The sequence below is a fragment of the Polyodon spathula genome, chromosome 2, assembly GCF_017654505.1.
Source record: "Polyodon spathula isolate WHYD16114869_AA chromosome 2, ASM1765450v1, whole genome shotgun sequence".
Lineage (NCBI taxonomy): Eukaryota > Metazoa > Chordata > Actinopteri > Acipenseriformes > Polyodontidae > Polyodon > Polyodon spathula.
The window spans coordinates 99,270,951-99,405,758 of NC_054535.1; the positions used below are offsets into that span (position 1 = coordinate 99,270,951).

Below are 134,808 nucleotides of genomic sequence, written 5' to 3' on the forward strand. Positions count from 1 at the left end.
ATTGCGCATTAAGGGAAATTTCAAAGTAGCCCCCATATTAGCACAATCCACACAGATGTAACGCTTATCAACTTGTCGTGTGCATTTACCACATGCTGCTCTTTCACACTGGGCACAGATATCAGACGTTTTATTTTTATTGCATTTAGTTACCTGGCATTGTTTTCTGTTGCGTGTGTCACTTGGTGCGCACTGTATTCAGGTTGGGCTGCATTTTTCTGCCACTTTGCAGCTTTCTGACCGAAATGTTTCTGCCAAAGCTCAGTGGCTAGCATTATAAGATTATATTTTCAATTTACATTGTACAAAATGAAGGAATTGATGGCTGCCATGTCCAGTACACTGTAAAATACAGCAACTGGACACCGGTGATTGCTTTCACGGAGTACAGAGTTTTGTGCAGATGGTGGAAATTCTCTTTTCACTTTGTTTACTGTTCCAACCAGGCTGTTTTTTTTTTCTTTCTTCAACTGTTTTGCTAATTACAGTTAAATAAAAAATTGTCACTGGTAACATTCAGCCCTTTTCCTAAGCACGGTTACATCAGCCTAAGTATCACATTGCCACCCAGTCTCTGACCAGCTGGGCGAGTTTCATCTTTGCACAGGTAGGGGTAGGGTTCGCTGCCAGCCAAAACTTGATCCCAAATTTGACAGGTTTGTTTGACATGCACTGTGTCCAGTGACAAAGTGCTTTTGTCGGAAACAGCTGCTTGTCCATGTAATGTTTTATGTTTAGCTTGAAACAGGCAATGCTATTTTCAATGAAGTCGTTCCAAATTTCTGATGCCAAGGCAAATCTGTAGTTGCTGTCAAATCAAAATGCAAAAATATCAAGATTTCTGGAAATATTCTTGAAATAGAAATATTATATGACAGCAGACTATATATGCTCACGTAGACAGCCAGACGGCAGTTCTTCAAGGAACTGATCGGACTACAATAGAGATTTGGATAACACATATGTGACTTCAAGAGCAATTTTTTTTATAGGTCTGAAGTTAAAAACGTGTTTACGTATAAACGATATTTGAGTCGCCTATATAACTATAAATATATAGATATATATATATATATATATATATATATATATATAATATATATATATTATATATATCACCATTTTTATTTTACAAAATAAATACATTTTACAAGATGTAAATAAATAAACTTTTCAACAGCAATCGATTTATTTGCTGGTGTGCAAATAAAAAAGCAACTGAACAGCATAGATAAATAAACTTAGAAAAAAAACATTTTACAGAAGCGCACAGCACAAGAAGTTATAAAAACTATTTTTATTTTTTTTTGACAAAGGGTATTGCTTTACCTTGAGTCTAAGGCTGTTAACAATCAACACAGATAATGCGCTTCTCTACGCTGCCTTTCTGCACAGGGCACAGCAGTCCAAAGTTTTATTTTCTGTAAAATATATTCTCTCCTTGGTAAATTCTTCTCCATGCATTCTTTGTAAAGTACCCAGGAGTTGATGGCTGCTACCAATACATTGTAAAACACCTGAACAGACCACTGTCGGGTTCCAGCTTTCACAGAATACTTCTGTGCCATCTGATCCAAAACATCAACGCGATATTTTGTTGCGTTGTAAAACTCCACAGTCTATGGTATTTATTTTCACTAGTCCCAATGCTAATTGACTGACCAAAGCAGCACAGCTGGCAAGCAGACGCCAGCCTTTCAGAAGGATGACTGAAAAAAGTCAGTCAATGACTGTCAGTCATTCACTCAGGCTAAACACATTGCGGACTGGTAAATAAAAATAATAGTAGAATACCGTTCTGTATAATCACAATACAATTGCTTTCTGTGTGGCTGTAAATGTGACTGCTCCTGGGGTTTTCAGGTATAATGTAATATATCTCCTTTATTTCTGCATTCCCGCATTTCATGCTTTGTGAGAATATTTAATACATACGGACAGAAAGGTACATGAACGCACAGCCCCTTATGTGTTACATGACTGAAGAAAATTACATTTAAAAAAGCAAAATCCGCCAAAATGACCACCACAGGGCTTCTAGTGATAACTCATGCAGAGTAATTAAAATTTTAAAATTGAAAACCGTCAAAATGACTACCACGGCGGTTCTAATGTTAACATCATAAACTCATTTCGGAAATCAAAGCAAAGTGACAATGGGATTTATTCTTCTTCATGGCCAGTATGGGGAGGATTATCTAGCTACTGGATGGTGGTGAACCATGGTAGCTCACCATGGATGTTGTTTGAGGAGACTCTTTGTGCAACCGTCTATATTACATTGCATATCAGTGTGCTAGCACAGACAGCATTAGAGGCATTGCCAATTGAGTAAAAAACAAATACCAGATCAATTTTACAACTATATAGCTCGTTGAAGGAATTCCATTTCTAAAGTGTTCAGAGCTGTGGTTGATTGAAGTGAATTTAGATAGCGTGTAAACTGGTCAATGATTTTCAAGTCAGCTGTTTGGGCGCATCTCTTAGCTGGCTGTAGTGTTAAAATTAACGTTGTTTTTTCCTTGGCTAATCAGTTGTTCTAGCAACCGACCTGCTTGGATTGTGTTTTGCTGTTTGCACTGGGAAGAAAGAAACTAGCGATCTTGGTAAAAACAATTAAATGCTTGTTGCTGATGTAAATAAATTAGATGGTTGAAGGAATACAAATGTTCTAAAGTGTTCAGAGCTGTAGTTGATTTAAGTGAATTTAGATAGTCTGTAAACTGAACCAGCTCTAGACCTGCACAATAGTATAAATTGGCAAACAGTGTCTTACAACGGCAGCCGTTCCAAACGCCAGCCTTCAAAGGGCCAAGGGCAGTCTGAGCTGTGGCAGTCCAAGCGAGGACAGATAGAGCGAGGACCTTTTCCAAATCTCTCCCAGTGGCTACTAGAGGCTCCAACTCTTAACAGTAGCTTTATTTAGGTAACATTATAAAGGTGTTTTTTTAATTAGGTGATCTACTATTTTTGATTAGTGAGTGTGGTTAAATTAAATTAAATTAGAGGTTGATATGCAATTTGACTGGTTTCCACACAGTGTTTTGTAGTTGTGTGATTCCACTGAAGTGCATTTAAACTACTGTATTGCTTAAGTATTGTCTTTAGCACAGTTTAGCAAAATAGACAGCTAGCCTATTTGTGTGCCAGCCTCTCTACCAGAGCCGGGAGTCCAGCTGTGGGAGTCCATCGAGGACAGACTTGCGAAGGGAGGCTGTTGGAGAAAATCCGAACCTAGCAGCGCTCTGGAAAAAGCGACTCTAGCATGCACCGTCCGTTTCTTCCTGAGCAACATATGAAGAATCCGACCCTTCTTCATCAATTACTCCACACAACTCCTTGTGGAGGCCCTGGTATTCCCCTGCCTAGACTACTACAACTCCCTCCTGGCCGGCCTCCCTTCCAGTCTGCCACCCGTCCACTCCAGGTCACCCAGAACTCTACTGCTCGCCTAGTGTTCTCTCTGCTTCGCTTCTCCCACGCTACTCCACTGGCTCCCGATCACCACTTGCATCCAGTTCAAGACTGCACTCAGCTACCTCCAGACCCTCTTTTCTCCCTACGCCTCCACCCAACCTCTCTGCTCCGCCTGCACTAGAAGACTGGCTGTACCACTGCTATACTCCCCTGCCTCCAGAGCCCGCTCCTTCTCCACCCTCGCCCTGCAGTTGTGGAATTACCTTCCTATGGATGTCAGGACTGCCCAGTCCCTGACCACTTTCCGACGCCTCCTCAATACACACCTCTTCAGACAACACCTGGAAAACGCAACTTTTCCCTTCTGGACTATATAGCACTTTGCCTTTAATGCACTTTTTAAACTTGCACTTATCTGCTCCCTATTTTACTGTATGAAATCCTGCACTTACCCTAATCTGTAGTATCTTATATTTCACTTGCACTCATATCTATCCCTGATGTAACTATCAACACTGTTATCTGCTCTTGAACTGCCCCAGTATCAAATCGTACTGTATTTTGTATTTGCTCTTATTAGGACTGAAATCATTGTATTTTGCATCTTGCTCTTAATTGTACTGTGATTTTTTATATGTATTTTTTTATACAACTGTAAGTCGCCCTGGGTAAGGGTGTCTGCTAAGAAATAAATAATAATAATTTCCACTTGCAGGCTTCTAAAGAATGCTAACATTGTGACCATCTGTAATTCTATTATCTGCCACAGCCATGGACCCAAGTAGACCATTTAGGTGCCAATAACTGAAGCACTACATTGCCTATAAATCCTGTGCAGTTAGCCTCAGATTATTCTAAAGCTGTATTTTATTTTAGTGGAAGTTTCAACCAGTGTTAGCTATTCTTAGACAGTTAGCTCAGTCATATTAAATGAAAGCATAGCTAAAAAGTAATAGCCTTGTGTAAAAGGATCTGCTAACAGAGACATGAGTTGCAGTTCAGCCCAGTGGGCTCATCTACTTGCTGAACAAATAGCAACAATGATATAGTAATACTGATATACCAGCAAGAGTATGCTTCATTATCGTAATAGGTTTCAAAAAGGTTTCCTCACAATCTAGTGTTTCATAACCAACAATGCCTTTACACAGGATCTTGAAAAAGAATTGCACTAAACAAAATACATCATACGAACCCCATAGTGCACTAAACAAGGCATTGCACGAACCCCAGAGTGCACTAAACAAAAGACATTGCACGAACCCCAGCGTGCACTAAACAAAAGACATTGCACAAACCCCAGAGTGCACTAAACAAAAGACATTGCACGAACCCCAGAGTGCACTAAACAAGACATCGCACAAACCCCAGAGTGCACTAAACAAGACATCGCACAAATTGTGTGAATTCTGAAGGCAATGTGTTGCACCTGATCTTATTTAGGAGTGTCATAGCAAAGGGGTGAATACTTATCTAATGAAGACTTTTCAGGTTTTTATTTTGAATTGATTTGGCCCCCCTCCCATTTTTTCACACACTGAAAGTGTTGAGTAGGTTGTGTAAATCAAAGGAAAAAAATCCCATTTAAATGCATCAAGATTTCAGCTTGAAACACAACACTGTGTAAACATCCAAGGGGTTGTGAATACTTCTTTCCACTCCCTCTGTTATGTGTGCAATTGTATTATTTGAACAGCTTGGGAATTAGTTTACTATGTTTCTAAACATTGCTTGCTTGCGCTCGTGTTTTTAAACTCGTTTAGATTACAACGATTCTGTTTTATTGTTGTTGCTTTTATATTAGTTTTAACGAGACGTCCAACTCCCTGTCCTTGCTGAAATTGAAAGCAGCCTAACCGTAGATTGCCAGAGTGAAGACAATCACTGTCCAGCAGAGAGACTTGGCCAGGACCCACATTATATAATTTTAATAGGTTTTAGTTAGAAATGTTATTTTTTGTGCTAGGGCTTAGCATTAATTATTTAATTGTGTTTATTTTATTGAAGCGGCTGTCTCTTTTGAACTGTTTTACTGGCATCTGAACAAAATAAAATTTTAATTACTATTACTGTCTCCATGGTGTGTGAACTGGTGCTGCTCCCCCAAATATAAAAGAATCTGCGTACTTTAAAACTATATCTGGAGGCGAAATTCCTCCAGTGGTGTAGCGGCTACAAACTACTTATAATTGCCACAGTCTCCTCTTACTCATGCTTGGCAATGGATTCACAGGGGTGCTGGGTTGCAGCATTCGTTGATCCCACAGGCAGATTGAGATTCATCTGGAGAGAAAGTCTTCAGGAACATCAACAACACACATCTGCAGCACTTATTCTGTGCATAAGTTGATCACTCTTTACCCAGAATGCTTAAGACCAATAAAATGAATTAAAAAGCAAACTAAATACACATTTCTAACTCAGACATGAACCCTCATCTACTCAGAGGCTACAACTATAACAAAATGTAACCTAAAGCTTAAAGGTAAGAGTCTGAGCCCTTTGCTTTATGTGTGTACGTCCACAGAGCTGTTGTGTAGTGGAACTGATAACCTTCATCTCACTCACAAGCTTTTACCATGTCCAGACCTCTAGGGACAGAGAGATAGCAAAGGCATTCCAGTACATCTTACCTAATATTGAAGGTCTCCTGTTTTCATGTATGTTGTTTTTTTTTTCTTAGCAATTTGTGAAGAAAAAATGGCAAAACATTCTTGGATATATTTTAGTCCTGCATTTCAATACATCTGGAAGGAAAAAAAAAAAAGATCTCTGATCTTCAGAGAAAATGTTAAAAAAAAAATATACAGCAGATTAATATTTAAACAATCATTTAATCAATAATCATACAACCCCAATATGATCTTGTGACACAGTTCAAAGTGAAGGGGGCGTTAGAGTTTGAGTTTTCACAACACTGATCACATGAAGATGCCAGTGTGAATGGCTTATGAGATGTTAGTCAAATGTCATTGCAAATCCTCATTGCTTTGGTTCTTCTTATGCAGATACACATTGAGGTTTTTAGTTCTGGTTCTTTCAGTACGTGTGCGTGGGGGGGCTGGGGTTGGATTAAGTGATGAGTGCTAAGGTGATTATAATTAGGAGGGTTTTGGTCATACTTTACATTAAGTGTCTCTAATTGCTGTGTATTTACCTTTGGTATGCTTAACACTAGAACAACCACGTTTATAGGCATACCTAGAAAAACCATAAATATTATTATGAAAGGACAAACAATGAATAGAAGTCATAGTTTCATTTAGGAACATCCTATAGAGCATCTACACAACCAAAGCATTGTAAATAAACAGACGTTTGAACAGAAATGTGTTTATATACAGACATATTACTTAAAGCACAACCTCATAATACATTTGTGTTTATACAGGTATATCATACACATACAAAACTGTACAACTGAAATGCTTAAATGTATATATATATATATATAATATATATAATATATATTATATATATATAATATATATATATATATATATATATATATATAACAGGTATAATATATTGCCAACATAACCAAGCTCAAATATGCAGCCAAAGCTATGTATTTGTACATAGGCATACTATAGTCATAATTACATGAATAAATAAACATTTGAACAGAATGGACTTAATTTATAATCGTTTACAAAGTCTGGCACAAATCACACATCCTATGATTTCCAAATATGCAGTGCACTTACCACAGACTGTCTTTGTGCATTTGGCACAGCTATCAACAGCACCCTTTCTGGTCGGGAGGGAGAATTGCAGTGCAGAGTCTATCTCTCTCTATCACATGCTCCCATGTAAAAAATTAAAAAAAAACAATCACTCAAGTTTTCATGAGAGGGCCTGTGAGAAATACATTGTATAGAACAAGTACTAATCAATGCCAGCTAAATTGAATACAGTGGTTGGTAAGGGAGAGACTGGTTTGACATGTGAGTGTCTGCCTAACATACATAGGGAAGCAGTTCAGTAAACTGAAATGGAATATTTGAGCTCAACTGTCTTGCAGTTTAAAAATAACACATTTAAACGATATCAGGATAAAAGTTTTTATCATTTAAAAACAAAATGTGTTCATCAAAAGACTACAGGTTCACTGCAGCTTACTATTCTGGTCTGCAGTATCTGGTCTGCAGTATATGTAGCTTTCCTAACATCAGTTTCGGCACATAGCAGGACTTTAAACAAAACTAGGGCAAATCCTTAGTAATCCTAACAAGATACCGTTCTTAGAACTCATATTGCTTTTTTGTTCTCATTTCAGAAAAGTAATGGATACAGCTGAGGTGCTGGAACTGCAGTGATCTGCAGTGATTTTTTTTTTTTTCTTTGCAAGATTGCTGTCCATGCCAAAGCCTCATTAGGAAATAAGAAATGGCAAGGAAATGGAATAAAATATGGGATTACAATAGTGGAATAAAAACATAGCAGCTACATGAAAAGAAACTCTATGAATAGTGCTGACTGCATTGAGCAAGTCATTTATTTTTATGACACCACAAGCTTGTTAAGGCTTTCACACTAAAGTGGTATTTTGTTTTGTTAGGGAAGATACACTTTTAATTACAAGTATACGAAACTAGTAAAAGATTATATACAGTGCCATAGAAAGTCTACACCCCTTTCTACTTTTTTCACGTTTTGTTGTGTCAGTGCCTCAGAGTTTCATGCATTAAATGAGGATTTTTGCTTTCACTTATCTACACACCATACTCCACACTGTTAAGGGGAAACAAGTTTTTATTGAGAAAAAAATTATATATTAAAAATACAAAACAGAAATATCATAACTGGATAAGTCTCCACCCCCTGAGTTAGTACATGGTGGAAGCACCTTTGGCAGCAATTACAGCTGTGAGTCTGTTGGGATAGGCCTCTACCAAACTTTGCACACCTAGATTTGGCAATATTTGACCATTCTTCTTTACAAAACTGTTCAAGCTCTGTCAAGTTCCTTGAGGGGCGTTGATGGACAGCAATCTTCAAGTCAAGCCACAAATTTTCGATTGGATTTAGGTCGGGAATCTGACTGGGCCACTCAAGGACATTTACCTTTTTGTTCCTTAGCCACTCCAGTATTGCTTTGGCTGTGTGCTTTGGGTCGTTGTCATGCTGAAAGGTGAACTTCCTTCCCAGTTTCAGCTTTCTTTCAGAGGGCAGCAGGCTTTCCTCAAGGACTTCTCTGTAATTTGCTCCATTCATTTTCCCTTCTATCCTGACGTGCCTCAGTCCCTGCCAATGAGAAACATCCCCATAACATGATGCTGCCACCACCATGCTTCACAGTAGGGATGGTGTTTTTGGGTGATGCACTGTGTTGGGTTTGAGCCAAACACAATGCTTTGCATTTAGGCTAAAAAGTTCAATTTTACTTTCATCAGGCCACAAAACTTTTTGCCACATGGCTACAGAATCTCCTGAGTGTTTTTTTTGCATACTTCAAACGGGATTCAAGTTGGGCTTTCTTGAGTAATGGCTTCCTTCTTGCCACCCTACCATACAGGCCAGATCTGTGGAATGCTTGGGATATTGCTGTCACATGCACACTTTCACCAGTCTTGGCCATAAAAGCCTGTACCTCTTGCAAAGTTGCCTTAGTAGCCTCTCTGATCAGTCTACTTTTTGCTCGGTCATCCAGTTTGGAGGGATGGCCTGATCTAGGCAGGGTCTTGGTGGTGCCATACACCTTCAACTTCTTAATAATCATTTTGACCATGCTCCAAGGGATACTCAAGGCCTTTTACATTTTTTATACCCATCCCTTAATCTGTGCTTTTCAATAACTATGCCCCAGAGTTCTTTTGAAAGCGCCTTGGTGCTCATGGTTGAGTCTTGCTTTGAAATGCACTACCCAGCAGAGGGAACCTACAGGAACTGCTTCATTTATCCTGAAATCATGTGAATCACTACAGTTTAACACAGGTGGAGGCCACTTAACTTGGTGTGTCATTTTGAAGGTGATTGGTTACACCTGAGCTAATTTAGGATTGCTAATACAAGGGGGATGGACACTTATCCAACCAAGCTATTTCAGTTTTAATTTTTAATAAATTTTCTACAAATTTCTAGAATATTTTTTTCACTTGGAAGTTGGGGGTAGGATGTGTAGATAAATGAAAAAAAACAAATTTAATGCATTTTAATTCCAGGCTATAAGGCAACAAAAGGTAAAAAATTTTGAAAGGGGTGTGACTTTCTATATATATTATATATATATAATATATATATATACTTATCTATAGGCATATATATATATATATATATATATATATATATATATATATATATATATATATATATATATATATATACAAACAGTGGAGGTATGCACAGGCTTCTGCTGCCATGGTAACCACATTCACATATTTAAATTTAAGTCCACTAACATACATTTTCCAAGGGCAATCAAGTTCTTACTGTGTTTGAAAACAAACAGTGGAGGTATGCACAGGCTTCTGCTGCCATGGTAACCACATTCACATATTTAAATTTAAGTCCACTAAAATTTACATTTTCCTTACTGTGTTATGTTGTTTGCAATCACTCTCAGTTCTTACTGTGTTATGTTGTTCACAATCACTCTGTGGTTCTCAGTTCTTACTGTGTTGTGTTGTTCACAATCACTCTCAGTGGTTCTCAGTTCTTACTGTGTTATGTTGTTTGTAATCACTCAGTGATTTTCAGTTCTTACTGTTATGTTGTTTGCAATCACTCAGTTTTTACTGTGTTATGTTGTTCACAATCACTCTGTGGTTCTCAGTCCTTACTGTGTTGTGTTGTTCACAATCACTTTCAGTGGTTCTCAGTTCTTACTGTGTTATGTTGTTTGCAATCACGCAGTGATTCTCAGTTCTTAATGTTATGTTGTTTGCAATCACTCTCAGTTCTTACTGTGTTATGTTGTTCACAATCACTCTGTGGTTCTCAGTCCTTACTGTGTTGTGTTGTTCACAATCACTCTCAGTGGTTCTCAGTTCTTACTGTGTTATGTTGTTTGCAATCACTCAGTGATTCTCAGTTCTTACTGTTATGTTGTTTGCAGTCACTCTCTCAGTTCTTACTGTGTTATGTTGTTCACAATCACTCTGTGGTTCTCAGTTCTTACTGTGTTGTGTTGTTCACAATCACTCTCAGTGGTTCTCAGTTCTTACTATGTTATGTTGTTTGCAATCACTCAGTGATTCTCAGTTCTTACTGTTATGTTGTTTGCAATCACTCTCAGTTCTTACTGTGTGGTGGTGTATACAATCATTCTCAGTGGTTCTCAGTTCTTACTGTGTTATGTTGTTTGCAATCACTCAGTGATTCTCAGTTCTTACTGTTATGTTGTTTGCAATCACTCTCAGTTCTTACTGTGTGGTGGTGTATACAATCACTCTCAGTGGTTCTCAGTTCTTACTGTTATGTTGTTTGCAATCACTCAGTGATTCTCAGTTCTTACTGTGTTATGTTGTTTGCAATCACTCTGTGGTTCTCAGTTCTTACTGTGTTGTGTTGTTCACAATCACTCTCAGTGGTTCTCAGTTCTTACTGTGTTATGTTGTTTGCAATCACTCAGTGATTCTCAGTTCTTACTGTTATGTTGTTTGCAATCACTCTCAGTTCTTACTGTGTGGTGGTGTATACAATCATTCTCAGTGGTTCTCAGTTCTTACTGTTATGTTGTTTGCAGTCACTCTCTGTTCTTACTGTGTTATGTTGTTCACAATCACTCTGTGGTTCTCAGTTCTTACTGTGTTGTGTTGTTCACAATCACTCTCAGTGGTTCTCAGTTCTTACTGTTATGTTGTTTGCAATCACTCAGTGATTCTCAGTTCTTACTGTTATGTTGTTTGCAATCACTCTCAGTTCTTACTGTGTGGTGGTGTATACAATCATTCTCAGTGGTTCTCAGTTCTTATTGTGTTATGTTGTTTGCAATTCTTATCTAGGAATTACACAAGAGATTGGCTAGATAATGCTCTCATTAAGTTCACAACGTCGATACAAATCCTTATGTGAAGAATAAAGAATTATCTTCCATTTGTTGCACAAATTTTTCAACACACAGTTATGAGATTAAAATCATTATTAAAAAACATTGGCACATTCTATCAACTGATACTATTGGCAGTAAAATATTTCATGATATGCCCCTTGTTACACATTATAGAGGTAGAAATATGCAGGTTATTTTAGTTCATGCTGATTCATTTAAAGATACAGCTAAAAATTTTAACGGGGGTACAGTAATTAATGGCTTCTTTCCATGTCGGAAATGTGCAGCTTGTGAGAACGCTATTAAAACCAAAACCCTTACAAGTCATGTTACTAACAAAGAATATATGATTTCCCAAGTCATTACTCGTACATCTGATTTTGTTGTCTATTTAATCTCTTGCCCTTGCAATTTACTATATGTCGGCAAAACCAAAAGACAACGACGAGTTAACATTAATGAACATAAAAACGCCATCTGTAGAAAAGACATACATTCTTCTTCTTCGGCTAGACATTTTGCAGAGAAAAATCACTCCACTTCGGATTTAAAATTCCGTGGTATACAAAGATCAAGTCAACCTCATAGAGGGGGTGATCCAAACCAAAAATTACTTCAATGTGAAGCAAAATGGATTTTCTATCTTAAAACAGTACAACCTGAAGGAATTAATGAAGAATTAGGTTTATCTTGTTATCTTTAGAATAAACACATCATCTTTATTCATTTAGCTCTAATACGAACATCAATGCTATGTAATTGTGTCAATTTTGTATGAATTGCTATAATCTGGATAACTGTTTGTTTAAACTCATTAGTTTATCAATATGCTATTTTTATGATCCCTATCATTATTATTATTACATATGATATTTTCCTGTTTTATTTATGTCAACAAACACTTTTTATGTGAAAAAAAATGCATGTATGACATTTTCATTGAACACAACACACTGTATATATATATATATATATATATATATATATATATATATATATATATATATATATATATATGTGTGTGTGTGTGTGTCAGGATTTGAACCCTAACTAGCCATACTTTCACTGCAACTATATAATCGCTACGCTACACAGATTCACATCTTAACCCTTTCAACAGACTAGGCTACTATTTACATTTACCCTATCCAAACAGCAATACATTGCCTCAATACAGGTAGAACCACTTTGCTATTCCTGTAACGTGTGTGTGTGTGTGTGTGTTATTATCCATTAAAACAAAAATGGCTGGGCACTTTTTATAACTCTGCAGTTTTTCACATTTCCAGTGTGTTTTTGTTTCAGATTTAGGAATACAAGACATAGTCTCAGGAGTAGGTAGTATATACTCCATATACTGTGAGCAGATTGTTTTGCACCACTTGGTTAATTGCAGGAAAGCTTCAATGTACCACTTTTAAACAGTGTAGATTTAAAACCACTCAAAAATGCCATATGAACATTAAAGTGTATCTTGCAGATTTATTTATTTTTTTTGCACTAAAATGGGTGCAGCAGTGTTTATTAAGTACTTTAAAATCACTCTCAGTAGTTCTCAGTTCTTACTGTGTTATGTTTGCAATCACTCGGTGGTTCTCAGTTCTTACTGTGTTATGTTTGCAATCACTCAGTAGTTCTCAGTTCTTACTGTGTGGTCTTGTTTGCATACACTCTCACTGGTTACAACCATTCAGAAATGCCATTCACAAATGCCATATGAACATTAGAGAGTATCTTGCAGATTTTTTTTTTGACTTATATGGGTGCAGCAGTGTTTATTAAGTATATTTAAAAATAAATAAATAAAAATAAATAAATAGATAAATAAACACATTCTATAGACTAGTAAAATGTGATTAATGTGGATCATGGACAACGTCTACCAAAAACACTACCTTTTCATAACACGTCACGCGTGATGTTTCAAAAGGGAAACAGTTCTCAGCCTGTATGTCTGGCTTAAAGATTTGTAAGGTTTGTACAAGTCAAACGAGGGGACTTCACTGCAAAATATGTTCACCAAAAGAATTGTGTTGTTTGTGGCACGCACTTTCTCAACAGTGATTATCTGGAGGGAGACTTACTTGAATATAGTATAGGATTTAGAAGCAAGCGACAAGTCAGGTTGAAGTCAGATGCGATACATTCAGTGCACGTCAAATCCTTTTTTTTTCTTTTTTTTTTAATATAAAAAACTGTATCATTGAGGTTTTATGGGAACTACCATGAACACACAGACAGGTGTTGTAATACAAACCTGTATTGCTGGATTACAAACAACTACCCAAACTTTACTGCATCAGAAAATGTGTACAACTCATGTAATAGCGACTAAAGAAACATTTATTTTTTTTCCATTTTCATTGCTGAAGTTGACTTACCTGCTTTATATAATGCCATCTTATCAATCCTTATGTCTATTGTACATTATTGTAATGTCTGTAATTGATCATCTTTGAAAAGATTTCAGTGTCATTGTCAGTGCTCTGTTGTTCTGTAACAGTCTGTGGCCTGTGATCACAGACAAAATATGACAAAAATGGGTATTATAGGCCATAATAGACAATTGCTAAACTAATATAAACTAATCACAGAGTATAGATACTGAAGCGTATATTATTGGTAATCAAACACACCACCATTTTGGAAACTACACCATACAGTGCTGCCGATCTGCCACAGATTTTGGAGGGTCCACAAAACTATTTCTTGTCGATCCCCATTTAGTCGCTGCCTGTGTTGATCGGTGGGACCCCACTGCCTCGCCGGCAGTTAAGAAATGTAGGGCTGTGGCCCCTGTTCCCTAAAATGACTTGTGTCTTCGACTTCCTCTTCTATGTTTTCAGCGACAGTCGCCACGTGTGTTTACCTTCCGGTTGTATTCCAGCCAGCATGATTTCTGAGTGACAAACCAGGGTTAGTTTGTCACTTGCAAGACCTTTTCCACTTGTAAGAACATAAAAACTTAAGAAAGTTTACAAACCAGAGGAGGCCATTCGGCCCATCTTGCTCGTTTGGTTGTTAGTAGCTTATTGATTCCAGAATCTCATCAAGCAGGAAGGATCAGGGTGTGAGATTTAACAACATTACTGGGGAGTTGGTTCCAGACTCCCACAATTCTCTGTGTAAAAAGGTGCCTCATATTTTTTGTTCTGTTCTGTTTCTTTTTTCAGATCGAAAAAGTCGCCAAAGCTCAGCTGAGCGTCACTTCGAGCAGCTCGCTCAGACAGTGAGAGCCCAGCAAGCCATGCTGGGTAGACTGCCCCCTGCTACCGGGCAGCCCCAGCTTCCCCACTCCCGCTCTCCATCCCCGGCCCCGACTTCCTGGTGCCCAAGAGGGACAACAGTTTCCGACCTATTCTGGACCTCAGGGTCCTCAACATGTTCCTCAAACAAAGGAAGTTCAACATGTTGACCTCACAGCGTATCCTCCAGTCCGTCTGACTGGTTCACATCGATCCACCTGCAAGACGCCAACTTCCATGTCCCGATCCGTCCTGCGCACAGAAAATATCTACGCTTCGCCTTTCAAGCAGTAGCCCTGGCATTATCTCATTTTCTCCAGCATAGCGCACAAACACGTGTTGGTCTGGACAGGCAACACGACAGTGGTAGCCTACATAAACCAGCAAGGCGGCCTGCACTCACCGGGCCTTCACTACACAGCTCACAGTCTCCTGTCTTGGACACACAGAAACTTGCATTCAATCAGGGCAGTTCACCTGCCCGGTGTGGACAACAGAGCAGCAGACCTCCTGTCCAAAGGAGCTCCAGACAGCTCAGTTTGAGGACTGCACCCTCCGGTTGTGAAACGGATTTGGGAGAGGTTTCGTACGGCACAAGTCGACCTCTTCTCCACAGCCGAGTCCACTCATTGCCCCCTGTAGTTCCCTAAGGAGAGAGAAGGGGGTCCCCCTGGGAGTAGACATGCTAGCTCACCCCTGGCCAAAGGGGCTATTGTATGCGTTCCCTCACTGCTGCTATTACCCCTGACACTAGAGAGGATCAGGGTGGAGAGAGCACAGGTTTTGCTGGTTGCACCCAGCTGGCCGAGGTGCCCCTCTCCAACATGTTGTTGGGCCAAACGTGACAGCTCCCGCTCCGCAAGGAACTCCTGAGCCAAGCTGAGGGGAGGTTGTTATGGCACCCGAACCCAGCCCAGCTCCAACTCTGGGTCTGGCCGTTAAACAGAGCCATCTGTCCAGACGAGGTTTGCCAGATACATTGTTAGAGGCACTACAGTCTGCTAGTATTCATATAAATGGAAAACATCCTGGAGACAGTCCATTCAGCTGTTTGTCTGCTATGGGTCCCGCTCTAGAGGTCAAGCCCTGTCGAAGCAACGTCTAGAGCACTGGGTGGCAGATGCCATACACTTGGCGTATGAACAGATGGACTCCCCCATGCCGGGGGACATTATGGCCCATTCTACCAGGGGCCAAGTGACTGTGTGGACTCTCTTTCATGGCGCCTCCTTGGATGAGCTTTGCAATGCTGGCACATGGACAGGTAGCAAGACATTTTCACGTTTTTACCGCCTTGATGTTGCAAACTAAGCGAGGTCCTCACTGGGCTCTAGGGTGTTGCAGGCATCATGAGGGCTCTGAGGCTATCGCCGTGGGGCTGTACTGTCAGTAATCTGAAGCCATGGCAGCTTTGGGGTACAGCTTTCCATTCGGTAATGGTTGTCATTCCACTTGAAAGGGAATGTTAGGTTATTACCATAACCCTTGTTCCTTGAAAAGAATGAAAACCATTACCCTTTGAGGTTGTGTCCCCAGCTGACCTTCGATTTCAAAAATGGCGATATGCTACTGTGAGGATGACCCTCTTCAGCAGGAGGTGGGAGGGACTTCCTCCTCACAGCAGGGCCCTGATAGGGCAGCGTTTTTTATATATGCTCAGTGTTTGAATGGTCAGAGAGGCTCTTCCCATTCGGTAATGGTTGCCATTCTTTTCAGGGAACCAAGGTTATGGTAATAACCTAACGTTAGTGTTACATTAACTCCAAGCACCTAGCAGCAACTTTCAAGTAAATAAATGTATTTGATTTGTCACGTGTCAGGGTAACTTGTCAAGATACATTCAGGTCAGTTTTCCTATGAAATACATACTTAAGCATACAATATATGCAATACACAGCAACCTACTATATAAGGTACAGCCCTTTCACTCTAATTGTGTGACTTACAATCAGGATATACAAAAAGACATGGACGTCTTCATGCTCAGCATGAATATTGACAAATAAAGTATTGTTTATGCCACCAGCAAGCATCAAGACCTTCCTCCGTAGTGTCCTTTAGATCACTGTACATCACAGCAGTCTTACACTTCTGGAGGGAAACTGTGAGTGTTAGTGCACTGTCATGCCATGTGACAGCATATTGTACAGTGATATCTACTGGCTGCAAAGCTAATTACAGAGTATTAATAGTCTGACTGAGAGCTTCCCTAACATTAAAAATGCTCACTCTGCAAAACACCTAACCCATAATATCTTGCTCCTGAAATTATCCACTTGTGTGTTTTTCTAAGATCAAACTACTATAAAGTAATAAACAATCACCCTTTTCGCTAGCAAACCTTGGTTTTTTACTATTATTTTCGGAATTGTCACTAGTTATGGTGTTGTCTGTGGGGGTTTAACTTTTAAATAATGTTGTGAATGGGTCCAGCCTAATGCCACCAGATGGCAGTATAAACCAACAAATCAAAACAGGGCCGGTGTGATGAGGTTCCTGTTTAAAGTGCCATTCTTAAGTTTCTGATTACATCGAGTATTGTGAGCATTTCTAAAGTTAACATTATAATAATAATTGTAATAAATACATTTAAAAAATCAAATATATATATTAATAGTATAAAGAGTCGTTTAAGAGGGTGAACTGTCGCAAATACATGCAAACATTGTCTTTCTCTGTTTTTAAATGATCTGTTCGACAAAATTCTGCCGTCGTCTCAACAAACCAAAAATATATATGATGGGTCCTAAAGGAAATACATATATGACAAACAACTATGTATTGTTTTTAAAAACATTTAGAAAAAGAAAAGAGTTTTGCATTACACCTCAACAGAAACGTGTCTCGACTGACCTGGAAGCAGTTAGGCGGCTTTAAATCCTATAGCAGGAAGTAGTGTCAGTGATATTTTAAACACAGTTTGAGATGATGGCGGGGCCGGTGCATTCTCGAGCAAAACGATATGAAAAGCTTGATTTTCTTGGAGAGGGTCAGGTGAGGGAAGGTTGATTTGGAATGGGCGTTGAGTAAGTTAGTAAACACAATGCTGCATATATTTAGTGAACAATTAACATGTTTTCCACAGAAAGGGACTGTACGCTCTGAACACTAGTAGACTGCCTGTTGCAAAGCAACAAAAGACATAATATTGTGATTCATACAGACAGAAAGAAAGAAAGAAAGTACTGCCTACAGTATTCATGAACCACAATATTATAGTATGTATACGGGTTTTTGTCGCTTTGTGGTTGTTTAGAAGTAGTAGAATAACATCAGAACACGGGGATGGTTTGAAAACTACTGTTTAGTTTAGTGTGTAAAATACAGGCTTGGAAATGCACAGTAATAGACACAATGTTATTTTATTGCGCAACACAATTATAAAAAAATTATTTTTCAGTTTGCCACTGTGTACAAAGCAAGGGAAAGAAATACAGACAAAATTGTTGCCATTAAGAAGGTGAGTTTTTGAGGGTTTTTTGTTTATCTACTGTGATTGGCATATATTTACATATATGCTGTTTCTGCATCTAAAACTGCCTTTGTAGAATGTAAGTGAACTGGACAGATGACTGCTTGAAGACTCAATTTAAAAAATGGTTGCAAGCAGACACCAATCATGCAAGCAATAGCACACACACCAAGGTGTACAAGTGTGGAGACAGCTCGCCCCTACTGCTGTCATGGGATCTGGGTTCAGCCAAACAGTTCCCAGTTTGTCCAGGGCTTTTCTCTAAATGTTTCTATTATAAACCAGCATGTTTATGTTATCTTTATAGACATGACAGGTGTACACATGCAGTGTGATGCTACAGTGACCCCTCAATGTCTGTGGTTTACACAGTTTATTTTTCTGCACTGGTTTGTTTGCAAATGGGATTCTGCAGTACTTTTGAACTGCTGACGTTCAAAGCTGCAGTTTTACAGCAATTCCCTAAATGCAAGTCATTAATGTGATGAGTTAAGCTATACCATTATATTTAAATGCGTTACACAAACAGAGTGGGGTTAACAGTGAAATATTTCTGCTTTTCAGATTAAGCTTGGACATAGGTTGGAAGCTAAAGATGGTAAGTGCATATATTTTCAGTATCGTAAGTTTTAACTGGCTGGGAAGAATCCTAGTTCCTTTCAACAAGGAAATGTAAACAGTGCCTGAGGGAAAAGAACAACTTTAACATGAGCATGATATCTAGCACGCAACATAATTTAAACTAAGAAATGCACGGGATCTAGTTTATTCAAACTGTACTACCATGCAAGAAGGGTTTACCTGTATTCAGTATTTAGAAATAACTTTTATATTGTTAAATAGAGCACTGGGTTAATACAGTATAGTACTTTTTTGTGTTGTTCAAGTACTGTCCACTAGGTGGGAGTCTCACCTTATAAGAAATAGTGAAATTTGTGTTTTTGTTACAGATGTTTTTAAAGTTGTAAAGGAGCTTCAGTTATTTAATTAATTGTTCTGTGGTGTTATTAAAATTGCCCTAATTTTAAATTGACTTATTGAGAATTTCTTTAAAACTGTGATTTCAGTTTGAAAATGTTAAAGGCTATATCTTGATACGGCTAGTCTAATTTAAATGAGCCTTGCCCATACTTTGAAGTTTTGGCATGAATTGTGTTCTGATGTGTTGAATACCGCATGAACCTGTCTGGTGCAGTTAACTGACTGACGTTCTTACACTTGATGAGTATACTGCACTACTGTAATCTCAGACAGATTTGGAATTTAACCACACATTTCTCTTTGGACAGGAATTAACAGAACAGCTCTTAGAGAAATCAAGCTACTGCAAGAGTTAAGCCATCAGAACATAATTGGAGTAAGTGTTTTCTGTTTATTTGCTCAAGAACAGAGGCAGCCTCGTTTTCAGCAATTACTTTGAAATAGAGGTTGTTGACTGGGCTAGTGGATCTGTTAAGTCAATATAAATGGATTTAGAATGACCCTTTACCTGCAGCTCCTTCTTTTGAAAAATTGAATTATTACTGTATATATTCGTACATAATTGACAGTCTTCTAGTGTAATGAATCTAAACCATGTTGATACAAATACTTCCACTATTTAGTTGATTGAAATGTGATTGTTTGTGTTCCCAGGAAAATGAAAACCTAATTAAAGCATTTAAATACAAATATTGTGTTTTTACTCTTACAGCTTCTGGATGCATTTGGACACAAATCTAATATTAGCCTTGTGTTTGACTTTATGGAAACTGATCTTGAGGTAAGAGAGGTTTAAAGCCTGATTTGAAAAAAAAGGCAAAGGATTCTGATGAATAGCAATCCCAGCTGTGAAGAAATGCCCCTGTAGTATTTCTGTGTTGCTGTTAAGAGAGAAATGGAATGCCATGTGTAGGTAGGCGGGTAGGTTGAGTTCAGTTCCCTATACAGTTGGTCTGTTCTGTGTGTATTGTAGGTTGAGTTCAGTTCTCTATACAGTTGGTCTGTTCTGTGTGTATTGTAGGTTGAGTTCAGTTCTCTATACAGTTGGTCTGTTCTGTGTGTATTGTAGGTTGAGTTCAGTTCTCTATACAGTTGGTCTGTTCTGTGTGTATTGTAGGTTGAGTTCAGTTCCCTATACAGTTGGTCTGTTCTGTGTGTATTGTAGGTTGAGTTCAGTTCCCTATACAGTTGGTCTGTTCTGTGTGTATTGTAGGTTGAGTTCAGTTCTCTATACAGTTGGTCTGTTCTGTGTGTATTGTAGGTTGAGTTCAGTTCCCTATACAGTTGGTCTGTTCTGTGTGTATTGTAGGTTGAGTTCAGTTCTCTATACAGTTGGTCTGTTCTGTGTGTATTGTAGGTTGAGTTCAGTTCTCTATACAGTTGGTCTGTTCTGTGTGTATTGTAGGTTGAGTTCAGTTCTCTATACAGTTGGTCTGTTCTGTGTGTATTGTAGGTTGAGTTCAGTTCCCTATACAGTTGGTCTGTTCTGTGTGTATTGTAGGTTGAGTTCAGTTCTCTATACAGTTGGTCTGTTCTGTGTGTATTGTAGGTTGAGTTCAGTTCTCTATACAGTTGGTCTGTTCTGTGTGTATTGTAAGTTGAGTTCAGTTCCCTATACAGTTGGTCTGTTCTGTGTGTATTGTAGGTTGAGTTCAGTTCTCTATACAGTTGGTCTGTTCTGTGTGTATTGTAAGTTGAGTTCAGTTCCCTATACAGTTGGTCTGTTCTGTGTGTATTGTAGGTTGAGTTCAGTTCTCTATACAGTTGGTCTGTTCTGTGTGTATTGTAGGTTGAGTTCAGTTCTCTATACAGTTGGTCTGTTCTGTGTGTATTGTAGGTTGAGTTCAGTTCTCTATACAGTTGGTCTGTTCTGTGTGTATTGTAGGTTGAGTTCAGTTCTCTATACAGTTGGTCTGTTCTGTGTGTATTGTAGGTTGAGTTCAGTTCTCTATACAGTTGGTCTGTTCTGTGTGTATTGTAGGTTGAGTTCAGTTCCCTATACAGTTGGTCTGTTCTGTGTGTATTGTAGGTTGAGTTCAGTTCCCTATACAGTTGGTCTGTTCTGTGTGTATTGTAAGTTGAGTTCAGTTCCCTATACAGTTGGTCTGTTCTGTGTGTATTGTAGGTTGAGTTCAGTTCCCTATACAGTTGGTCTGTTCTGTGTGTATTGTAAGTTGAGTTCAGTTCCCTATACAGTTGGTCTGTTCTGTGTGTATTGTAGGTTGAGTTCAGTTCCCTATACAGTTGGTCTGTTCTGTGTGTATTGTAAGTTGAGTTCAGTTCCCTATACAGTTGGTCTGTTCTGTGTGTATTGTAAGTTGAGTTCAGTTCTCTATACAGTTGGTCTGTTCTGTGTGTATTGTAGGTTGAGTTCAGTTCTCTATACAGTTGGTCTGTTCTGTGTGTATTGTAGGTTGAGTTCAGTTCTCTATACAGTTGGTCTGTTCTGTGTGTATTGTAGGTTGAGTTCAGTTCTCTATACAGTTGGTCTGTTCTGTGTGTATTGTAGGTTGAGTTCAGTTCCCTATACAGTTGGTCTGTTCTGTGTGTATTGTAGGTTGAGTTCAGTTCCCTATACAGTTGGTCTGTTCTGTGTGTATTGTAGGTTGAGTTCAGTTCCCTATACAGTTGGTCTGTTCTGTGTGTATTGTAGGTTGAGTTCAGTTCCCTATACAGTTGGTCTGTTCTGTGTGTATTGTAAGTTGAGTTCAGTTCTCTATACAGTTGGTCTGTTCTGTGTGTATTGTAAGTTGAGTTCAGTTCCCTATACAGTTGGTCTGTTCTGTGTGTATTGTAGGTTGAGTTCAGTTCTCTATACAGTTGATCTGTTCTGTGTGTATTGTAGGTTGAGTTCAGTTCCCTATACAGTTGGTCTGTTCTGTGTGTATTGTAAGTTGAGTTCAGTTCCCTATACAGTTGGTCTGTTCTGTGTGTATTGTAGGTTGAGTTCAGTTCCCTATACAGTTGGTCTGTTCTGTGTGTATTGTAGGTTGAGTTCAGTTCTCTATACAGTTGGTCTGTTCTGTGTGTATTGTAAGTTGAGTTCAGTTCCCTATACAGTTGGTCTGTTCTGTGTGTATTGTAAGTTGAGTTCAGTTCCCTATACACTTGCTCTGTTTTATGCATATTGTATGTCTGGAATCAACACAATGATCCATTTCAGTAGCAGTTTGTCAGTATGGTTTCCGTTGCTAAGAGGTTGATGTTTTGCTTTCTTGCAATGGAGCATTCTGATTCCTGTAAACAGTTCTGGAGTGCATTTAGAGTATGAACAGATTGTGTTGGTGTTCACACATACACCCTGTTCATTTAGCTTAGTATTTAGCCTTTTCTTTTTTTTAACCTCAGGTACAAAGAAATACATAAGTAAATATTACTGATCAAACCCTGTGTGTTTTGGTTCATTTTTTGTTTAATAAAGAGCTATTTTTAAAAGAGTTATTCTAGAAAGTGCATTGTGTCATGTACCATCCCTGAATAGGTTCTGTGTATGAATTTATGAATAGAAGGTGTCATTGTGTAGGTCTTTACATTCTCAATAATATGATTCTTCTGATTGGTTTAGCCTCCCGCTTATAAGCCCATACCCTTGCAAAACATTCTAGATGCCATTCCTATACTTTGTTTTTGATTAGGTGTAGTTGCGTGTCACAAAGACGGACAAAGTGGGCGGTGTCAGAACCAGGAAAAGGAATGAACACAAAGACAGATGATGTGAAATGATGATGGCGCTTGCTTGCGCCGGTTTATTGCAGAATAAAAGGGTTTAAACAAACAGAAAACAGGACACAGCACTCTAGGCCAAAACAAAAAGACAAACAAAACGGACTATACAGACAAACACAGTGCACAGACAGACACACTAACAAACACGGTGAGCAGATAAATAAACAAGTATCGTGCTGGTCCCACCAGCACGCAATAGCAATTGATATTTAATTCTAATTCTCCTCCTCTCTCTCCTGTTCTCCACTCACCGAACACCCAACCCTGAGTGGGTGAAAACATGCTGTTTTTATGCAGCTGTACCAAGACTCAATTTCATCAATTCATCAATCATTCAATTGGAGTTTCGGTACAACTGTACGTGAATTAATAAAGTGCAATTCCATATGCTCACATATTATTACTTTTTACTTGCGCGTGAAGTGCTGTGCAATCCTTGTGCCTAAATACAAATATACATTTTAAACACTTGTGTTACACAGACCCGTTTATATCCCATTTACCAATGACTATACACCAACATTTAACACACCACACGCAACATATAACAGATAATATACACAGGGCACTTTGTCACATTGCACTAGAAAAGCCATTGTCTATATCAGTCTGTCAAGTGAATTTCAGCACATCATTTTGGCTGGCATTTCTCCAGTGTCCACATTTTAACCACAACTGAACTGTCCCTTCACACTGCTTGGATTTCAGCACTGGGCAGGACACCAGTCATCTTTTGTTTTAATCCCATAGGCAAGTACTTAGGAAAAAGCTTATTTTGGAAGGCAGCCGTTGATAATTGGATTAATATTACACTGGCTTTGAAAGTTTCTTTAACATTGTTTCTGGTTTTATATAGGTCCATTTTAGCATTAAAAAAATATTAATAAACAAGTAACATCTGTATGTTATATTAGTTGAATAATTTATACAACTTTAACCCAAAATGATTTGCATTGCTTACATAGCACAACATCCTGAATGCTCCAGTTAGAAGTAAAAACATTCCCAGTTATTAAGGATAACTGTCCATTTCTGTTTTGTTCAAATCAGCTAATTGCTGGTTGATAATTGCATATAAAAGACATAATAATGTGTAGGGAACTTTAGCTGTATTCTAAACTGACAAGTTTAGAAGTTGTGTTAATTTCATAGGTTCTCCGAACTCTTAATCTTCAGTTTCTGCTTGGTGGTATCAGTATGTCATTGTTGGCATTTCTGGTGGTCACAGCTCAGTTCCTTATGGAAGCTGGTACTAATTGGGTTCTTTGCAGGACTTTCTCTGGTTCCCTAACCTATGTGGGTGGGTGGGTTGGGGGAGCGTCATTGTTTATTGTAAAGAGAGACAAAGTTTTTTCTTTGTTTTTTTCTTTTTTTCTTTTGCAGGTAATAATAAAGGACACTAGTCTGGTTTTGACCCCAGCAAATATCAAGGCATACACCCTTATGACACTTCAGGGTCTTGAATACATGCATCATCACTGGGTCTTGCACAGGGTAAGACTGATGCCCACACATCATGACTGATCCAACCTGAAATTGATTGTAGTCCCTGAGAGTCTCGTCTGGTAAAGGCACAACTGCATGGTGGCTGGCTGGCTCATTCAGTTCTGTGTTTATATCATTTTAATGTGTCCTCAATTACTGCCAATTAAACTAATCTGCATGGTTTCTAACAATTGGATGGTATGAGAGACTTTCTCTTGTGCATAACCTTTATTATGTTCTGCTTATGTTCATATATTTGAAAATGATTGAGCTCCTGTTAAAGGAAACGTGCAAAGCAATTTTAAATTGACTTGATTGAGGCAAAGTAATTGTTACACAAGGGCGATCTCTGATAAACTGTCTTGGGGTTAAATATGTTATGGTACTGGCTCATGGAGAACAACGTGGTTAAATGAATGTTGATCTGTACAAGTACTACTTTGGTCATGTAGACTGATGATGAAAAACAGATTTCAAAGATTGGTGCTGAGTAAGGGAGGAACTTCTCCACACTTCAGCTTGAGACACGAGTGTATGTTTAGCAGTAAGTAACTGTTGTCTGAAACATGTCCTTTTTGTATAGGATTTAAAGCCCAATAACCTGTTGCTAGATGAGAATGGAGTACTGAAACTTGCAGATTTTGGTCTGGCAAAAGCTTTTGGAAGCCCTAATAGAGTGTACACACATCAAGTTGTCACAAGGTAAGTCAGAATGATTTCTGTGAAAATACCGGTCGTTGTTTTTGTTGCTTTAAGATCCTATCAGTGCGGGGGGGGAGCATTGTGAGGTGATGAGCTAATAACAGTGTTTTATTGAGGTCTGAATGGTAGTTGGCCTAGTCCTTTTATTCCCCAATGATGAATCAGCACAAAGCTTTTCTGCTACTATGAATGCATTCAGTGAATGGATAAAAATAACAAGAATAAGAATCTCCAGAGAAGCTTGTTTGTCGCCTCAAATATCAGAAATCAAAATCTCATTAATGGTACTTTTTAAGATAAAGGACGTGGAAACCTATTTAGAACAACAGAATATATAATGAAAAGAACAAGTTATATAAAACAAGCTACTCTGCAGTGAGTTTCCTGCTAGCTTACATGGTGTGATTTTTCGTTTATTATTATTATTTTGAATACGGTTCAGCAGAATGCCAAGTAAACTGTATTGTGACTTTCTCTTTGTCTACTTTCAGGTGGTACAGGGCACCAGAGCTGCTGTTTGGAGCCAGAATGTATGGCGTGGGTGTAGACATGTGGGCAGTTGGCTGTATATTAGCGGAGTTGCTCCTTAGGGTGAGTAACACATTAAAGAGGCATATGTTTTGCAGCTGCTGTGCTAGACAGCTAAGGGTTTTTGTTTGTAATTCATTTAGATTACTCGTATTCTGTAGTGTGGTCAAATAATTATGCTTTGTTTCCAAGGCCGTTTCTGCTTACATAGATGAACTTGGGTCCTGTCCAGATGATTCAGACAATGCTGCAGTGGGTTCTGGTAACATTGCAGGTTTCACTCCAATGCAATACAAGTTCCAAGAGCATGTTCAAAATGCCATTTACCAGCTAGCTTTAACAGAAACATCATCCCATTTTCAGTTTGAGATCAAAACCAATCCAATATTCAATCCAATATGCATGTAAAGTGTCCAGAATATCTGGTATTGTGGAAAGGGGAAAACGGTAAATATACATGAAACGCATTTTGCTTTTTTCCCCCCCAATAGGTGCCCTTTTTGCCCGGAGACTCCGATCTTGATCAGCTAACAAAAGTATTTGAAGCTTTGGGAACTCCAACTGAAGAACAGTGGCCTGTAAGTTGTTGTTGTTGTAGTAGTAGTAGTAGTATTATTATTATTATTATTATTATTATTATTATTATTATTATACCAGAGAGCTTGTTGTGAATATGCACAGAGGACATATTCAGTCTTGATTTTAAAAATGTCTATTTCTTTTAATGTCTGAAAATCTCCTCTATACATTTTGAAGTCGTCTCACAAGAAATCTGTTTTGAAATGTATTTAATGTGTGTGTAATTTCTGTATTGTGTGTTTTGTAGGACATGACGAGCCTGCCTGACTATGTATCGTTTAAAATGTTTCCTGGAACTCCACTGGAGCATATATTTAGTGCCGCTGGGGATGACCTGCTGGAGCTGCTACAGGGTCTGTTTACATATAACCCCTGCACACGCCTCACAGCCTCACAGGTAAGTGCGCATTTGGTGTAATTTTAAATAACATTTTAATTTCCGTTTTCTCCAAAATCCAGTCTCAACCCCATCTATTTTTTTTCCATCACATGGCTGTCAAAGTCTTGTAAGTAAGAGGTTTAAAAGGCCAGCATATATATATATATTTTTGTGTGTGTGAAGATGGAAGGTTCATGTCCTTTTTTACCAACAATTAGTATTAGTCATAGTCTAAATTGTAATACCTAGATCCAGTATATAAAATTGCAACAACTTAAACATATTGGCCAAATACATACTGGCCTAATACAGAACGAAATAAATATTTACCATGTCTCTGCAAACCCCCCTGCCCCTGCAAAAAATTAGCATGTTGGTTGTTGGTCAGGAAACTAACTAATTTTCACTTCTGACAATATGGGTTCTGTTGCAGATGGGTTCTATGCTGCTGTTTGGATGTGGTTACCTTTAGAGACTGACATTCTTGTTTGTTTGGCTTCTCTGCAAGTTACACATACCTAACTCACTTTCCCCAAAAGTAAACGTATTATATAGTACACAGGGGCCAAACCCAAACTGGTTATCCAAAGCAGAGGTTTTACAAATGTATTGAAACACATGCACAAAGATTACACAAAGTAAGTGTTATATTGAAAATTAAGCTTATTTCATCATATCTTTTTCACATTTCCGTTTTACTTTATCTTCCCAAACCATTTCATCCGATATGATATTCCTCTTAGCGGATGTCCCAGGGGACACACTGTTTTTGTTCACAGAAACTGTATTTCAGAGTGTATTTCTTATTCTGCCAGTGCCTTTTAAATGTGTTTCCAGTAATTCAGCCCAGATGAACAGGCCTGCTCCTTTATGAATTGCCACATTGTACTCATTTGCATTTTTTGTGGCTTGAGCTTGGGTTTGCCAGAACAGATCTCTTATAAGAATATAAATATTTTTTCAAAAAATAATGAAACCCAGACACATTTATACAGTAATAAAATACTTGCTATATTACACATTGAGTAATATAAACACAAATATTCATAAGACAATATTAGTGTTTTGTAGGCATCTTGTCACACAAGAAGGAGAAAATATGTCAGTATAGATCAATGTTTATTCCCCCCACCCCCCCCCCCCCCCCCCCCCCCCACCTCTGAAGGCCTTAAAAAAGAGATATTTCAGTAACAGACCGGGACCCACGCCAGGACCGCAGCTACCGAGGCCCAGCTGCTCAGTGGAGGCTTTAAAGGAGCAGCAGAACACCAGTATAGGGATCAAGAGGAAATGGGATGGAGCAGAGCCAGGTACTGGATTGGAATATGGATTTATTCATTTTACTTAATTGTACAAAGCTGAATTCGCCACTGTACACACTATAATGCACTCTTGTTCTGTAGCTAGGATTGTTTGATATGTTAGTGCAATTTGAAACATGCTAATGTGAAGTGCAGGGTCCACCTGAAAGGCTCCGTAAAGTGTCAGGGTCGCAAAACACATGAGGAGCACGAGGGCTTGCAGAGCTTGTGAGAGTCAGGCAGCAGTGTTACTGTGTTAGATGTGAAACAGTACAACTCAAAACTGGAAATTATAAGCAAAACATCAGCACACGTGTTAAATATTACATTACAGAAAAGACCTAACCTACAGGGAAAATGCAAAATTACTTTGAATGCAGCAGCCGTTGCTTGGAACCGCATTAGGGCCCTTGCATGGATTCACCCCGCTTTTTATTCATTCAAAGCAAGTCTCTGTAACAAGCAGGCCAAGTGAAGCTATTTAGAAACATTACAGCTGAGCACTATTGGGTTGAGGCCCAGAATGAAATGCCACCATGTTAACATAAAACAAGTTTTTAATAATTTACAAAACAAGGCAATTATAATCATTTATAATGCCCCTTTAAAAGCAGCATTACTAAAGTTGCTGCCGCCATAGTACAAATGTTTTGTGTCTTTCAAGAATAGATATTGAGATGATGACCAAAAAGTAGAAATTAATAATCTGTATTTACATTTGCAGCAACGCTAGTAAAGAAATTGCTGTTCTAACCAGCAAAGTCAAGACTATCCCTTGGTGACGCTGGAAGACTGCTGTTCCTGCTAGTGCTGCTGAAGAAATGGAGTCGGGCATGAAATACAAGCAGAGCTAGCTATTCCAATTACACATTGTGACATTGAATTGTGCTGCTGTGGGAGTGGTACAGAGCTGTACTATTTAATATCAAATACTGGACGAAAGTACTTCCTTTTATTTATTTTTTTGGTGTCTTTGAAAGATGTGGTGTGTGTGTTTTTTTGTTTTTGTTTTTGTTTTTTTTACATAAACAATGGGATCATCACATGTTGTTTCAGTGGTTTTGTTGTGGGTTTTTTTTATATAATGTAAATGTCTGGAAGCAATAAGCTTCAGTTAAAGATAAAATATCAATCCTGTAACCCTGAATAAAATCATAAAACAATACCCTACAGTAGAACGCATGGCTCCTCCAGTATGCCAGTAGTCACAATGGACGCATGGCTTTAATTGTGAAGTAACCAGTGCCACCTACTTGTGCATGTACCAGTAAAATAACTTGGGGCAGCAATTTCTCTCTTTTACATGAGCAACTTGAAGGAGGAGTAGTTATTACTGGCCCTCGAAACTAAACTTTATTGCTATGGGGGTTTATCAGGAAAGACCACCGCAATACCCCATGCATCTGTTTTAGTACCATTACTACACTAAAAGCAAGCTACATTTAAATATTCAGAATGCATTTTATTATGTGAAATTACTTTTAGCCAAAGACAATTCTTAAAGAAAAATAAAAAAAAAAAAAAAAAAAATGAAATGGGATCCCCAGAGACTGGCACACTTCACATTACCGTAAATGACTGGCTCATTAAAACAGCAAAATTAGCATTGGCTTCCCATTCTCCTTCATATTTAAAATACAAAATATATGCACGGTTGGTTGCACGGTTGGTTATTTGATTTTCAGAGCCTTAATAACAATCAGCCCTACATTTTGTTATCCTAACAGTTGCATTTAGATACACCATTGTTTATATAAATTGAATAAAGTTCCTGGTTGTTAGCTTGAAATGAGAAGTTCCTTACACTTGTCTATTGTTTTATTGCAGGACATTTGGCAAACCAGGACGTAGATTCTGAAGTTGCTCCAACTACCATGGTGTGCTGTTTTATCATATAAGTGTGACCCATCGCTTAACAGGCTTTGCTTTGTCTTCTACATATATAAATATATATAAAAATATAAATCCTCAAGAAACACATTGTTGTATTTTACAAGAACAGCCATCTGATTTTGTCTTTTGTGTGTTAGGAGGATTGTGGTATTAACAATTATTTCTTTACCCTACATACACACACACACATATATGAGTGAGCCAGCTGGAGGCATTCATGGCAGGCTTGGTACGAACCAACAGGTGTTGCCAGTAACGGTCAGATAGACCTGTGGGCAGAATACGTGGCTGACATAACGTCAAGGAGTTAACGGGCTAACAGGCTGCAGGTGTGGTTAGGTAGGCGCTTATGGTTTCATCATTGCTAGAGGATCATTAGCCTTCATTGGCCCACACCTGTAGCCAGTAACAGCCCAATGCCTGGCTGGTTAAAGAGAGCATGTACCGTCAGTCTGGGGGGTTGTTTGGTTTGTTTTCCGACCTGGGAACATCCTGGGTTTATCTACAGAAGAGCCGACTAACTGGATAACTTGAATAACTGGAATCCTTGTTGGATAACACTGTGGTTATTTGCATCTGCAATTCCCTGTTCTCTACAGGGCCCTCAAGGAACGGCTTGTCCGCTGCTGGGACTAACAAAGGACTGGACTGCCGAACAAGGGTAGGAGAAGGGTTTCCTAAAGAAGCCGAGCCAGCTAGAAAAACCCCAAACCCCAAGTGGAATTACTTATTCACCAAGTGGATGTAGTTATCGGTCCAGTTGGTTTACATCGGCATTCTTTTGGTTGTTTTGTTTGAAATCTTGTTTGAACTGTTTATTTTCTTTTTGGATACATCTCGCCAACACCGCTGGCATTTCAGTATGAGAGTGAGCCTTGTTAAATGTCTTGTGAACCTCAATAAAAACCTGCTTTATTTTGGAAACCACTGTGTTCTCTGTGTGCACCTACCTGCTCACAACAAGCAATTATAGTAAATGTGTTAGTTTCCTATTTTCTGGTAAAATGTATTAGTCTACCTGTACGTAGGACACTCTTTCTCAAGACATGGCTGGAAGTTTCCTCTTCTGGATCGGAATTCCCCAAGTAGTGCGTGATGTCCAGACACCTCTTCTTTTAAATAGTGCTTTAACAACTAACTTGGAGGTAGCACCCTACTGCTTGTCCTAAACTGATCAGCAGAGTGTCATTGACTTTCTCAGTTGCTAAACATCGCTACTGTAGTTTCATTTCTTGTAAACCATTCTTTCTAGCTAAATGTATGCTGCCAACAAGAAATTAATTGATGTTTAATGTTCTGGTTCCTGTATGAGAAACACTTCTTAGCACTTGCATTACGTCTACAACTGCTTCCAATAACGTCTGCTTCCACATTTTGTATATTAACCCTTTCATACCCTTCAAGTACAAAATAGACTGCCTTTATGCAGACCAGTGGTGGAAAAGTGTGTTTACATGAGCATAAGAATTCCAATATTTTTCAGAAAACTAATTCTGATATCATGATTTCCATTACATGAGGGTAGATGTTAAGACTTCATGCTTACTCTCGCCAAGATAAGCACCAACTAAGACTAAGCTTTAGAGTAAACTAATGTGATCTAGCAGCATCTCCATCCATTTGCGTTTCTTTCCATCTGATGATGTAGATATCCTGCCTGGTGTTGATGGCTGAATTGTAATGCTGGCTCCAGGGATCAACTTATTTTGCCTCCCAAGCACATCAGCACACACCACGGTTGCGATGCTGGCTCCAGGGATCAACCACAGTGCAGTCTTCCCAGCGCATCAGCATGACAACTGTCTGGATTGAGCTAAGTAGGGTACATCTCTGGGGTGTTCAAGTAGGCACCTTCCATCCTCAGTGTTTGGTCGACTAGCCCACAGCATCTCAAGGGCTCGACAATGATTCTAACGTCCCAGCATCACCCCCCTCCATCCCCCACTCAACTCAGCCCAGCTTACTTACCCGTATATCAGCGTTGCTTTCTTTCTATTGTGCTTGAGATCCCCAGCCAGAATCTTTATGTCTGAACCACAGCCAGTTGCTGCTCTTTTTTGCTGCTTGAGATAAGTTCTTCACTGTGCGATGCAACTCTTGGCCACTGAACCCGACATCTTTGAGAAACTGGGTTGTAGAGTGTGCCACAAATCCTCAACAACCCACCTCCACTGGGTAAACTCGGACTCTCCATCCTCGCTGTTCCTCTTCAGCAGCTAGTTGAGCATACTGAAGTTTCTTCCTCTCATACGCCTCATCCACAGCATCCTCCCATGGCACTGTTAACTCTACCATATGAACAAGGCGTGCTGATCCAGAGCACAAGACAATGTCTGGTCGAAGGTTAGTGGTGGCAAACTCGGGTGGAAAAATAAGCTGTTGACCAACATCTGCCAGCATTTTCCAGTCTCTAGCAGCTTCCAGTTGTCCTGGGCAAGGCTTGTTTCTAACACCTTTCTTTGATGGTTTCCTCTCCTAGATGGAGGAATATTGTTGTTTGTGTGTAATGCTTTGATGGAACTGGTGGGTAAAGCCCTGCTATCTATGCCCTTCAATCCTTCCACTGCTTACCGTCTAACTTCTCCCATATAAACTGTGTCCTTTACATTCCAGTCGTACCACCTCCTAAGACATTTCACTGGCTTCTCAGACACTGTTGGTATTGCCTTGCCATTAATATAGAATGTTTTATTTACTACTTCTAATTATAGAGATGCTCCTTGATTTAGTGGGCTTAAATTGCATTCGTGCCCATTCAATGTTATTGGTTGATTTGCTCAATAACCGATTAGTGCAGGCTACTGTTGTAGTCATGGTTGTCGTGTCATGCATGTATGCTCAAATTAGTGGTAGTCGCATCCCAGAAGCCAAGCGCTCTCCTCCAACTACCCATTTTGATGCCCTAATAATTACTTCCATTGCCATGGTAAAAGCCAGTGGAGAAATGGTGCATCCAGTCATTATTCTCACTTCTAGGCATTGCCATGTAGTGCTGAATTCTGAAGTTGAAAAACTAAATTGCAAATCTCCAAAGTAGACTCTCAATAAATTTGTTATTGTCATCGGTATGCTGAAAAAATAAAATGATGTTCAAAGTAGTTCATTGAATCATATGCATTAGCCAAATCCAGGAATGTCACATGTAGCTCCTTCCTCCTTTTTAGCTGATTGAATTTGTTGGTGATCTGTTCTAAGCATCCTGGGAAACCTGGAATGCCTGCTTTTTGTACTAAAGTGTCAATGAAGTCATGTAAACACAGTTTTCTGAAAATGTATCTGAATATTCCGAAAGTCAGTTTTCGGAAAACAGCACCTAGAAATTTCCGATTAAATTCTGAAAACTAACCAAATGCATATCATGTTGTGACAGGATGACACTAGGTGGTGACGTCAGGCCAGATGCAGGAACAGAAAACAAACAAAGTAACTGCAGGTACTGTGCAATGGCGCTTGCGCCATTTTATTTTCAAATAACAAAAATAAATAAAATGTTTAAACACAAAAAAACAGCTCACAGAGCGAAAATGAAGGTTTTAAATAAAACGACAAAACCGAAGTCAGGCTGGGCATTGATCTATGCAGTACATTTCTGTTTTAAATTTCTCTCTCAGTGGTCGCTCTTGTTCCGCCTCTCAAACACCCACTGCAGGTTTATATATCGTGGCCAAGGGGTTTAACTAGCTAGTAATTAGTCTATCGGCCACAATCTACACGCGTTTATTAATTCCAAACTGGCAGAAGGCGGGCTGCCCAACTCGCCTCTGCCAGAACAGATTTAAACAGTATAGTATACTGCACATGTGCAAACTTTGACCTTCATTCCTGCACGTGGTTTTAGAAAACAGAAAATGTAATAGTCTGCAGTCAGTTAGGGATAAAGTAAACATCTGTTAAAGTCCGTATGTATTTGTTAATAGCCCATACTGAAGCAGCAAATGTTTTCCAGTTTTAAAATGATGTGATAATTTAAAATAATGTCTACAAAAGAAACTTGTAATATAGAACAGGATGAGCTGTCGGAAAGGCTGATTGCAAATTGTGGGGAATCTGAATAGAGGTATAGGACAGTAATCTTTGAATTTAAGACCTGACACTTCGATAAAGCACTATAACGGAGACCAATCCAATATATCGCAGAAATGTCCTGTCTTCAAATCGTACTTAGACTACTACACTACTTTGCATGAAAAAATGTCCTGCGTTTTCCGAAAACTTCAATCCATGTATACAGTTGAATTCTAATTAGATTTTCTATCGTTAATCATGTAAACACAGAAAAGTGATATTTTAAGAAAATCAGTTTTCTGAAATGATTTTCCTTCATGTGCTTCTGCTGTGCTTTCACATTTTAGTGAGGAAGGATTGTCATGTTCTTCCCAGTGATAGGAGTGAATGTTTACTGCTTGATGGGGTTTTGTCTTATGTACTAAGAAGAAATATGTTAATGAAGAAAGCCGCAATATACTAATTTAAATATTATTTGTGTCATCTTAGCGACAACTGTGTGACATGTTTTCAAATAAAATAGCGACAGTTGAGTTGTGGTTTGCTGCAGCAGAGGGAGCCCGAAGGATAACGTCTGTACATGCAAGGTCCTTGAGTGGCCCAGTCAGAACCCTGACCTAAATCCAATCAAAAATTTGTGGCATGACTTGAAGATTGCTGTCCATCAACGCTCTCCAAGGAACTTGACAGAGCTTGAACAGTTTTGTAAAGAAGAATGGTCAAATATTGCCAAATCTAGGTGTGCAAAATTTGTAGACTCCCAACAGACTCACAGCTGTAATTGCTGCCAAAGGTGCTTCCACCAAGTATTAACTCGGGGGGGGGGGGGGGGGACTTATCCAATTATGATCTTTCAGTTTTGTATTTTTTAATATATAATTTCTTTTTTCTCAATAAAAAAAACCTTTTTTCCCCTTAACAGTGTGGAGTATGGTGTGTAGATAAGTGTTAAAAAATAATCATTTAAATGTATGAAACTCTTGAGGCACTGACAACAAAATGTGAAAAAAAAAGTTGGGGGTGTAGACTTTCTATAGGCACTGTATTGTCCTTTGGACCTTCGTAGATCCCATATTTTTTCTCCTTTTGTTGCAAGTATATTTCTCGCTACACTGTCAACCTTTTTTGATCAAAGTGTGTTTGTAAACATCGCCCAAACAATTCTCGTTTTCTAATATAAGGGAGCATCTCCTCTTGTATTTATTCATGCATGTATTCATGTCTTTGTGTTAATAAATGCGCCCCGCTGCGATAAGGTATACAGGTTGGCTTAATGCACATACGCAGTGTTTCAAATGTGCCTTTCAAATGTGCCTTTTTTTACCATTGCATCTTTGTGAAATAAATGCATTAACTGGTAGTAACTAGGGATCCAGTTATATAAAATATACAACTTTGGTAATTAATACATGTTATACCATCTTATAACATTATAGCCACACTGTGGATAGCAATACCACAATAAAAAATATATGTATCGTCTAACCGGAAAGTAAATTACAGCCAAAACAACTGACGACAACGGAAGTAATTGAAAGGGGAAAAAATGAGAACACAATTTTCGAAGTGGAGTGTAAATGCATTGCTGTCAGAACAGCAGAATGGTTGAATTTGATTTGTCTGTATCCGGAGTCTGGTAAATGTTTCCTTTATTACTGAAGACAGCGCTCGGGTTTAGAAGTGCAGCTGTAGGGGTTTTGTATAGGTATTGTTCTCAACACTGCGTTTGACGCTTGGTGCCTTTGTCTTGTTTAGAAGACAATCGGCAGCTGGAGCGCCATAACTAACCGTCTTTAAAAACACGAAAATAGTGTCAAACCAGTACCAACTGTATTTATATTTATGCGGAAGCTTTACTTCACGAAGAAGAAAACTCATACAGTATCGAGTCTGATCTCTTCTGGGAGTAAGCATTTTTTTCTGAAGAGGATTTTTTTTTTCAATTGAGCAAAATGTGTACCTCTTGTCTGGGACAGGTAAGTACATTTCTGAAACTTTTCACCGGGACTTCAGTTATATATTGTGTGTTTTTCTTTCCTGTTTAAAACAAGCGGTGGTTTTTAGACCTTTTTTTGGTACAGTACCTTCTGCTTGTTTAAAATCGTCACAAGTGTGTTAACAGTTTTTATTGTATTTATGGGCAAAGAAAATTCTGTTCGTTTTTTCAGTTTTCTCTCATTTGTTTAAAGCTCGTGTCAGCAAAATCTGTTACTTTATTTATTTTCAGATTGTCCTTGTATATTACAGTTTTAGTGACTGTGTGTTTTAGAAGCTATCAAGTAAATTGACAAAAACAAACAAACAGTGCGTTATTTGGTACCGGTTCGCGTTGTGTGTAGGAGCACTGCCTATTTATTTGTGTTTTATTTCCAGTGGTTACCAATATGGATGCCTGTATCGTGCACAACAATAAGGGACAGGTTGGGGTCTTGCGACAACACTAGCTACTGTTTGTTTTCATATTAGAATGTGGTAGCTCCAATTACAGGGTCCTTGCCAAGCTCTGAACAGCGGGGCCACGAACTGTAACCTGTATAGCTTAACCTCTCCCAAGTCATAGATACATTTGTATTTTGACCTGCATGAAAACTATCAAAATTATGTTAAAAAAACCGATGGGCTGTGCTAGTAGCATCTTGCTACTATACTCAGCAGTATGCTCTGCTTTTCTAGTTATGTTTAGCTTTCGTAGCAAAACATATTTTGGATTGACATCACAATTAAGCAAAACATTGTGTTATCTGCATATCACTTACAGTCAATTATAAAATACTTTTTGTACAAGCTTAATTATAAGCAAGAGAGCGACAGTCAGTCATTAAAAGATTTGTATGGAAAATGCATGTTATGCATTCAGAGATAGCAAGGCTGCCTCACCCAAACGATAAAAAGAGCCTTTAATTGTAAGATCCTGAAAGGAGACAACACTCCCATTGAATAGCAGTTTTGATCCATTCCTGGAGGTTAACTCACCTGAGCTTGGTACCTATACAATGTGACTAGTCAAGATCATAGGAAAACCTGGAATGGGTGAAACTGCTATGCATTAGGATTGTTATTTCCAACCCTGTCAAACATTGACACAACTGATAACAGTAAGTGCTTCACAACAGCTGTTTCCTTTTATTTGTAATGCAAAGGTTTTTAATTCCCTTGAGTCAAATTAAACGTTAAGCCAAGTGTACAGGATGCGATGTATAGGCTGGAGGTCGCAGGTTCGAGTCCAGGCTACTCCACTGCCGACCGTGGACGGGAGTTCCCAGGGGGCGGCGCACAATTGGCCGAGCGCTGCCTGGGGAGGGGAGGGGCGGGGCGGCTTAGGTCGGCCAGGGTGTCCTCCACTCACCGGTCACCAGCGACCCCTGTAGACTGGCAGGGCACCTGCGGGCTTGCCTGTAAGCTGCCCAGAGCTGCGTTGTCCTCCGACGCTGTAGCTCTGGGTTGGCTGCATGGCGGGTTTGCAGAGTGAAAAAAAGTGGTCGGCTGATGGCAGATGTCTTCAGTGCAGGAATGGTAGCGGTGAGCTGAGCTTAGAAATATAACTGGATATATCAAATAGGGAGAAAAATGGGGTGAAATCAATTGGCGACTACTAAATAAAAACATTAAAAAAACATACTTTTGGAAATAAATAAAACAAACATTTTTTTAAATGAATCCTGTGTTTAAAGATTGCTGACTCTTTTGGTTTGCAAGCCAGACCAGCCTTTCTGTTGGGCTAAGAAAAACCTGGCTGTACAGTTATAGTGGCAGTGATGCTCTGCTGTATCACGTGCCCGTCTCACACAGTTCTGTAAACTTGTTCTGCAACCTCTTAACAATACTGTGGTTGCAAACAATGCATGATGTCATCGTTTCATACTGCCAGTTTCAGTGTCTCCAAGATCCGATCTTCCTCTTGTGTTTAAATAGAAACCAACTCACTGCTTGTAAGCTGTTGGGCTTGGGAAAGACTATGAACGCTTACACACTGCTGCATAGGCAACCTGAAGCCGCTGATAAAACCAGCAGGAATTTATCGGGTCAGAAAGGTTAGTTCTAAATCAGGTGTGGCCATGTGCACATTACAGGAATAGTAACTAAAGTAGCTCTTGGAGTTCTACAGTACAACAATACTTGCGCACTTACAGTAAGAAGCATACATCTCTTCCTGTTATCACAGTTTTTGGTGTTTATCCTGACGAAGGCGCTGGCCGAAACGCGGCGATTAAACTAATAAAATATTTTCCACTTTTTTTAATTGTCTCCTAAGTGTTGTTGGGCTTCTTACCTAAACTGTCTTTACTAAACACAACATTGCCTATCGCATTACAATAACAGTGTTGATGATGCAATTGAGAACCAGCTGTAGCGGGTTGCTAGTCAAGAATACAGCCACAAAGAGGACTGCTTTCAACGCAGACCTGTTCTGTTTTAGAAATGACCTAATGTTTGGGAATGCAGGGATGGGGGTTTTGCTTAGTCCCATTGCGTAGCGCTTTAAACCATTCCAGTGCTCTGGAATTGGGGTCGTACTTTTATTTCGGGATTCTATAAGCAGATATTATGAGTCTGAAAAAGAAGAAAGGTTAATAAAGATGAAATTATTATGGCACAGTAACATGAGTCGTCATTTACAATTGTACATACGTGTCGATTTGACGTCTCTTATGGTTTACTCTAACATCGAAGCCTATAAATATACAGTACTAGGATCTTATTTGGCAGAAATAGAGAAAAGACTAATGAAGGTGTCTGGATTACAGCATAGTTTAGTGCAGAAAACACACTTTGGCACATGATGAAGTCGTCTCTAATACTGAAGTGTCACTGATGATACTACTAGATGTCACTTGTGTATTACATTTTCTACATTTGCTTGGCGTCTTCTGGATGAGCCCCATCAATTCTGACCCAAAGCAGAACAGTCTCAGACTCATGCTACCCTCTTCATTAGATATGACCCCAGAGTGTGTAGATTCTTGATTATTATCATTGATTTATTAGGTCTTTTATTTTGAATTCCCACTACATACATTGCCTGCATCACTTTAGATATTCAATGTAACATTGGCAGGCTGTGTTCAGTACACATGGTTACACATGGTTTAAATAACAATTTTATTATCAAGTTGGAAGCAGTTCATTGAAAATTTGCTTTGGTGGAAAAAGTGACTTGCTTTAAAATGGCAGTTGTTAAAGTTCTGTAATAAGGGTTGACCTGGAAAACCCTTCAGTGTTAGAATGCAGTATTAATCCAATATGTTTGCTTTAATTTATAATGGGTATTGTGAAATGAACCAGATTGAATGGGACCAGCAGGAGACACTAAGTGTTCTTATGAAGTGCTTTGCTCGATTTTAATATTTCAAGGCTGTATTTTGCTACCTAACCTAAACCTGTCCGTGCAATTTCTCTATAATTACCTAAATCTCTTGAAATGGTGCCAGGATTTCTATGTTTGTAGGACATGCACAGTACCTGTAAATGCATAAAATTGTTTGAAATCTCTCTTCAGATGTGTGCCATTGATACTGTATGATACCGTAGGTGAACCACTGTGAAGTTCTGTACATTTATAAAGCAATTCTTGGCAGGCATATGGGAAATACTGTTGCAAATGAGCTCTGTCTTTTTGTTTTTTATGTGTTTTCTTTTTACTTAAATGTGAGCAAGACATCCCTTTTATTTTAGCAGTGCAGTTTGGCTTTAAATACTCAACCCACTTGAATGATTTTCAATCTTGAAGGTAGCTACAGTACTTTCTCTGCTCCCATAGTGACACACCCACGCACTATAGGGTGTGAAATGTCCAGCACGTACAATAACAAGGTTATTGCCGTTGACCTCTCATTCAGCATTGCCTTGTGGGTAGCAGGGATTGAGGGTCTCGAAAGGGGGCAGCGACCTTGAGAGAAGACTGCTATTGTTCTTTAATAACAGGGGCGTCTGCATAGCATTCAGTTAAGAAGCTGGCTGATGGTATGCTAATGCAGTTGTAGCTATTGCTGGTGTTGCCATTTGAGGGGGGAAGGGGTAAATTCAGTCTGGGTGCATTCTCAAAATTAGCTTTCTGTGGGCAGGCTGAGCAGCTGAGTGTCTGGAAAGGGTAGCAACATTCTGTTTAGTTTGAGAATAATCGTCATGGAGACTAGAATGAGACCCTGTGTCTGCACTAACATTGTCAGTCCTTTGAGACGTCATAAATGAAGTTGATACGACTGTTTGAAGGGTATTTAAACACATATTCTAATTAGTAAATGTGTACGTTCAAAAACAACGCATAGAAATGTGTAAAAGGTGGGAAATTAGTTTCTGTTTATTTATTTATTATTTGTTTTAAGTATCCAAACTACTGTGTTCCAAGCAGTTTGGATGAACCCTGCTTAGCTGCAGTGCATATTTAGAAGGACTAGGAAAATACAAACGCACTGATCGTAACAATGGGGACTGTGACATATGTAGCATGCTATTGAAACAGACATTTTCGAATGGAATTTAACCCTTTGCGGTCCGACATTACAATTTTCCCTTTCCAGTCCGATGTTGGACCCTGTCCGACATCATTAAAAAGACGTAAAGCACAGGTCTCTAGCAGTTTTTTCTCAGGAAAAAGCTGAGAAAACCTGTCAATGGCTGATAGGAGCCGAATGAAGCTGGAAAAAAAGGGGCGTATCTGAGCAATACACATAGCCCCTGCACCTCGGAGGTAACACAGGCACATAACAAAGGAGACAGCTGCTTCTGCATCAAGCGCTCAAAGAATATCACAAACATTTGGAGAGCTTTTTTAAATGTTATAGTAATAAAATAATGACTTGGATAGCATTATTGAGGAGTTTGGTGATAAAACGAGATGCAGTACTGATGTCAATTTGCCATGCAGTGGCTTTTAAACCTGTTTTACACTGAAAAAAATAAAATGCGGGTGTAAAATAAACGATGCATGAGAAAATAAATTGGACCTGGACACCTGACAAGCGCTTAATAAATGGACTGCAAAGGGTTAACAAAAATAAAAACTGAAACGTGTTGCAGTTTATAAGATGTGACAGGTGGCTTTTTGTATTTGAAATTGTCTCGGAGAATGCCAGCGGCAGAGTTTGAAGTTGGAATTCATGATGTTCCTCCAGTCTTTAAACTGCACATATATGCATCCCTCGCAGGTAGTGGAGTGTCTTGGTAAAACCCTGTTTTTTTTATAGGTGGCGTGTTGCTGTGGATCAGCTGCTTGCTCTCTCTGCTGTAGTTGCTGTCCGAAGATCAAGCAGTCCACTGGAACCCGCTTCATGTACACACTCTACTTTCTGCTGGTCACTGTCATCTGCGTCATCATGATGTCTCCCACAGTAGCGGAAGGGATGAAAGAACACGTAAGTGTCAGCCCTCCAAACCTGCTCTCACTCCCCCCTCCGGAGGCTTCCTCTGGTCTTACGAACGCTTCAAAGGATGGAGCTCTGCTCGTACGTAGTGGTCTCTGGTTATCAGACAGGGTTATTACAGACTGTGAGCAGATAAGGTTATTTGTGTGCTGTACAGGTTGAGAGCAGACAGAGGTTTGCTGTTGCTTCCCATCCACACCATGTCTTCTGAAAATAAAATTTTGTAATGCTCCAGGAAAGTATGGACTGGGTGTCTTTTTCATAGGCTTAGCTCTCCATTTTAAATTGTTGTTTTGATCTCTCACATAACCTCAGCAGGTATGCTGATCTGTGCAAATTACATGTTTCTATCTATAGCAATTTTTCCAAAAGTTAATAACAGGCAATTATACCCAGACATTTAAAAAGTAGCATATTTAGCATGTTGGTGGTTCTGTTTGTTTTTTTTTTCCAGCATTTTTTAAAAATCTCTGCCACAATGTACTGCAATAATTCTTTGTGAGAAGAACCTCCATATATCAAACCAAATGAAGAATGTGTCCTTATCAGCAGACAACCTCCATATATCAAACCAAATAAAGAATGTGTCCTTATCAGCAACTTCCCATTAGTGACACCTGCTGTTGGAGAAACTTGCACTATAAGAAATTCTAGTTTTAAAATATTAACTGCTTAGGTATTAGATTGAGTAAGTAAAAGACAATTTGGTATTAATATTCATTACTGGAGCAGGAAGACCGATGGTAAGGAGAAGGCTTTAAAATGCACCAAATGGCAAATTAAAAGGGGACCCTGTGCTTTGTCAGAGAGGACACTTTGGGGGCTAAAATCTTCAAAAGCTTAAACAATCTTCCTTCCCTTTATAACATCAGGGTTTCCTGAGTTGAACATCAAATAGGCTTTGATGTTACAAAGGTAAAAAAACGAAAGTGGTTAATGATATTCAGTCATTTCTGATAGGTTAAGAGAAAGGGGTGATGCCATACGGTTAGGTCTGTATTAAATCAAAGATTGTATTGTATCTCTGGGCTCCCTTCAACCTGTGCTTAGGGGGAGGGGAGTTCCCAGCACCATTTGTATAAAAATCGATCTTTGTTGAAACTAAGTTTTAGAATCATAATTATTTCTACTCACGGATGCACGAAGAAGAGAAGAATACAAACACTAACTAACTTGTTTTAAATTCAACACCTGTGTTATTTATTTTGAGACAAACTTTGTACTTAATTTACAAAAAAAAACATTTATGGTTTCTATAAGATAACTATACAATAAATTAGAATAAAAACACACAGTTCAACTTTCATGATTTAAAGAATATTTTGAAAGTATTTTGTGTTGCAGATTTTCTTTAGTTTTAAGCTTGTTTTTTTTGTTTTTTAAGCAAAATCTTTAAAAACCCACTAATTTTGTACTTCCAGGCACTGAAAAGGTCATAGTTAAATTGATGTCCTGCACACTATCTAGTGTATTTACCAGAAAAGGGGACTTTAGTAATTATTTGCAGACGTCTACATCTGGGGAAGATGCATTTGAAAAGAGCAGTGATGGGTGGAAGGAAAGGAGTACGGAGACAGCTTGGAGAGTAGTGTGTGGGTAATGGGGTTATGACAGTGCTGTGGGTGGCTTCACACAGAGCCTGTGAGCCGCAAAGGTTTTCACTCAGGAACTAGCGTACAGAATGGGGTTTAAACCACAAAGAAACCGCCTGGGAAACTAAAGGAAATCCTTCTTCTGTGCATCAGGTTTGCTGTAATTTTAAGTGTCAGGTGGCCAAGAGCCCCAGGCTCTCAGTATCAAATGCAGGGTTTCATTCACATGACACTGAGCTCATTCACAGGCCTGTTCTGTTTAGATCAATTTACTGTTTGCCAAAACAAAAGACTGTGGAAACACTATTGAAACTGAAAGCCTGCCGTTCCCTTCACAGATAAAAACCGCATTGCTGTGGCTTCCACAGCATTAACTGCAGTCTGCCCAAAATAATTGTGTGTGGGCTACAAAAAGCAAGAACTACCTTTTTAAATCATAAATGATGCATTTATAATGCTTCCCGTGTACTCAAGTCTTGTTAATGGAATGAAGTGATTCATTATTGCAGTTATAGTCAGAATTAACCCTTACTGCAAAGACTATGCTTAAAACCGAAGGAAACAGACATGAAATTCCCCAGTCGTGCTTTCTTAGGCATTTCTTAACCCTTCTGAACAGTAACTGGGTTTTGCAAGGATTCCCAAGGGCTTTTAGCACCGCTTCTAGCAATTATTACACTGTGTAACAAATTTGTATTTATTTTTTTGTTCCTGGGTAGTAAGTGTTATTTCCTAATTGCTTATGCCTCAGAAGTATAGAATATGACTATTATTCCCCACAAACTTTGCTTTTGTGACCAGGACAGTGGTATTTCAAAATATCACTATTTCCAATGGGAAAACGGGCAAATGTGTGTCTTTTTGTTCACATAAAGTCAGAAAAAAACAACATGTGAACCCAAATTAACATGTATTTATACTAAAGTAATACAAAAATGACTACAAAAGATTTAGAAGTGAGTAGTTTTTCGGGATTTACGATTATACTGTAAATATGTAAATATTTTGAAATATCACTGTCCTGGTCACAAAAGCAAAGTTTGTGGGGAATAATAGCCATTTTCTATACTTTTGAGGCATAAGCAATTAGGAAATAACACTTACTACCCAGGAACAAAAATTGTGTTTCATAGTGTTATTGTACACATGCCAGGCTCATAGTGTCAATACACCCTCACTTATTCCACTCGCCCAGCGCAGCCTGCTGGAGGCGATATACGCAGTGTTTCGAATACAGCTGCTTCCTTTCTGCTTTAAATCTATTGCATTTCTTTTGACATGTCTATGTTTTTTTCAGTTTGAAGTAATGGCATGGCACTAGATATAGTAAATTCATTTTCTGAGCCTCAGCCTTCGCACCACTACCTCAATCAATCCACATTTTAGTGTAACTGATAGGGTGATGTACAGTAAATGCCCTTCTAAAATGACTCCAGGAAAATGAACATTGTAAAATTGAACAGATTTGTGAATCTGCACTTCAAATAATTTAATTTAAAAAAAAATTATTTGCTCCTTAAGTTTTTGACCGTCAATAATTGAAAATAAACTTAATCAGAAAAGAGAATTTCTAGCCAAAATATTAAGCAAATATATATATATGTATACACACACACAGTGTCTTGCAAAAGTATTCAGACCCCTGACCAATTCGCTCATATTACTGAATTACAAATGGTACATTGAAATTTCATTCTGTTCGATGTTTTATTTTAAAACACTTAAACTCAAAAGCAATTATTGTAAGGTGACATTGGTTTTATGTTGTTAAATATTTTTAAGAAAAATAAAAAACTGAACTATCTTGCTTGCATAAGTATTCAACCCCCACAAATTAATATTTGGTAGAGCCACCTTTCGCTGCAATAACAGCTTTAAGTCTTTTGGGGTAAGTATGTACCAGCTTTGCACACAGTGTCGGAGTGATTTTGGCCCATTCTTCTTGGCAGATTTGCTCCAGGTTGTTCAGGTTGGTTGGACGACACTTGTGGACTACAATTTTCAAATAGTGCCACAGATTCTCAATGGGATTGAGATCAGGACTTTGACTGGGCCACTGTAGGACATTCACTTTTTTGTTCTTGAGCCACTGCAATGTTGCTTTGGCCTTGTGCTTGGGATCATTGTCCTGCTGAAAGGTGAATTTCCTCCCAAGCTTCAGTTTTTTAGTGGACTGAAGCAGATTCACTTGCAGTATTTTCCTGTATTTTGCTCCATCCATTCTTCCTTTAATTGTAACAAGATTCCCAGTCCCTGCTGATGAGAAGTACCCCCTCAGCATGATGCTGCCACCACCATACTTCACTGTAGGGATGGTGTGTCTTGAGGCATGGGCAGTGTTAGGTTTGCGCCACACATAGCGCTTTGAGTTTTGGCCAAAAAGCTCTATCTTGGTCTCATCTGACTACAAAACCTTTTCCCACATCGCAGCTGGGTCACTCTCGTGCTTTCTGGCAAACTCCAGATGTGCTTTCAGATAGTACTTTTTGAGTAACGGCTTCTTTCTTGCCACCCTCCCATACAGGCCATTGTTATGCAGAGCTCTTGATATGGTTGACTGGTGCACCATTACTCCACTCCCAGCCACTGAATTCTGTAGCTCCTTCAAAGTGATTGTTGGCCTCTCTGTGGCTTCTGCATTTGTATTACTTTATCTCTAACTTCTGTAGAATGCTCTTTGGTCTTCATTTTCCTTCAGATTCACAGCCTTACCAATGATCATTCAACAGTGGGGTTTTTATCCAGAAAATGTGACAGCAACTTTAATGGTTCACAGGTGGAGGCCAATGGTAAGGTAATTGTGTCCTTGTTTGGGCAATTTCTTTCATCGGTGCGAACTGGGAGCTTCCACAGCACAAGGGTTGAATACTTATGCAAGCAAGATATTTCAGTTTTTTTACTTAAAAATATTTCCCAACATAAAACCAATGTCACCTTACAATAATTGATTCTGAGTTTCAGTGTTTAAAAATAAAATATCAAACAGAATGAAATTTCAATGTACCATTTGTAATTCGGTAATATGAGAGAATTGGTCAGGGGTCTGAATACTTTTGCAAGGCACTGTATATATAATATTATAAGTTGTATTCAAGGAAGAATTCTCTGGCATTCACATGCAAAATTGGTGTTTTTGTAAGATGTGCAACATGAATTGCAATTTCATAGCAACATCTTTTTGGTTTATATTTGTCATTCAAACAAGTTGCCAACATTGCTGTTTCTGAAAGCACTGTTTAGCAGTGGTACTCAAGACACCAAGCCTCATGATTCATGCATTCTTCTCTCTGTTGGCATTCTTGAAAGCAATTTACTCAATCTCAAGTGCCTCCCCCTCAAAAAGAAAGACTGTGGGAGTTGTTCCCTGCTTTTCATCTGCTTCAGCACTCGACTCTATTGACACAGTTAGCCCTATTCTTCTGATGGCTTGTTTTGTGTGCTCAAAGGAAATAACGAGATTCAAGAACAAAAAAAAAAGTCTAATATTATGGCACTCATTCGATGTTCCCAACCTGTGGCTGATTTAATATCCCAGGTGTAGTTACTATAGCTACGTATTTCATTGCAGTTAAACTATTAAACTACAAACGATACTCTCAGACTAGAAAGTTTTGATGTTTTTTTCAGTCCCCATATGAGGTCGCCATGCATGAAAGGGATAAACCAGAAACACTTTTTTATATAACCACATCAACAAGGTAGTTTAAAGTTGCTAAAAATAAAATAATTAAAGTAGAACAAATTGGCAATTTTAAAGCAGAAAAATGCATGTGCCAGTGCAGCACAGCTTACTAAGATTCACTAAGAGGACATGCTTTTTTCTTCTCCCTCAGATTCCCTTTTACAAGGACCTGTGTGAACACATGAAGGCCGGTGTGAATTGTGAAAAGCTGGTGGGTTACTCAGCCGTCTACAAGGTCTGCTTTGGGATGGCCTGCTTCTTCTTTACCTTCGCTGTTTTCACAATCAAAGTACAAGACAGCATGAGCTGCCGGGCACGCGTCCATAACGGGTATGTGTTTAAGCTAATTGGGTTTCTTTTTCGTTTCGTTTGAAATTGCCTTCTTGTTGAAATCCTGGTGCAATGCTGGTAGCATAGCAATTGTACCTTTGCAGTGTTGTAGACTGTGCAGTGGTTAATGCACCAGCAATTCTGTGCAGTGGTTAATACACCAGCAGTTCATCTCGTTGCAGTGATCATAACCTTTCATTACATAATTCACAAACACCAGAAGTTGCAGCTGGCAGCAGTAAAAAGCAGTACAAATATATAGATGGTTTTGTAGCTAACAATCTGGTGCTAAACTTTCATCGTACTGTAGTTAATATGACTATTTTACTGCCTTAGGGTGCTTACTGTTAAAGCAATAAAAGCAGTTTTAAAAACAGTTAGCTGTTCAGCAGCTTGCTGTTTTTTTAGATCTCTCAGAAGAGCTGTGCATCTCATACTGCTTTTAACAGTTTGGCATGGGGAAGAATGCTGCTGCTATTCTGAAGGCAGCAGACATAAGGGAATACAATGCACAAAGGAGCAGCCAAGAAATCCATACACTTTAGTTTTGCTGAGAGATTTCTCTGGTTAATTGTGGACAGAATCAAACTTAAAAGGCTGCAGTTAAAAAAAAAAAAATTTTTAAAAGATTTTAAGTGACTTCAAGTTCGCTTTCACCATACAACCTGTTTGCATTGGAAATCCTAGTGGGTGTGGGGAGGGCTGTCTGGTTAGTGTACTGATGTAATCCAGAGTGTGTTTGTTTTGAAAACCCAGGTTCTGGTTCTTGAAATTTGCAGTCCTGCTCGCCTGCTGCTCGGGAGCCTTCTTCATTCCGGATCAGGACACATTCCTTAATGGTACAGTATGCTTTCTTTCATCTTAGTCTGCTTCATTCTCTGATGATCTGGACAGACAATGTGGTTGAAATTCTCCAATTGTTTCACTTTTGTATTGCTTCTAAACAGTCATGTACAGGGTAGTGGAGGTAGTGAAACTGTCCATATACATTAAGTCCTGGTATAAAACCTTATCTCATTCTACAGCCATTGATTTGAAAATTGCTGTTTGATTTAAAAAAAAAAAAAAAAAAAAAAAAAAAGTTTTTTTACGCAGTGTCTGTGTAAGCCCAGGCATGTTCACTTTAATTAGTCATTACACAATCCGCTTGTGTGTCTCTGTATCGTTTTTTACAAGCAGGGTAATAAAGTCCTTTCAATGGGTAGTTCTTTTGATTGTAGAATTGCACAAATTACACTTTCAGGGAGATTTTTGTTAATTTCTTGAGGGTGCTGCTGTTTTATCGTCTCCGAGTCAACGCACTGTACCAAGTTACTCTCTGATCTTGCTGTCAAAGCTTTTTCATTTCCTAGATGTTTTTGTGGATTGCCATGCTAGCATTGCATTGCCAGTATTTACATGTGTAAAAAATGTAGGACTATTAAAGCTTCCCTGAATCCTTGCACCATGCTGAGACTACAGGAATTACCGTTTTTTTTTTTTTTGTACTTTTGGGAAAAGGAACTTTCAGAAAGTTCAAATATATATATCTTGTGTGAAAGCAAGTTATGTGAGATGCAGGAAAGGCCCTGTCATCTCCTCTTCCTCAAGTTTTTGTTGAAAGTGGCAGTGGTGGTGATCTGTATTATTCTATTAAGATGGGCATATATATATAATATATATATATTATATTATATAATAAATAGATATATATATATATATATAGATATATATATATTATATTTCAACAGACCTTATGCAGACAAAGGACATAGTTTGCACAATACACTCATAGCGAGGCTCATTTCAGCAGCCCTGGTTAATACAATCCTCTGGTATGGCTGTCTCTTACATTTACATAAACAAGATTTCAGAACTTCAGTGAGTGCTCTTTGAACACTGGAGTTGGGAGGGGTTGCTAATAAAGGACTGAGTGGGAAATTTTAAAGACTGTATAATGGACGTGACTGGGCAGCTTCTGGATATAATGGACATGACTGGGCAACATCTGGGTATAATGGACATGACTGGACAGGCTCTGGGTATAATGGACATAACTGGACAGGCTCTGGGTATAATGGACATGACTGGTCAGGCTCTGGGTATAATGGACAGGCTCTGGGTATAATGGACATAACTGGACAGGCTCTGGGTATAATGGACATGACTGGGCAATCTCTGGGTATAATGGACATGACTGGATAGGCTCTGGGTATAATGGACATGACTGGACAGGCTCTGGGTATAATGCACATGACTGGGCAGCCTCTGAGTATAATGGACATGACTGGACAGGCTCTTTTTCAAAAAACTTTTGGTAGGACTGGGGAAATTCTGATAAAATACAGAATAGTGAGTAAAAGGGTTGTTTTTAGTTGAATAGATGCAGCTGTGAATGTCAGTGACATGCTGGTGTGTGTGTGTGTCTATATATATATATATATATATATAATCATTGACCCTCACGTGTTAACAATAATTGGTGACAAAAGGGTAATCAGGTAACATGCTAGTTAACTCAGTGAACATCTAACAAAGACACTTTTATACTTAGGCCAGTGTTCTAACACCGTGTTGTACACATTTCAGACTTTTAACTGACTTGGGTTTCAGACTGAAATCCCCTTGCTTTGGGTGACTATTTCATTGAAATTGACAAGATTTAAATTAAATTTTTGAATGTAATTCACTTATGATTATCAGCTTATATAAGTACATGTATCATATACTGAAATATGAAATGTTTATAGGCAAGTTTATACAGTTAAAAGCATAGATAATCATGAAAAACCTGGTTTCAAGCAGGTGTACTCAAACTTTTGACTGGTACTGTGATATATAATTTTTTTGCATGAAGTTCATAGCATTGCAGTTCTTATATGAATGAGGATGGACACACTCCAGTCCTTGTTGTATAAGAAGTTGTTTTGTGGATTGCAGTGTGGCGCTATGTCGGGGCAACAGGAGGATTTCTCTTCTTGGTCATCCAGCTCATCCTCCTAGTGGAGTTTGCCCACAAGTGGAACAAAAACTGGTAAGACTGTGAATCATCTCCCGTCATTTTCTGTCAATAAAACTGATGCCTGCAGAAGATTTAACACAGCATCTTGTTACTAACGTAATGATTTCCCTTACATGAGAGTAGATGTTAACTTTATGCTGATTTGAACTCGGCTCTCGCCAAGATAAACACCAACTAAGATGTAGTTTTACAGTAAACTAATGTGATCCATCTGGATCTCCATCCATTTGCTTTTCCTTCCATCTGATGATGTCGATATCCTTCTGCCTGGATGTTGAATGTTGATGTTGATGGCTTAAGTGTAATGCGGGCTCCAGGGATCAGCTTAGTGGACTGTACCTCCAAAAAGACAGTTAATTCAGGTGTTGGTCTGATGTTGGCAGCTGTCATGTATATATCAAAACTTAAAAAAAATGAATTTGTGAAATAAGAATAGTGTGGATGTATCTCTCCTTTACACATAGTTTGTGGGTTTGTGTAGGTTTAAAAATGAAGGTAAACCTAGAATTAAATACTTTGTTGCACTATAAGTATGAGACCAGACCATGTTTTTTCCCCTGCAAACTGAGATGAAAGAGAGCAGAGGTGTGCTTTTGCTTTTCCAGGGAATAGAAAGAAAGACTCCTTCTCTATACGGTTGTGTTAGGGTTTTTTTTCATTCTTTTTACATTGCACATACAGATCACGCCAAGAAGACTCCTGGCCTGCACCTCGGATTCTTAGTCATGGAAATCGAGCTCATTACAGTGAATCACCATGATGGGGTGTTTATGAGTCACTTTTCTGTGTCTGCTGATGCTTCTCTTTTTTTTTTTTTTAAATAGCCTATATATCTGAGTTTTTGTTTCACAAACTTTAAACAATACAGGTATACTATACAACCTGGGGGTGGGGCTTATTGTCAAGACTTCTTGCATTCAGTCTTGGGAGTTTCAGTTTAGAGAATAACAGGAAGGAGGTACTCAAATTCAGATACTGTAATTTTTGATTTTTTTTTGTTTTGTTTTTTATCATTGTGCCCTAAAAATCTTTTCTTTTTTTCTTCTCAGGAGTTCAGGTACAAAGCACAACAAGCTGTGGTATGCGGCTCTGGCCCTGGTCACGCTCGTTCTGTTCTCAGTGGCCGTGGGGGCCCTGATTCTGATGAGTATATTCCACACCCATGCAGAGGGCTGCACACTCAACAAGATATTCCTGGGGGTCAATTCTGGCCTTTGCCTATTCGTCTCAATGCTGGCCATCACTCCATGCGTTCAGAAACGTAAGAATCTACTTAAAACAAAAAACAAAAGTCAAATATTTACAAATAATTATTGCATGTAAAGTGAGGTATGACATAAGTAAAAAATACTGGTAAATATAGAGATACAATAACAAGAGAATGCTAACAGCACACTGCTGTGTGTGGAGGAACATGGTTTCAGTGAGGTTGTTTAAAAGTATGTGTTTTATAAAAGGTTTAGGGTTGTGTTCTTAACCTCTTTCTGAATTTGCCCTTCAGATCTACCAAACTCTGGTCTGCTGCAGTCAGGAGTTATCAGCGTCTATGTCATGTACCTCACGTACTCTGCACTGGCAAGCAAACCTGCAGAACAAAGTGAGTCTCTTTTAACTCTGCTTAGCAAATACAATGTGACCTCCTCCTGCAAGGAGATTTGTAGATGATGTATCTGACAATGCACATCCTCTTATACAAAATGGGAACTAACGTGTGAGCTGAGTGGGTGATGGTGGAATATTTGTTGTGGTTGGTTATGACTACCAAGTGGTTTCCCAGCACCAAAAGGTAATTGACAGAACAAATGCAAGCAATAAGGTGACTTTGCGTTCATTAACCCTTAGCGGTTCATTTATTCAGCGCTTGTCAGGCGCATAGGGTCCATTTTATTTTCACACACGCTGTTTATTTTTACACACGCTGTTTAAATTTTTAAAACAGGTTTAAAAAGAAAATAAAACCGAATCAATATGGGTCAGAATAACAGACAAAAATTCAAAAGGCATAATAATAGGAGCATGCTATAGACCGCCAGATTTAGACGGTGAGCACAATAATCTGTTATACAATGACATTAGAAATGTGTGTAGCAAAGGAGAAGCCATACTAATGGGGGATTTCAACTTCCCCCAAATAAAATGGGAAAACCCGGTGGGTAGCGCGAAGGATGAAATAGAAATGGTGGAAATGACAAATGACTGCTTCCTAACACAATTTGTGAAGGCACCCACTAGAGGGGAGGCATGCCTTGATTTAGTCTTTTCAAATAACGAAGATAGAATAACTAAAACAGAGGTCAGAGAACCACTGGCAAACTCAGACCACAACATGGTCTCATTTGAAGTGTTTTTTAAATCCCCAAAAGTAAAGACTAAAGCTAAGGTTTACAATTTTAGAAAAGCAAACTATGAAGGTATGAAACAGAGACTAACAGAAGTAGATTGGAGTAAAATAGAGAAAACACCCACAGAAGAAGGATGGTTGTTCTTCAAAAATGTAGTACTAGAGGCGCAAAACAATTATATCCCTAAAGTAGACAAATCTAAATGTAAAACTAAATTGCCAAAATGGTTTAATAGATCAATTAAAAAAAATATTCAGCGAAAAAAGGCACTTTACAGAGCATTAAAAAAGGACCAAAAAGAAAGTACGCAGAAAGAGTACACAGAACTGCAAACGCAAGTCAAAAAGGAAGTTAGAAAGGCCAAGAGAGAAATAGAAATGAACATTGCTAAGGGAGCTAAAACCAATTCCAAAATGTTTTTCCAATATTACAACAGCAAGAGAACATTCAAAGAGGAGATTAAATGTTTAAGAGATACAAATGGCAAAATCGTAGATGAAGAAAAAAAATAGCAAATATGTTAAATGATTACTTTTCACAAGTTTTTACAAAGGAAGATACTGACAACATGCCCCACATGTCATCCAGTTCCTATCCAGTTTTAAATAACTTTAGCATAACTGAGGCAGAAGTGTTAAAGGGACTAGGAGCTCTTAAAATAAACAAATCCCCTGGGCCGGATGAGATCCTCCCAGTAGTACTCAAAGAAATGAAAGAAGTAATTTACAAACCGCTAACCAAGATCATGCAGCAGTCTCTTGACACAGGGGTGGTACCGACAGACTGGAAAATTGCAAACGTAATACCGATCCACAAAAAGGGAAACAAAACTGAACCAGGTAACTACAGACCAGTAAGCCTGACTTCTATTATATGCAAACTTATGGAAACTATAATAAGATCCAAAATGGAAAATTACCTATATGGTAACAGGGTACTGGGAGACAGTCAACATGGTTTTAGGAAAGGGAGATCGTGCCTAACTAACTTGCTTGATTTTTTTGAGGATGCAACATCGATAATGGATAATTGCAAAGCATATGACATGGTTTATTTAGATTTCCAGAAAGTCCCGCACAAAAGATTAATTCTCAAACTGAACGCAGTTGGGATTCAAGGAAACACATGTACATGGATTAGGGAGTGGTTAACATGTAGAAAACAGAAAGTACTGATTAGAGGAAAAACCTCAGAATGGAGTGTGGTAACCAGCGGTGTACCACAGGGATCAGTATTAGGTCCTCTGCTATTCCTAATCTACATTAATGATTTAGATTCTGGTATAGTAAGCAAACTTGTTAAATTTGCAGACAACACAAAAGTAGGAGGAGTGGCAAACACTGTTGCAGCAGCAAAGGTCATTCAAAATGATCTAGACAAGATTCAGAACTGGGCAGACACATGGCAAATGACATTTAATAGAGAAAAGTGTAAGGTACTGCACGCAGGAAATAAAAATGTACATTATAAATATCATATGGGAGATATTGAAATTGGAGAAGGAATCTATGAAAAAGACCTAGGAGTTTTTGTTGACTCAGAAATGTCTTCATCTAGACAATGTGGGGAAGCTATAAAAAAGGCTAACAAGATGCTCGGATACATTGTGAAAAGTGTTGAATTTAAATCAAGGGAAGTAATGTTAAAACTGTACAATGCACTAGTAAGACCTCATCTTGAATATTGTGTTCAGTTCTGGTCACCTCGCTATAAAAAAGATATTGCTGCTCTAGAAAGAGTGCAAAGAAGAGCGACCAGAATTATTCCGGGCTTAAAAGGCATGTCATATGCAGACAGGCTAAAAGAATTGAATCTGTTCAGTCTTGAACAAAGAAGACTACGTGGCGACCTAATTCAAGCATTCAAAATTCTAAAAGGTATTGACAGTGTCGACCCAAGGGACTTTTTCAGCCTGAAAAAAGAAACAAGGACCAGGGGTCACAAATGGAGTTTAGAAAAAAGGGGCATTCAGAACAGAAAATAGGAGACACTTTTTTACACAGAGAATTGTGAGGGTCTGGAATCAACTCCCCAGTAATGTTGTTGAAGCTGACACCCTGGGATCCTTCAAGAAGCTGCTTGATGAGATTTTGGGATCAATAAGCTACTAACAACCAAACGAGCAAGATGGGCCGAATGGCCTCCTCTCGTTTGTAAACTTTCTTATGTTCTTATGTTCTTATGTAAAGACACTGTATAGCACAAGGACACTCAGTACTGCATCTCCATCTTTTTTCTGGAGGAAAAAAAGACTAGAGACCTGTGCTTGACGTCTTTGTGATGGTGTCGAACAGGGTCCAACATCGGACTGGAAAGGGAAGATTGTAATGTTGGACCTGGTCCGACATAGGACCGCAAAGGGTTAAGTCTTTGACGTGAGAGCTGTCCAGCCTTGTTGGTTATGAGCCATACTGATCATCAAGGAATTCTTAGAGAGCCTGTTATTGCAATAACATAAACACACACACACACTGTGTGCATGATATGTTCTTATATGGGTTTTTTGTTTTGTGAGGTGTAATGTACATGGGGTCTGTTCTCAAAGTGTGTTTCACTAGTCTGTAATTTGCTCCTGTTTTTAAAAGGTTTAGCGTTACAAAAACAAGAATGAAACGTCTGTGTGCTTGAGAGACCTTTTTTCTTTGGTAAAATGTGCATGTGTTTTGTCCGTCCACATTCATGGTCATGTTCGTCTTCATTCTTTCTTAACTCTGGTTTGATTTCCTTGCAGTTAAGGGGCCGAATGGTAATAACATTACCATCTGTGTCCCTTCCTTCAGCTCAGGCCTACAGGATGAGAACAAGCTAGTTCCAGCTCTGGGCACCATTATATTGTTTGGCTGTGTTCTGTATTCCTGGTAAGTTGAGCTTCTTAGGAGTGTCCAAAAAAAAATGTTTAAAAAAAAAAAAAAGTTTTATAAGCAGCACAAAAAATAAAAGTAAAAAATCTGTTAATCAGCTTTCAAGTGGTTACCACTAACAAGACCATCTGTAAATCTGCTTAGGTGAAATGACCTGGAAAGTGAAATAGTTACAGACTACCTGAAAGTAAAATGTAAATACGCATTTTCTCCAATATAAGATTGAGGGCTACCCAATTATTACAACTGAACTGTGCATCAGCAGCCTGGAGAGACCGCTACAGGAGATCTGAATCACATTACTGTGCCTCAGCAGCCTGGAGAGACTGCTACAGGAGATCTGAATCGCATTACTGTGCCTCAACAGCCTGGAGAGACCGCTACAGGAGATCTGAATCACATTACTGTACCTCAGCAGCCTGGAGAGACCACTACAGGAGATCTGAATCACATTACTGTGCCTCAGCAGCCTGGAGAGACTGCTACAGGAGATCTGAATCACATTACTGTGCCTCAGCAGCCTGGAGATCTGAATCGCATTACTGTACCTCAGCAGCCTGGAGAGACCACTACAGGAGATCTGAATCGCATTACTGTGCCTCAGCAGCCTGGAGAGACTGCTACAGGAGATCTGAATCGCATTACTGTGCCTCAGCAGCCTGGAGAGACTGCTACAGGAGATCTGAATCACATTACTGTGCCTCAGCAGCCTGGAGAGACCGCTACAGTAGATCTGAATCACATTACTGTGCCTCAGCAGCCTGGAGATCTGAATCGCATTACTGTACCTCAGCAACCTGGAGAGACCACTACAGTAGTTCTGAATCACATTACTGTGCCTCAGCAGCCTGGAGAGACCACTACAGTAGTTCTGAATCACATTACTGTGCCTCAGCAGCCTGGAGAGACCGCTACAGGAGATCTGAATCGCATTACTGTACCTCAGGAGCCTGGAGAGACCACTACAGGAGATCTGAATCACATTACTGTGCCTCAGCAGCCTGGAGATCTGAATCACATTACTGTGCCTCAGCAGCCTGGAGATCTGAATCACATTACTGTGCCTCAGCAGCCTGGAGAGACCGCTACAGTAGAATCACATTACTGTGCCTCTGCAGCCTGGAGAGACCGCTACAGGAGATCTGAATCACATTACTGTGCCTCAGCAGCCTGGAGAGACCGCTACAGTAGATCTGAATCACATTACTCTGCCTCAGCAGCCTGGAGAGACCGCTACAGTAGATCTGAATCACATTACTGTGCCTCAGCAGCCTGGAGATCTGAATCACATTACTGTGCCTCAGCAGCCTGGAGAGACCGCTACAGGAGATCTGAATCGCATTACTGTGCCTCAGCAGCCTGGAGAGACCGCTACAGTAGATCTAAATCACATTACTGTGCCTCAGCAGCCTGGAGATCTGAATCACATTACTGTGCCTCAGCAGCCTGGAGATCTGAATCACATTACTGTGCCTCAGCAGCCTGGAGAGACCGCTACAGGAGATCTGAATCACATTACTGTGCCTCAGCAGCCTGGAGAGACCGCTACAGTAGATCTAAATCACATTACTGTGCCTCAGCAGCCTGGAGATCCTGAATCACATTACTGTGCCTCAGCAGCCTGGAGATCTGAATCACATTACTGTGCCTCAGCAGCCTGGAGAGACTGCTACAGGAGATCTGAATCACATTACTGTGCCTCAGCAGCCTGGAGAGACCGCTACAGTAGATCTAAATCACATTACTGTGCCTCAGCAGCCTGGAGGTCTGAATCGCATTACTGTGCCTCAGCAGCCTGGAGAGACCACTACAGGAGATCTGAATCACATTACTGTGCCTCAGCAGCCTGGAGATCTGAATCGCATTACTGTGCCTCAGCAGCCTGGAGAGACCACTACAGGAGATCTGAATCACATTACTGTGCCTCAGCAGCCTGGAGATCTGAATCACATTACTGTGCCTCAGCAGCCTGGAGAGACCACTGCAGGAGATCTGAATCACATTACTGTGCCTCAGCAGCCTGGAGAGACCACTACAGTAGATCTGAATCGCATTACTGTGCCTCAGCAGCCTGGAGAGACCACTACAGGAGATCTGAATCACATTACTGTGCCTCAGCAGCCTGGAAAGACAGCTACAGTAGATCTGAATCACATTTATTGTACATCAGCAGCCTGGAGAGACCACTGCAGGAGATCTGAATCACATTTTCACCCCTGACTTTAAGGTCCAGAGGATTTAAAAAAGCTTAAATGAAAATCTCTTTGGGGCTTTTATCCTGTGTACAGTAAATGCCTGTGGGTCTGTTTTATTTTCAGTCTGACCTCTACAACACGATCGAGCACTGCGGCTCTTCGGGTGTGCAAGACCAATGTCCCTGACAACGAGGTACGATCTGCAGCAAGCGCAAACGTGTAATACCAGTGGTAGGGACATATGTTCAATGTTTTCAATGGGCACCATATAATGCTGCAAGCATGTAATGTATGTTTTGCAGTAACAATACATGCTAACGTATGATGCATACAAAAGGATGAAACAATGTTTTCATAATAAATAGCTATTGAAACATTAGATCTGCTCGCATTGCATATCATAAGGGTGTTGAATTGCAGGATTTATAAAGTTCGCAGTTTAAGGGTCAGTGAAACGGAGCGATACAAAAAACAACCCTGAATACTGTAAAGCAACAATTGTTGCAACATTTATCGGGAAGCACCTCGGTTTTATTTCCACTAAGTGGGGTAACTCATTTCTTTCACTATGAGAAGCCTACAAAAAAATTGTGGCGTCCATTCTAAGTTTGCTTGTCAGTTTTGTGTGTCTTCTCAGTAACACTATCGCTGTGTGTATTTTGTGTTCCTCAGGTGGCGCGCTGCTGTTTCTGCTGTCGCCCAGAAGATGATGGTACTTCATTGTTTGATTCATTATTTATCTTCTGAAGCTGATGAGGCTTTTAGCTACAAGCAGTCTGACGAATAGAACATACTAACCCCCCTAAATACTGGTATTTAGAATAATGGGTACATTTCTTACACTCAATTGGGACTTGTTTGCAAGCGAGTGAAATAAAGGTATTGCATAGCAAAACACGGTCAGTTACTCTAATGCACTTGTATAACATTCATATATGAACAATAAATGATACTGACACCAAATATGAAAGCCAAGGGGATCCAGCAGCATGTCTGCATCATGTTTCCTAGGAAGCTTTTATATATGTAGCAAAATATTAGTAAGATCGTCTTTACCTCAATAATATGTGCTCCACTCAGATGACCTTAACATGGAGAAGTGGCCAAGCTTGTTTCTGTGCTAATGTGCTATAAGCTTCAGTGATGTCACCTTTGCTGATTTACATACATGCTCATATTACACATTACTATTTTGCGCTTTCACTTGGAAGAGACAGAGACTCAGTTTAATGTGAAAGTATTCTGGATTTTCTCTCAATTCAAACCAGTATTTTGATGCTGGGAAAGACCTTCAAATCCATTTAAAATCTGAGTTGGTTTCTTATGCACAAAAAAGACAGCATTAACCAATGACCTTGCATGATCTTTGCTGTTTAGTTTAAAGGTTCTTACACAAAGAAAACCTTAAAGCAGTGGGTTTTGAAACACTGTGGCCCTCTAAATGACTCTCATCCCCATGGAGTTGTAATGTTTTTTATTGAAATAGATACACACGCCCAACAGAACTGATAACTGAATGTCTTCAGTGTGTGGAATCTCTGTCCCAGCCCAGGTGTCTAGGCCTTACAGTTTAGAAGTAATAATGAATATGTGGATATAATGAATCAGTAAATACTGTTTTACTCTGTACAGGTGATTATGAACTGGATAATAAACTTGGAGGGCAGGCAGTGATATATGATGAGAAGGAAGGCACGGTTTACAGCTATGCGTTTTTTCACTTTGTCTTCTTCCTCGGATCTCTTTACGTCATGATGACTGTCACTAACTGGTTCCAGTAAGTAAAACCTACATATCGGATTTAGCCCATTAAGGACCAAATATAATTTTCTTTGAAAATGTCAGAACACAAGCTGTATTTATGTAATTTTGATACATTACATTTAGACGTAACTTATGCAGTTAACTGTTATCATAACAATACAGTTGAGAGAAGAATAAAATAACAGGTAGATGCCAGTTAAAAATGTTCTTAAAAAATTACAAAGTAGCCTGTCCACACATAAGGACAGTGACACTTAATGGGTTAAGCTATGGTCAATGGGGCAATATTGACTGAAAAAACAGATCCATTAGCAAGAGATGACCAAAAACCTAATAACTTGCAACCTAAGCTGGATTTGAACTGTGTCATTTAGAGGAATTCAGAGGGGAATGTACCTGTAATTGCATCATGGCCCATGCAAATAAAACGTGCAATGTGACTTTCTCTGTCTTAATATAAAGAATAACGAATGGGCCGCTAAATATCCAGAGGTGATTTAAGTGTTCATTGTTTTAGGGGTTTGGCTCTAATTGCTGGTTGAACTGGTAATATTAACTTGTTTTATTTTTAATGACCTAACAGTTTCGATGATGCGAAAATTGAGAAGCTGTTCCATGGGAGCTGGTCCACCTACTGGATCAAGATGGCTTCCTGTTGGGTCTGCGTCTTTCTCTACACCTGGACTCTCATTGCACCCACTGTCTGCCCAAAAAGGGAGTTCAACAACTGAGGGACTCTGAGCACTGCCTTCCTCCACCTTACTGTCAACTGGTTACGTGTGAACATGTTTTTATATATATATATATATATATATATATATATATATATATATATATATATATATATATATATATATATATATATATATATATATATATATAATAATAAAAAAAAAAATAATAATAATAATTGTTTTGTTACATTTGCAAGTCAGTAGCTCTGTGAGATGTGTGTTCTTGCAAGCCATACAGACTTCCCTAAAGGATATCTTGTTCACTTTCCAATCTCCTCGCTCTCTGAGGATTCATGACAGTCTTAAGGCAGGCAGTCATTTTCAGAGGATTGTGTTACAATGTCATTTGGTGAAAAGAAAGCTCTCGGAAAGAAACTTCAGCAAGCCTCCTGTCTCTTGCCTTGCTTGGATTTTAGGTCAAACACAAAGCTTGTGGAACTGTGTCTGTGTAAAATGTGGTACATTTTATATTTTAAATTGCATGACCAGGAATAATAAGAAATATACAAATAAGTGACCACAGACACAAGTGAATAATGTCTAATATTGTTTGGGGCCAATAACTGTTAGTTATATGTGCTGCTATGATTATTATAAGCAGTATGACTGTTTGTTTTATTTATTTGTTTTAATAAGTTTGAACGCCATAACCAAAAAAAGGATTGTATTGTATTTCCACGAAGAAACGGGTCAGATATACGTTTCTGTTCTAAACAGTTCCATTTGAAAAGAAAAAATTGTTCAGGTGTTTACAGTAAAGGATTTTCCTTTCTTAATCATGCGAATTCAGGTTATTCCTTCTTACTGTACATGTCTTTAATTTGCAGGTTTAATTGAAAACAAAGCATTCTGTTCTGAACACATGATGTTATATATAATTTATAACTATGCAAAGGTGGTAACCAATCAATTTACTTACAAGTTCTAGTAACCTAAGTACACCCCTTTTATTGTTACATTAATTCAGGATTTTAAAATATATCATCTAAACCAATAAACTGCTACATCCTGGTACCTTTGTATCTGTATAACTGAAATATCTGATAAGTGCCAATAAGAAGAATGTGCAAAGATGGAACAGGAGGAAGATAACAAATCATTGTCATTTAAATCTTAGAATATTTTTTCAGTGGTGATTTCATCAAATAAAAATGAATTATCTTTTCTCATTGCAAGATTAATATTACTTGCGTTGAGTTTAGATATCTTGTTACTGGCAAACTGAAGGATATTAAGGGAATATTTGTAGTCTAACAGGACATTTTGTTGCATGCCAGATTAATTATGATGGGAACTCCTCAATATCTATCTTGACAAACAAGATTAATTCTTTGCAGGAGCAATGGAGGCCATGAAATAATTGTCCTTTGCAAGGGTTGGAAAATGGAAAAACTTCTGTAACGCTGTCAATAAGGTGTAGGGCCACCATTGGCATCCATAGCCAAGCTGGCTTCGGTTTTATGTGATGTGTTTACAGAGGTGAAATTGTTTTGGAAGGCTACATGAAACGACAGCATGTCTCACTGAGTTAGGGAGGTAATCTGCAGGAAAGTCTGTTCTGAGAATGACCCAGATTTTACTGTCAGTGTCAACCCACTGTCCTAGTCTGTTCCGTGTTGCCTTGGTGACTGAAAAAGACTACACGTGACTAGTCTATCAATTAAAGGATATGTCTTGTGTCACCAGTGTATTACAGTACGTAGATTACGGAATCGCACAATTTTTGTCCAACCCTCTGCAGCTTTTCTTTATGTAAAAATATCAAACCCTTGTACATAAGTATGGTTACAGCTATTCCATCATATGGTCTAATCCAGGTTTTTTTTTTTTTTTTTTTTTTTTGTAAATAGCAGGATTTTACAGAATCAATATACATAGATCTCATATTTATGGTGTGAATAAGATCTGGCTATCGTTTCAATTCAGAAATAAAGATTTTAAAAAGATAAACCTGTTTATGAAAATAAAAGTTTGACCCCTTTTGACTTTCTGCAACCTTTTCTATATATTTCTGTGACTGAATAAAAGAAGGAATCAAAAGTGATTGTAGTCTTTCTCGTTGTATCTACTGTATAACAAAATATACAAATAATTTAATATGGTGAGATTTTTATACCTTTTTACAAGTGTGTTAAAAGTACTGTAACAAGTTTGGGTTCTACTTTTTTTATTGCATCACATAACCCATGGTGATCAGAGATCGATACAATTATGCATTTCAATGTCAAGACAGGAGGGGTTTCAGTGTGGTGCTTATTTACTTACAGTGGAATCCATCACAGAACTGCAATGCGTGTCATAATCAGAAATCAATTCATACAGCATGTGGACTGTTAGGCAAGACTAGAGGTTGTGTTTACCACACAATATAACTGGGCATTTAAACAGCATGCTCTTTTACATTTTAGGTGTTGTTATAGTGGTGTTCTTTATCCGCTGGTCAAAAACCTCCAACTGGAAGCAGTGTGGGATGATGCTATGGATGGGTGTATCAACTCAAGCACTCAACTGAAAAATCCTTGCTAACGTAGCCTGTCTGAAGCATGTCAAATATAATCTGCTAAATAAAAAATAAATAAGGGGACCACACTGAGGAGGTTTTTAGATTGTTTTGTTGTTGAGAACACTGAAATGTTACACTATTCGTATTTAAATATAACCTGAAAATACTCTGCGACTTTTAATGTGGGCGTCTGAAAATGTAAACTGTAGTTGAATTATGCTCCCTGTCAGCAGTTTCCCTTTGTTGTATTTCTTTCTTTTAATTGTTAATATAAAGATGCTTCTGTTTACAAGTGTCCCTCTGCAATAAGCATGTGTTGTTGAAACGTACAGTTGTATAAAATTCTAGGAAATGGAAGTATTCAGCTCTGTTGTATTTTTTGTAATGACTTTTCAATTGAGGAGTAATAGTTAAATCCAAACTTGCACATTCAGAGGGATCACTGTTGTTGTTTTTTTTTTTTAATTAACTGTTTTGCTTTGAATAGAAATAAATCACAGTAAAATGTCTTCTCAGGTCTTTAAAACACATACCCTGAAGCAAAGTGCACGTTCTTAACCTGTGAAGGTACAAGGGACATATGTGTCCCACAAATACAAAGGATTCTGACTTACTCATTTTTGCACTACGGTACACAAAACGGTTTAAAATGTACTGACAGGTTGGACCTGGTCTCCTCGTGATATCTGAATCACTCTCAAATGTATTTTAAGAAGAAAAAAAGTGCTCAGTTCCTTGTAGACCACAAGGGGTTAAAAACATAAGTGGTTGGCTTTTTGTTATTTATTTTATTTTTATTTTTTTTAAGGAAAACAGTTCTCATATTACAATTCTCAAATATGGTAAATATCACAAAAATAATATTAAAGACATCTTTCACCATGCGTGTCAGTTTTTCTCCTTTGGAAGTGAGCCTGCTTGCTGGTATAAATCTGAACCCTCTGTCTGCGTCAGCCTTGTTTGCATGTGGTGTGGTTTGGTATGGCGGCCTGGCTTCTCTCTGTCATATTAACAGAAACAGCAAGCAGGTCCGGCACCCTTTGCTGCTTGTATTGTAAATCCTTCCTAAATTGCAGCCAGTGGAGTCAACTTCTTAATTACTGACCATGTGCTTAAAAGGGTTATGAATTAATCGGAGAATATAATTGTAACATATGTAGTGTATTACATCTAATTGTGCTTTATTTTATTTGTTTTAAAGTTAACAGGAATATGCAGTTATCAGGTATGCAATTCATTGGATTACACTGTACTTGTATAATTCTTAAACCTCTGAATGAACCTATTATAATATTACACCATGGCTACATTGTTAAATCATTGGCACAAAAATAAGCTAAAAAATAATGCTGACAAGTTACCTTCCATCAGCAAAATACTATAACATGAAAGTTGCTTTTTTTACTCATTTTCAAGAATGTATATTCATTAACTGACACAACTGTCATTACAACTAAATTAACATTCTCTGCAACAAGTACTAGGGCCCCACACTCAAATTATGCAGCACAGACACTACATGGGCCTTGGGGCCTTAATTCTTGCTCCACAAAAAGTGACCTTATACTGTTGTTGCAGTCAAAGTAAATCTAAAGTCTGGAGAAATTCTATAGAAATCAGTATTGTCTGTAAAAGAAAGATGAATAAATCTTAGAGGGAAAAAATATTTTAGACAGAAAAAAACCTTGTAGAAAATCCTCTAAAATGAAAATGTCCTTGAGCAGAGATCTGGGAGTAAAGCCTGCGGCCTGCAACACTGCTCTGAGGTTTCGACTCGAGCAGCCTGTTTGTGGTGGAACACGAACCAGCACAGGCAGCTCTAGTGTTACTGCATCACACATTTCCAAAAGTGGACTGTGTTTCACCATGGCAGACGCATAGCAAAGTGTAGTAAAGCACAGGCAAGCTTGGTAAACCTGGAAGATACTGGAAATATGATAAAGCATGGTACAAGTGGTGCTTCTGCGAGTTTTTAGTTGGATTCTACCACCACAATGGAATTTATAAAAGCAGCTTCACACAACGTTTTCCCTTCACTTTTGCATAATTCAAATCTTTTTTTTGTTCGGATTAAGCATGGTTTTTCACATCAACGTTAGTCACTAATAGCTTTTAAAATTAATTTCTTTCATGCATAGCCAATCCATTATTGAAGGAAACTCATGACTATTTAAATCAGAGTTCTTAATCAGCAATGATTTTTCATCAGAAAGCCAGAGGGACTGAGTACGATCTGTGCAGATCAATACTAGGCAATGTTGTTTGCTGACCAATTCAAGAGACGACACTGTAATGAACTCTCTTGTCGTAGTGTTGTTCATATTTATTAAGATGTTGATGCATTAGTAGTTAGAAACACGTCATTCACACTCTTAGTTTTCAATATACAAAGAAGTCATGGCAAAACCACACATCATGTCCATTTTATTTTTATTATCAAGTTTTTTTTTAAAAAGCAATACAAACCTAGAATACTGAGTTTCATAACTGGAAGCGATTGGAGTTTTACTTATTTTTTAGCAGGGGGTGGGGTGGTTCTCAAAGAAATAGTTGCACTGCTTCTGTTTAACTCTTCAATTTGTATGGCTTTGGAGCTTTTATTTAAACCCCATCACTTCCGAAGTGCTGGGCTCTGAACTCCTGAAAGTCCTCAGGGATTGTATCTAAAAAGGATAAAAAAAAAAAAAAATCTTGATGTGAGCACTGGCACAAAGTGTTCACTTCTTTATGTTTTAGTTATAAATCTAGCTGTAAGACCAGAGCCAATGATTCTATAATAATCAATCCTAGAGTCAACACAGTCCTGTATTAGTCTTTCAGCATCAGACACATAAACAATAGCTCTATGTTTGCCAATATTTTTTATTTTCGTTATATGAGCTAATGAAAGATCATGGTCAAAAATGACCCCCACATTTCTAATGTCTCATTATAGAGAATTGGATTATTTTTTGTTGTATAACCTCTTATCAGAATTCAACACAAAATGGACTGTCCCGGCTTTGGAGACAAAAAAAAGTTAATTTTAAACCTAAATTTATCCAAGCTTGCCTTTAAACTTCCTTTTGAACGTGTATCTGCCTATCGCTTGATCTGATGAACATGACAAATTAGCAGCCTCACTTTTCAGCATCAATGACTTACCATTGCAGCGATAGTTCAGGTTGGACCAAATTATGTTCTCCTGGGAGAAGCAAAACACGCCAAGCCTTCCCCCGCGCATGGTGGTGTCGATAGTCACTCCAGAATCAGCCACTAGTTCAGAGCCTTCATAAAATTGTACCCTGTGGGAGTAAATGAATGAGACGGGACCTGTTCACTGAGGGGTTCTTAACCATGTACCCAGCATTGTCTACGCAGCTCTCTACCTGCAGGCACTGTATCAATACTGAATAAAATACACCTTTCAAAAAGAGCATTTAGGATAGCTAAAGCACTCTGGTATATACAGTAGGTGTATGACTGCTACAGATATTTGTGTAGGAGATACATTCTTATAATAGAACGCTAATGGTAACAGAATACTTTATTGGAAGAAATAATTCCTTTTATTCTTGAAGCTTGCAAAAAAATATGTTCCTGTAAAATACATGACCTGCTGTAAGTCAAAATGCTTTCCTATAAGTTTTATTAACACTTAGTTATTTCAGGGTTACTGTAGAAACATGTTGCCCCACTAGAATAAAGTGTGTCTCTTTGTACCTGATGTACCCCACCTGGGGTCTGTGCTGCAGGAACCAGCGGTAGGAGACCTTGTCCTTCCAGCCCACGTTGCGGGGGTCCTTCCACAGCAGCCTCACCTGGTCTGTGGAGTCGCCTGTGTGCCACAGAGAGTTACGCAGGTGCTCCCCAGGGCCAGTCTTTGACTTGACAGCCTGGAGAAAAAAAAAAACCTCTTTCAGGTCCCAGACTGCACGTACAACACCTGCTATGCATTCCATACCCTTTAGTGATAGAAGAGTCAACAGACACTCCAGCATCCTACACTGCCCATACAACACCATCCCAGACCCTTTAATGATAGAAGTGTCAGACTCTCCAGCTTGTGTCATTGTCCCACACCTATCACAAGCACTGAATTCACATATTTAACAATCCAATCTCCTCTGCCATACCTTGAGCTGAATGCCGGGTTCAGCCACGGCTCTAAACGGCGTGGCTTGCCAATAGGTTTGTTCTGTCTGCTTCCACATGACCACGTAGAAGCTGGAGCTGTCCTGGTAGCCGAAGATGAAGCCAGCGTAGTCATCATCAGTCACAGTGTTCACGTGGAAAGTGCCCTCAAAGTCCACTCCATTGAAGGCAGTGTAACCTGGAAAGAACAAGAGCCTTAATGGGGATAGTTTTACTGCAACAAAACAAACACATTTACATTGAAAACCTGTGTGCTTCCAGTGACGGTGTAGGCCCAGAAAGTGGCACATCATCAGAATGTGATATGCACACCAAAAGGTGGCACTGTCAAAAAGTGGTACATCATCAGAATGGTCAAAATGATATGTTTGTATTTCAAGTCTTTTAATGCCTGTGCCAGTTTATGTACAAGTTATTTTTTTCCAATATACACACTGATACCGGTATAGCTTACAGTACAATGTGAAGCAGGAAAGTGTTGAATAGGCTATTGATGTATGCTTATTGATGTATGCTTACTTTAAATATATACATTTCAGAACGATTAGCTGTGTTTACATGTTCTTCAGACCTTAACATTTCGTTAAACAATATGCAGATTTAAAGCTTGTGAAATCTACACTTTTCACATTTTTACATGTGATTGTGTTCCCTCATTTAAACAGATGGACAGAATATATAATTGTATTAAATGAGGTGTATATGCATACTGCTGTGTGAAACAGGCTTAGGGAGTCTCCTCATCGGAATAAAAACAACATGCCATGAATAGATCAAAGGTAATTACCATTATTTAAAATGTAAAATAAATACAGAAATAGTAATATTTTTGGCAGATCTTTAGTTTTTTTTCCACCTGGACGACTTTTGTTTAAACACTGTTTGGTTCAATACACTTAGAGCACATTGCTTTTGTAAAATGCAGTTATTTTTCAGTATAATAAGTAAAATAATTAAACAATAAAATTAAACCACTTTGTAGAATTTATTGGTTTTAAACAGTTGACTTGTTTAGCATGGCTCAACTGTGAAAAAAAAAAAAATGAAGCAAAATAATTGAAACGTTTGCAATGATGCTTACCAATTGCCAGTCCAGGATCACTATTCATGGTCTGCACAATCTCCATTCCCTGAGAAACAGAATTAGACCATTTCAAATGCAATTAGATATACACACACACCTTGACCACTTGTGTAGAAAGCAGGACTTCACCTCTGGTGATCAATTTTATTATTTACCTTTAATTTATAAGACTATTTATGAAAAAAACAGTTTAGACAAACTATTCTTAAATATATTTTGTATTGCATTCAATGATATGGTATTCAATGGTATTGTTTTTAATACCAGAAAAAAGTTTGTGGTGTATAGCTCATAAAAGCTTTCTTTACAATAACACTTTCTGTATACTTGTTTACTGAACTACTGCAAATCACACTGCAAATCACCTCTTCCCTACCTTTTTTAGGATGTTTACAGTCATTCTCTTTCTATATTAAATCATTTTGGTCTTTTCTTTGTATCTGAATCCACCTGCATTATCTGTTGCTGTGGAGCACCAATTGCAATTCCCAATTCCAAAGAAATGAAATGACTTGGGAACTCTGCTGGCCCCTTGCTTCTCATTGGAGTCAGCAGTGTCTGGACACTTTCATTTCTGATTGGTTCACCTTGTCCATTACCCAGAATCCTGAGCAGGTTCTCATACATTGCACATGCCCAGTGTCTTTCTCAGGCACAGCATTGCTGCAGCAGTAAAGGATACTGGTCTGAACAGGCTTTCTTGGTATGTTTAAACCCCCATTACAAAATGTACCTTTTCTATAATTGTTTACTTTGGACTAGTTGAGCCAGGCTTTCCACAAACATGCTTCTCCGATCTGCATTTTGTCTATTCAAGTAATCTATACTCTGTACTGCTGTCTTACGGCTATAACATCAGTACTCGCTAGCTGCTGCTGAGCAGGTGCTGCAAGAGCAGTCATGGGAGCAGTCAGTGAAGGAGAAGGCAGCAGTTAAAAGCTCAACACCTCGAGTGGCTTCTTTGGAAACACCAAGAACATTTCTGCAGCGCCTCACCTGATTGAGAACCACCCAGTTGGGATCAATCTGAGCGTCTCCCTCGGGGTCGAGGACGACAGTCTGGTAGGCTCTGAAATCTGTCAGGGTGACCTCAGCATTCTCGGGACAGATATCGATCCTGTCAATCACTGTGTCCTGGTCAAAATCACTTTCACAGATGTCACCTACTCCATCCCCTGAAAGGCAAAGGTGGATCCAGATCCATGAAGGCCAATGCAACACATACACCAAAGAGGACAGCAGGGGGCACTCTAGTTTTAAATGAACAGTCTCCAATTATTTTACCCTTAGTTTTCTCCGCAATTTAAAAGGTCTGGTGTCCTCAATTCCATGCAGGAAAGGGGAAGGTCAGTAGGCATCCTCTGATCACATAACCAAGCCAATTGCTTCTTTACACTCATCAGCTCAAGAGCAGGTGTCAGTGAGCTCCTGGTTTTTGAGAGATAAAGGCCAGCGGCTTGAGCTCACAAGACACCTGGCCAAGAATCTGTGTCATGCACCTCTCTAACCCAAAGAAGAGGCAGAGCTAATGGAAACCCTAGATGTGGAGTCCCCAGCAAAGACCCGCAGCTTTGCACTGCTGGGGAGCGAACCTGCCCTCCCCTGACTGTGTGACTCCCCCTCCCTGCACACTTTGTGAAAATGTTTATGAGAGATGCTGGAACAGAAACAAAGCCTTCTTGGTTCTTCCCCCATTTAAAATGAACCCGTACCATTATCATCAGTCTGGTCTTGGTTGGGCACCAGTCTACAGTTGTCTGGTCCCGGTGAAAGGAGATCAGGAATGCCATCGTTGTCATCATCATCATCACACTCATCTCCTATCCCGTCCTTGTCTGTGTCCAACTGGGAGCTGTTAATCACGTTGGGGCAATTGTCCTTGCTGTCCTGGTGCCCATCTCCATCGCTGTGTGCGGGTGCAGAGAGCGTGTAGAACCAGTTAATGACTGCTAAGCCTCCACTGTCATTTCATTGTTAGATAGTTATATATGATTAAGGAAGGACTTGAAGTGCAGAAAACAACAAAAAAATATCAGTCAACAAAATCTTAATATATAATAAATGAAAACGTAACTATTGCATTGCAGGTGAAAAGATTGTTCTTTATTAAAGTCACTGTAATTGTGTTGTTTTTTTAATAGTAGGAATTCAAAATGTAAAATCTTTAATTTAAACTGAGTAAATAAACCTTATAGATAAAGAACCCTAAATTATACTATATATATATATATATATATATATATATATATATATATATATATATATATATATCAGTGCATGTAATGTCTCGTTAAGCATCGTATATGTACTGGCCTGCCCTTTTTTGGTTTATTTTAACATTTCTGGTTGCACGAATACTCTCGTTAGTGGATTTTACAATAAGCTTTAGAAAATACTCTACCTGTCTTGGTTTGTATCACAGGAGTCTCCCACAAGATCGTTATCGATATCTGACTGCAGACAAACAGGAAACACAATTTTCAGAATTTAGAACTGCTGTTGAGCACATCTCACATGTAAGGGTATGAGTGAAGCAGAAACAGTCTAGAAACGGCTGATCCATGTCATTGTTCTGAACCGTTAACACGCAAAGGACCTTCACAATGTCATTAGATACCATGTCAATGTTCTGAACCGAGGGTCCTTCACAATGTCATTAGATATCATGTCAATGTTCTGAACCGAGGGTCCTTCACAATGTCATTAGATATCATGTCAATGTTCTGAACCAAGGGTCCTTCACAATGTCATTAGATACCATGTCAATGTTCTGAACCATTAACACACGATGGGGTCCTTCACAATGTCATTAGATACCATTCCACAGGCAATGTTTCTTTACTGACAGTATAATGCTAGCGGTTCCTAAATCTTTTCCCAGACTAGACCTGGTTTGGGTTGCTGACGTCAATACAGCTGTCACAGGCGTCCCCCACTCCATCATTGTCTCTGTCCTTCTGGTCAAGGTTGGGGACACGCTGGCAGTTGTCCAAGAAATTCTTGATGCCTGCATGGAAACACAATGATGTAACAATCACAAGGAAACGACTAGAAAGGCATATCCGTGGTTTAGGTCGGCCAGGGTGTCCTCAGCTCACCGCACACCAACAACCCCTGTGGTCTGGCCGGTGCCTGCAGGTTTGCCTGTAAGCTGGCCACAGCTGCGTTGTCCTCTGGCACTGTAGCTCTGAGGTGGCTGCATGGTGGGGCTGCAGTGTTTAAAAGAAGCGTTCGGCTGACGACACACGCTTCGAAGGACAGCGTGTGTTCGTCTTCGCTGCTCCTGAGTCAGCGCAGGGGTGGTAGCGGTAAACTAAAAATAATTGGCTATTCCAAGTTGGGGAGAATATGATAAAAACAATTGGTGATTACCAAATTAAAAAAAAAAAAAAAAAACTTTAAGTGCTTTCATAAAATGAAGTTGTTTTTTATTGTAGCTGTTAAAGCATGTAATTATTCATTTGTACCACAAGATGGCACTGCCTCATTAGTTTGACTCCTAAAAGTGTAAAGTGAGGCACCACCCCTAAGCCTTAAATAAGAATTGCCACACACACACACACACACACACACACACACACACACACACATACAAAGATAAAATTGGATTTTACATTAACCTTATTTAACAAGAAACTCATTAAAGATGTTTTAACTGTAAAGCAGCATTTTAAACTCTCTTGGGATATTCAAATCAAACCAATTTTAATAACTTAAAGCTCTAGTAAGGTTCAAGAAATTCCCTCCCAACAGTAGCTAGCCCAGTGGATGTTGTGAACACTGCTCCCAATGTTCTGTTCTGTATATTGAAATCCATCATGATACACACTCAGTTTAATCTGAGCTCTTGGCCTGTGCACACACACAGCCTGCCTGTTGTGGGATTCTGAATCAGTGTCACTGTCAGTGCTTCAAAGGAAAGGCCAGAATGATTCACTTCCTTTTAGGTTAATGGAGGATATAAGTAAGGCCAATAATAATTTGGCAGTTTAAAAATGTGCTGTATAAATGTATAAAAGTAAACCAAATAAGGTGGTTTTTAATCCTTTTTCTCAGGAGGGAATCGGATGCCTGCTTTCTGTCTAGTACAGTGGCCCGGTTGTCAAAACCTGTACTTAATCCCCTGTATGCTTTTACTAGGCCAAACTTTTATATATATATATATATATATATATATATATATATATATATATATATATATATATATATATATATATATATATATTACCATAAACAAAAGGTTTTTTACCAGTAGCGGTGCCTCTTAATTAAAATACATGATTTAGTATTGTTACTGTGTGAAATTGTACTGCAGTCCTTTGAATATTGAATATGAAATGAGTGATTATTTAATACATTTTTCTACAATAGAATTAATATGAAATAATTCAGTGTTCCTTGTTGAAGCTTCCAGATAAGAAAGAATAGGTCCTCAATTTTACAAGCAAGCCTATTTTCATAAAACTTATATATATATATATATATATATATATATATATATATATATATATATATATATATATATATATATATATATATATATAGTGGCTTGCAAAAGTATTCAGACCCCTGACCAATTCTCTCATATTACCGAATTACAAATGGTTGAATAATAATAAATAAATCAGTTATTGTAAGGTGACATTGGTTTTATGTTGGGAAATATTTTTAAGAAAAATAAAAAACTGAAATATCTTACTTGCATAAGTATTCAACCCCTGTGCAGTGGAAGCTCACAGTTTGCACTGATGAAAGAAATTGCCCAAACAAGGACACAATTACCTTACCATTGGCCTCCACCTGTGAACCATTAAAGTTGCTGTCACATTTTCTGGATAAAAACCCCACTGTTGAAGGATCATTGGTAAGGCTGTGAATCTGAAGGAAAATGAAGACCAAAGAGCATTCTACAGAAGTTAAAGATAAAGTAAACAAATTCATAGATTAGGGAAAGGGTACAAAATAATATCCAAGTGTTTGGATATCCCAGTGAGCACAGTTGGATCAATAATCAGGAAGTGGAAGCTGCATCACACCACCCAGGCACTGCCAAGAAAAGGCTGTCCCTCAAAATTCAGTGCTCAAACAAGAAGGAGACTTGTGAGAGAAGCCACAGAGAGGCCAACAATCATTTTGAAGGAGCTACAGAGTTCAGTGGCTGGGAGTGGAGTAATGGTGCACCAGTCAACCATATCAAGAGCTCTGCATAACACTGGCCTGTATGGGAGGGTGGCAAGAAAGAAGCTGTTACTCAAAAAGTACTATCTGAAAGCACGTCTGGAGTTTGCCAGAAAGCATGAGAGTGACCCAGCTGCGATGTGGGAAAAGGTTTTGTGGTCAGATGAGAACAAGATAGAGCTTTTTGGCCAAAACTCAAAGAGCTATGTGTGGCGCAAACCTAACACTGCCCATGCCTCAAGACACACCATCCCTACAGTGAAGTATGGTGGTGGCAGCATCATGCTGTGGGGATGCTTCTCATCAGCAGGGACTGAGCATCTTGTTACAATTGAAGGAAGAATCAAGAGCAAGAGAATCTGCTTCAGTCCGCTAAAAAACTGAAGCTTGGGAGGAAATTCACCTTTCAGCAGGACAATGATCCCAAGCACAAGGCCAAAGCAACATTGCAGTGGCTCAAGAACAAAAAGGTGAATGTCCTACAGTGGCCCAGTCAAAGTCCTGATCTCAATCCCATTGAGTATCTGTGGCACTATTTGAAAATTGCGGTCCACAAGCGTCATCCAACCAACCTGAACAACCTGGAGCAAATCTGCCAAGAAGAATGGGCCAAAATCACTCCGACACTGTGTGCAAAGCTGGTACATACTTACCCCAAAAGATTTAAACCTGTTATTGCAGCGAAAGGTGGCTCTACCAAACATTAATGTGTGGGGGTTGAATACTTATGCAAGCAAGATATTTCAGTTTTTTATTTTTCTTAAAAATATTTCCCAACATAAAACCAATGTCACCTTACAATAATTGATTTTGAGTTTAAGGGTTTTAAAATAAAATATCGAACAGAATGAAATTTCAATGTACCATTCTTAATTCAGTAATATGAGAGAATTGGTCACGGGTCTGAATACTTTTGCAAGGCACTGTATATATATATATATATATATATATATATATATATATATATATATATATATATATAATACATGGATGAAGGCTATACATATATCACACTAATGACATCAAAAAGTGACAATTCCTCTAGAGGAAAATATACTTTAACTTTGACCCATTTGACTCCTCGAGATCATGACCTTCAGTACAAACATAAAATGTCTCGTTTTCAGTCACTTTGCAAAACCCACAGTACAGAAATGAGAATACGTTAAAAGAAAAAGATGTAAAGCTGATACATGCGTATCTCAGAGAAACTGGAGAAACAGAAAACGACATAGAATGTCTGTACAGCACTGAAACACTACGTTTAAAAAAAACAACTGTACTGCTGAACCGCGTCTTCTTTATTATTAGCATCACAAGGGTTTCCATGTATTATACAAAATAATAGATGGGCCTCTTAAGCGAGTTACTGGAAAACAAATCCATCTCAGGTTTCTGTGACAGTTTATAAATTACTCAACCTTTCGTAATTATTTTCCTGTAACTCACTGAAGAGCCCATCTATTAATATAATATATATATATATATATATATATATATATATATATATATATATATATATATATATATATATATATATATATTGCATAATAGTAATATCTTACAGGCACCCCCAGTGTTTTTGGAAATAAGCATAAATAAGCATAATAATGTTTGACAAGCACCACTGATATTGGATTCCATTATTTTAAATATTTAGTTACTTCTATCCTCTTTCTTGTTGGAAAATCGTAATGCAGATTATTGTACAGCACCTTCAGATGCTTGGCTTGGAAAAGCTGCATAATTCAGAAGTGTTTGTTTGCTGCTTGTTGGAATGTCAATGCAACAGAAATTCAAATGTGAAAGTGTCCCAGAAAATGTGCAGTGGCAAATTCCTCACCGTCCCCATCCATGTCATCATCGCAGGCGTCTCCCTTGCCGTCATTGTCAGTGTCCCTCTGGTCAGGGTTCACTGCAGTGCGGCAGTTATCACAGGCGTCCCCAAAGCTATCCAAATCGCTGTTCTTCTGGTCAATGTTGGGGTTCAGAACGCAGTTATCCTGACAAGAAAATACAATATTTAATATGATCTGCCTTCACGGAGCACCTCAGCCCATCAAACTCTGTTTTCATTCCAGCAGTACAGTTTATGCTTGCTTAGAATCTTGGCATTTCTGTAAAATGAGCTAAGGGTACTACATCCATCTCCTTAATTCAGTAGACTTAAAAACGCATTAGGGGAGATGGAAGCATACCTAATTTGACAGATTTCTCAATGTTCTAACAGGCAACATTCTATTCATTTAGAAACTGCAGACGAATACGTGTACTTAAGATATTCAAGCAATTTGCCAACACAGTTTTGAGTCATCTGTAATGGAAAACAAAACTAGAAAGTTAATCCATGAAATTATAGGAGAAAACTAAACACATTGTTTTGGCTTGTCACTGTAAATGAGTGTATTATTATTTTGAGGTTTGAAGCATATTGGAATACTGGCCACAAATAATATCCATGTATGCTGTAAATATTTTTCAATCGAAATGACCACTTGGGTTCTGTTTTAGCAGTTTACTTTCCAGTTTCCATTATGTATACCTGCTCGTTGGGAATGCCGTCGCCATCTGCATCGTCATCACAAGCATTCCCGTATCCATCCTGGTCTGCATCTTCTTGTCCGGAGTTTGGAACGTACATGCAGTTATCCTTTAGCAATAGAACAGTACCTGTTAGCAGACTGCCACATTATTTTGTTTTTGAATTGTTTTATTCCCAATGTGACCTTCACAGCCCCCACTGTAACCCACATACCTACACAAGAGCAAATCAACAGGCAGCCAGCTTTCCAGCTGTCTAACCAATCTCCCCCTCTCCCAGCAACTCTAAGCAGCATGAATCCAGACCCCATTTCCCCCTGACCCAGTCTGTCTGCCCTGGAGCCTGACCAGCAGGGGTCACTGTGGGCCCCGTCCATTTTCCCTCCTAACCCTATGGGAATGCAATGACCATTGCAGCGCTCCCTGGGGGCCACCTGCCAAGATCGGCAACCCAGTTAAACAAGGATTTGAATTCATGACTCGCCCATAGGCCACTAGTTTACTATCCAAAAGGGGACTCCTTGGTGTATACTTCCCTCTGATACAGTATTAATAGGGAACAATAACAGAAACCTGGTTTTAACTAAGACCATTACCTTTCTACAGAATATATCTTTACACTTGAGCTCTTCATCAGGGTAGCCGTCAATATCTGTATCCTTTCCACAGTGATAACCATTGCCAGCCCAGCCAATGCCACACTGAAACAAAACAGGAAAGGGAGAACGTCCAAATTACTGAACAAATGCGTAAATTAAATGCAAATAAAATATAAAAAACAATCAGCAATCAACAAAAGTTATAAAGGAGCTCCCGAGTTGCACATCCAGTAAAGGCACTCCGCCCAGAGTGCAGGGTGCGCCCTATAGATTAGAGATCGCTGGTTCGAATCCCAGCTGTGGACGGGAGTTCCCAGGGGGCGGCGCTGATCGGGCTGGGTAGGGGTTAGGTCAGCTGGGGAGTCCTTGGCTCACCGCTCACCAGTGACCCCTGTGACTGGCCGTGCACCTGCAGGCCAGCCTGTACACAATTCAGAACTGCATGGTCCTCCGACGCTGTCAGCTTTGGATATGGCTGCACGGTGGGCTTTCAGAGTGAAAGAAAGGGGACGGCTGATGGCACTTATTCCGGATGACGCGAGTGCGAGTTCTCGTCTGTCCCGAGTCAGTTCAGGGGTTGCATAATAATTGGACATTCCAAATTGGGAGAAAATTGGAAAATTTATAAAAATAATTGTTTAAAAAACTGCTATCAAGAGTAAGCTTCTGAAAGCCAGTCTCACCACGCAGCTGATGTTCCCGTCCCTCTGCACGACGCACTGCGCATGGATGTGGCAGGTGTTCAGCTGCCCTTTACCACAGCTTCTTTCTGGCTTGCAGCCCTTGGCTTGGTCTCCGATGTACCCAGCCTTACAACCTCCACAGCGGAATGAGCCCTAAGAAAACACCAGGAGTAAAACTAATAAACACCTTTTACTTTGTACACCTACATTTAAATGAGGATGAAATGTGGGCTAATGATCTGAGCAAACAAAACAAAAGAAAACACCCTGTCTTTGAATGTTGCAAAATTTATCAAAATACAAAGGTATGTTCTGCTCAGCATGTCAAAAGTGCTCACTGGAATGCTTGATATAACTTATTCATTTATTTAAAAACAAAAGATTTCATACAACAGTTTACTATTTATCATAACAACAACAGCAGCAGTGACAATAATAGTAAGTCATTTTCTTCAAACCTAAATATGTTATATATAAATAATCACAAGTTTTAGAAAAGTAAACATTCCTTACCTTAGTATTTGTACAGATGGAGTTTGGTGCACAACCTCCATTTTTGCCATTGTTACATTCATCAATATCAACACAGACCTATTTTATAATAAGAAAGAAATGTAAAATCTCATGTCTTAAAATCTCATGATGCTGAAAGCTTGGTTCAATTCATCAGTTATTTGTAAAAAGAAGTTCTGTAAGAAAACAAACCCCAGTTACACTTGCATGCTCTTTTTTGTATGGGGTGGGGACACAGGTTCAGTGTCTCTAGTCTGAGTAGACCCTGTTGAGGTCAGTTTTTAGTTTGAAGGACAGCATGTAATCTGTATTATTCTACAAACAACTTCTCTAGTCTCTGTTTTAAGTTTAAATTATATTTAATACAAAAAAAGAATAAGCCTTTCAATAAAACACAGAGACAACTGTTTGAAATCTCATCATAAAATGAGGATTTGGGAGCATGGTTTGTAATGCTGCAGTTACTGTAGGTCAGCTCACATTACTGGATTCACATTAGCCAGAGTCGATGGTACTGTAATTTCTCAACATAAAATCAGAACACAAGTATCACCAGACTGGTGAATCATAATCTGTCATTTCTATGCTTCTTTATGGCAGAAAGTGATTTTATGTTTCAGTTCTACTGTTATTTTTCTAGTAGCTTAGCTGGCCTTGTGATAAAACTTATTCATAGACGTGAACTGCTACTTTCTGCTACCATGCAAGGATAAGGAAAAGCTCCATATATACAGGAAGTAAGTTTTCCTTTTTTAATTAAGAATACCATTAAAATTATGTCATTAATGGCGCATGTGGTGTTTTAACTGTGGATGTTGTTATATTATCAGCATGGCAGATTTTCAGTCAAAGAAGATCAATTGTGAAACCCACTGTACAGCGCTTGCAAGTTTCAGCCCTTCTTGATGCTTATGCTTACCTGTTTAGTAGTCTTGGCATAGGTGATCCCTAATCCCTTCACAATGGGACCAGTATACCCCAGAGGACATGCATCACACCTAAATCCTGGCACAGTGTTAATACAACGGACCCCAGGGAAACATGGGTTAAACAGACACTGGGATTAAAAGATAGAAAAAATACTTTATTGCAGCTATCAAAACAACATAAAATACAATGCAATAACAGTATAGGGTCAGCAAAACAATGAACAATGTTTCAGATAATAGTTCCCATGCATCAATACCCAGTAAGCCTGCCTGTACAGGCTGGAAACTGTTGGTCCAGTCCAATTCATTCTTCCATTTTGGCGTTACTTCGAAATATGGAAGTGCTTAATATGTTATTGGTGCAAAATACGTGTTTCTGTCAGTGTGAATTATATCCAAAAGGGGTTAATTATATTTCAGATTGAAGTTAGATATGCTGAGCTATTGAAAAAGAATAACCAAGCTCTGTACGAAAGAACATTTTGTCCCATGTGAAACCCAAAGATATTTAACTGGTTCAGACCAGCGAAAAACAAATCGGAAACAATTAGAGTCTGCAGCAGCGTCGGGAATCCTGCAGTGCTGTTTGCAAGAGAAGATGACAGAGCTGTGAACCAGGAAAGGATTCCTGTCAGCCAACCTGGAAACTGAATGTAGGTGACTTGTGAAAGTTGACATTTTTGGTAACGCTTGACATTGTGTCTCTAATTACTGTGTATTTGAAAAGTAGTTACATAGTAAATACATGTGTGCTTACACATCATTACAATGTTATTATGCATAGTTACAATGTATCTAATGTGTACATCTTTTTGCACAATATATGTAAATACATAATTGTATCAGAAAGAGTATTAGAGTTTGGTTTAGAGTTAGGGTTAGGGTTAAGTTTACAGTTAGAGTTAGGGTTAGGTTTAGAGTTAGGGTTATATCATGCAAAAAATATTACACATTAAGTACATTGCAACTATGTGTAAGTATACAGTACCAGTCAAAAGTTTGAGTACACTTGCTGGAAACTAGTTTTTTTTCATAATTGACAATATTTTACGTCGCATACATTTCTGTAAATACTTGAAAATCAAAATACACGTTACAATATACAAAACAAAACATAAGGAGTATCAAAGCAATGTTCAAGAAAATTGAAAATTGTCTCTAAATCTTGGATTCCTCAAAATAGCCACCATTTGCCTTAATAACAGCCTCATAAACACAAGGCATTCGGTTAACAAGTTTCAGCAGGAAATCACCCGACATGTCTTCCCAGCTCTTCTGCAGCAATTCCCAGAGATGTAGGGCACTTGTGGATAGCTTTGCTTTGACTCTTCTGTCCAGTTCGTCCCATACAAGTTCTGGAGACTGCGCAGGCCAGGTCATTAGATTGAGTTGTCCTTCACTTTCCTTCTTCGCCAGATATTTCTTGCACAACTTTGAGGTGTGTTTCGGGTCATTATCTTGCTGAAGAATGTAGGACTGCCCAACTAGCCGTAATCCTGATGGAATGGCATGCCTCTGAAGTATGCTATGATAGCCATGCTGGTTGAGCTTGCTATGGACTTGGTAAAGATCACCAACTCTGTCACCAGCAAAGCAACCCCAGACCATGACACTGCCTTCTCCATGCTTGACATGGGAACCACACAAATACTCAACGGTTGGACCCAAATATTTCAAATTTTGACTCATTGGTCCATAAGACTGACTTCCACTCTTCAAATGTCCAGTTTCTGTGTTTTTTGGCCCAGGCAAGTCTCTTCCTCTTATTCTGCACTCTTAACAATGGTTTCTTTGCAGCTAGGCCAGCTTCACGCAATCTCCTCTGAACAGTTGATGTCGAAACATCTGTACTTTTAGTAGCATTTAGCTGAGCTTGTATTTCAGAGGCAGTTAATCGCCGGTTTCACAGACTTGTGACTCAAATTAACTTGTTCTCTGATTCTGAGGTCACTCTTGACCTGCCTGACCTTGTTCGGTCCTCATGAGTGCCAGTTTCTTCAAATCGTTTGATGGTCTTAGCCACAGCAGTTACAGACACTTGCACAGTTCTAGTGATTTGTCTTAAAGATTGACCTTCATTTCTTAAAGTAATTACAGTCTTTTTTCCTTGCTTAACTGAGCGTATTTTGCCATTTTCTGCTCCCTTGCATTCAGGAATGACAAACTTGTGCCTATGCTACCTATATTTATAGTAATCATGGACCCTCACCTGTTAACAATAATTGGTGACAAAAGGTTAATTAGGTAACATGCTAGTTAAATCAGAGAACATCTAACAAAGACACTTTTATACTTCAGACTTTTACCTGGACTTGGGCTTCAAACTGAAATCCCCTTGCTTTGGGTGAACATTTCATTGAAATTGACAAGATTTACATTTTCATTTAAAAATTAAATTTTTTAATGCAATTCACTTATGATTATCAGCTTATATAAGTACACGTATCATATAATGAAATATTAAGTGTTTATAGACAAGTTTATACAGTTAAAAGCATAAATAATGATGAAAAATCTGGTTTCAAGCAGATGTACTCAAACTTTAGACTGGTACTGTACATGTATTCACTAAGTAACTAATATGTAAATTCACAGTAATTACAGACACTTAATGTAACAAAGGATGCAGAGGAACAGTCAAAACGTAAATGCGACAGCTAAACGATCAGTACACAGGCATGGTCCCTTCTCTAATCATTTTCATTGTTAGAAGAGGTTTCCCTTTTAAATGCAATCCAGTACCTCATCAATATCATCACAATGAACCCCGTCGCCTGTGTACCCGTCAGGGCATGGACCACACTCGAATCCAGCCTCTGTCTCGCTACACAGGTCGTCACGGAAACAAGAGCCCGGAGTGCACTTGGGTTTAGAGTCAAAGTCTGGGATTCCAGGATTAATTCCACCCAACCCTTGAGCACAAAACACAGAAACAGGAGGTTTCAATTTCTTAGCTTAAAGTTCAACCTCCATAGAAACAGTGCATAGGTCTCAAGTTTCATCAACTGGAATGCTGGTCCAGACTGTTTGCTGTGGGTGAGCAGGGCTGGGTGGGGGGGGGTGGTGATCCCCCTTCTTCAATGATTTATCTGACCTAAATTATTAAATTTACATTTCAAACAAATAAAAGAAAAAGACAACAACAACAACAACAACAACAACAACAACAACATTGGTTAATTTAAAATGATATGATTTGCAACTTGAATTAAGAAAACATTCAACTATGATACACATTTAACATCAACTTCATACAGAGGGGGAATGCTATTCATGGATTTTTGTTTTTAAAATCTTGAATTGAGCCCCGTATTACCTATATTATCAGACCTACATGTGGCACCAATTTAGTAAATAATGGTAATGGCTGAGTAATGGGTTCAGGGAGAGACTGCTGGCAAAACTCCAAACACACCCAGATCCATCTATTGTTTTCCATGCCAATCAGCGCATTGCATTTCTGTACATGGCGCAGTCACAGGAAAGTTTCAGTTTTCTAGCTGAACAGGTATATTAATGCAATGTCTTACCACAGGCCTGGCATTCGGATATGGTGTTCCTCAGGAAAGCTGTTTCTTTCACCTATATAAACCAACACAAGAGACTATTAACAGCAGGTGTATGTTTTATTCATTTGCACAGTGTGCTGAGCCAAACCAGAAAACAACGGACAAAGGTGCAACCTAAGCCAACTCTGTGGCTTCTGTCATCAGTCGTCCATTGACGCCTAAAGTACTTTGGCTTCAGTGCTGCTTCAGTTGGCTAGTTTAATTCCAATATCAGAATAAAGACACACGCAGTAAGCAATGGTAATTTTTGGACAGTTAATATGCCGAACATTTGCAATTTCAACCTAGCAGTTACTGACTAAAAAAAAAAAAAAAACATGTGATGCAATGAGTGGAGTAACTATTAGGAAGCAAAAAATAAACATGTGTGTGCAAGATCACATTTAGAGAAGAGGCAGGTTGATCTGGGAAGAAATTGGGTTTCAGCTTTGTGTTACTCCTCTAACTGCTTTAACCTTTTATCTGCATAAAAGCCAACTAAGGCTCAAATTCCAAATAGACAGTACCTGTTGCGTCATTACTTCTTTCAGCTCTCCAATAACCTGTGTCAGCTGATTCATCTGGGTAATCAGCTGTCTCTCAGTGTCACCTGGAGGGAAACAACTTGTTATTCGGCCCTGCACTTCACCCGAGCCCTACTCTTTTTAAAACGCTATTTGGAAAAAGTATCCTGTTCTTTAAGAAATCTTCCTCTGAATGTAATCAACACTTGCATGCATATGTCAGTTTAGGACTATAAGATACTGGTCACATATTTAACATGCATTTTGATGGAGTGGCCATGAGTAATGGGTTTAAGGTGGCTGCGTCAGATTTTCAGCAGGCCAGAGTTCAGGAGACTGTAAGAAGCTGTATAGAGGAGGCATGTGGTGGAGAGGCAGTGTATAGAAGACAATGTATTATTAGTATTATGAAAAATAGTACTGAAGCTGAACACACTGTGAAAGGTTCCATGGAAACAAGGAGTGAAATGCCATTGTCTTGTAACTTTGCTTTGATGAAATATCATTGTTTTGAGGGGAAATTCAAGTTTGCTTTAGAGGTTGTCTTTTTAATATTGTTTATCATACACACTCTGAAGCTGTTTGTTTCTCACTATGTAAAATTTCTCTTTTTTAAAAAAATATGATTTAAGACGTGAGAAAACTCTTCGAAAACTTGAAAATATGACTTTAGTAACGCAATCAAAAGGTAAGATTGTAGTTCATATGCACTGTACTGTAGGTAAAATGTATGTTAATAACATATGCATATGCATTATTCTCAACGTGAATCTCAGCCCTATAAAAAAAGCTATCATTCATCAATGTAACGGCATAACTCATGAGTCCTACTTCTTGTTTTCTTTTCCTCTTTTACAATTATATACATACCTGAAATTCCTGAGTTCCTATGCACTGTAAAATGTAAAAGAGCACAATTAATTTCATTAAATCTACCACTTTGTGATATTTCTTTTCAGATTAAGCGTGTGCTGTAATCTTGTTGTCTGTCTATCCATCTATGTGGATCCTTATCCCTTCAACAAATATTTAATTCTCACACTGTGCAAGGGTATAAATAATGCATACAGGATTACTGGAATATGTCCAGTATACATCTTGTATATATACAGGACATATTATATGACTGAAGTCTTTAAAAGTTGACATAGTTAACCCAAAACAATTGAGCAGAAATAGACTTCAGACAGAGGGAAGGAGACACTTCTTCACACACAGAGTGGTGAGTGTATGGAATGGGTTACACAGTCATGTTGTTGAGGCAGAAACAGCTGGATCCTTTAACTTGACAAAGTTTTGAGATCACTCAGCTGCAAGGAACTGGATGAGTTTAGTCAGGTCGAATGGCCTGCTGTCATTCGTAAACCATCATATGTTCTTATGATTTTATACCAGTGTTCTTTACAATGTTGCATATGGAAGTTTTATAACATATGACATCTGAAATACAGCCTAGTTTTTGGTCACACTGTGACAATATTCACAGGTTCAGGTAACATTTCATCCAGGTAATGTAATTAAAACCTTACCTATATTCTGTGCAGAGTCGCTTTGCTGCAGTAGGCATTCTTGGAGCGCTGCTACTCTTGTAAGGGAACCCCCGATTACTAGTTTCAGCTCCTCCAGAGTGTCCTGGGAAAACCAAACAAGTTCATTGTGTTTCTTTAATACACAGCATTACAGCCCTCAAACGTTTCAGAGGGGTGTCGATGTGTATCCCAGGGATATTTCTGCCAATTGACCCTTTCCAGATTGTATTTAATCACACAGAGTTCAGTTGTGTGCCACACTTGTGTCACAGATATTACTAGACCCTGCTGGTGAGTTGTGGAATAAAACAATGCCGTGCAGTAAACTCTATAACTACTTGTCCAGACATTTCATTTTCTGACACATAAGGTGTTATGATGCTCCGTTAACAATTTAAAATAGTACTATTACAAAGTAGTAGCATAATGGTATCAGAACCACTGCATTGCCATTGCAGGGTCACTGCATTCCCATTGCAGATCATTTAGTGAGCGTTGTCTACATCCGTTCCATCCACTTTCTCCTCCCTTACCAGTGGTCTTTTCTGGAGTGTCCGCAGCTCCAGCGAGTTGGGTCCTTGTGGCAGTCCGGTGAATGCTGTTGGTAAGTCCCTCACTGTGTCTATCAGGCTGCAGTCGATGTACAGCTCCACTGTGCTGGATCCTTGCTCTAACCCACTCAGCCTAAACAACACAGTGTGTCGCTTTCCATCAGCCAGCTGGACGTTGTTGAATGTGACCACATTTAGCTTGCCATCGCTCTTCAAATATCGTAGAATTGCTGTCGAAGATCAAGAACAGCGGCTATGAAACATATATCTTCCAGGCTACATACCCTGCGCTAAAGATGCACTGGTCCAATAGAACTCTCAAAATTAAATGACCAATAGGAAATAAGAAAAGTGAAAGATTTGTGTTTGCAAAACTTCATTTATTAACTGTTATTTTAACTTATGTTAACACAGATGGCAAAATCTCTAATGTGGACAATTGTGACAAAGTGCCCGCCCCTGTGTATATTATCTGTTATGTGTTGCATGTGGTGTGTTAAATGTTAGTGTATAGACATTGGTACACGGGATATAAACGGGTCTGTGTAACACGAGTGTTTAAAATATATATTTGTATTTAGGCACGAGGATTGCACAGCACTTCATGTGCAAGTAAAAAGTAATAATATGTGAGCACGGGGAATTGCACTTTTATTAATTCACGTGCAGTTGTACCGAGACTCTCATTGAATGACTGATTAGCAATCGAGTCTTGGTACAGCTGCATAAAAGCAGCATGTTTTCACTCACTCGGGGTTGGGTGTTCGGTGAGTAGAGAACGGGGGACAGAGGAGGAGTAATAGAGCGTATTATCAATTGCTATTGCGTGCTGGTGGGACCAACACGATACTTGTTAGTCTGTCTATCTGCTCACCGTGTTTGTCTAGTACTGTCCGTTTTGTGTGTCTATTTATTTTGGCGTGAAGTGCCGTGTCCTGTCTTCTGTTTGTTTAAACCTTTTATTTACAATAAACTGGCGCAAGCAAGCGTCTTCATCATTTCACACATCCGTCCTGTGTTTTGTGTATTCATTTCCTGGTTCTGACGCCGCCCACTTCGGCCGTCTCTGTGACAACAATTTAATTTATAGACCTCTAAACACTCAATTTGTGTATTTGGTGATAGGACAAACCTGAAAACTATTTGTTGCATCTCAGCAGATCCATTCTGTTCATTCTGTCTTAATATTATTTAATTAATGAGGACAATTTAATAAGAGTGGACGAGGGAGGGTATAAAATGACTGGACTACCTACAGCAAAGCTAGGTTTTAGTGAAACTAACTTGGCATGTATATGTAATATCACAGTTACCTTAACTAATGTGTTCCTCTTCTTGTTAAGGTATATCATTCCAGGCATCATAATTTCTCATTTTTTTCCCTCACCGCAGCAATTCTCCACACAGATCACGACCAACAAACAGAATTTTAAAGCACTCCTGTGTCAAACATGTCTTGTCTTTAAGTACAGATTGTGCACCAGAGTAAACCAATTAACCCGCCCCCTGCAACGCTCTGCACCAGGGCAATCTAGGACAAGCATCAGTGCTGCTGGAGAATGGGTTACTGGTTTAATCAGTACATTCATTAAACTGTGTACAGACCGAAAAACTGGTTATGACATATATCCTTACCTCTGTTGAGTTTCCCAAGCACAAAAAACTCAAAATACTTGGTGTTATCCTTTGGAGAGTAGAGGCCGAAGATTGTGGTGCCAGACTTGGCAGACTGCAGTTTAAACGTTGAAAGAATGTAGACTTCATTTACGGAGGGAGCCGTGAGTCTCTGCTGCACGATCTCTGTTATGTATCCAGGTGTTGAAAGCAGGTTGTAAACTGCAATGAAAAACACTCGGTGACTACCGGTTCATTTTACAGCCTCTCTTTTACAAACAGCAGCAGTGTGTTGAAAAAAACAGTAACATAAAAAAAAACATAACAGCAAAAAGGAGAGAATGTGGTCACCGTTAATGTTTGTACAAAGAAGTCCATTAATGCTCTTAGGTGCTGAAAGCTTGTCATCAAGCAAACCAACACTGGAAACCTTAGTTAATCTCTTCCTAGGGTAAATTATTAATTGAACTGTTTAAACAGATTAACGACCCCTGTTAGTGTGGGCTGTTTGTACAGCCATTGTACTAGGCAGCAGTCACATTGTTCCAAAGGACTGTATGTAAATTAACCTAAAATAAAAAATGCGATGACTCTTAAGCTTGCTTGTGATTCTCCATGTATCAATAAAATAACATCAAATACATTAAGTTGAATATTGATTGGTTTACACTACTTTGCTTTTAGTTTAGCAGCAGTTTAAGCAACACTCAATGTGATCGGCTCAGTGGCTGTAGCTAGTACAATCGAGCTACAGATGAAAAGAAATGAGGTCATATTGATTTCAAATCTATATGAATAAATATTTTCTTGAGCGATAACATGTGATCAAAGCATGAGGTCAGCATTGAGGTATACAGTACATAAAAAAACAATAATGTGCAGTTCAAAACAGTATTTTCAAAAATGGAATGCAGAAAAGAAGACACTAGAGGTAGCAAATGTTTAAAGTTTTTGGCATCTGCAACCTATTTCCTAACCTGAGTCTGCTCCCCACTAAAATAATCCAAGCAGTTTACATATTTACATTGAACCTGAAAGCCTTGACATTAAAGGCCATGGAATACCATGTAATAAAAGGTTTGAACATTAGCTGGTCTATTCTGGAACCTGGACAGAGGTTTAATTTGTACAATAATTAATTACTGCATGAGTATAGTTAGAAATAAAGGTGTCTGTGCAAACGCACGTTTTCAAGAAAGGAATAGAACAATTTTAACAAATCATTTTGTGTACAGTTTGTTGGAAGTGCTGTACTGTCAATACTGTTTCCTTTTAGAAGGGGGCTTGTTCGAAGTGCTCTGACATGAATCCATTCATTGAAACCAACACTTGCTTCCAAACAGGTCCACTGATGCAGGGAATACATGAACTGATGGGCCTCACTGACGTAAAGCTGACAGCAACCCCACTTTCTCAGGTGATGACCTTGTCATCTGCAGTGTGCGAGCTGCAGCTTCACTGGTACCGCGCCGTGGGGTGGGCTCTGTTTAAGCACCAGTGCTATTTATGACTGGATGTTTTCTAAGTTCTGCTATTTCAACTGCACATAAGAGGACCATGTTATTGCTATCAATGTGATTACGTAGGTAATCACTTAGTAAAAATATTTTTTTGTTTCAACTAACTCGACAGAAGTAGCATAGTTTACATACAGTAGTTTGGCCTAATTCTGCTGTAAGAGTGTTGTAGCTGAGAGGAAATGATTCTTTTAGGACCAGCATATAAAAGAGTGAAGATTCTTAGAAGCATCCCTGCTGTGTGTACCCATCTGTGCTGTTGAACAGCTTGCCACAGTACTAAAGTTCGTGCTTGAGTACAGCGAGACACGTTTTGTGTATATCCTCTGGAGGCGGATCTCATTCTGAGGAGGGCTGTTGTGTTTTGAAGGACTCGACCTTCAGCCCCGCCTTATACCCAAGCACCCTCTCCTCAATTCCCTGGTAAGGTACATTCTAACTCTTCCATTACAGAACCCTTTGACATTGGAACGTGTTTGTTCTTCGGCATTTTATATCATGTCTAGCTACACTCAGTCGTGTCCAGGGTATCCTCCATTGCTTTTAACCCCTTGAGGTACACAAGGAATTGCGTGGTTGTTCAACTGGTTTCTTCTTAAAATATGAGAAAACTGACAATTTGGATGACCAGATCCAACCTGTCAGGAAATTTTAAAACCTGTTTCGTACACCTCGTTGCAAAAATAAGAACATTATATATGTCCCTTGTACCTTAAAGGGTTAAAACGTAAAGCTGTGATCGAAGATCAAAAAGAATTTAATTCACCAACTAGCAAGCTTTATTGTAAGGGTACTACTACACTGTAACTGACTGTGGAAATCTAGCTTTAAATAAAGTGCAAAACTGAATAAACCTGAAAATCACAGATTTAAAAACACGCACTGCTTACCAACTAGTCGCAATAACCCTGATAATTAGCCATTACCTGTGTAGTTGATCAGCATAGGGTAGCACTTACCTTCCAGACTACCAGGCGGTAATGCCCGCTGTTCAGGGTTCTATTGCTTAATTGAACATTACTCAAGTAGTCTTTATTCAAAATGCTATTATAAAACAGCACAGACTCTGACAATCTTGTTTTAATACAAACTAGGAACTGATCTAGTAAAACAGGATTTTTAAAAATACTCCAAAACCGTGTCTAAAGAAAAAAAAAAAAACTCCTGGTTATTATCCTGCGTAAAGCATATTAAAAGGATAATAATTCACCAAGCAATAGTGTTTTTAACCAATACCAACTAAACACTGCATCTCTGAAGATCAGCCAGCGTACTGCGTTTGCTTGTGGTAAGTATAAATTAAAACCAGACTGCCCTGTAAACCTGTAGGCTATTGCTGTAATTGTAAAGAGCTGCCACTGAGTCCACATGTACAGATTCACAGTAATAACCTGAAGACGGAATCCAAAGGAAGAAATGAAAGACCCAGCTCTAACCAAAGGGAAAGCTTTGTTTAAGGACTGGCTAATTGCTTATCAAAATGTGATGTGTGCCCCAGCTATTGTTTAAACTTATGATTGTCACATTTATTGAATGCAATATGAACAATCTTATTCAGTTTGTTGGACATGCGCATTGGTTTATTTCAAGATTCCCCCACTGTGTAATATGTAACAGGAACTTGTGAGACGTGAGATTCATTCAAAAACCAACAGTGCTGTGGTGTAAATGATTGGTTCTGCATAAGACTGGCTTCTGGTTTCCCTGGTTTACCTGTCTGTCTAGATGAAATGCAATATTCCAAGATGTTTGTTCTTTCATTGAAATAAACAGAACAGTAAAATTGTATGTCTTGTGTTTGACACTTTTAAGAGCATAACACAACATTCCATTCATATTACTTTGCCTTAAAATATATTTTAAAGGTTTAGTTCTAAATTTAACAGAATTCCTCACTTCCACTTCATACATACTATTAAAATTATATTTATCCATAAGTTCACACACTCAATAATAAGTTCTGGGGTAAAACTTAAAACACACTAAGAGGTCAAACACTATGAAAAATGTTGTAATTAGTGGTAAATGTAACAGAATTCCTCACTTCCAATTCATACATGAAATTCAAATGATATTTATCCATGTTCAAAAACTCAATATTATGGTAAAACTAAACAAAGTCAAGGGGTCAAACACTATGCTGTAATCAGCGAACAAAACGCACCAAAGAGCTGGTGCATTTAAACAATGAGTGGAAGTTACTTACCTTTGTATTCTCCTGGCACAGACAAACTGGAGCGCAACAGTAAAATAACATGCAAAATGAATAACAGCCCTTTCCACAGAGTCATCCTGGTTCCTTTAAAAAGACAACTTAGAATCCAAATATGAGGGCTATTCTATACTAGTATTACAAAGTGTAGTCCACAGTGTGCTGAATCAAGCAAAGTAACAATTTACAGCTGCATCACCTAGACTGTGATAGTTACTGCTTGGAGTGCTTCCTCAGGCTGTCTGTTTGAGTGCTCAGTTACCACACTAAGAGAAGCAGTAGCTCCTGATTGAAGGGTTATGTGCTTCCCAGACAGCCTCATACTGAGAAGGTGTGCCTAAAGGAATCCCCAGCCCATTGGTCTGAGTACCTAGACTGGGGGGGGGGGTCTTTCTGTCCTATAATTGTAAAAGACACACTCTCAATGACAACCAGTAATTTATTGTACCTGTTAAAGTTGGTTCTGTAGAGCTAGTTCAGTTAAAATTATTATACATGTATCTTCTTACATCTTCGGTAATACTGTTTGACATTTCTTACCTTATAAATATCCCATTATACGTTATTTAAATGACCACCAGCCAACACAATCTGGTCTGTTAGCCCTGCAACTGGTTTTGTATTTTCCACTTTGAGGTAATAGCTCAGCTACAATAGTTTCAGAAAAAGAAGCCAACACAGGAGCCACGATTAGATGGAGGATATTAGTTAGTGACCATGGTAAGCAATAGAAAAGTATGCAAAACTCAAAATAGCACATTAACCATGTAAGAAATGAAACCAAGTTGATGGTATAACGTCTCTTTAAATAAAGAATAAAACAGCCACTGTCTTTGTAAGCTTCACTCATAAATAATTCTAGTTATTCCAAACTAGGTTTTCTAAATAAACTGGTAAATCAGCAAGAAGCTACTAAATGTCAGTTCCTGTTACCAGTTAATGCTGTTCATCAGTAAATTAGCAGTTGCTGGAATGTGTCGCAGGATGTCAGTCTGTCTCCTTCCTATGAATGCAACCTTGGCTTAACTGTGTAGAACATTTCAAAATGATCAAGAAGCTTTAACCAAGCAAAATGGATCCAGATGTTCCTAAACTTTTCAACCCGAACAAAAACCTTGCAGGCAATATTTAATGGGAATTGCCATTGTAAACTGCATGATCGATCTGCAATGCCCTGACCTGTTCAAGTCAATGTCTGAGACACAGTTACTACAGTTTTGATTAAAGTCAGTAGCATCAGCTCACACTGTCACGGTTCACATAGATAAATGACAAAATTTTGGCTTAGAAGTTTAGCAAAAGAGTTTCTGTAGCTGAAGAATTAGGACCTTATTTCTTATTAAGAATAACAGATAATAAATACAAGGACAAGTCTTAAAACACAATAGGGGTCTAGGAATGGAAAACAAACCCATGGTAGATAAAAGACAACATGAAGGAATGTCGGGGTGCCAGAAACTGCCTCTTTATGTTGCCCAATTGGGAAGGTTATCATTAGGCAGAGGAGACTGACAAAAGTTATCGTAGTTCCTATTGTAGAAATGTGCTGCGATTTACTCACACTTTTCATATATTAAGAGTCAGCTCCTGAGTGGACTGCAGAAGGCACCCCTTACCACAATCAGCTAGAAATCTTCTTTGTTCCAGGTGGGCTGCTGCATCAGCTTGCAGACTGCAGGAGATAAAAACAAGGTTTTGACCGATTAGACATTGAACAAATGGAAAGCAAAACAGATTAGCTGCCTGCATTACAATGCACAGCAGTCATCACCAGTAGCAAAGATGTAAGAGTCAGCACTGTTAAGACAATTTGCTTTGCCGTGTTGTTAAAGGAATTAGTCTAAATATCTGTGTCTACCTTCTTAACGCGTTACCTCAGAATGTATAGTTGAGTGTTTCAACACATGTAGTTCTCACTGATACTCACTTTGTAAACAAGCAGGCAGCTGCAGTCTCCTGTCAGTCTTTGTGTCTCTCTTCTGTTAGTGGTAAAGTCCCTGAAAAGAGCTCTGCAGTAAAAGGGCATCTGTTTTCTAGGTTGTGAGCATTATTGTCTGTGTCCACTTCCACCTATTGCCCAATTCCAGTCACACAAGCCACTGTCTGTTAATCCTCGAAGGAGCTGCAGTTACAGTGTATTGGCAGTTCAAATTAGGCCTATGGATCTGATTTCTAATTAGGCCTATGGATCTGATTTCTAATTAGGACTATGGATCTGATTTCTAATTAGGACTATTTTTTATTGGTACCAATCTTCCTGCCTTAATCCATTAAGTACCATTAAGAAAACACAATTTTCTTTAAAAAAATCATTACACAAGTTGTGTTTATGAAAGTTGATACATTCTTTTCTAAATCAATATTTCATCACAGAAAAATAATGTAAATTCTTTGTTTCGGTTACAAACTGCTGTGTCCTATTTTGAGGACAGTCAAGTTAGACATGTACCCATAATCAGTGCAGTGAAATTTCACACCAGCTATGAAGCTCGACACATAGAAAATGGAGCTTTATCATCACCACATGTAGGAAAACATCAAGAAATTGATCATTTTTAGGCTTCAGTTTCTTATTTTATATTGAGGCATCATAAAAGCATGGGAAGGGTTGTACTGTTTTTGCAGAAATAACAGTTACATTTAGACTTAACTTTCGCACTTAACGAAAAAAGAGTAAGTTATCATAACAATATAAAGAGAACATTTTAATACGTTAAAAATGCTTTAAAAATTAGAAAGTAGCCTCTTCCCAAACGAGGACAGTGACATTTAATGGGTTTTTAGTCCTTGCAATTTAAGAAATCCAATGTAGGATTCAGATCTCCACTGTAGTTCAAGTACAGATCACATCCAGTGTTGTATTTGGGCATGTCTGTACTTTTCATCATTTTGTTCCGCTAAGATCTTTTTAATAATAATACAGCCACTAAAAAGCACATTCAATTGGCTTAGAGTGTTTATCCATTGCTCAAGTGTTAACTACAGGATTTCTGTTTTCAATTATATCTGAAGCATATTTTCTGTGTAATGTTGATAGACCCATAATACATTTGATGAGACAATATATATATTATATATAATATATATATATATATATATATATATATAGATATATATATAATAATATATATAGATATATATATATACTAATATCAGTGGGACTCTGGGCCCTGCATTTTACTTAGCCAAAATAAACTTGAATGTAAAATCCCACTTTAATAAAAAAAATTTAAACCAGGCAACTCAGCTTTTAATTATCAACAAAATGATTTGTAGTCAGCTCTGGGGGTTAATTATCGAGTTTTATGAGTCTTTATGGGTTTAATTTTCTATAAGCTTTTTTTTTGTGTTTAGTCTGTTGTGACTGTCTAAGCCCAGATCCACAGTGATGTCATTACCGCATTTTAATTGCTGGGTTCCTGTTGTGCAGAGCTTTTATTTCAGCCATTTGTTTTAAAGTAATCGTGCTTATTGTGTTGTGCACAAGACAACATTCATACACGAAGTGAAACAGAAAGAAACATGTTAATCACACAGACTGGTGGTGGAGGTTTGGCTTGTCTACTTACCAACTTGGTTCTAACACAAAGGGAAAGAGTATTCCAATAGAAAAACAGGGCGATAGTCCAGAAAATACAGTGCAAATGGTAATGTTTGTCGTTTATGAATGTGCTTCTGGAGGTTCCCTAAGGTAAATGATTCAGTGTGTCTTTGCTTTTAGACACTACAATTTGCATCAACGGTAGGTGTACAGATTCTACAGACCAGCCAGTTTGACTGTTCAAAACTAAGGTTGTTTGTTTTTCATTTGATAGAAAACACAAACAATTGTAATGTTATAAAACTATTGTTCTGAGTGCTAGATTTAACATTATTTCACTTACAGCACAATGGTTCCAAACAAACTATAACAGAAAATAACAAGTAGACACAAATTAACCTAAAATCCAGTGGTAGCTCATTCCAGAAGAACCAGACTATGAAAGAGCCAGGTTTAGTTTTAGTTCTTGGCACAGAAAGGATTCACTGTACAACACTTCTTAATGCACAAGTCAATGTAGTATGAGACACAATGCTTTTAAGAAAAGAAGAAAGCTGATGAATATTGTATTTATAACAAGTTGTCATTAAATGATCTCTAAGTGTCAAATCACCTTAATTTACTTGCTTATAAAAGGTACAACAGAACCCACTATATACATTTTCTCAGTATGAAAAGTGAAAATGAAAATAAAGAAGAGATTAAGTACACTAACAAATGCATTTAAAAATGTTAAAAGATTAAACAAATAAGAAATGCCCTATCCAATATGCAGTACTTGCACTTCAGTTGATTTCTGCGGACAGCTGTTTGCTGGTCACATGTGTGCAGTGACCTGTGCTAAGAAAACACTTGAACAACCTCACATCACTACTGTTCAATGCAAAAGCAAAGATTAAAAAGTTAACATAATATAGAGTTACACATTAGTTTAGGGATGTTTTTATCATATATTCAAAGGGTTCAGACCTAAAGATGATTCATTTTCACATGGGCATTATCCATTAATTTTGAAAGCTAAGGTTCTGAGACAGTTACCAAGATAGTTACCAATATACAAATACCGTCTATAACAATATCTATAATGAAGTTCCCCTCTTTAATAACAGTAATTCTGGATCTGGGTTTATGAAATGACATGCAGGAGTTGAAATATAAAAACTTGTTATTGGTTCACTCCATCCACCAACCAAGCACAACTTGATGACACCCAAAGACTAGCCAATAGGCGAGGGAAGAAGGTGAGCAGTTTGTCTGTGTGTCTCACAGGCAGACTTCTGGCTTGCAGTGAAGCAGTAGACCGGCATTATAAATACTGCAGTTATCATTATCTATTTGTAGCATGTGTTACATTAACCTGTGTGGCTTTATACAGTACTGTAAAAAAAAATTTAGGCGGGTGTGAAAAAATGCTGTAAAGTAAGAATGCTTTCAAAAATAGACATGTTAATAGATTATATTTATCAATTAACTAAATGTAAAGTGAGTGAACAGAAGAAAAATCTAAATCAAATCCATATTTGGTGTGACCACCCTTTGCCTTCAAAACAGAATCAATTCTTCTAGGTACACTTGCACAAAGTCAGGGATTTTGTAGGCATATAGTCAGGTGTATGATTAAACAATTATACCAAACAGGTGCTAATGATCCTCAATTCAATATATAGGTTGAAACACAATCATTAACTGAAACAGAAACAGCTGTGTAGGAGAAATAAAACTGGGTGAGGAAAAGCCAAACTCAGCTAATAAGGTGAGGTTGCTGAAGACAGTTTACTGTCAAAAGTCATACACCATGGCAAGACTGAGCACAGCAACAAGACACAAGGTAGTTATACTGCAACAGCAAGGTCTCTCCCAGGCAGAAATTTCAAGGCAGACAGGGGTTTCCAGATGTGCTGTCCAAGCTCTTTTAAAGAAGCACAAAGAAACGGGCAACGTTGAGGACTGTAGACGCAGTGGTCGGCAAAGGAAACTTACTGCAGCAGATGAAAGACACATCTTGCTTACTTCCCTTCGCAATTGGAAGATGTCCAGCAATGCCATCAGCTCAGAACTAGCAGAAAACAGTGGGACCCTGGTACAACCATCTACTGTCCGGAGAAGTCTGGTCAGAAGTGGCCTTCATGGAATACTTGCGGGCAAAAAGCCATACCTTAATCGACTCAACTACGCATGAAAACACAGGAACTGGGGTGCAGAAAAATGGCAGCAGGTGCTCTGGACTGATGAGTCAAAATTTGAAATATTTGGCTGTAGCAGAAGGCAGTTTGTTCGCCGAAGGGCTGGAGAGCAATACACGAATGAGTGTCTGCAGGCAACAGTGAAGCATGGTGGAGGTTCCTTGAAAGTTTGGGGCTGCATTTCTGCAAATGGAGTTGGGGATTTGGTCAGAATTAATGGCCTCCTCAATGCTGAGAAGTATAGGCAGATACTTTTCCATCATGCAATACCATCAGGGAGGCATCTGATTGGCCCCAAATTTATTCTGCAGTATGACAACAACCCCAAACATACAGCGAAAGTCATTAAGTACTATCTTCAGCGTAAAGAAGAACAAGGAGTCCTGGAAGTGATGGTATGCCCCCCACAGAGCCCTGATCTCCACACCGTCGAGTCTGTCTGGGGTTACATGAAGAGAGAGAAGCAACTGAGGCTGCCTAAATCCACAGAACTGTGGTTAGTTCTTCTAGATGTTTGGGCCAACCTACCTGCCGAGTTCCTTCAAAAACTGTGTGCAGGTGTACCTAGAAGAAGTGATGCTGTTTTCAAGGCAAAGGGTGGTCACAACAAATATTGATTTGATGTAGATTTTTCTTCTGTTCACTCACTTTGCGTTTTGTTAATTGATAAATATAAACTATCAACATGCCTATTTTTGAAAGCATTCTTACTCTACAGCATTTTTTCACACCTGCCTAAAACTTCTGCACAGTACTGTATATTTGGTACCATTTGGTGAATGTTTGTTTTTTGTTCTGCCTCTGTGCTCCACTTGGCAAGAACCGAACTGCGCTCTGCTGAAAAGTAATGGAAGAGAGCCAAACTCATTGCTGCCCTAGACCTCTACCGCTCCCTCCTCCCCTCCTTCTCTTCTACTCTGTCCTCTGCTAAATGCTCCTATTTCTAATCTATTATCCAATCCTCCACTAATAACCCCTGGAAACTATTCTCTACCTTCTCCTTCCTCAACCCTTCTCCCCCTCCTCTATCTCCTCTGATGACTTTGCCACTTTCTTCTCCTCTAAAATTTCTGATATCCACAAACTCTTTAACGCCTCTCCCTCTCGCTCCAACCCCAACACCTCTGTTTCCCCTTCTAACTCACCCTCCTTCTCCTCCTTCTCTCCCCTCACAGACTCTGGCCTCTCCTCCCTCCTCCAGAACCACAAACCCACTACGTGTGTGCTGGACCCCATCCCAACTCACCTCGTTCAAGCTGCTGCTCCTGCTCTACTCCCCTTCATCTCATTCCTTCTTAACACCTATCCCCTCTCTGGCCTCTTTCCCTCTGCCTTGAAACAAGCCTCTATCACCACCCTCCTCAAAAACCTACCCTCGACCCCCTCTCTTAATCTTACTCTCTAAAACTCTCGAGCGGGCAGTACACCACCAGCTCTCTGCTTTCTTGTCTAACCACTCTCTACTCAACCCTCTCCAATCTGGTTTCCGCTCCGCTCACTCCACTTAAACTGCTCTCCTATCTGTCACTAACTCGCTAAACTCTGCCTGTGCTGCCTCTCTCTCCTCTGCTGTAATTCTCTGTGATCTGTCTGCTGCCTTTGACACTGTCGATCACTCTATTCTCCAATTCTCTCTCGCTGACCTGGGACTCTCCAGCCCTGCTCTGGCTTGGTTCTCCTCGAACTTGGCTTGGAGGTTTTCTATTGTACAGTAAAGTGGGGTGAATAGGTTTTTTGTAGTATAACTTTCATAACAATTTTATTTACTCACTATTTGTGTGTCTAGGTATGTCCATACATAGTGTTTATTACATGGTGGTGTATATTACAAGTAATTCAATTTGAAAATAGAATGTTTTAATTAAAAATGAGTGTCCCTATTCACCCCGACTGTAGGGTGAACAGGGACAGAAATTGTATTGCTATCTCTATTCTGCTCCCTTGTGAGGTGATTAGGGACAGTTGAATGTGTTTAAAAAAAGAACATTGACCACTTTAGACAATCTGCAGGCTACTGTAGTGCTCTTTATGCACGGGCATAAATCGATCTTAGTGGCTGTTTGCGGGCACGCTGACTATTGCATAGGTTCTTACAGTGCCTTCTCGCTACACACACACACACACACACACACACACACACACACACACACACACACACACACACACACACACACACACACACACATATCCTTTAAGAGTTTTAGTGGGGTTATTCTTGGCTCACTCTAATAAGGCCAAGTCCCAGGTAGTAATTGTGCGTGCTGCGCTTATTCTTTAAATCATTTACATAAAATACGCAATGCAAATATTTTTTAAATAGCATGTTTACACAGATAACCATGTATAAACTAAAATAAAAAAGTGTAGATAGTGTCTCGCTTTGTTTCAATTTTACAAATTTGTCAACACTACTCCGTTTTAAAGATCGCTCATCTTCAGTACAATTATTCAGAGGAAGTGGATTCGTAACTAAATATACTACTGTGTTTCCCTTGTCTGGTTTTCCAAATAACATTCGGCGAAATTCAGTGCTTACCTGGCGTATTAACACCCTGCCTCTGCTCAAGAATGATTGGACAGCTGTCAGATCTTTCACTTTCCCATTGGCTACTCACTTGCCTTCAATTTTCATGCAGAATACCGTGAACGGCATCTGCTTGCTTATGATTGGATAGATGCGTAAAACTTGGCAGATATTTGACTCTCCTATTGGTTAAACTTACGTACCTGCATCTGAAACGGACACAGTTTATGTTCCACCCAGCTAACTTATGATTGGGCTCCCGCAGAGACAATGCAGATATTCAATTGGTTGATCGTAAGCCAAAAGCCATTAAAAAAAAATGTCGATTACGTACAAGCTGGCAGTACTGTCAATAGAGTGCTGTGGCGCTTTTGTTGGAAAACGTGCTTAAAGCTTTCTTTATTTTCCCACGCTACGACCCGCCAGAAATGAGTTCACAACCCATAATTTAAGAACAGCTGCCGCGGGCTCGATGGCCTGGCTTCGCGGGCACGACTTTGAGGATCACTGTTCTAGAATCTGTTTGCCCATACCAGTTTTTTTTTTTCGAAGTCCATTATCGCAAAACAAAAAATTGTTCTCCCGGTGGTTAAAAAAAAAACGTCGAAAGTTGCACTGTCAGTCAAAACACACATTACCAAATCAGAGCTACGCAGGCGGGACTCAGCGTGAAACTTTATAATAGGTCAGTGTTGCCAGGACCGCGGTTTTCCCGCGGAATTGGGCTATTTTAAAAAGACAGCCGCGGGAAATATTTAGGAGTCGCTGGCTGCTACTTTTTGGGCTACTTTCAAGAGGTCTCGTGTTTTTTTGGGCTAGTTTACTTTATATATATATATATATATATATATATATATATATAACTTTATTAAAATTAATAAACTTTTGCAGCCTACCCGGGGCAGTGCACACAAACAAGGTAAAACTGTGTTTCCCTACAAAATAACATGTTGCGCAAGACCGCAACCACAACTGCGTGGACAGGAGAGACGAACGATTGTGTTAATTGACAGTGAAAAGCAGCCATTTTAAGAAATGGTAGAAATATTCAAACCGCTAAAAAGCAGGAAAAGTAAAGAAGTTTAAGAAAAATAAAGAACCAGAAATGCCACTGGGTAAGTGGACTAAAAGGGTTAAAAGAGTGGATTACCGGTGTACCTGGCGATGACTCAGGAGCAGCGTGCAGGTACTGTAAATGTGAAGTCCGAGCACATCACAGCGATCTGTTAGCTCATTGTAAGACAGAGAAACACACTAGAAACGCTGCTCCATTTTCAAATGCAAGAAGTTTATTTGACACGGAATTTAAGAAAAAAGTTGATACTCTTAATTACTCTCTAATTGTAGACGAAAGCCATCAGTGCAAACAAGCAACTCTGTGTGGTGTTAAGGTACTTCAGCAGAAAACTTGAACGTATCGTGACATCGTTTGCCGGGATTGTTAGCTTCCCAGGTGATTCTCACAGCATTGCAACAACCTTATTCAAATTTTTAAAGCAAAACCAATTGGAAGTGGAAAGATGCATTGGTCTGGCAACAGACGGTTGCAGTACAATGTGTGGGAAAAATAATTCGGTACTAACAAAGTTAATGGAGGTGAATCCAAAAATTGTGTACATTAAGTGTGTTTGTCATTCACTGCAGCTCTGTGCATCTAAAACAATGGACGTACTTCCTCGAAACATTGAGTACATGGTATAACAGACGTACTCGTGGTTTTCCAACAGTACTCAGCGTCAAAATAACTACCGCGATCTCTATGCTGCCATTAATGTTGGTGAAGACCCCCTAAAGATTTTACAGCTTTGTGACACAAGATGGCTCGCAATTAGCCAGTGTGTTGATCGAGTGCTTTCTCAGTACGAAGAGCTGAAGTTGCACTTTCAGCTTACAAAGGACACTAAAAGGAACTACAATGCTGAACTACAGTACCAGATGTATTCAGACCGCCTAAACAGAATGTATCTGTTTTTTCTTTGGCAGTTGTCAGTGAGGTCAAAAGTTTCTTTTTTCAGCCTGAAAAAAGAAACAAGGACCAGGGGTCACAAATGGAAATTAGACAAAGGGGCATTCAGAACAGAAAATAGGAGGCACTTTTTTACACAGAGAATTGTGAGGGTCTGGAACCAACTCCCAAGAAATGTTGTTGAAGCCGACACCCTGGGATCTCAAGAAGCTGCTTGATGAGATTCTGGGATCAATAAGCTACTAACAACCAAACAAGCAAGATGGGCCGAATGGCCTCCTCTCCTTTGTAAACTTTCTTATGTTCTTATTTTCTTAATAAACAAGCTGTTTCAGCCAATCCAGCAAAACTTCTTGCTGATTTAATGACATTTTACCGCAGTTTGATCCAACGAATCATGAAACCTCATGGTTTTCCAACATGGTCATCTGTAATGGATTTTGACATAACTCCTTGCACGAGAAGATTGAAGGTAAGAAGTTAAACATGTTTTTATGTGTTATATTTCAATGCATGGGGCATACTTTCAATTAACTGTTAACTTTTTTCTGTTTATTTAAAAAAAAGGCAAGCTGTTGGCTTTATTTTTGCAATTTGTTAAGGTGCATTTAATTGACGTGGATGATTAATTGATGTGATCATCTAATTAGATTGGTGATATAACTTTAAAAGATTGAACTGTTTTCTTTGGGAAACAGTAGTCGCATTAAAGGAATCACAATGTAATCTGGTTGCTGGTATGAATGTTGCTTGTGCCTTCAGATTCGTTTGATTTTTTTTATTTTTTAATGACGTGTGGGTGAGCTGTGCTGGGGCCTGTCATTTTTATCACATCTATACTAGTTCCATTTACGGGGGGTTGCATTTCTTTCATAGCTGCTGTTTATAAAGATTATAAAAAGCCGTTTACTAACAAGATAAATAATCACAAATACTGAAAAAATAAACACATAGGCATATCAGTCAACTTTACTTCTCTGTGCGAAGTCCTACATCACACCCCAATTTTCCATAATAGACTTGCCTGGTAATAAAGCTAACTTTTCCGCAGTTGTGATAATAAATACTTAACGTACGGTATATCGAATGTGCCATCAAAACACAAGTCGGGTTGTTCAAAGCGAAAAGATCAGAAAGGACAGCTATAAATTTCCCCCAAAAGAAGAAAAAAATGCTAAAGAAAACAAAAAGTGTAAAGCAAATACAAGGTACTGAATCGTGTATTGTAAACCCGGTACCCAGTCAGGCGCCTTTATGTGATTTTTACGATCCAGCTACTTGGCCTGACATTTGTACCAAAGAGCTAAGAGTTGAAATCATGAAACTGACGTTTAATTCCCCCAAAATCACACGATTTGTACTCATTTTTGGAACAAAACTTCAATTAGATTTATTTTAGGTCGTGGATTGTTTTTCGGGGGGGGGGGGGGGGGGGTGGCTACTTCACACTCTTGCACCAGGGCCCAGTGGATCCCATCACCGGCCCTGACTGTCTATTTTCAATAACCATGAGAGAAGTCTTGGTAATGTTTTGGTGATGTATTGTATTTACCATTAAAATATAGGAACATTAAAAAAAAACGTTTATAAACGAAATGAGGCCTATCTTCCTCGTTTGGTTAAAAAAAAATAAACGTGTACTGGCGCCAGAATAAAATGCTTCTTACAGTATTGGTAAACTGCCGCTAGATTCTAGACATAACGCCAAATTTGCCCCCGTTGTTTCTGCTTTTGTTAGTATTCACCCCACTTTACGATATGCATGTGTATTAATATAAAATGTATTGGTTTATCCTTCAGTGCGCTTGTCTTTAAGAAAACGTTTAGAGGAATTTAGCACCAGCTTTACAAATTATCTTAACTGGCAACATTTTGTTTGTGCAGCACTTCTCTGACCCACTCAAACATGCCCGCCGTTTGGTCTGGTACAGGATACTGAAGGGCGGTGAACGGCCAGCAGGGCAGAGGAGGCTTCCCTACTGCAGCTGCAAGTGTTTCCTGTGCAGTGAAGTAAAAATGGCGATTCCCATGGAACTGAGCTGCTGGGGAGGAGACTGGGGTTTGCCTTCTATTCACACTGACTCTCTAATTGTCATGGTAACTGGTTTTACTACAAATACATCGACGTCTTCTAAATTAAAGATCAATTTACATTTCAGAGAAAATATAATCATGAATATTATTAGTTTGTATGTGGCGTCACGGTACGTCTTTGAATACAGTAGCTACGAACTTACTTTAGTATTTGCGATTGGATGCAGCAGTTCAATTTGTAAACATATTTTTGTGCGTTGAAAAACAGGGTAGATATAAGTAACATAAGTTTGTGTTGTGACGTGTTCGGGTTATGTCCCTTTTTTCCCCCAAGGTCATCTTTCTTCTGCCGGTTAGCAAATTAAAACTTGTGGAATCGTAGGTCTATGCTGTATATTAATTCATAAATAAATAAATAGTTTATTATTTTTACAAACCAAAAAAACATAGCTGTCAAACAACTCTAGCCTACATGAAAAATTGCGCAGCGAATTGTTTCATGATGCTGCATTTTCTTTCAAGAGAAAATCTGTACGTTTTACTATTCAAATAACATTACTAGGTAGCAGTTGCTGCAATGTATTCTGAAAACACAAAAATATTAGGAAATGTTCATTTCTACTGCTGTAGTGTAAGTTAGATACTTCTTGCCGAGGTATCCAGTAGGTAATGTAACTTTTCTGTGATGCTCCTGGTCAGACCAGCGAAGAGAGTGGACTGGTCCTTACATCATCATGTTACTTTATTCTTTTCTTTCTGACGAAGTAATACCAAGTTTATTTCTACTATGGAATAGTGCTACTCCATTTACTGCTTGATATTAGTATTTATATGCAGTAGTTAAATACTGTACACCAGTTCCCATTCAGTATTGTACTGTAAGTAGTTCTTAAGAAGGATGAAGTTGGATAATGCTATTTGGTATTTCTTTGCACTCTTAATTTGATACTTAAGTTCTTTGTGACAGCAGTACCAAGGTACTACAAACATCCATAGCAACTAAGAAGTAGTTCATTGGTACATTAGGGGAAGTTTTTGCGTAGCAACTACCACAAGACTCTGTTCAGGGCTGAACTTTCTGACCTCTATCACAGTTGTGTGGATACCTATTTCTGTACAGGTCTAGACACTCTTAACAACACATGTATAGCAAATGTTTATACACTTGAAATCAGCAGTCAAAACTGATCTTCTTGTCTTTTTGCTCTTGTTAGTCATGTCTTGTTGAAGATGCAAGGTAGCCCCAGTTCTTCATAACGTGAGCCCCTTATTCTGACTTGGCTGTTTGTGTGCTATTTGATTTTTTGTGTAACACTGCTATTCAGTCAGCATTTCTAGTGATGCTTGATGTAATCTTTTCATTATTTTTTCTAGGCATATGCCAAATTTTCTGGGGCTGAGCTGAAAATCCAGACTATTGATTGGACGTGGAAGACATTAAGAGGTACCAGTAATTTTACAGTTCTGTGAGAAATATTGACAGCTTCCTCGATTGTTTGTATGCACTTGATGCAGGCTGTAGAAAGTGAATTACTGTACACTAAGTTTTGTCAGAATCACCAGCTTCAAGCTTAACAACCAGTATAATTAGTGATTACTCTTGAATGAATGTCAAAGCTTCATTTCTACCTCAAGCTGGCTGTGGCCAATAAAAACATGTTTCAGTGCGTTTTCTAAATTTCGACAATCTCAGAAGTTCTTGTCCTGCGTCAAAAGGTTACTGGGGGATTGTGGGATAGCATTGTGTTCACTGAGTCTGGATGAGCAATGGATGCCGCACAGCACCCGTTCACTGTGTCTGGATGTCACAGTCAACCCACTCTGTTAAAATCATTTTAATTTCTTCGTTCTAAGACATGCCGCCACAATTACAGTACAGCATAAAACAGAACAAGAAAGCAATCCTAGAAACTAATATTTTCTCACTGTCTGTTTTCAGGGACTGTACCAGCATTGAACTTGGAAGATGCCGTCGTGACCAAACCTGTACACATTGTGAACTATTTAAGGAAACAGGTTTGTACTCTAAACTCCTGTGTTAAAAATTCAGACCCTAGTATTTTAGAATTGCAGAATTGAGGGGTAGCAATTCTCTATTTTATGACATTTGTTTGAGCCAGAATCATGTCTGTATGAAGTAGATTATACAGAACCTAGGAGTTATACTGCTGTGCTGTTTCCTATCTTCCCAGATCCCTTGAAATTCCTTCCCTTTGGTGGCCCATGGGCATCAACACTGAACAAGTAACGCACCACGGGCAACTTCATACTTTGCTCTACCTATCAGCCTTAAGAAACATGTATTTGTGGCAAGCATAATATAGGAGACGAGTGCTCTCCCTCAGCCTAAGGAGACATTTATGTGCATAAAATAAAATATAGGACCTACTTCTCAGACAGTGGTGATTCTAGAGTATTGCACACAGAGTATTGCACACAGGTGGGCACTCCATAACTTAATTATGGAGGGGCCCTTTAGGGGTTCTACAGTGTTTTCACGTACAATAAAATGTCACACAAAAGCAACTCTGATTAAAAATAAGAAATTTGCAATGACATAATCTGAAGCAAAACTCAATTTAAATGAAGTGGGGAAAAAAAAAACACACACACAACTGTGTACCTTCCTGCAACTTGGCGAATTCTTAAGTGCCTTGAACCCCCTATCACTGTAGTGTTAACCTGGACCAGTGGTGTAGCCAGGATTTTGTTTTGGGGGGGGGGGGGGGGGGGGGATTTTGTTTTGGGGGGGGGGGTGGGGGGGGGGGGGGGGGGGGGGGGGGATAAAGGGGGGGGGGGGGGGGGGGGGGGGGGGGGGGGGGGGGGGGGGGGGGGGGGGGGGGGGGGGGGGGGGGGGGGTATAAAGATATAAAGATTTTTTGATGATGGTTAATAACACTGGTATAGTGTAAAATAAATATATAACTACCATTAAAAAATACTGACATTAAATGCTGGGTGACTACAGAAGCACAAGAAATATGCTGTCAAGACATAATTAATTATTTAAAATGGTCATCAAACATATTTTTCTCTTAATAAACCACAAATGCAGTATATTGTGAGCAAGAACAGAACGGACCCCAAATGCATCTATATGCATCATGCCATATGCTAACTTACTTGAATAAAACTAGCGGTAAATAAAAAAAAATTTCGACACAGGAGAGGGTATTACAAAAAACCTTCCTTGTTTCACAAACCCTATTGCCATTCTAGACTCCCAGTCCCTTACCTAAATTAACACTAATTTCAGAAGAGTGTTTTGAGTTACAAACTCGTCTCGGACACCTTTACTCAACAAACAAAAATTGAAATAACCTGCCAGCCCTCTGGATCAGAACAGCCACACTTAAATGTTTGTTTGGAAAAACCAAGTAAAGAAATGATTGCATTTAATCTACCAAACCAAAAATGAGCATAATGAACTGCTATTGCCAATAGCGTTGCTAAGTCTCACAAGAAAAAAACAAAAACAATCCAGTCCATTTCAGAGGGAGGGAGTGGGGGTGTTTATACAAATTCTTTTTTTTTTTTTAATGTTTTAGTAGTTCTAGTTGTGTTCGTAGTTGAACTGGTGAGGATAGGATGATTCTAAAATTCTAATGACGTACATATATACATTGACACCAGTCGATCACGCGACCCGCTTTCAAAAGATTAAAGCGACGTTAAAAAAAAAAACGTATTAAATGGACTTGGCAACTGTGTTTGCTAAACTTTTTCTGCAATGTATTTGTAACTATACTAGGCTGTTTCACAGTGCCTGCGGCTTAGTAAGAAAGTGTGCAAAACAAAGCCTACCTACAGAACGAGATACGTTTCTATTTATCATTATTATTTTTTAAAGCTTTTTCTGCTTAAATATTATAAGGTATTTGTGGTTTAAACAAACATGGTAAGTTCCTGACAGGGTTTGTAGAAAACAAATTACTTTTATAACAAATGTGATTTTGATACAGAGGGTTCACTTCCACTCACCTTCCCACCAAACACATTGTTTCAAAACTTGTCACTCAAACTGCTTGCAATGTGAGGTAGGTGGGGGGGTGATGCTGTTAAGGGCTGTGCGCTTGTGATATATCTCTGGTCGAGAAAAACAAAAAAAGTTAATTAGCTGACCACTAAAACGCAGCGGGAGGGCTGGCTTCATAATATATATTTTACTGTTAGGGATTAACAGTGTCTATGCGCGCTAATGAAATGCTAGGATTTTAAGGTTAGGACATTATTTATTTGCAATAGTGATCTGGGTCGGGACCCCTGAGTTACAAGATCAGGAGCACAGTGTTTGTTTATAAGATCAGGAGAACAGTGTTTGTTTATAAGATCAGGAGCACAGTGTACAGTTATAAGATCAGAGCAGTGTGCAGTTATAAGATCAGAGCAGTGTGCAGGTCTAAGATCAGGAGCACAGTGTGCAGTTTGAAGATCAGGAGCACAGTGTGCAGTTTGAAGATCAGGAGCACAGTGTGCAGTTAGAAGATCAGGAGCACAGTGTGCAGTTAGAAGATCAGGAGCACAGTGTGCAGTTTGAAGATCAGGAGCACAGTGTGCAGTTTGAAGATCAGGAGCACAGTGTGCAGTTTGAAGATCAGGAGCACAGTGTGCAGTTAGAAGATCAGGAGCACAGTGTGCAGTTATAAGATCAGGAGCACAGTGTGCAGGTATAAGATCAGGAGCACAGTGTGCAGTTATAAGATCAGAGCAGTGTGCAGTTCTAAGATCAGGAGCACAGTGTGCAGTTCTAAGATCAGGAGCACAGTGTGCAGTTCTAAGATCAGGAGCACAGTGTGCAGTTCTAAGATCAGGAGCACAGTGTGCAGTTCTAAGATCAGGAGCACGGTGTGCAGTTATAAGATCAGGAGCACAGTGTGCAGTTCTAAGATCAGGAGCACAGTGTGCAGTTCTAAGATCAGGAGCACGGTGTGCAGTTAGAAGATCAGGAGCACGGTGTGCAGTTCTAAGATCAGGAGCACGGTGTGCAGTTCTAAGATCAGGAGCACGGTGTGCAGTTAGAAGATCAGGAGCACGGTGTGCAGTTAGAAGATCAGGAGCACGGTGTGCAGTTAGAAGATCAGGAGCACGGTGTGCAGTTAGAAGATCAGGAGCACGGTGTGCAGTTAGAAGATCAGGAGCACGGTGTGCAGTTACAAGATCAGGAGCACGGCGGGCAGTTAGAAGATCAGGAGCACAGTGTGCAGTTATAAGATCAGCGCAGTGTGCAGTTGTAAGATCAGGAGCACAGTGTGCAGTTGTAAGATCAGGAGCACAGTGTGCAGTTGTAAGATCAGGAGCACAGTGTGCAGTTGTAAGATCAGGAGCACAGTGTGCAGTTGTAAGATCAGTGCAGTGTGCAGTTATAAGATCAAGAGCACAGTGTGCAGTTATAAGATCAAGAGCACAGTGTGCAGTTATAAGATCAGGAGCACAGTGTGCAGTTATAAGATCAGGAGCACAGTGTTTGTTTATAAGCTCATGCCCTGTAATTGAGGTGAGGCTTGTCTAAAGCCTAGTCATGATGTTAACTCCATTTCAAACTGCTGGAGCACTGCCTGTGTGGGAGAATGGGCATCCAGCTACTGTAATCTTAATGTTTTTCAATGTAAAATATATGAAAGGATTGCTCAGATCACCCTGCAGGAGCTGTGTCTCTCCAGTATGGGAAAACAAAGGAACGCCATAGCACAGGATTAAAGAACGATTCTGGCTTGTTAAAGTGGATGTTTTCTTAACAAGGTTTACAGCATGCAAATTTAAGAAAATGCCTGGCAGTCAACATAATGTCGTTGACAGGTTTGGGGAAAGACACGACTCACTGAAATGTTCTTGTTTTACAGAAATACAACGTTGATTACGACTTAACAGCTAAACAGGGAGCCGACACTCTGGCCTATATTGCACTACTGGAGGAGAAGCTGCACCCAGCCCTGGTAAACATCAATACAAAAGGCACAAAAAGGAGGACGGTTTTATAGAACGAAATCCAGAACCCGAGGAGTTATGATATTTCCTTGCATGTGTAATTCCCCAGATTGTTATGTACTGTAAAATAATAACAAAGCCAGGTATTTTACAGGATACACTGCTAATAGATATCTTATAAAGAGCGTGTTTAACAAACACTTTTTAATTCAGTTTTAAAGAACTCATCATTTACAGTATGAAAAAGGAGTCATGTAACCACTAATCGCAATGTATCTCTTGCTCTGGGCCTAAACTAAACCAAACTAAAGCCTCCTGGATTGTATAAAGCAGCGTTACCAGCACACAGCGGGGAAAGAGTTCTAGGCCAGACTGCAGTGCTTTGAATGGGAAATGTGAGTGCCCCAATATAATGTGTTGGATATGTGCTAGCTTTGCTGAGTTGTGACTGCCTTCCTTCCAGCTGCACACTTTCTGGGTTGATGCTGAAAACTACTCCAATGTAACCAGACCATGGTTTGCTTCCAGAACCCCGTTTCCATTGAACTTTTACCTGCCGTGTAGGCAATCCAGTGCAGCACTAAACCGGATTCTTCTAACCAAAGGGGAACCTCCATTGCACAGCATCACTGAAGTCGAGACTAAGGTAACACCTGCCTGGATCAAAGTCTTGATTCAAACTGCAGGAGCCAACAGACAGGTAGCACAGGTTGACACGTCAGTGTTTATTAATGGCAGGTCATTAACTGTATGACCTGCCAGTGTATGTCTTTATTAACCACATTATTCACTGGTGAAAAATGACAGTCAAATCCTTTTTGTAATTCTAATGCCTCTGATTGCTATATTTTGTTATCACACAGAGACTGGCTTGTTTAATGTTCATTGTTATATTTGGAATTTATATACAAAGTTTCTGTCTGCTTGGTATTGCAAATCTTTGCGAACAGAGCAGACAGTCAAACAATCTGCACACAAGATGTGAACCTGACAAAGATATGTATTAATGACCAGTGTGAGAAATGAAAATTATAAATAGTTACTTAAGTCTACAAAAACTGAAGACTTTCAAAGTAATGCATTGCTGTATAATCTTGACATAATGGATTGTTTTACAAAATGCAGGGTAGTGTATGCGAGCCTCTGGGATTAGGTGAAATTCTGATGCCCTGTCATCTTGTGGTTTATGACAGCCCAGTCTGAATGCCTGATGTAATCACTGCCTGTCCAGCCATTCATTTATATTATACATCATTGATCAAGTCAGATGTCTTAGAGAGATTGATGGAGTCTGTGTAGATCACAACTATCCACGTTTATAAACATACTATAGTGGGGTCTATATTTCAAAGGGTATGGTTTCTTCACACAGTGTCAGCAATCACAGGCTGATTATCTGGGTGATGCAGCATGTGCTGGTGTGGGTTTTCAAGTCTTTTCACTGTCTTTGTGCACATTATACCCGTCGCTAGTTTGGTTTGTTTTTCACCAAAGGGGGGAATCGCGCACAGAGAAAATGTTGGCTCTTGTTGCTTGTTCTCCCAGCAGGCATTGCTGCCAGATGTCACCTTCTAGCTAGTTCTTAAAATGGTACTTGCTATAAAGCTGAGAGGATGAAAAAGATATCAGTTCACATTCTTGAAAGAAACTGGGACCTAACCTAGTGAATAAAACTGGAGACGCATGTTGAGAAAATATAAAACACTGTTCTAAGAAAAAACTCAACTTGTTAGTGTTCCTATTTCTCCCTTAGGTAAGCATGATATATTTAAATATGTAAGTCATATATTTAAAAATATAGGTCATGGATTCTTTGTGGCTTTGTGGAAGTGACTGCTCTTTGTGGCATTAATGCATTATGGGTGATTTGTGTTTAAAGGAACGTGTCAGTCAGATTTTCCAAACCCATTAGGTACCAAACCTAACCAACGCATTTGTTTTTGGGGGGTTTGTTTGTTAAATTTGACTTTTTGTATCATTAGATTTACAGTGATGCCAAGGAGTGCCTAAATCTTCTATCGCACAGACTGGGGACATCACAGTACTTCTTTGGGAACAAGTGAGTACTCTTAGCATTCCTGGCTTTCAAATCATCACTCCTCAAAAGCAATAAATTACTGTATATGATTCCTGTGGAGGGTGAACACTTTGTAGTGTCAAATAAACCTGGCAGCATGCTAGCCATGTTACATTAAACCCTTAATAACTCACAGAAAATCTAAATATTCTCAGCCCCCTGAGCTCTCATGTTAGTTATATCTCAGTCTGTTCGTTAGCCCTGCTGTGTAACTCAATTCAGTTACTTTATTTAAACACTGTTTACCATATGTTTAGGCCTACCAGCCTGGATGCCTTTGTGTTTGGATTTCTTGCACCACTGCATAAAGCACATCTGCCCAGTGGGCAGCTTCAGCAGCACCTCAAACAGCTCCCCAGCCTGGCTCACTTCTGTGACAATATTATCAGCACTTACTTCGTACTGAACGACTCGGGTAAGAAAATGCATAAGTAAGGCTGTGTTTTACAGTTATCACAGATTTCATGAGTTCCATGAAAATGTACCCAATGCCATGTAATCTGTAGTTCCTTGTGAAAATTTCCATTTGTAAAACAGTAGTGTAAATATCCATATTTTTATATTACCTAAAAGTAAGTATAGCTAATGTTTTAATGCCTTATTGAAGCACGTGCACGTTACACTGCATTAGGAACCTGGCAGCCATTTTAGTTTGCTTCTGATAAATGATTGAACACACCTCATAGAGCTGCACGATTTCTTTAAAATCTTTTCAAAGACTGGAAATATTTCTGCTAAAGATAGCTGTACAGTAATAACTTGAGAATTATCAATTTTGAATGTGGCAATGCGGTTTTTCTGCTTTAATAAATATTAGGTTTAATCATGAAGCATCTTGAAATACAATTTCTCCGCCATGAAATGCTGTGAAATAAACAGTGTTTGCTGTGATAAAAATACAGCCCTATCCATACTGTATGTTTGCAGTCTGTTTGCCACAGACTGCTGTAATGGGACCTTGTTACATTTTGATTTATTGCCGCCAATTATGTACTCTTGTACCATATCACACATACAATGTATTTTGTATCATTTACAACCCACCCGATGAGAAGGGTTAGAAACTCCAAAAGTACCTTCACAATTAAATTAAACAGCCCCCTGTTAAATAGATGGATCATAATACCAACTCCTAATTGTACAGACTCAATTGATTTAGTCAGTCAGTTCATTGCATATTTAGCACAGGCTCGATTGCTGTCATTCCCGGCACCTGGTAATTTCAGTAGTACAGTACGGCTGAATGAGGGGAGTGCAGGGCTAGAGTGAGCTTCTAATGCCTTGAGTAAAACACCGTGTTCTGTATACAGATAACTAGACATGTTGACTAAATACCATTCACAGATATGTGTCTTATTCAGTAATACATTTAGCTCCCAGAAAGCATAGGTGCTCCTAATAACGAGGCAAAAGCACTTTCTAGAAAAAGTATTTTTTTTGTGTCCATTGGGGCATGCATGAGGATAATGATCCAAAGCCAAATATGACCAGATTTAGTTTTTCTAAAATTGTCAAGAAACCCCCAGCAGACTGGCTTACTGTTATCATTATCACAACGGGATTGCTTTTTAAGTGCCCCCTCTGGTTACAGTGGGCATGTCTCATTTGGATTCTTCATCATTAGATGAAGAGGACTATTTCTGCTGGTTTGTAGTCGCTTGGATGCACTCAGTAATACAGAGTCTGCAGGCAGAGTGAAGGAAGCCTAGCTCTTTCTGCGCTTCTAGCTGACTTCACAATAGTTACAGGGTGGCTGGTAGATAAACATCTGGAAAAAAGGTCATGAATAATTGGCTGCTTTCAGGGTCGATGCTTTGAATTAAAGGGTTACAAAGTACAGGATTTGTTTCTTATACACAACTTAAGAAAATGAGTAACAATGTTCAAAAATCGAGCCATTAAAGTAGGTAAACAATAATTACAATGTTTTTTTTTCTTTTGAACTTGTAATCGGTATTTAGGGATATGCATAGATCAGGCACTGGGATAAAAGAGCAAAGTGACCGTGGGCAGAACTACAAATTACTCTGTTTTATGTTTTGTACAATGACCACATTTGTCCAACGAAGCACCACTTTGATGCTCAAGCATGTGGACTGCACCATTAGTAGATAAGCTTACTGTGCTGCTGCAGAAAGGGTCACTATAAGTAGAACCCAGTTGCTTTGTGTTTTTGCTAACCTGCCTGAAGTTTGTGTGTCATTCGAGTTGCTTTTGATGCCTCCTATTGTAAGCTGTTTTCTTGGCCGTAGCCCGCTTCGTTCTTTCATCTTTTTTCTGTCTTGGCTTGCAGGCTTGTCTCCCACTGGCCAGGACACAGTAGATGCAAATCTGCAGAAACTGACACAGCTTGTAAATAAGGAGTCCAACTTGATAGAAAAGGTCAAATTCAGCTTTGCTTGTGCTTTCTGACTGCTGTTTTATCTTCCTGTCATATTGAACTTTTTCTTCATAATTTGTGCTATAGTGGTGTGATGCTAACATTTGCCAAAAAAGTAGCCTGTACTTATTTTCATGATTTATTAATAAGCTATTTCAGTTCATTGATTGGCAGTACATTAATTGTTTTACTTACTACTAACAAGAGATTTGATATAAACATTTCCCTTTAGTTAAATATCCATTTGGAACACTTAATCTGAAGTGTTAATGTATTGTGTTGTATTAAATACTGATGACATCTGAGTCTTCAACAGTTTTCATCCAGTTTTCTATTCACTTTTATTAACATGCCATATTAATGAATTCCTTCATTATTTTTGCACAGATGGATGACAATCTCTTCATCAGCCCTCAGCACAGACCAAGACGGTTGACTAATTTGAAAGCCTCCCATGTAGCCGAGGAAAGCATCTCCTCAACACCTGCCTGACTGTGAACAGCTCTGCCTTTGCTTCAGGATTCGGAGGATAGAATATCAATGCAGCCTCGGACCTGAGGAAGCATGATTGTAGATCCCAACACCCTGATCTCAGCAGAGAGGGCTCGCCCTGAACTCGATCCTACTGGGGGAAGCCTGGCAGCTCAAAACAAACAGCAGTCTAAATCAAACTAGTTTTTCAGATATCTCTGTACAGCATGCTTCAAAGATCAACTTAATATAACATAAAAGCAGATGTGTAGCTTTGTTTTACTGGTCTGGATCAGAGATAGTTAAAGAGTTTGATCCAGAGGCTGACTCTATACACTGCGTGTAGGAACATTTTTGTAGTTTCACAGATGTTTTAAAATCTGTTACTTTAATCAAAGCTTCAATTATTTTCATAGCATAACTATTTAAAATGAATGTATGGAGCCAAGTGATATGTTTCTGGGATCCACACATTTCCCACACATTTTTGTTGTTTAAAAAGTTTTTGTCCTGTCTTATTTTGTTCTCCTTGCAGCCCAATTTCTAGCCTCAACACACACGGGTTCAGGAACCTCTCTCCTCAGTTAGCTTGATCCTGAGTCTGCAGTTTTCCACACCGGCGCCCGGTACATTGGGTGGGTCTGTCCATTTTCAGCCATCATGGATGTTTTTCAAGACGGCCGATGGACCATTTTGCACACGTTCAGGTTGGCTGATGGACCATTTTGCACATGTTCAGGTTGGCTGATGGACCATTTTGCACGCAGCACATTTCTGGCACGATGGAATGTGTAGCTCATTAGTTTTATTCTGTGTCATTGAAGGCGTTCTGTATGAAGGAGTCAGGAAGCTGTTTGTTGCTTTTCAGGTAACTTGAAAGAAAGATTTGATTATGCTACACAAATCGGGATAAGGAAGTGCCTTGGATGTTTCCATGGATATTCTGCCGTCATTGTCAGAAAGTGAAGACTTTATTATTTAATTAAGCAACTCTGGGGAGTATCTTGCACTGGAATTCACCCTCCTGTCACTAATGTTTCAACCACAATATGGAATCCACAAAGTGATGCTGATTTCTAAAATCTACTTTTTTGTTTAACAAACTGGAGAGGTATACGGAACCCTCGAACTGAAGTATTAGGCACTGCTAGGCTCATAAAGGTTTGTAAGAACTGGATTATTCAAGCAAAATGTGTTAAGTGTTCAACAAATTCAAATTAAAACTGTATGATTCTCAACTCCACAAAATATATTTACATCAAACTACTATAGGGCAAAGTTATCTATTTAGTTTGGAGGGGGGAGGGGGTACCAGTATATTTTTTTTACCCTACAGAATTATTTTAGCATTAGTTGAATTAACTAATTTACCTCAGAACTAGAATGTACTGCAAATGAATGAATAGATCACACTATTCTTTTAATTTAGGAGTAGGGCTGTTTGAATTTCAAGTAATAGTCATTATTAATACATCATCTTTACTACAGATTGGAATGTAAAGCATACTGTATGTACATTGGCTGTATGATTTGATCTACATTAGATACAGAAAAACGCTTGACCTTACTCTGAATGGAACTGTTATTGTTAGATCAATTGATCATTTTAGATTACATATCTATATATTAGTAACCCATCCATTGTTGCATGTTTAAACACTGTATCTTCTTAGAATTACTTTTTCATTTTCACTAATGTTTGGTTAGCTTATGAAAATATGTGGCCCTGAAAAGTAAAAACATATTTCTGGTGCTGAAGTCATGAACACTGATTGTGCAAAGCAGCTTCATATTCATAATCATGAACGCTGATTGTGCAAAGCAACTTCATATTCATAATCATGAACGCTGTTTGTACAAAGCAGCTCCATATTCATAATCATGAACGCTGATTGTGCAAAGCAGCTTCATATTCATAATCATGAACGCTGTTTGTACAAAGCAGCTCCATATTTATAATCATGAACGCTGATTGTGCAAAGCAACTTCATATTCATAATCATGAACACTGATTGTACAAAGCAACTTCATATTTATAATCATGAACGCTGATTGTGCAAAGCAACTTCATAATCATGAACACTGAGTGTACAAAGCAACTTCATATTTATAATCATGAATGCTGATTGTGCAAAGCAACTTCATATTTATAATCATGAACGCTGATTGTGCAAAGCAACTTCATATTCATAATCATGAACACTGAGTGTACAAAGCAGCTCCATATTCATAATCATGAACGCTGATTGTGCAAAGCAGCTCCTTATTCATAATCGTGAACAGTGATTGTGCATATTGAACTCTGCTATGAAGCCCTATGTTTTAATTAAGAGATTAGAAATGTTACATTTAGTGTTGAGTTATCTTGAGAGCAGTCTACTAATCCTTGTACTTTTTTTGAGTGTCTATAGCATTGGCAATAGCAGTCTATGGGATTAGCCAATAGACTGACAACCAAGCTGTGTGCCACAAAGTCTACTTGCCTGGTATTTTGTCTACTCTTTGGAGAGCATTAAACTTCTCTTAAAAATGCTACACGTTGCCCATTACTGTAGAATGATCTTTGTACTGTATGTGTGTGTATATTTAGGATGACCGTACCAAGCGGAGTCATTTAAAATATTTTATTCCCTACTGTTGCTTAAGGTGTTATGCAGACTTTTTGACATTCCCCTGTGCCTAAGGAAATGATAACAGATGGTTTACTCAAAAGCTTAGCAAAGTATAGTTGAGGTATTTACAGTAGCTATCCTCGTCCTTAAACTAGCACATGCACTGAAACAAATGCTCAATTTGAGTTCTCCTTTTTTTGACATTATTCTGTTCTCTGCCTTGTCTTCCCCAATCTTAACCCTCTGTTTCATGCTAATGTTGAAGCATTCAAGAATAATTTAAGAAATAGTTTAGATTAAACAAAGTCCCAGTCGTCGTGCACTCTTTCCTTCTGAAGGGAGATATGTATGTAGTGGTACATCTTATTACTACTAGCCAGAAATATAGTATGATTATGTAATGAATGTGCTTCTTGCTGCCTTATGAATGATCACGGTGTGATTTAGCCATTGAGCAGTTTGTGTTCTTCAGCAATTCATGCATTTCATATCCTGTGGTTGCATGTACAAATTTTGTTTTAGTTACGTGTGTGTGTGTGTGTGTGTGTGTTGGTTCCTCACTCAATAATAGTAATAATACTAATAATCTCGTACTTGAATAATAATAATAGTAAATCGTTATTATTGGGTTTGAACGATTATTGTTTTCCTTTGTTAGCAGTTATGTCTGTGTTAATAGAGAGGTTTTGGGATTGTACATATTTGAGGTCTGAACCCTTTTACAGGAAGTGCATTGTGGTTTGCTGAAAGGCTAGTCTCCGATACATCAGGTGTTTTTTAGCCAGGTTCTGAGCACGTGCTTCTGTTCCTCTTGCTGTTTTTCTAAATGTGTTGGGGAGGAATTGTGTCCTGTATGTAGTAAAACGTGTTTCAGTCTATGGAATGCGTTGAATTCTGTCAATAAAGAGCAAGACAAGGTGAAGAAGAACTTCTGCTCTTAAAATGTTTAATGCTTTACTTAACAAACAAATAACTTCCTATGCACTTTGTGTGTGACTGACTAACCTGTAAGAAATAACAATAAAAAAAAAAACATACAAAATTAATTGTCAACTGCTTTGAATTCTGTTTATTGAGTGTGTTTTAGATAGATATGTGATCATTATTGGTTCATTAAAACTATTCACAATATTGATTATTGTCTTTAGAATACTGTTATATTGAATAGCATTAGGCTCTCGAAGCTCTTTTTTTTTAAAATTCAGAATCGTCATGTGCACAAAAGGATAAAAAGCACTCAATATAGTTACCAAACAAGGAAATCGGACATTTAATTACATTTAATTTAGAGTCTAGGCTTTTTAAAAATTATTATTAGTTTTAAATTGGTGTTTTTTTTTTTTCTTTTCGGAATTAGAATATAATTTCACCCATGTGTGTCTTGTATAAATGTCTAGAATATTCTTTAAAATCTGTTGAATACTGTGCAAGTCAAAAAAAAACAAAAAAAAAGCTTGTTGGCCGAATCAGATTTTACTTGATTCATTAAAACCCCTCAGCACTGCCTCATTACAGCATGACCAAGTGTCGGTAAGGGAGATGGGGGAAGGGGGAGCAGCTGTGGACCTAGCTAAAGAGCAGGTGAGGGGTTAAAAGGCAGGTAAAGGTGTGTTTTACTATTTAATTCCATCAGTCAATTAACTGCCTAACAATCTAAATCAGACGTTTCACGGTATTCCTACTTGTGTTAGAATTAACCACTGTCTTTCCTCCACCACTGCAACACACACCCTCCGCTAGTGAGAGAGAGCACTGCCACCTCTGCAACACACACCCTCCGCTTGTGAGAGAGCACTGCCTCCCCTCCTCCACCTCTGCAACACACACCCTCCGCTTGTGAGAGCACTGCCTCCCCTCCTCCACCTCTGCAACACACACCCTCCGCTTGTGAGAGCACTGCCTCCCCTCCTCCACCTCTGCAACACACACCCTCTGCTTGTGAGAGCACTGCCTCCCCTCCTCCACCTCTGCAACACACACCCTCCGCTTGTGAGAGCACTGCCTCCCCTCCTCCACCTCTGCAACACACACCCTCTGCTTGTGAGAGCACTGCCTCCCCTCCTCCACCTCTGCAACACACACCCTCCGCTTGTGAGAGCACTGCCTCCCCTCCTCCACCTCTGCAACACACACCCTCCGCTTGCGAGAGAGAACTGCCGTAACACCTTAGAAATGTCTGGCAGACAGAGAGCAAAAACAAGCCCTTAGGCAATTAAAAAGGATCATTTTCATTATTCAATGTCTTACGTGAGTATTTGTCAGGCTTGCTACCAAAAATTCCTTCTGAAAGGAAGTGTTGGAATATGGTATGCATGGTGAATTAAAAGCAGCAACAACAATTTTTAATCACACAGATCACACATAACAGGATATTAAACAGCTAAGGAATTCAGAATGAGGAATATGTTTATTATGTCTACAACTTGCATTTTGCCAAATGTTTCTTGCATGGGAAGTTCATTCCATGGTCTCTAAGAGAAAAACAGCTTTATATTTCTTTATGAAAAGCATCTCAGAGCTGAGACCCTCCTGTGATGAAAGATGATTATAAAAACAGGTTGCTGCTGTTCAAATGAGATACCAGGTTCAATACCATTCCTGAAGGAGTCAAAAAGTAGGAATATGTCAACTTGAAAGAGAACGACAGCTTCAGAAAATAAAATATTTCATCTTTGTGAAACAATATGCAAGAAGTCATTAGCTATTTTTACAATTTTCTGTTACGCTTGTGATAACAAAAACAAAGCAGAGTTGACAAAATGACAACCTGTGGTGCAGCACTGTGAAGCTTGTAAACCCATGTCATAAAAAAGGACAGGATCAAGTGGATTTGTTCAGGAACAGTAGCAGTATAATCCTTTATAAGGACTATTAACTCATTAAAACTCACTACAAAGTAACTGCCACAGTGGCTAAAGATAAGGAACTGCACATCACATATTCAGGCAACTGGATTGTATTTATGACACGAACAAGGGCTGCATCCACCAAATATAAGAAAGCAGGGTATACATTTTCCTGCAAGCAGGATCTCATTTTGGTTGCGTGCATTTCGAAAGACCTGAGGCAGAATGAATGCTGAGTTTCAGCAGCAGTTTAACAACCACCTTTGATGAAGTTCACATTTTTTTTGTTGGTCTGCAGAGAATGTTCAGACTTGTAATGAGAGCCTTCATTAGCTTCGCGTGAGTACTAATAATAATAGGCACATTTACCTCGAATCTGGTGGATCACACCCTTGCCTTCGAACAGCATGATAAATAAGCATGTCATTTTTATCAAAAACTGGTTGTATCAACACATTATCTATTTTCCTCTTTGTTCAAATGTAACTCCCTATTGCTTCCACACACTCATTAAAATATGTCAACCTTGTTTGGTGCTGTAGCATATTAACATTGTTTATGAGAGGTAATACAGTTTTTCCCAATTGTTTACACACTAAAATTGGAACTTGAAATGCAATCACCGAAACCTGAAACTCATGTACCAAATCCCTAAACCAAGTCTGCAAAATTGCAAGCACAATTCCTGGTTTACACTCAGTTTCCAATTCTATGTCACACTTTTTGCAAAACACTACACACAGTTCTCTACATTAGGCACAACATTCAAAATTAAAGTCTCTGTAGTCCCTTTGGAAAGCAACGCCAATCACAATGCCAAGCTCTATACACCAATTGGCAACACCCACTCCTCACAGGTGTAAACACTAGTTGCTGAATTGTTCACTTAGAAATCAGCGCTTTAGCACTAGAAAAGGCCACAGATGAGCTCTCCTGTTTTGGAGGAAAATGGAAGTCAATGGTGAAGCAAGAGCTAGAGGTCAAGCAGTGAGAGTAAGAGGAGGAAGAGGAAGACGGGGACACAAGGAAGAACAGTTGCCTCAGATGAGATCAGGGCCACATTGGTTGACCATGTGCTCAACCATAGATTGAGTATGAGGGAGGCTGGGCAAAGAGTTCAGCCCAACCTGAGCCGCTACACGGTTGCATCTATCATCCGTACATTCAGAAATGAGAACCGGTAAGTTACCTACCATCTACACTATGCTCTTTATGTATGTATACTGTAGTATACTGCAGTCCGACATATCAGTAGGCCTATGTTACTCAGTGATTGTTGGTCAATGTTACAGTAATGTCATTTCATATTGAAAGAAAATAGATTATTTTAGCTTACTGTAACCAATCATATCATATTTGTGGATCTTCTGCAGAACTGAGAGACGGCACGCCATGGTGGAAGACACCGGCTGTTCACACCAGAATTGTGAACATGGTGGTGGCAAACAATACCATTAGACTACGAGAGATCCAGAACCACATAATTGCAGACAACACAATATTCAATAACATTCACCAGGTGGGCTTGTCTACATTGGACCATGTATTACAGCGCAACCGAATCCAGATGAAACAGGTCTACAGGGTGCCATTTGAGCGAAACTCAGAGAGGGTTAAAGAACAGTGCTATGAATATGTGCAAGTAAGTACTATACTGTGAATTTACTATCATATCAGCACTGTATAGACACATTACAGTACTGTAATCCAGTGTATTGTGCCTCACCATATTGACTGCTCTAGGTCTATTTCACATATTGTCTTGTTGTCTGTTTCAGAGAGTCTTGGAGCTGGATGCCACTGCAATTCAGCATGTTTATATTTACATTGATGAGGCTGGCTTCAACCTAGCCAAAAGAAGGGGACGGGGACAGAACATTATTGGCCACTGTGCCATTGTGAATGTCCCTGGACAGCGTGGAGGGAATATCACCATGTGCGCAGCCGTTACCTAGCAAGGCGTCCTCCATCACCATGCCAAAACTTGGTCCCTACAACACCGCCCTTCTCATCACATTCCTGGACACACTACATGGCATCCTCATTCCAGCCGAGCAGAGGGGTGGACCAGATACAGCCCAGGTATGTTGTCATCTGGGACAACGTGAGTTTCCACCGGGCTGCTCTGGTCCGCAACTGGTTCATCGACCACCCACAATTTATTGTTCTATACCTCCCACCATATTCCCCATTCCTAAACCCAATTGAAGAGTTTTTTTTCGGCATGGCGATGGAAGGTGTATGACTGCCATCCCCTCCCATGCATGTCTCTTCTCCAGGCAATGGAGGATGCATGTGATGAAGTTGATGTGGGGGCTTTCGGCAGGTGGAGCCGTCACTCCAGAAGATTCTTTCCCCGCTGTTTAGCCAGGGACAACATCGCTTGTGATGTAGATGAGGTGCTGTGGCCAGACCAAAATAGGAGGCAGGATGCAGCCTAATTTCTTTTGTCTTACATTTTGCATGTGTTTTTGTCTTTTTGTGTTTAGAGTTTTGAAAGAATGAGCCACTTTCATTTTTTATTTTTGTTCAGAAAACCCTTTATCTTACTGAATGTTTTTCTTGTTTTTCTCCTATTGGGTATGGAAAGTGTTACATGCAAAACACAAGTGTTCAAAAATACTGCATTTTGGAAATAAATGACAATGTTTTTGTTACTGTATTGCATTTGTGTGTGTTTATTTATATATATTTGAGTAGGTATACATTACTGTGACAATTTTTTACAACCGGCTACAGTGTAACACTGAAAATGCAAAAGGCATAAACCTACTGATGGGATATTCATAGTAGTATTTTGTGTTGAACACATCAGTGTGTTGTTGGTTGGTAGACAGATCTATTCATATGACACGTGTGTGTGTGTGTGTCATTTTGATGCAAAAAAACATTTTGGAAAGAGATAAAACAGTTTTGAATGCAGTATTTGCTTTTGCTAGAGATGTGTAGTTTTTTGCATTTTGTGATTGTGGTTTTGTGTTTTGTGTTTGGAGTTTTGGGAAAATGAGCCAAAGATTCAGCAAACGTGTGTAAACAATTGGGAAAAACTGTAATAAGGGATAGTCTATATGCATATTTCGAGGGGGGGGGGGGGTGAGAGCCATCCCATCGTATTGAATCCTCCCTCCCCCACTCCCACCCCTGCTTCAAGAGCAGCCACACAGCCGACATCTCCTGTCTCACAACCAAGCGTTGATATTCACCAGGAATTTTTCAATGACATGAGAACTCTGATGCAAACAGTGGCAGACACCTTCACCTCCATTAACATCAGGTTTGATGATATTGATAACCGCATCCTTCTGTTATCAACAACAGTTGCCATTCCTTCATCTTCGACCACTGCAGCCCCACCTCCTCCTTCTGAGCTTGCAGCCTCAGTGTTGAATTTAAATCAAGGGAAGTAATGTTAAAACTGTACAATGCACTAGTAAGACCTCATCTTGAATATTGTGTGCAGTTCTGGTCACCTCGCTATAAAAAAGATATTGCTGCTCTAGAAAGAGTGCAAAGAAGAGCGACCAGAATTATTCCGGGCTTAAAAGGCATGTCATATGCAGACAGGCTAAAAGAATTGAATCTGTTCAGTCTTGAACAAAGAAGACTACGTGGCGACCTAATTCAAGCATTCAAAATTCTAAAAGGTATTGACAGTGTCGACCCAAGGGACTTTTTCAGCCCGAAAAAAGAAACAAGGACCAGGGGTCACAAATGGAGTTTAGACAAAGGGGCATTCAGAACAGAAAATAGGAGGCACTTTTTTACACAGAGAATTGTGAGGGTCTGGAATCAACTCCCCAGTAATGTTGTTGAAGCTGACACCCTGGGATCCTTCAAGAAGCTGCTTGATGAGATTTGGGGATCAATAAGCTACTAACAACGAAACGAGCAAGATGGGCCAAATGGCCTCCTCTTGTTTGTAAACTTTCTTATGTTCTTATGTTCTTATGTCCCTACAGTCGATCTTTCCATATACAACCTGGCTTCTGCATTAGCGTCCGGCTCTCAAGCCTCCACTTCCATTCACTGTCATTCTCTTTCTACCCAGATTCGTTGCAATATCATAGAAGGTAAAGACGTTAATTTGGTCCCCATTCTTACTGCTACTGCCAAATTCATGTATCACCGTGTCAGCAACTGTGGAGACTTATCAGTCACTCTAAAATCACGTGACCCGCGTTTACTAAAAAATCTCACATTGGGAGAATTCGTGATGGCATTTTCAGTATTTAGAGACGTTTTGTGCTCTGTCTACCCTCAATGTCATCAGGAACTCGATCAATATATGCAATACCTTGTTGAGATTTCCCTCAGATATGGAGGAACAATGTTCTTTGAATATCATAAAGTATTTTCTGCCAAAGCAGCCTCAATTTCAGCCTCAGATAACCACATCGTTGACTGGTCCAGCTCTGACCCTGATCTTTTTAATAGGATCTTTAGCGGTCTCCGTGCTAATGCCTGCACAGTCTGTGCCTTAACTGTGCGTTCCATTTCTTTGTGTCCCATTCAAACCAACCCGCTCCTCCCCCTTTCAGTTCAACAGCACTCCATTAACTTCTAGAGCAATTCGCTCTACAGTCAGAGATCGATATGGGCGTTCCATCTCTTTTTCCGGACCTAGACAAATATGCAACAATTTCAATAACAAGGCCTACCTCACCATCAGTTTTCTCTCCATCATATTAAAATTTTGGATGCCATTAAATGCATTAAGCTAGCTGGCCGAGACTCTTGGCTAGCAAGAGCTGATATCTCAGATGCTTTTAAAGTAATGCCCATCCATCCTTCTCTCCATCACCTGTTCAGGATCAGCTGGCAAAACAACTTCTACTTCGCATCACAACTTACCTTTGGCTGCCGCAGTAGCCCAAAGATTTTCAACTCTCTCTGAGGCACTCTGCTGACTACTGCTTAACTCTCGTTGCATTCCATTTATTCTGCATCTCCTCGATGACTCCTTGCTAATATCTCCTCCCTCAGACCCTCCAGCTCAGCAATTTCCAATCTAAAATCTTTATTTTCATCAACTGGTGTGCCTCTTTCTGATGATAAAATCATCGGTCCAGTCAACGCCATTACTCTACACACTCTGAAATTCAAAGCTCGTCTTCCTCCATCCAAACTAGATTCAGACTTCCTCCATCATGAAACGCGACCTTCTATCCCTGCTCGGCCACTTTAACTACGCCATCCACATCATTCCAGAGGGCAGGTCTTTCATATTCCGTCTCCTGCAGCTATCAACCACAGCAAAACACCTTGGCCCCCACATCAATATAACAGTTATCAAAATATGGGTTACTTTAATAAGTCATTGGAACGGGATATCCTTATTTTACGAAGATCTGTTTTCAGCTCCTCACAATCTTTATCACTTCACCAATGCTATTATTAGGATTCAGAAGCTACCTGGGGACCGAATGGATTTCCAGTGATTGACCCTGGAAATTCAGAATCTGTCTTAAAGCTACAGCTCTCCTGGTACACTCTATCATCACAGCCACTCAAATTTGGGGCCACCAATGGTCACGAAAATCCATCATGTTCTTTAGCGACAATAAGTCTCATCAATATCATATCATCAATAAAGGAAGATCTTCCTCCCCCCTCATTATACAGTTGCTACGTCACCCTATTTGAATCTCAGTGTCATTTAACTTCTTCATTCAAGCCCGCTACATTCCCTGTTCACACAATAATGTGCCCGATGCTCTTTCTTGCCTACAGGTTGCCACATTTCAACAGTTGGTCCCTACGGCAGCTCCAGCACCTATCCAAGTTTGGCAATAGCAGCTTTTGGTGTTCCCATGAGCTCTCCTCTCTTCAACCTCTCTTCAACCGGACTAAAGATTACATGTCTGCTACTCTAGCCCCATCAATAAGATCTTATTCTACCAGCTGGTCTTCTTTCTCCTCTTTCTGTTCAAACAAAACAAATTCAGCCAATTCCATTCAATCAGAATCGGATCGTAGACTTTATTGTTCATGCACAAGACATTTTACACCTCTCAGCCTCCTCAATCAAATCCTATATCTCCGGAATCCAGTTCTACTACTGTCTCATGTCAGTATCTTCTCCAATTCTTCTGACCATTCCAGCAGTCCACCTGACGCTTCAAGAGTTCCACCCCTACTTACCCATCCCAACTTCCCATTTCTTCAGATATTCTTCTCTCTCTCATGTCCACCTTGCGAAAAGGCTGCTTTAACCCTTTTGACAATCTCCTCATGGAAACCATGTGTTTAACTGCATTCTTCAGTTTGCTCAGATGCTCCGAATATACAGTCCCATCGCTTTCCAGCTTCCTTTCTATCTGCACCCCTTCTAGCGACATATCCTTTGTTGGAAAACATGGATCGAGAATTGATTAGGGGTTTGCTACGCATGTGGACTAGCAGAGCTATACTGGTGTTCTTTTCTGAAAAGAGACTAATATTGCAGATAGCAGACTGTTTGGTTCAAATTGCATGTACTGCTAACCATTAATAGAGACGATGCGTCTACAAACGCCCAACAATGACTGCAAGCTAACGAGATAACAATGCTGTGGACTAGAAGGGAACAGGCTCTAAAGACTTCAGAGAGATCAAAAGAGATAATCCCACTGGCATCAAAGGGGGTCGCAAGGAGATAACAAAAGGCAGATGTATGGACCTTTTGTCTCCAGGAGTGTGAAGAATGCACTGAGTTCAGAGGTTGTCACACTAGACCACACACACAGACACACACACATTAACACTCACACAATAAATTAAATTACCCTGACAATTGGTTAAGTGTCAGAGAAAGGGGAGGTGGACCATCTATACAGAAGGGTATTTAATGTCATGCAAACATTGTAATGTTGAGTATTGTGTTTGTCCTGTACCTGGGACCAGACTCCCTGCATATTTCAATAAACCTGGCAACTGATTGAAGAAAAGGACTCTGTGCATTTTCTTGAATCTACTTAATCACCATCTATTTTTTGTAAGTTACTTCATCCTTAGTTCCAGATTCTCATTTCCTAATCATGCTCTGCAACTCTAAGACAGACCAGCTCCGTCAATTCATTCATCTCTCGAAGATGAATTCTCCACTATGCCCCCACACCTCCATGTCCATATACACCCTCAGCAAGAAGCCTTCCCTCAGGACAGATCCTGTATTCATCAACTCATTCTTTGTAGTAGTTACAAGACCTTGCAACCTTAATTTCCAAAGCATGCCTCTCTCCTCAGTTCTACACCCCTCACTACTTCGGAATTGGAACAGCCACCTCAGCAGCAAACAATATTAACCAGCATCTTATCAAGAGCCTAGGGCGCTGGTCCTCCTTATCAGTAGAATCCTACATTCACACTTCCATTTCCGATATACTTACAGCTCACCAAAAAATTGTTGGCATGCCCGGAGTGGGGGCTACCTGATCCACCAGAGGTTTCCCCCACCCCCAAAAGAGGGGGCGGGGGGTGGGGTTCCTCTCCACTGTGCGACAAGTATATGTTTAAAGAGTTAATATAAATAAAGTTTCCCTACCTATTCGGTCCAGTAAAATCATATAAATGTCTAACCATTTGTTTGTCTTTTTCATCCCCGTATACATCCCCTTATACGTGAATTATTGTTTGTCCCACTGGTGTGGGGTTATGCAGGCAGCTTAATTTATTGAATAATTGGTTTTTCATTGTTGTTATTTGAACAACAGTGTCTCATTAAAAAAAAAAATAGAAAACAACAGGTGATTATTTACTTTCTTCTTCTTTTGTGGATGTCTTTAGTATTCGCTCACAGGAGCGATTCAATAAGATGTACACAGTGAGTGCCATTCCAGTCCAAGTATTTGAACCAATGAATCCTCTCACCAGGTATTAGTCAGGGCATTGTTTTGTAGTGAAATAGGTCAAATAAAAAAAGAGGAATATGGTAAACACATGATAAAAGATCTGAAACTATGTAGGTGGAAAAAGCAAGTCGTGGTTAATGTAGTATTACAAGGAAAATAAGGGGGGTGCAAGGCTAAACTTTTATGTACCATGCATGTCTTTTACTGTAACTGTTAGTGTCCCTGTTAGTGTCACTGTTAGTGTCCCTGTTAGTGTCCCTGTTAGCGTGCCTGTTAGTGTCTGTTAGCGTGTCTTTTAGTGTCCCTGTTAGTGTCCCTGTTAGTGTGTCTGTTAGTGTCCCTGTTAGTGTGTCTGTTAGTGTCCCTGTTAGTGTCCCTGTTAGTGTGTCTTTTAGTGTCCCTGTTAGTGTCCCTGTTAGTGTCCCTGTTAGTGTCCCTGTTAGTGTCCCTGTTAGTGTGTCTGTTAGTGTCCCTGTTAGTGTCCCTGTTAGTGTGCCTGTTAGTGTGTCTTTTAGTGTCCCTGTTAGTGTCCCTGTTAGTGTCCCTGTTAGTGTCCCTGTTAGTGTCCCTGTTAGTGTCCCTGTTAGTGTCCCTGTTAGTGTCCCTGTTAGTGTCCCTGTTAGTGTCCCTGTTAGTGTGTCTGTTAGTGTCCCTGTTAGTGTGTCTGTTAGTGTGTCTGTTAGTGTCCCTGTTAGTGTGTCTTTTAGTGTCCCTGTTAGTGTCCCTGTTAGTGTGCCTGTTAGTGTGTCTTTTAGTGTCCCTGTTAGTGTCCCTGTTAGTGTGCCTGTTAGTGTCCCTGTTAGTGTGTCTTTTAGTGTCCCTGTTAGTGTCCCTGTTAGTGTCCCTGTTAGTGTGCCTGTTAGTGTGTCTGTTAGTGTGTCTGTTAGTGTGCCTGTTAGTGTGTCTTTTAGTGTCCCTGTTAGTGTCCCTGTTAGTGTGTCTTTTAGTATCCCTGTTAGTGTCCCTGTTAGTGTCCCTGTTAGTGTGCCTGTTAGTGTCCCTGTTAGTGTGTCTGTTAGTGTCCCTGTTAGTGTCCCTGTTAGTGTCCCTGTTAGTGTCCCTGTTAGTGTGCCTGTTAGTGTCCCTGTTAGTGTGCCTGTTAGTGTGCCTGTTAGTGTCCCTGTTAGTGTACCTGTTAGTGTCCCTGTTAGTGTCCCTGTTAGTGTGCCTGTTGGTGTCCCTGTTAGTGTGTATTTTAGTGTCCCTGTTAGTGTACCTGTTAGTGTGCATGCTGCTCCTCTGCAGCAGTGCAGGTCTTTGTTCACATATATAACACAGGGAGAAGACACCATATGAAATCAGTCAGTTTCCTAGGTGTCTGAGTAATGTGATATCTTTAATGAGGTTTGCAGATGTCCAGGCACCATGAGGGGACACCATTAATACCAGCAATGGTTTTCAATCCCATCCATTCCAGATACTATTACCAGTAGTTCCAGTAATGCAGGAGTATAATCATTATATCCCTGGAATAACCCTGATATCCCGGGGCTATTTGTGGTGGAGGAGGTCAGCTGCAAATTGTTTGACTCTAGTACACTGTCCGTATCTCCTTTCAGCTGGAACATAATGGAACTGTATGACAATTGTATGCAAATGCAGGCGTGTTGCTGTTCACGGTGTTGATATTAAGTGATAGTGCCAGTCAATGAAGGCTCTACTCTCTGGGGCTGAAGGCACATTTATAAAATAGTGTTTCTTTTTTCTTTTTTTTTTATTAGCAGCTATTTGTTTATTTTTTTGTATGGATATTAAAAAATAAATAAACAAATAAATAAATAACAGTAATGTTCCATTTTGCAATTTTAAAAAGAAACTCCTGAGCAATAATAATAATTTCCTGCTCAATAATTAGACTCTTCAAATGAGTCTGCTTTAATACCCCTGCTCTTCTTTTCCTGAATGGGATCATTAATGTCCTGAGGGAAAACTCAATACAACACAATTTATGACTGAGTGTGCAAGTTAATAATACTCCAGTGTAGCCAGGGCCTCTGTTTACCATCCAACAAACAAACCCAATAAACCCCATGCTAGAGGACTGGTCGAGTGTTGGACCACAGAGAACAGTCACCCCTAAACTCTAACCAAACTGGGCACATTTCTGAAGCACTGTACAAAAAAGCCAGGCTAGTTGATGAGTAGTTACAGATCTGATATAATGCCTACTCGCCCACTACCCTTGTTTACATGACCGCGGCCTTTCATATATCCACTCAAAAGTTTTGAGATGAAAGGGATTTATTAAATCCCTTTCATCTCAAAACTAGTCTTCCCCTGCCATCACCTGGAACAAAACCTGTAGGTATAGAGCTCCCTTTGTAATTTTGGAAACACATTAGTTACCCATTAGTCACAGTGGAGTGAACCTTTAGCTTTCCTGTCATTAGATGTATTCTTCTCATTATTTGGCATTATCCATATATATAAATAACATTATAGAAGGGACTGTAAACATATGGAAAAGGTCCCTCGAATTTCTTTGTGAAGTCTGGTAACCCATATTGGATTGCTGAATTGAAGATGACGTGTCTTTTTAAATACATTCCCATTTTCAACCTCTTTTTGAAATTCAGGTCAACATTTCCTGTCCTGTCTACCACAGAGGAAGAAGATTATGTTTTTTACAGCTGAGTGTGCAAGTGTCTCCATGGCAACAAGGCTACAGGATATTAAGCAGATTACTCCACAATTTCTGTCATTATACATTACTGGTTTTTTTTTGTTTTTGTAAATGTACTACAGGGAACATTTGTAGACCATTTCAAAACCACACTAACAGCACATCAAGCCTGTTAGTTTGAAGCATATCAGGTGCTGGGAATGTGTCCCTTCACCACCCTTTATACAGAGAGGATAAAAAAACCTTGTGCTCAAACCCTATGGGGACTTGATTACTGACAACACCACTCTCACAAAGAGTAAGGAGTATGAGAAAGGCAAGGGAATCAGCTATTAGCATTATTCACATACAGTAGAACAGGTTTACTGTAGTTAGGGTTAGGGTTTGGTTTTTTTTTGTAATTAATGTGCCATTCTCATAAAGTTTTAAACAAGTTTGTTTTTTGGTGAATAAAATATAGGCTGCTTCAACAACTGTCTAGAAAAGTTTCATTAATATGAACAAGAGAAATATCATATTTGATTAATTAACACCACAAAACACAGGGTGTGTGTCATCACATCCAATCATAAGAGTTGAGGGTTGCAGGATGGGTATAAACTTCTATTTCTTCAGTAACAGTGGGCTCTACTGTATATAACTGAAACAACATCATCGCTGGTGGTTTTCATACAGTACCCTTCCAGACAAAGGAACACTCGAGAGAGGCACATGCAGTGGTACAGATGTTACTTAAGTTTGGTATTCAAAGAAAACCTCTTATGAGCTATGAGGACTACAGAATTATCAGACAATTGGATACACTGAAGCTTGTGAAAAACAAAATGTTATTAGGACATTGTGGCAATGTTGCCCACCCCTGGGTGTTGTGTGTTACTGTTGGTGTATAGTCATGGGTACACGGGATATAAACGGGTCTGTGTAACACGAGTACTGAAAATGTATATTTGTATTTAGGCACAAGGATTGCACAGCACTTCACGTGCAAGTAAAATGTAATAATATATGAGCATGGGGAATTGCACTTATTAATTCAAGTGCAGTTGTACCGCGACTCCAATTGAATGATTGATTAGCAATCGAGTCTCGGTACAGCTGCATAAAAGCAGCATGTTTTCACTCGCTCAGGGTTGTTTGTTGTGTGAGTGGAGAACGGGATTGGAGACAGAGGTAATTGTAATAGATAATAATAGAAGCTCACCATGTTTTGTCTGTATAGTCCGTTTTGTTTGTCTTTTTGTTTTGGCTACAAGTGCCGTGTCCTGTGTTTTGTTTGGCTTTTAACTTTTTATTTTCTGTCTGGTTATTATTAAATGCTGATCTAGTCCAATCGCTCAGCTTCACAAAACTCCGTCTTATGTTGTTTATTTCCTGGTTCCTGTATAACTCATAAAACAGATGTATTTCAGACTTTTAAGCTAATAGGGAGACAGGGATCTCAAATCACCTATTAATCAATGGATTATAGCCACAGCAGATTGTGTTTCATAATGACTAATGAAAGAAGCTATTCTGACTCTGTGTGCCAGTGTGGTTCTCTGCAATGATAAATGCACTAAAGGGGGATCGTCTGCCAGCTGAGGGAGGCTCTGCAGTTCAGCATAATATCTGGCTACTGTCTTGGTCCTCGTTCATGGGCTGGATATAAAGAAAAGAATGAATCCTTCGCCAGAGTGAAAATCATTTAAATGGATGTAACGGGCAGTGTTCTGTGATATACTGGCGTTACGGATTCTGTCCTGTCCTCCTGTCGGATAAGAGCTCTAAAAACCAGGAATGCAGGAGCCCGGCTCTTTTGCATTGTGGTTAAGACGCTCACTTGCGGTGTGTAGGGTTGTCAGTTCATAGTTTGCCGAGGTTAAAGGGGGAAGAGTGTTGCGTAATACTCTGCCGTTACAGATTATATGAGATAAGATGTGGTTAAAAGCTCTCAAACCATGAATGCAGATGTGCTGTTTTGCATTGTGGTTAAGATGCTTGCTTGTAGTGAGTGAGGTCACTGGTCTATACCCGGCCTCTGCCCTGTTACATGGATGTCACTGTGATGTGAACTATACAGTCTTGATGGAGATGACCAGCACAATGTAGAACACACAGAGAAATAAAGACCTTCTCAGGAATGACTGTAGAACACCACAGAGGGTTAGGTAAAGAACTTCTCAGGAATGACTGTAGAACACCACAGAGGGGTAAAGACCTTCTCAGGAATGACTGTAGATCACCACAGAGGGATAAGGACCTCAGGAACAAGGTAAGAAGGAGGATGGAGGCATTATTCCACGTTAATCTAAATCCCTTCTCATCCAACATAGAGGCATGTCCAGCAACTTTTTTCACCAACATCTCACAAAAGGAGAGTGATTACAATAATAGATTTAATTGTTTTGGTGCTGTTGATTTTTAACCCTTAAGGTACAAGGGACAAATGTGTCCCACAAATAAAATAATGTAAACTTTATTATTTTTGCAATGAGGTGTATGAAACAGAGTTTAAAATGTACTGGTTGGATTTGGTCATCCAAATTGTTAGTTTCCTCCTTGTCATACTTGAGTCACTCTCAAATATATTTTAAGATAAACCCATTTGAACAAGCGTTCGATTCCTTGAGTACCTGAAGGTGTTAAGCAGGAATTTGGAACTTCCTAAAGCTGACGCTTCCTTACCAAGCTTTTTCTATAAATGCAACATTTAATATTTCCTTCATTAATTGAGAGGAATGAGCTGAATGACACACACTTCACTGCAATAGACTCTTCTGAACAGATTCCGTTATGTCATGGAAGGAAAATCCATTAAATTCCTCCCCAAAACCAATGGATTGAGAAAAGTTCCACATGTCATGTTGACGGCAAGAACGCTCTTCTGAAACTTTTCATCCACCAATGAAAGGTCTACAGTAATTAGAAATGTATTGCTGGAATTTAAACAGAATATTTAAATCGAAATAAAAAAATTAAAAAAAACAGTGTAATTATATTAAATCTTATAGCGCAGAATCTAGTTGCATTACAAGTTGAATCTTAGTTTATAAGGTAATCCTTTTTAGAATGGAAACCAGATGGCATATTTATCAGCATCACTCTACTTCGGCCTTGTGTTAGTAGTAGAGGGGCTACCACAGCGGGTAATTCAAGATCAAAGACTATAAATTGCTAATAACCTCATTAGACTCATGCCAGACCCTAACCAAATGCTATACTGCAGTTATTTACTTTGCTCATAATGAGGATCCCAGATGGGTCTCACTGGAGTCAAATTGGGAGACGTATACTAAATCAGCACATTTTACAAAAGCACAGCAACCATATGCTTTCTTCAGTATTAGTGACTCTTCTGTTGTCATGCAGAGAAGGTGTTAGGAGTGGTGAGGCGTTGAGTGAGAACAGAGTCATCAATGCAACTCCGCACAATGGATTTGGAACATATGTTGTGCAGTTGTCCTAATACAGAAGCATTGGTTTGTACCATCATGCTACCCCTGTGCTATCATGCATACATTGCCAGGCTCACTTGCAGACGTCTCTTAGTTCAAAGCCCAATATTATAATCTTCTTCCAACAAATGTATTTCAGGCTGGCAAAAGTTGTAACACACGTGTGACTGTACCGTTTCATGTTCTTGTTTACCGTGCTACCTTGGCAGGTTGTTTTGTCGTTTCACCATGCTTTTCCACGGTTATCCTATCATTGGTACCAGTTTTACCACACCACAATGTACTTCACCAGGATATCATCGTGGATGATATAAAATGTCTTATAACTGAAAACTGTGTTACTGTTACACATTTGGGGAGTCCATAAAACGAGAAATGTGTTTGCAATGTTGAAAATATGACAGCTTGTGGATGTTTGACTGTACTATATATCTTGATGGCCAATTCCTTTTTTTCCTTCCCCTTCTACTGCTTGGTGGTGTTGTCCACAATGAAAGACGATGTTTAAGAGAGCCCCTGGATTGTTGAGGTCTTCTCTTCGCAGCCTCCCCATACTCTAAGAACCTCCTACCATTCAGTCTGGGGCTCTCTCCTAGAGCCTGTGAATTGTGCTGTGCTTTATATAGACAAATGCCTATGGGGCTAGGTTGAGACCAACAAACCAGTTTTTTAGATTTCATTTTGAGTTAGATTTAAATTTAGACCCCCCGCCCCAGGAAAAAATAAATAAAACACAAACAGTATGTGGCTAAATGATTCCACACAAAAAAAAAAAAAATACCACATAATTACTTTCATGTCGACTTTTATAATAATGCATGCGTAAGATGACCAGATTTTTAAGTTCATAACTTCCTAGTTCCAAACTACGTGGAAGCTCTAGGGTTTCTATTTTAACGTTGGCAATGTTTGATCTAACATCACATTGAAAGTGAATGCAGAGACTCATGGTGATATTCAGAGTGGAATATTTTACTTTCAAAAACTTTTTTTTTTTATGAAGAAATGATAGTATTGTCTTTGTAATGTCATTTCTACACAGGTATAGTTATTACATGACACAGTAGCAATTCAATAATATCAAATTCTGAGATTGTATTTTATTGCTGATTACTGTTGCAAATATAGTCCCTTTTTTGCCTAAGAAACTGCCTCCTCTCCTCTGATTTCCACTTTCAAGGCTCTAATCTAAATATAAATAATAAATAACAACACGTTTGACCAAGGCTAATTTCTTTGCTGATCTTGGCTGGAGTTTTTTTGAGTCAGTAGTATAGACTGAGACATGGATCCAGGTGTAATAAGATTAAATCGTAAACATTTTCTGATCAAATTAAATAGTGTTACTTATTTACTTAAGAAAGGAATACTATGTAATCTTCCTTAATATAAGCATAAGCATTAGCCTGTGTAAAATGCAGAGAAGCTTTCATATTGTCAGGATTTGCTTTTTCATTATCATTGATTGGTACTGAAAAACTGTTTTAGCAGGTTCCTTTCTGTTTTCAGTGACACTTGTCGGCTAAAAACATGTTTAAAACAGACAATTAGAAATAAAACAATGTGTTGTTTTTCTTCTATTAAACTAATAGCAGTGGTAAAGTAAAATATGAGTAGGTCTACTCCATTGTGTATTTTTTTCTTAAACTTTGCAGGATAAAACATACTTATTCTATAATATATTTAACACAGAAATAAAAACAAGGGGTCACCAAACTAAAAAGAGATTTATGCTGCTTGTAAGGCAGCTGATCAGATATTTTCTTAAAAGTAAAATAAAACAAGGACATGATTCGTTTTTTTTTTTTTTTTTTTTGTAATTGTTTATTTGTATTTATTACAGTACAATGACAGTTGATGTGACTAACGAAAGTTTAACAACCAGTAGCATTAAAAAGTGGAGGGGTCTAGCTGAAAGTGATTGAGGGATTGATACATGCATGGAGGTGAGGATTGCTTTCTGCTGCACAGATTCATACTTTTCTATGAACAGCATGACAGTAAAATTTCAGATTTTAAATAACTGCAGGATTCACATTCTCTAGGAAGATTTTGCTTTATGTTCCATAAATTCTGCACCTTTTGGTAAATCTTATAAAAACATAGCTGGAAGAAGCCTTCAAAATGTTTCATCAATCACACATCTCATTATACGCCATGATCTCATAGGATTTTTTATAGTTTGTTTTTACATTAAGATGAATGGTTTCCTTTTATGTGGCAGTGGAATTAAACATCCTGTACACAAAACGTTGCCATGTGGATTGAGCAGAGCGAGCAAGCCAAGGATACATGAAAATGAGTTGATGTCATCTCCTCTGTCAATGGGATGCATTGATCATGGCTGTGCATGGCACGCACCACTCCCAGCAAGAGCCTCTTTCTAACCCAATACTGGACAATTGCAAACGTAATACCGATCCACAAAACTGGAGACAAAATCGAACCAGGTAACTACAGACCAATAAGCCTGACTTCTATTATATGTAAATTTATGGAAACTATAATAAGATCCAAAATGGAAAATTACCTATATGGTAACAGAATCCTCGGTGACAGTCAGCATAGTTTTAGGAAAGGGAGATTGTGTCTAACTAACCTGCTTGATTTTTTTTGAGGATGCAACATCAACAATGGATAATTGCAAAGTACATGACATGGTTTATTTAGATTTCCAGAAAGTTTTTGACAAGGTCCTGCATGAAAAACAGAAAGTACTGATCAGAGGAGAAACATCAAAATGGAGCAAGGTAACCAGTGGAATTCCACAGGGATCAGTATTAGGTCCTCTGCTCTTCCTAATCTACATTAATGACTTAGAGTGGCAAACACTGTTGCAGCAGCAAAGGTCACTCATAATAATCTAGACAGCACTCAGAACTGGGCAAATGGCATTTAATATAGAAAAGTGTAAGGTACTGCACACAGGCAATAAAAATGTTTATTATAAATACCATATGGAAGATACTGAAATTCAAGAATCACTCTGTGAAAAAGATCTAGAGGTTTACGTCTAGACAATGTGGGGAAAATATCAAAAAGGCTATCAAAATGCTTGGATATATATATTGAAAAGTGTTGAATTTAAATCAAGGGAAGTAATGTTAAAACTTTAAATGCATTATTAAGACCTCAT

At 39.0% G+C, this 134,808-nt stretch overlaps 4 protein-coding genes across 11 annotated transcripts; 3 read left to right on the top strand and 1 right to left on the bottom strand.

Annotated features, from left to right (window-relative positions):
* Nucleotides 1–17,561: 17,561 nt before the first annotated feature.
* LOC121305006 (cyclin-dependent kinase 7-like) lies at nt 17,562–30,607 on the top strand. 5 transcript variants are annotated; one of them, XR_005948027.1, is made up of 14 exons: nt 17,576–17,649; nt 18,056–18,115; nt 18,692–18,725; nt 19,417–19,484; nt 19,821–19,889; nt 24,218–24,328; nt 24,903–25,021; nt 25,513–25,612; nt 26,041–26,127; nt 26,376–26,525; nt 27,673–27,817; nt 28,533–28,750; nt 29,636–29,685; nt 30,301–30,607. XR_005948027.1 is itself a non-coding variant. In XM_041236480.1 (12 exons), the coding sequence occupies exons 1-12, from the start codon at nt 17,581–17,583 to the stop codon at nt 28,559–28,561; spliced, it is 1,041 nt and encodes a 346-aa protein (XP_041092414.1). In that variant the 5' UTR covers nt 17,562–17,580; the 3' UTR covers nt 28,562–30,607. The 5 variants fall into 5 exon arrangements, 2 of the variants coding, with proteins under 2 accessions (XP_041092414.1, XP_041092434.1); XR_005948026.1 differs by having other exon boundaries at nt 28,533–29,685; XR_005948025.1 differs by having other exon boundaries at nt 29,636–30,607.
* Nucleotides 30,608–35,250: 4,643 nt separating this feature from the next.
* LOC121305022 (serine incorporator 5-like) lies at nt 35,251–59,624 on the top strand. 2 transcript variants are annotated; one of them, XM_041236511.1, is made up of 12 exons: nt 35,251–35,682; nt 40,891–41,058; nt 46,493–46,671; nt 47,428–47,510; nt 49,591–49,684; nt 50,722–50,933; nt 51,174–51,269; nt 54,746–54,872; nt 57,194–57,263; nt 57,743–57,782; nt 58,703–58,847; nt 59,418–59,624. In XM_041236511.1, exons 1-12 carry the CDS (start codon nt 35,659–35,661, stop codon nt 59,563–59,565), a joined length of 1,386 nt encoding a protein of 461 aa, XP_041092445.1. In that variant the 5' UTR covers nt 35,251–35,658; the 3' UTR covers nt 59,566–59,624. The 2 variants fall into 2 exon arrangements, with proteins under 2 accessions (XP_041092445.1, XP_041092454.1); XM_041236520.1 differs by having other exon boundaries at nt 35,263–35,342.
* A 4,858-nt stretch (nt 59,625–64,482) lies between these two features.
* LOC121305034 (thrombospondin-4-like) lies at nt 64,483–89,485 on the bottom strand. The gene is made up of 23 exons (XM_041236533.1): nt 89,222–89,485; nt 85,520–85,720; nt 83,867–84,114; nt 83,334–83,436; nt 82,675–82,698; nt 81,808–81,890; nt 81,263–81,314; nt 80,475–80,644; nt 77,723–77,860; nt 76,804–76,881; nt 76,291–76,443; nt 75,605–75,709; nt 75,010–75,117; nt 74,311–74,470; nt 70,178–70,296; nt 69,691–69,743; nt 69,002–69,195; nt 68,286–68,464; nt 67,287–67,335; nt 66,187–66,383; nt 65,774–65,946; nt 65,216–65,355; nt 64,483–64,734 (listed from the first exon to the last, which is right to left on the bottom strand). The coding sequence occupies exons 1-23, from the start codon at nt 89,304–89,306 to the stop codon at nt 64,673–64,675; spliced, it is 2,874 nt and encodes a 957-aa protein (XP_041092467.1). The 5' UTR covers nt 89,307–89,485; the 3' UTR covers nt 64,483–64,672.
* Nucleotides 89,486–101,424: 11,939 nt separating this feature from the next.
* Nucleotides 101,425–115,950, top strand: LOC121305038 (metaxin-3-like). Of its 3 annotated transcripts, XR_005948028.1 has the most exons (10): nt 101,425–101,538; nt 102,850–102,919; nt 103,415–103,491; nt 107,316–107,408; nt 107,864–108,046; nt 109,383–109,459; nt 109,735–109,892; nt 111,771–111,859; nt 112,245–113,067; nt 113,197–115,950. XR_005948028.1 is itself a non-coding variant. In XM_041236549.1 (9 exons), the coding sequence occupies exons 1-9, from the start codon at nt 101,458–101,460 to the stop codon at nt 112,347–112,349; spliced, it is 933 nt and encodes a 310-aa protein (XP_041092483.1). In that variant the 5' UTR covers nt 101,425–101,457; the 3' UTR covers nt 112,350–115,950. The 3 variants fall into 3 exon arrangements, 2 of the variants coding, with proteins under 2 accessions (XP_041092483.1, XP_041092495.1); XM_041236549.1 differs by having other exon boundaries at nt 112,245–115,950; XM_041236561.1 differs by lacking the exons at nt 111,771–111,859; nt 113,197–115,950 and having other exon boundaries at nt 101,426–101,538; nt 112,245–112,335.
* The last annotated feature ends 18,858 nt before the right edge of the window (nt 115,951–134,808 follow it).

Bases quoted from the DNA above. Each gene is read 5' to 3' on its own strand.
- LOC121305006 (XM_041236480.1), top strand. From the start codon at position 17,581: ATGATGGCGGGGCCGGTGCATTCTCGAGCAAAACGATATGAAAAGCTT. The intron at 25,613-26,040 runs GTGAGTAACACA...CCCCCCCAATAG, and splicing joins TAGCGGAGTTGCTCCTTAGG to GTGCCCTTTTTGCCCGGAGA. The intron at 26,128-26,375 runs GTAAGTTGTTGT...TGTGTTTTGTAG, and splicing joins CAACTGAAGAACAGTGGCCT to GACATGACGAGCCTGCCTGA.
- LOC121305022 (XM_041236511.1), top strand. From the start codon at position 35,659: ATGTGTACCTCTTGTCTGGGACAG. The intron at 41,059-46,492 runs GTAAGTGTCAGC...CTTCTCCCTCAG, and splicing joins CGGAAGGGATGAAAGAACAC to ATTCCCTTTTACAAGGACCT. The intron at 47,511-49,590 runs GTACAGTATGCT...TGTGGATTGCAG, and splicing joins TCAGGACACATTCCTTAATG to TGTGGCGCTATGTCGGGGCA.
- LOC121305034 (XM_041236533.1), bottom strand. From the start codon at position 89,306: ATGACTCTGTGGAAAGGGCTGTTATTCATTTTGCATGTTATTTTACTG. The intron at 76,882-77,722 runs GTAAGCATAAGC...ATTATAAAATAG, and splicing joins ATGCCAAGACTACTAAACAG to GTCTGTGTTGATATTGATGA. The intron at 64,735-65,215 runs GTAAGTCATTGA...TATCCTTTTTAG, and splicing joins CCTGAACTATCGCTGCAATG to ATACAATCCCTGAGGACTTT.
- LOC121305038 (XM_041236549.1), top strand. From the start codon at position 101,458: ATGGCGATTCCCATGGAACTGAGCTGCTGGGGAGGAGACTGGGGTTTG. The intron at 103,492-107,315 runs GTTTGTACTCTA...CTTGTTTTACAG, and splicing joins TGAACTATTTAAGGAAACAG to AAATACAACGTTGATTACGA. The intron at 107,409-107,863 runs GTAAACATCAAT...CCTTCCTTCCAG, and splicing joins AGAAGCTGCACCCAGCCCTG to CTGCACACTTTCTGGGTTGA.